The 106,973-nt window shown below is 45.5% G+C and overlaps 8 protein-coding genes across 13 annotated transcripts; 5 read left to right on the plus strand and 3 right to left on the minus strand.

The window, feature by feature from the left end:
* Positions 1-23,760: 23,760 nt before the first annotated feature.
* On the minus strand, positions 23,761-32,308 carry ZNF3 (zinc finger protein 3). 2 transcript variants are annotated; one of them, XM_063088370.1, is made up of 6 exons: positions 32,220-32,308; positions 30,854-30,974; positions 29,314-29,447; positions 28,119-28,210; positions 27,707-27,833; positions 23,761-25,971 (listed from the first exon to the last, which is right to left on the minus strand). In XM_063088370.1, exons 3-6 carry the CDS (start codon positions 29,366-29,368, stop codon positions 24,902-24,904), a joined length of 1,344 nt encoding a protein of 447 aa, XP_062944440.1. In that variant the 5' UTR covers positions 29,369-29,447; positions 30,854-30,974; positions 32,220-32,308; the 3' UTR covers positions 23,761-24,901. The 2 variants fall into 2 exon arrangements, with proteins under 2 accessions (XP_062944440.1, XP_062944441.1); XM_063088371.1 differs by lacking the exons at positions 27,707-27,833; positions 28,119-28,210; positions 29,314-29,447; positions 30,854-30,974; positions 32,220-32,308 and adding an exon at positions 26,799-26,885.
* A 3,201-nt stretch (positions 32,309-35,509) lies between these two features.
* On the plus strand, positions 35,510-36,205 carry LOC134373668 (nuclear transcription factor Y subunit beta-like). Its single transcript, XM_063091644.1, has one exon. It carries the CDS (start codon positions 35,536-35,538, stop codon positions 36,151-36,153), a length of 618 nt encoding a protein of 205 aa, XP_062947714.1. The 5' UTR covers positions 35,510-35,535; the 3' UTR covers positions 36,154-36,205.
* A 12,397-nt stretch (positions 36,206-48,602) lies between these two features.
* On the plus strand, positions 48,603-51,515 carry COPS6 (COP9 signalosome subunit 6). 2 transcript variants are annotated; one of them, XM_063090997.1, is made up of 10 exons: positions 48,603-48,686; positions 48,909-49,034; positions 49,431-49,562; positions 49,905-49,993; positions 50,096-50,158; positions 50,503-50,550; positions 50,639-50,753; positions 50,837-50,929; positions 51,027-51,127; positions 51,253-51,515. In XM_063090997.1, the coding sequence occupies exons 1-10, from the start codon at positions 48,623-48,625 to the stop codon at positions 51,391-51,393; spliced, it is 972 nt and encodes a 323-aa protein (XP_062947067.1). In that variant the 5' UTR covers positions 48,603-48,622; the 3' UTR covers positions 51,394-51,515. The 2 variants fall into 2 exon arrangements, with proteins under 2 accessions (XP_062947067.1, XP_062947068.1); XM_063090998.1 differs by having other exon boundaries at positions 48,615-48,686; positions 48,912-49,034.
* Positions 51,516-52,618: 1,103 nt separating this feature from the next.
* MCM7 (minichromosome maintenance complex component 7) lies at positions 52,619-60,237 on the minus strand. 2 transcript variants are annotated; one of them, XM_063089741.1, is made up of 15 exons: positions 60,059-60,237; positions 58,768-58,847; positions 58,259-58,423; positions 57,957-58,081; positions 57,700-57,880; positions 57,317-57,454; positions 56,853-57,002; positions 56,541-56,655; positions 56,323-56,454; positions 55,997-56,080; positions 55,299-55,692; positions 54,924-55,007; positions 54,036-54,204; positions 53,147-53,256; positions 52,619-52,977 (listed from the first exon to the last, which is right to left on the minus strand). In XM_063089741.1, the coding sequence occupies exons 1-15, from the start codon at positions 60,087-60,089 to the stop codon at positions 52,776-52,778; spliced, it is 2,160 nt and encodes a 719-aa protein (XP_062945811.1). In that variant the 5' UTR covers positions 60,090-60,237; the 3' UTR covers positions 52,619-52,775. The 2 variants fall into 2 exon arrangements, with proteins under 2 accessions (XP_062945811.1, XP_062945812.1); XM_063089742.1 differs by lacking the exon at positions 60,059-60,237 and adding an exon at positions 58,983-59,070.
* A 167-nt stretch (positions 60,238-60,404) lies between these two features.
* Positions 60,405-64,348, plus strand: AP4M1 (adaptor related protein complex 4 subunit mu 1). Its single transcript, XM_063090315.1, has 15 exons — positions 60,405-60,578; positions 60,675-60,763; positions 61,064-61,170; positions 61,248-61,344; positions 61,506-61,616; positions 61,710-61,790; positions 62,001-62,063; positions 62,164-62,230; positions 62,335-62,388; positions 62,528-62,634; positions 62,735-62,829; positions 63,095-63,139; positions 63,366-63,416; positions 63,548-63,659; positions 63,811-64,348. The coding sequence occupies exons 1-15, from the start codon at positions 60,521-60,523 to the stop codon at positions 64,033-64,035; spliced, it is 1,362 nt and encodes a 453-aa protein (XP_062946385.1). The 5' UTR covers positions 60,405-60,520; the 3' UTR covers positions 64,036-64,348.
* Positions 64,235-72,404, minus strand: TAF6 (TATA-box binding protein associated factor 6). Of its 3 annotated transcripts, none has more exons than XM_063090313.1 (15): positions 72,004-72,404; positions 68,827-69,041; positions 68,655-68,741; positions 68,367-68,520; positions 68,095-68,151; positions 67,883-68,002; positions 67,517-67,662; positions 67,358-67,435; positions 67,165-67,266; positions 66,876-67,058; positions 66,515-66,589; positions 66,252-66,377; positions 65,553-65,726; positions 65,090-65,284; positions 64,235-64,783 (listed from the first exon to the last, which is right to left on the minus strand). In XM_063090313.1, exons 2-15 carry the CDS (start codon positions 68,980-68,982, stop codon positions 64,403-64,405), a joined length of 2,034 nt encoding a protein of 677 aa, XP_062946383.1. In that variant the 5' UTR covers positions 68,983-69,041; positions 72,004-72,404; the 3' UTR covers positions 64,235-64,402. The 3 variants fall into 3 exon arrangements, with proteins under 3 accessions (XP_062946383.1, XP_062946382.1, XP_062946384.1); XM_063090312.1 differs by having other exon boundaries at positions 71,928-72,404; XM_063090314.1 differs by having other exon boundaries at positions 72,361-72,402.
* Positions 72,405-72,717: 313 nt separating this feature from the next.
* Positions 72,718-77,523, plus strand: CNPY4 (canopy FGF signaling regulator 4). Its single transcript, XM_063091339.1, has 6 exons — positions 72,718-72,914; positions 74,814-74,940; positions 75,036-75,132; positions 75,790-75,912; positions 76,456-76,573; positions 76,665-77,523. Exons 1-6 carry the CDS (start codon positions 72,800-72,802, stop codon positions 76,823-76,825), a joined length of 741 nt encoding a protein of 246 aa, XP_062947409.1. The 5' UTR covers positions 72,718-72,799; the 3' UTR covers positions 76,826-77,523.
* Positions 77,524-78,101: 578 nt separating this feature from the next.
* Positions 78,102-79,341, plus strand: MBLAC1 (metallo-beta-lactamase domain containing 1). The gene has a single exon (XM_063091808.1). The coding sequence runs from the start codon at positions 78,259-78,261 to the stop codon at positions 79,012-79,014; it is 756 nt and encodes a 251-aa protein (XP_062947878.1). The 5' UTR covers positions 78,102-78,258; the 3' UTR covers positions 79,015-79,341.
* Positions 79,342-106,973: the final 27,632 nt, after the last annotated feature.

The following is a 106,973-nucleotide window of genomic DNA, read 5'->3' on the forward strand; positions in this document are numbered from 1 at the left end:
CAAATGTGTTCCATAGACTTTGGACTTCCCATCCTCTGAAACTGTGAGCAATAAATTTCATTTTCTTACAAAGTACCCAATTCCAGGAATTTTGTTATAAGCAACAGTAACAGACTAATATAGTCCTGAACAGTTCTGCCTAGCAGCCTTGCCAACAGTCCCAGAAGCAGCTGGACTGCCCCTCACTGCAGGCTGCCTAGTGCCCTTGCCAACAGTTCAAGAAGCAGCTGGTCAGGCCTGCCTAGCAGCCCCACCCACCAACTAGGAAGAGGCTGGTTGGTCCTCCTCACTGCAGCCCCACCTAGTGGCCTCACCCACTTTCTAAGAAGCATCTCAGCAGCTCCACCCTTGGCAGATCAGCTCCTGAACCTCCAAGGGAAGCACAACCTATTATCAGGCCCCAAGAAGTGGCACAGTGGAAGGGCCACTGGCAGACGCACACTCAGCTAGCTGAGCCAAAGCACAACCATGCCACTACTCAGAGAAACAGCTCAGCTGTCATGCCCCTGAAAGACCCACCACCAAGTCTTTGAGCCATCACATGCACTACACATATCCAAGTGAGAAACACTTGCCTGATGTGCCCTTGGTAGCCCCTCCCCTGGTTAGAGAAGCAGGATGGTGACCCTGCCATTGGCAAACCAGTCCCAGAGACCCTGACATACCATACATCCACACCCCCAGCCTGAGAATCAGTCCAGTAACTGCATCCCCAGTGAGCCAGCTCCTGAGATGACTGACCCACAGGGTGCATGTGCACACCCCCAGCCTGTGAACCAACCCAACAATCCCTCCCCTGGCAAATCTGTGCCACCACTGCCACAATCCTCCAAAGCATAGGTCACTGAGTCACTCACAGACATAGTTAAAGTATATTAGAGCTGAAGAAACTACACAGAGTCTACACTACTGCATCCGTCCATAACAAAGCCATTGCACTCTACCCAATCGATACCCTAGACACATTTGCAGGTGAAAGTCTTTCCCCATACTGGTCACTCCACAAAACTCAAAGAGGTGACTGTTCCACCAGATGCAGATATCAACTCAGGGAAACAAGAACCATAGAAAAAACCAGGTAGCATGACATTGCACAATAATAATAATAATGATGATGATGATGATGATGATGATCCAGTAACTGGTCCCAAAGAATCAGAAATTGCCAACTTGCTGGAAAAATAATTCAAATTAATGATCTTAAGTAAACTCACTGAGATAGAGGAGGATACAAACAGTTCAATGAAGTCAGAAAAACAATTCATGGTCTGAATGAGAAATTCAACAGAGACATCATTTTAAAAGATCAAGCTGAAATATTGGAATTGAAGAATTCATTGAATGAAATAAAAAATATATCTGAGAGTCTCAACAACAGACTAGATCAGCAGAAGAAAAATTTCTGATCTTGATGGTAGCAGTTTTGAAATAACACATGAAGACCAAAAAAAAAAAAAAAGAATGAACAAAGCTTACAAGATCTATGGGATGCTATTAAGTGAAAAAATATTTGAACTATTGGCATTCCAGAAGGAGAAGAGAAGAAGAAGGATACTGATAACCTATATAATGAAACAAGAGCTGAAAACTATGGGAATCATATGACCATCAAAACCCAGGAAGCTCAGAGGCCCCCAAATAGGTCATCTCCAAGACACATTGTAGTCATACTACCCAAAGTTAAAGAGAAAGAGTGAATTCCAAAAACAGCAAGAGAAATGTTGTCACTTGTAAGGAAATCCCCGTTAAACAAACAGCAGACTTCTTAGCAGAAACCCTACAGGCCAGCAGAGAATGGGACGGTATATTCAAAGTACTGAAAGAAAAAAAATGCCAGCCAAGAATATGATACCCAGCAAAGCTTTTCTTCAGAAATGAAGGAGAAATAAAGTCTCAGGCAAGTAAAACTTAAAGGAATTCATCACCACCAGACCAGGCTTACAAGAAATGCTTAGGGGAGTCGTACATCTAGAAGAGAAAGAATGATAACAACCACCATGAAAACACCTGAAAATATGAAATTTACTGGTAGAGTGGGTACACAAATTAAAAAGGGAAAGGAGACAAAACTCATCAATACAGAAAACTATCAAAAAGCTAGGACAAACAATAAGAGAGGAAGAAAGGAATAAAGGATATACAAAACAATCAGAAAACAACCAACAAAAGACAGGAGTCAGACCTCACATAGCAATAATAACCTTGAATGTTAATGGCTTAAATGCCCCATTTAAAAGACATAGACTGGCTGAATGGATAAAATAAATGACCCATCCATATGCTGCCTACAAGAAACACACCTAACCTACAAAGACATGCATAGACTGAAAGTGAAGGGACAGAAAAAGATATTCCATGCAAATAGAAAACAAAAGCAAGCAGGAGTAGCTATACTTATATCAGTTAAAACAGACGTTAAATCAAAATCTGTACTATGAGACAAAGAAGGGCACTATATAATGATAAAGGGATCAATACAGGAAGAGGATATAACACTTATAAATATATATGTACCCAACACCAAAATGCCCAGATATATAAAGCAAATATTATCAGGTCTAAAGGGAGAGATAGACACCAATATAATAATGCTTGGGGACTTTAACACCCCACTCTTAGCTTTGGACAGATCATCAAGACAGAATATTAACAATGAAACATCAGATTTAAATGGCGTCATAGACCAGAAGGACCTAACAGACATATACAGAACTGCAGAATATACATTCTTTTCATCAGCACATGGAACATTCTCCAGGATTGACCATATGTTAGGCCACAAAATAAGTCTCAACAAGTTCAAAAAAACTGAAATCATATCAAGTATTTTTTTCTGACCATAATGGAATAAAACTAGAAATTAATAAGAGGAACTTGTGAAACTACACAAATACATGGAAATTAAACAACATGCTCTTGAATAACCAATGTATCAAAGAAGAGATTAAGAAGGAAATCAAAAAATTTCCTGAAACTAATGAAGACAGGAACACAACATACCAAAACCTATGGATACAGCCAAGATAGTATAAAGAGGAAAGTTTATAGCAATAAGTGCTTACATCAGGAAAAAAAAATTAAAATAAACAGCTTAACAATGCACCTCAAGGAACTAGAAAAGCAAGGAGAAACTAAACTCAAAATAAGTAGAAGAAAATAAATAATAAAATCAGAGCAGAAATAAATGAAATTGAGACTAAAAATACAATAAGAAAGATCAATCAAACAAAAAGTTGGTTCTATAAAAAGATAAACAAAATCAATAAACCATTACCCAAACTAACCAAGAAAAAAAGAGAAAAGACCCAAATAAATAAAATCAGAAATGAAAATGGAAACATTATAACAAATAGCGCCAGATCATCAGAGACTATTATGAACAACCATTTGCTAATAAACTTGAAAACCTAGAGGAAATAGATAGATTCCTGGATACAAATGACACTAAGACTGAACCAAGAAGAAATAGAAAACTGAAATAGACCAATAACAAGTAATGAGATTGAATCAGTAATAAAGTCTCCACACAAAGAAAATCCCAAGACCAGATAGCTTTACTGCCAAATTCTAACAAACATTTAAATAACTAATACCAATACTTCATAAACTATTTCAAAAAACTGAATAGACAGAGTTCTTCCAAATTCATACTATGAGGCAAGCATTACCCTGATACCAAACCAAGCAAGGACACAAGAAGAAAAGAAAACTACTGGCCAATATTCCTAATGAACACAGATGCAAATATCCTCAATAAAATACCAGGAAACTGAATCAAACAGCACATCAGAAAGATTATACAAGATGATCAAGTGGGATTTATCCCAGGGATGCAATTAATAAATGTAATACATCACAACATCAAAATGAAAGGAAATAAAACATATGGTGATCTTGATAGATGCAGAAAAAGCATTTGATAAAATTCAACATCCCTTCATGATAAAAATTCTCAACAAATTAGGTATGAAGAAAAATATCTTAGTACAATAAAGCCTATATATGACAAACCAACACCTAACATCACACAGAACAGTGAAAATCTGAAAGCTTTCCCTGTAAGAACTGGAAGAAGACAAGGATGCCCACTCTCATCACTTCTATTTAACATAGTAGTGGAAGTCCTAGCCAGAGCAATTAGGCAAGAGAAAGAAAGAAAGGGCATCCAAATTGGAAAGGAGTAAGTAAAGTTGTCCCTGTTTGCAGATGACATGATTTTATATAGAGAGAAACCTAAAGACTCTACCAAAAAATTTCTAGACCTGATAAATTGAGTAAAGTTGCAGGATACAAAATCAACATACAAAAATCAGTAGCATTTTATATACTAACAATGAACTTGCAGAAAAAGAAATCAAAAATGTATCCCATTTATAATAGCAAAAAATAAAATAAAGTACCTACAAATAAACTTAACCAAGAAGGTGAAAGATCTCTATAATGAAGACTATGAAACACTGATTAAAGAAATTAAGAGACACACACAAAAATGGAAAGATATCCCATGATCATGGATTGGAAGAATCAATATCATCAAAATGACCATACTACCCAAAGTGATCTACAGATTCAATGCAATCTCCATCAAATTACCAAAGACATACTTCACAGAGATAGAAAAAAGAATTCAAAAATTTATATGGAACAACAAGAGACCACAAATAGCCAAAGCAATCCTGAGCAAAAAGAACAAAGTATTACACTCCCTGACTTCAAAATATACTACAGAGCTATAGTAATCAAAATGGCATGGCACAAAAAACAGACACATAGGCCAATGGAACAGAATAGAGAATTTAGAAATAAATTCATTCCTACAGCCAACTTATTTTTCATAAAGGAGCCAAGAACACACATTGAGGAAAGGACAGTCTCTTCAATAAACTGTGCTGGGAAAATTGGACATCCATAAGTAGAAGAATGAAACTAGATACTTATCTCTCACCCTATACCAAAATCAACTCAAAATGGATCAAAGACTTAAATGTAAGATAAAAAAACAATAAAACTTCTAGAAGAAAATATAGGGGAAACACTTCAGGACATAGGTCTGGTCAAAGATTTTATGGATTATACTTCAGAAGCACAGGGAACAAAAGCAAAAATTAGCAAATGGTATTATATCAAACTAAAAAGCTTCTACATAGCAAAGGAAAAATCAACAGAGTGAAAAGACAACCTGCAGAATGAGAGAAAATATTTTCAAATTACACATCTGGCAAGGGATTAATATCCAGAATATACAAAGAACTCAAACAACTCAATAGTAAAAAAATTAAAATAGTAAATAATAAAAATAATAAGCCAATTTAAAAATAGGCTAAGGAACTGAATAGACATTTTTCAAAACAAGACATACAAATGGCCAACAGGTATATGAAAAAATGCTCAACATCACTGTTTATCAGAGAAATGCAAATAAAAACCACAATGAGATATTATCTCACCCCAGCTAAAATAGCTATTATCAAAAAGAAAATAATGAATGCTGGTGAGGATGCAGAGAAAGGGGAACTCTTATACATTGTTTGTGGGAATGTAAATTAGTACAGCCATTATGGAAGACAGTATGGAGTTTTCTCAGAAAACTGCAGATAGAACTACCATACACTCCAGCAATCCCACTACTGGGTATATATGCAAAGGAATGGAAATCCTTTATATATATATACACATATATACACATCAAAGGTATACCTGTACTCCTGTGTTTATCACAGCTCTATTCACAATAGCCAAGAACCAACCTAAATGTCCTTCAACAGATGATTGGATAAAGGAAATGTGGTATATATACACAATGGAATACTACCCAGCCATAAAAAAGGGTGAAATTCTGCCATTTGCAGCAACATGGATGAGCTTGGAGAAAACTACGTTAAGTGAAATAAGCTGGGCACAGAGAGAGCAATACCACGTATTCTCACTCATATGTGGAAGCTGAAAAAGTTGATCTCATAAAAGTAGAGAGTAGAATAGTGGTTACTAGAGATTGGGGGGGAGGAGAGGGGTATCGGGAAAGGATGGTCAGTGGATACAAAATATTAGAGAAAGAGGAAGAATGGAATCTAGAGCTCTATAGTAATATAGGGAGACTACAGTTAACAACAAAGTACTGTGTATCTCTGAATAGCTAGTCGAGATGATGTTGAATGTTCCTAGCATGGAGAAGTGACAAATGTTTGAGGTGATGGACATACTAAACACCCTGATATGATCATTGCACGCAATATTAACGTACCCAAATATCACATTGTACTCCATAAATATATACAGTTATCATGGGTCAATTAAGAAAAATAAATTGAAAAGAGAGAAATAGAGAATAGAATAGAGGTTACCAGAGGCAGGGAAAGGGAGAGGGGATGGGCGACAGCGAAAAGTTCATAGTTGGGTACAAAGTTACAAAGTTACAGTTAGACAGGAAGAATAAGTTCTGGTGCTCTAGGGTGACAATAGCTAATAATGTTGTATTGTGTGTGTGTGTGTGTATTTTTTTTTAAAATATAAAACTGTTTATTGACCACTGTTCACCAGTAGTTATGATAAACAATATACAGTTGGGAAACATTCTGATTACTACAAAGTTTTTGTTTTCCTGGCTTCTGCTGAACCAGTAACCCAAATACTGAACAGACTTAGCCTACATGTAAGGAATGGGTTGGAATAAAGAAAAAACATGCAGGTCAATAGTCTGGATTACAAAAGTTTATCCATTTATGCCAGCAGGTTCTAAAATGTCAACACCTCTAATCATTTGACTATTTTTCCATGAGCCAAGTCTTAGACATTCCATAAATCATGACCTTTTTGTCAATACAACACAGGAATTTCAGCTTTTTGTGGAGGAATGGCTCCTTAGAGGAACCTTTAAATATCCACTTAACTAAGTCTCGCTTAGCTAATTAAAACACCAGTATTTGCCTAGTTTCCTCATCTGGGTAGATTGTTGGTAGTGATAAAATTTTTCCTTTCAGGAATTTTGCAAATAAACTGTTGCGTTTATATGACTGTAGATATAGGTATGGATTCATATGGGTTTGCTTTTAAATTATCAACTTTAAAATCTCCAATCAATTACAGAGTCATCTATTTAATTTGAAAGGTTATGAATTCAGGAAAAAATTCAATTAAACTTTAAGTGATTTATTTCTCAGATTGTTCAGAATGATGGCATCTCAGAAACATGAGCTTACCAATGGGTTTTGTTTTAGTGAATGTTTAAAAGCAAATAAACAAAAAAAGAAAGCTATTTACAGATGTACTTTATGTATACTCACACACAAACAAACAAAAAAACCCAGAATGGTCCTTAGGTATATGAGCTCAACACAAGTTCTGACTGAGTAATGACTGTGGAAATTTCCTCCACATTTAGAAAAGGTGTTCTCTAATGCACAGGAAATAATATACCATGGTATCAAGTGTTCTTTTCTGATAAAGGATGCAACTACAGACAGCTTTTATTTGTTCAAAGTAACCAGTGCTAGTGATGAAAAAGAACTCAACAACTCCCCTCATACTACTTTCCAAATGAACAAATGTCTATTAATCGATCCATCGATTGATCTGTCTATTGACACAGGCGAGCAAGGGAGGTAGAAAGATGTGGACCCACAAAGGAAGCAGGCACCCATCTAGGAAGCAGTTAGCGGCTGCTTTGAAGTACTGGGAAGAGCTCACTACCACGAAACAGGGTGGGTGAGCTTCTCTTTCTGCCCTCGTCCTTGGGGCTAACTCCTCTCCTTTTCCAGTGACCTCCTGAGATTATCTTGTTGTTATTGCGAAACTTCCCTGCCATTATTTTCTCATCTGTGAAATGGGAATCATGTCATTTTATGCATTTTACCATTAGGCTTGTTGTGTGTGTATCAGCTCATACCCTGCCACCGTCCAACATGTATGGGTTCAAGAGGGATGGGTGGGTGGCCCTACGAGCAATATGCCAGCACTGGCTCTCGATGGGTTTACAGACTACGTGGGAAAATTGCAAAATGGCATGTAAGCAGGAATGATAATAGGTATCAAATTTTTAATCCCAAGAACGTATTAGAAACTATAAGGTGCTTGGAAAAGATGAAGTCAAACTGTCCCTGTTTGCAGATGACATGATCCTATATATCGAACAGCCTAAAACCTCTACAAAAAAACTGTTGGAATTGATAAATGATTTCAGCACAGTAGCAGGATACAAAATCAACACACAAAAATCAGTAGCATTTCTTTTCTCCAATAGTGAACATGCAAAAGGAGAAATCAAGAAAGCCTGCCCATTTACAATAGCCACCAAAAAAATAAAATACTTAGGAATTGAGTTAACCAAGGAGGTGAAAAATCTCTATAACGAGAACTACAAACCACTGCTGAGAGAAATTAGAGAGGATACAAGAAGATGGAAAGATATTCCATGCTCTTGGATTGGAAGAATCAACATAGTGAAAATGTCCATACTACCCAAAGTGATATACAAATTCAATGCAATCCCCATCAAAATTCCAAAGACATTTTTCTCAGAAATGGAAAAAACTATTCAGACATTTATATGGAACAATAAAAGACCACGCATAGCCAAAGCAATGCTCAGCAAAAAAAATAAAGCTGGAGGCATAACACTACCTGACCTTAAGCTATACTACAAAGCTATAATAACCAAAACAGTATGGTACTGGCATAAAAACAGACACACTGACCAATGGAATAGAATAGAGAATCCAGAAATCAACCCACACACTTACTTCCATCTGATCTTTGACAAAGGCACCAAGCCTATTCACTGGGGAAGGGACTGCCTCTTCAGCAAGTGGTGCTGGGATAACTGGATATCGATATGCAGGAGAATGAAACTAGATCCATACCTCTCACCGTATACTAAAATCAACTCAAAATGGATTAAGGATTTAAATATACACCCTGAGACAATAAAACTTCTTAAAGAAAACATAGGAGAAACACTTCAGGAAATAGGACTGGGCACAGACTTCATGAATACGACCCCAAAAGCACGGGCAACCAAACGAAAAATAAACAAATGGGATTATATCAAACTAAAAAGCTTCTGCACAGCAAAAGAAACAATTAAAAGAGTTAAAAGACAACCAACAGAGTGGGAGAAAATATTTGCAAAATATACATCTGACAAAGGATTAATATCCAGAATATATAAGGAACTCACACAACTTTACAAGAAGAAAACAAGCAACCCAATTAAAAAATGGGCAAAAGAGCTAAGTAGGCATTTCTCTAAGGAAGATATCCAAATGGCCAACAGACATATGAAAAAATGCTCAACATCACTCAGCATCCGGGAAATGCAAATCAAAACCACATTGAGATACCATCTAACCCCAGTTAGGATGGCTAAAATCCAAAAGACTCTGAACGATAAATGCTGGCGAGGCTGCGGAGAAAAAGGAACTCTCATATATTGTTGGTGGGACTGCAAAATGGTGCAGCCTCTATGGAAAATGGTATGGAGGTTCCTTAAACAATTGCAAATAGATCTACCATACGACCCAGCCATCCCACTGTTGGGAATATACCCAGAGGAATGGAAATCATCAAGTCGAAGGTATACCTGTTCCCCAATGTTCATCGCAGCACTCTTTACAATAGCCAAGAGTTGGAACCAGCCCAAATGCCCATCATCAGATGAGTGGATACGGAAAATGTGGTACATCTACACAATGGAATACTACTCAGCTATAAAAACGAATGAAATACTGCCATTTGCAACAACATGGATGGACCTTGAGAGAATTATATTAAGTGAAACAAGTCAGGCACAGAAAGAGAAATACCACATGTTCTCACTTATTGGAGGGAGCTAAAAATTAATATATAAATTCACACACACACATACACACACACACACACAAACCGGGGGGGGGGGGAAGAAGATATAACAACCACAATTATTTGAAGTTGATACAACAAGCAAACAGAAAGGACATTGTTGGGGGGGAGGGGGGGAGGGAGAAGGGAGGGAGGTTTTGGTGATGGGGAGCAATAATCAGCTACAATGTATATCGACAAAATAAAATTAAAAAAAAAAAAAAAAAGAAACTATAAGGTGCTTTTTTAAATTGTGCTAAAATAGATACAGCATAAAATGTACCATTTTAACCATATTTAAGTGTACAGTTCAGCAGCATTAAGTACATTCCTACTGTTGTGTAACCACCACATGAAGTGCTTTTTACATCCATTTTTAAATTTTCATCCTCACAATAGCCCTGCAAGGCAGGCATTAACATTCTTATTTTACACATGAGGAAACTGAGGCCCAGAGAGGTTAGTAATTGGCTGAAAGTTTCAAGATGGTAAGTAGCCCAGTTGGGATTTGAACCCATGGCTGTTCTTTCAAAGCTAATAGTTTTTATGAACAAGTAATGAGTAAGGAAGGGGCTGAGGAGGCTCAAGTAGAGCTGAGGGGGAGCAGGGACAATGACACCTGCCTTCAAACTAAATATAACAACAGCTCAATCTGTGGAGACTTCCTGTGTGACAGGCCCTCCCCAGTGAGATCATAGTTTGCTTCACAAAGTGGCTGTAAGTATTAAATGAGATATTGTTTGCAAAGTCCATAGCATAATACATTACTATTGTATATACAATAAAATATAAAGTTATGTAATAATAATTCCATTATCCTCTGTAAAAAGTTAACATTGCCATCCTCATCGTCATTAAATCCTCTTTACTCTCCATGGCATTCTATAACTTTTCTTTTCTTTTAGGCTTACAACCTTGGAATTCAGTGGGTCCTAAATGACCTTGGACACCCATGTCAAAACAGTCACCAAGTACTAATGATGCTTTCACATTTTCGTATTGGGTCCTCTCTGTTACTCTAGTTAAGGCTGAAATGGCCTCACACCTGGATTGGTACCTACAATTTTTAGGAGGTGTCAGTGTGTCCCCTAGGATCCAAGGCAGTAGCAGCATCGAGCTTATTAGGTAGCTGCAGGGACAGAGAGAAGTAAGGAGTAATGGAAATATTATTGTTAGCAAAACTGTTTAAATCTAGCTAAAGAAGTCACAGTTACCAGAGGTCGGTTAATCATATGAGAGTACTTCAACATGTTCATGGAAAAAATGGAATTAAAAGATAATATGAATCTTTCCATGAACTTTTTGAAGACCCCTTGTATAAGCCAGGCCTAATTCTGGGACAGGCCGATAGGAGGATGAGTACCAGAGAAGAGCAAGTAGACTGTGGTGTATGATAAGGTCCAACCAGAAACGTCCAACCAGAAACGTCCAACCTAGTATTGCTTTTTGAAGATGAAGAACTGATACAGAAATCACAGTTCAATGGATGTATGTCTCTGGAAGTGGGAATGATATTCCAGAGCTAAGATTGCTCAAACCTTTTCTGAAACCTCCTCTCTTCTCTGTGGTCTGTCGTCAGAGTCATATTTAATACTGCTATCTTACTCCCCTTTTTTATAGCCAAAGGCTTACCCTACATCTACCTTTCCACTGGTTCTCAAGCAAAATCTAAAGGACTCAGCGGTCCCAGCTCAATACTATGACGTCTCTTGCTGCTAATCACTGTCGAGTCCCTGAGTTCTTCCTGTGAGTTGACCTCTTCAAGCAATGCTTTCCCCAGTTGGGTCATTTCTAGATTTCAGTTTGATGCCATTCTCAACACCTACTCTGACCTCCTATGTCGTGTCTACCGATCCATATTAATTTCCTTTGAGACTGGCTAGCTCTCTCTTTCTTCAAGAGTTTCCTCCAAGCACACCATACTCAATCTGCTCACTTTCTGACCTTGAATGTCTTTCAGTACTTTGCTGCATTTCATGTACTTATGTGTAGTTTCATATGCGTATATCCATTCTCTTCTAGGAGATTATGAGCTTCTTGAAGACTGCGACTGTTTTTTGTGTGATTTCATATTCCCATCACGCTCACAGTCCTTTGTGCCCTACCCAGGGCAGCTGAACCTCTCTGAATCGATAAACTTCCCTCTCCCACTAACAATGGACATGTAGCCTAAATGTGCCATGTGATCTGCTGACTGGCTTTGACACTGATCCCCGCATTCTTTCTCCGCAGTCGTCCTATGAGCTGGCTGACGTCATCACATCTTCCAGGTTCCACAGACAATAAATGACAGAGTTACAAACCTCCTGGGCTTACTATACCATGCTATGTCTCCATTTTACATACATGCTGTAGGGATTATCCTTTTCTGTGCAAACCATTGTTCTTTACTCCCCTAGCCCAAGTCTTAATAGCATTTTCATTTTCTGTTTTCTGTCGGTCGTAAAACCAAGACCAAGAAGGAGACATGCATTTCAAATTTGGCGTTTGTGAAGCAGCAGATGTGTATGAGGCATTTGGAGAAGCTGTTGACAACAGGAGCTGGTTAGAACGACAACAGAAGTTGCTCATAAGGGAGAGAGAAGGAAAATCTCCTTTCCCAAGAATAGCTCCTAGCAAAGTGAAGGACACTCACAGGAATATCCCCAACAAAGAAAGAGCCCATAGAAACAAGAATTTTGAGAATGTTTTTTCAGCATTCTTGGAAAAGAAATACTCTGTGAGAATTTTAAATGTGGAACTTCATCCTCTAGAAAACATCAAATGCACATCATAAAGAAATACTGCATATGTAATCTGTGCAGCAAATCAAGCCAACAGAAGTCACACCTTATAATGAATTAGAGAATTCATACTGGAGAGACGCCTTTTGTTTAATGAATGTGGGAAAGCTTTTAGTCTGAACTCAGTTCTTACTTGACATCAAGTACAATCGGGAGATACTATTTAAATGCGATCACTGTGGAAAACTGTTTAGGCAGGCTTCTCCCCTAATTAGACATCAGAGAATTTACACCACAGAAAAGCTATATAAATGTTGACTATGGGAAAGCATTCAATTAGAAGTCACACCTTACCCAACACAAGACGATGTGCAATGCAGAGTGACCCTATGCGTGCGAGGAGGAGCGTGACAAAACCTTTCCTCTTAGCACAGTTTGTACCAAACTTCAGAGACTCCACATTGAAGAGAAACCTTTTAAGTGCAGTGAGTGTGGGAAACGTGCCTGTCAGAGTTCTGGCCTTATGTCACAACAGAGAATCCACATGTGGTCACAGTGGGAAATGAGAATGCATTGCAGAAGACAGCAGGTAATCCGCAACACAGAGTAAGAAATGCAGTTAACTGTGGGAAATATTTTGTTTGGGGTTTGTGTTTTGTTATATATCAGATTATCCAAACTATAGTGGTGTTAACTTGTGGCCAGTGTGAGAAACCTCTCTCAGTGAGAGTCTTACCAACCATCTGATCATCAGATAGTTTATTCAGAAGATACATCTTAGAAATAAAGTAAACATGAAAAGAACATCTGATCAGAGACAAGGCACTTATGAGATATTCATGTTGTGATTTTGATCAGTTTGAGGAATGCCACAACAGGAATTTGAAACATACACACACACACACACACACACACACACGCACGCACTCACTCACACCTATGAAACATCGTACAACTATAATACATGTAACATTTATTTATTTATTTATTTATTTATTTTGGCAGCTGCCTGTCTGCTTTTATCTCAGAGTCTTGCAGATCATCTAGTCTTTTTGTAGAATGCTTCTTTTCCTAACCACAGAGATGAATGATATTTGCTTTTTCTGTTTATTTTCTTAGACCAAAGTTCACAACCAAGAATGAGCTGAGTACTTCAGGGTGGTGTATTTGTGAAGAAGCAGATATGATATGAATGGAAGATTTGAAGAGTCCTATAAACCTATGAGCTGTTTAGAAACACAGGAGCAAAATTCCACAAGAGAGAGGGGGAAGTATTCCGTTCCTCCAGGTTACATTCTAGCACAGTAACAGTCATCCCTAGAAAGTCCCCTATCAAAGAAAAAGCCTACCAAAATGAGAAAGTTGGCAGGAATGGCAACATTCCACAAGAAGAAAGAGCTTGTAAGAAAGATAAATTGGGTTGCTTAGCCATTGGTAATTGTCAGAAAATCCCCAGAATAAAGAAATCCTACATACGTAGAGATGGTGGGAACACCTGCCCACCTGCCCTCAGAAGTCCCACCTTACAACACATATGAGAAAACATGCTGGAGAGAAGCCCTTTGTAAGTTAGGGAAGGCAGGAAGGCATTCACTGGGAACACGGCCCTTACTCAGCGTGGGAAAATCCATACTGGGGAGAAGGGCTGAGACTGTGGAAAACCCTCAGGCAGAACTGTCACCTTATGGTACATCAGAGAATTCATTCCAGAGAGAACCCTATGATTGTTTTGAATGTGGAAAAGCGCCTTGAAAACAGACCGTGAAATCAAGAGAAGTAGGAAATGACTTGATAGTTAGTGTCCATGAGTTCAAGGATCTGGTTGGATTAAAATTTTTCTCAATTCCACCAGGACTTTATCACATTTTGAGTTCAACAGCACATCCCCAGCTGCCCAGAGATCCACAGGACACCCAAGACACAGAGTCCGGCCCTGATGGGGCCCTTTTTTGGGGTTTGGGGGCCAGTCCAGCAGGGAGGGGGGTGTGGTGGCAGCTCTGGGGTCCCTGTGCATCCAAAGGCAGTTAGAGCTGGGAGTCAGCAGAGGTGTGAGAGCTGTCATGAAAAATTGGGAAGGACTATCACGTGGGAGAGGTGACAAGGGTTAGACAGGGTTAGGGACCAGGGAAGGGGAGCTGCCACCAGAGAGGTTTTGTCTAATGGTCAGCCTGTGTGGAGATAAAGGGATGGTTTCAGAGTGGGTGGTCCTGGTCACTGGCCATGGGGTTCGGGGGTTCTGGGAATGTTCAAAAAGAGTCTGGGTGTTACAGCAGAGGCTCAGCATCATGTGAAAGATTGCACATTCATTTATTCAGTTACTATTTATTGAACATCTGCCAGGTGCTGTTCTAGGCCTATGGATACATCAAGGAACAAAACAAAATCTCTGGAGCTTCTGTTCAAGTGGAGACACAAACAAGAGCAAAGCAAATAGCAGGGGCAAAGTAGTTATATCTGTAAGGTTAAAGTGGCGGTTATGTGTCAGCTTGGCCAGGCTACAGTCCCCAATCATTCACTCAGACACTATTCTCCGTGTTGCTGTGATGAGTATTTTGTCGATGTGATTAAACCTCATAATTGATGGATTTTGGATGTGGCTGGCACCATTGTGCACACAATAAGCACCAGCACGAAATAGCCACCGGCCTCGTCTTCCACTCCAGCACCAAGACCCTCCCCCTTCCCTTTATGAGAAGCCTCCTGACTTAGAAACAACTTTCTGGCTTCTGCATCGGTGAAGTTCTCCACCCAGTTACATCAACCTAATGGTCCCTCCCCTGGTACATTTCACATCCAAAAGCTAATATAAACTCACAAACCCATTGTTGCTGCTGTCCCCCATTTTCAGGGCAGCCCCAGGCTGTCCTCCATTTTGAGTACAGCCCAGCAGATTTCTTTCTTTAATAAAGCTTGAACAGTACCCAGCATCTTGGCTCACTTTCTTTCAATAATCATTGACTTTAAGTAAGTGAGATATTCCTAGATAATCTGGGTGATGTTAGGTTCGGTGAGATGGAGAAGAGAGAGAGACCCGAGCAAGGTGCCATTTCAGCTGAAAGCTTTATTCCACTAATGTGGAGGGGAGACTGATCCAGATCAGTTCCTCCGAACCAAGGAAAGCAGGAGGTTTATAAGAACATTAGGGAGGGTTCTGACAGAGTAGTGGGTAATTTTGAAATCAGTGGTGTGCAAGGTGACACAGCCCTTGTGGTCTGATAACATCTGGTTGGTTAGGACATAGGTTCTTGATTAGCCACTATCTCATTACAAAGCATTCCAGCCTGTGCTGTGAGGCTGTCACACGGAAAAGGAATCAGAACACCCAACTGAGAATTTAAAAAGGGGGTCTTTATTAGCCAGCCGGCAACTGTGTCTCCAGATATTCTGGTAAGAGAACAGCCCTGAGTTTAAGTTTAAGGGGTCTTTTAAAGGCACATAGTCACACAGGCAAGAAAATCATATAGTCACACAGTCAAAGTTATCACAGTCACACACATTCCTTCCTAGTGTGAGGAGGGAGGGGGGTTTGCGAGGCCTAGGGCAAGCTGGTTACAGAAGCCAAGATAAGCCAGTTAATCACTTAGGGACGGCAAAAACTTCCACAGGGCGGTTTCCTCCTTAGGTTGTCTAGATATATCCAGATACAGCTCTTGGTTTTATCAGTCAGAGACACCATAGGCAGGAAACAGCAAAGGCAGATAGAATTTAAAATTTTTCTAAGTACAGGACAATTTTTAACCTTCAATTTTCACCACAGGTGTTGTGGGGGGGGGGGGTTCAAACAAGAACACTTTTCAAAAGGTAAAAATGGTATAAGCTAAATCAATCTACCTCATCATAACTGAAGCCTGCTAAATGTAGCCCACAAGACATTCCTTTGGTGATAACCGTAATGTTTACCCCTTCCCAGGAGAGGAATCTCAGTTCCCAGAGAAAAAAAGGGAAAGGGGGAGGAAAGGTGGAAAGCCAGTCAACATGTCTGCCCTGAAGCTAAGCCAGCCATGAGACCCAATAGGTGGGACTGATTCAAGCAGCTGAAAGGCAAAGCCAAAGTCTCCCAGAAGAAATTCCACCTGTGGGCAGCAGTTGTAGCTTGAGCCTGAGAGTTCCAGCCTGCCCTTCCCGGTGGCCTGACTATGGATTCCGGACTTGTCTTACCTAGCAGCCCCCACCATCGACAGAACCACTTCCTTGCAATAAATCTCTTAATCTAAATGTGCTACTGGTGGAAAACACTGCAGGCAGAACTCTAACCTTATGGTACATCAGAGAAATTGTACTAGAGAGAAACCATATAAATTTGAGTGTGGAAAAGCCTTTCAGAAGTGCTCTTGGCTTTCTCAACATAGGTGGATACACACTGGAGAGCAACCCTATTCCTGTAATCAGTGTGAGAAAACCTTTCATCTTAGCACAGATCTCACCAAATGTCAGTGATTCCACACTGGAGAGAGACCTTATGAATGCAGTCACTGTGGAAAAACCTTCAATCAGAAATTGAGTCTGACCACACATCAGAAGATGCAGATGGGGGGAAAACCTTATAAATGCGTTCATTGTGGGAGAACTTTCTATCAGCAATCATGTCTTACACATCAGAGGATCCATGCTGGAGAGAAACCTTATAAGTGCAATGTCTATGAGAAAGCCTTCCTCTGAAGTTCAAACCTTATCACACACCAAAATGTCCGCAAGAGAGGACTGGAAGTGGTATTTCATGTTTCTGGCTAAATATTCTTATCTTGATTCCTGCCTGTCCAGGCAAGGATAATTTTGTGATTCCCTGCTTTTGCTTCTGGTATCCTTTTGTTTGGGATGTTCTTCCCTCTTTTCCTGTTTGGTGAAATCCTATTCACATTTGTCAAGGACCAAGTCTATCAAAGCCCTTCCAATCCATGCAGGTCTTTCCGTGTCAGAATGGGGCCTCCATTTCTATCTTAGCTTCCACTATCAGACCAAGCTAAAGACCTGCTTTCCCAAAGTGTTATTCCCTAATTGCCCTCTAGCCTCAAAAACTTCACACAGGATTATTTGCAAATTCTTAAGTCTAGGCATTTCCTTGAGGTTTTCTCTCCCCAGTGAAATTGTAAAACTTCTTGGTAGGTGGGGTGGCCAGTTAGCTCAGTTGATTAGAACAGATCCCTGATCCCTGTACCCTATCTGTACTGGCCAGCTACAATTAAAAAAAAAAAACAAAACTGCTTGATAGGAAACTATACTTTATACTTCTGCTTCCCGTTGTACCCTCTGGCACAGACTAGGCTCTATTTTTAATACATGCTTGCTGTAACCAGCTGTGCATATTACAATCCACTGCTAGAAAACCCAGAGCTCACCACTAAGCCCTAGACCTGAGTGTCCTCATTTGCAAAACGGAGGGGTTTGGACTTAATGAAGTCAAAGTTCTCTTCCAGCTCTGGCATCCTGGGGTCTTTAAAGCCTCTTAAGTCCTAGTTGGTAGGAGACCTGAGTTCCCAGATAACACGCCTCAATGGCCATCTTGTCCCACCCTCAGTTGATGCTTTTTGCAGCACCCTTGTCCTCTTGAACTCCCCAGACCCCTGAAAGGAGACCTTTGTGTAATTACACTGCAGTAAAAGATATGTGGGACGACACAAAATGAGACAAAATGCTAGAAAGTGCAGATTTATGAGCTGTCTCTGAAAGCAGATCCCACCGCTCTGACAGACCTTTAGATTCTCTCTAAATCTCTGGCCTTTAACATTTCAGTTTAGTTATCACCCCAGTCTCCATTTTTATTCTAAGCTGTTGGCATTTGGCCATATTTTGTTTCAACACAGGGCATTTCTGTCATCATGAAGCCCAGGATCTAAGAATAGAATGTAGGTCTTTCTGGAGTTTTGCTTTTCCTGCTCTTTCGAAGACCTGAGCATCTAGGAAAATCTTGCAGACCAGCACATGAACGATGGCCCCAGGATCGTAATCTCGTTGAGAACAGGAACCATGTCTTATTCAACCTGTATCTTCAGCCCCCACCTCAGGGTTACGCCATAGACATTTGGTTAATAAAATGACTGTGTGTATCTGTGCAAGTGTGTGTACTCATCCCTGTTTGGTTAGCTGTGTAAACAGGTTAAACATGACTCTCTGCCTTTCCCTGACACAAAGTCAGGCACATAGTATATATTTAATAAATGTTTACTTACCTGGGTGAGATTAACTACTTATTTCTGCACTTATCTTTCATCAGGCAGAAGGAAAGTTCTCACTCATGGTTTTGTATTCTACCTATCCATGTTCTCAACTGAGCTTTAATTCCATTTCCTCAAGAAAGCCTTTTGTGACCACCAAGTGCCTCACCCCTTCCCAGGCAGGACATAAGCTTGCTTTCCTCTTAATCCCCCCATTTTATTTGGAGAGAGAGAGTACAGCGCTGTGATTAAGAGCCCATGCTCTGGACCCAGACTGCCTGGGTTTGAATCTCTGCTCCACTACTTATGAGCTCTGCAATGTCGGGCAAGTTACTTAACCACTCTGTGCCTCAGTTTTCTCATCTGTAAAACAAGGATATTAATAGGACTAACACCACATATGATCACTGTGAAGACAATACATGTTGTGAAGACAATACATGTTGTGAAGACAAGTTAGAACGCTGCCTGGCATGTGAGTAAGCAATTAGTAAAGATCATTATGAATATTATTGTATTATTATCAACACAGGCCTGTCTCCCATTACACCACAGCCTCCTTCAGTGCAGGAACCATGGTTGATCTTTGTATTTCCTACAAGCTCTTACTCACCGAACTGTTGTTGAAGAGCGTCAAGGGTCACTGAGAAGAGACGGGTATTTGAGGAGGGGGCTGGGGCTCCCCCTGGTGGTCTGGGGATAGTGTGAGAAGGTAGATGTAGCCTGGACTTTAGGCACCAAATGTGTCTGAATCTCATGCACTAGTTACTGTGCGCCTGGTGAATTCCCCTCCCCTCCTCTCCCTCCTTTCCTTCCTTCCTTCCTGAAGAAAGGAAATAAAAATGGGGGCAAGAATAATAGTACCCACCTCATGGAATTATGAAGATTAAATGAGTTAACCTATAAAGTGCTACTTTTCATTACTTTTTAATCTTTTTCTTAATAATATTTTTTTCTGATTATGAAATTAATATATATGATAGAAAAATGTGAAAATGTAGGGGGAAAGCCCATCACAGTGAGGGAATCAGAGGTACAAATACTAAGTAACAGATAGGGGGTAAGCACAATAATGAGAGGGTATACCAGGCACAGAGGCCACTCGGGGCAGACGATTCACTTGGTGGGGGTGGAAGGTGACCTGCACAGAGGCCTGGGGAGGCTCCACAGAAAAGGTGAAGCTTACAACGAGATTTCGAATAGGAGTTGGTTTGGAGTTGGTTGGGTGGACAGGAGGGGAGGGCGTTCAGGAAGAAGGAAAAGCATGTGCAAAGGCAAAGAGGCAGTACACAGCATTTGGGTCCCTGTGACTGTGTCTCACTCTGCAGCGCTCCAGGGTAAGGTGTGTGGGAGGGGAAGTACTGAGAGGTAAGAGCAGGGAGCAGGCAGGGATGGGAAATGAAAAGCCCAGTGTGTCATGATAAAGAATGTGGACTTTGACCTAGGGGGTTAGACAGGCCACTGAAAGGTTTTGAGGTGGTGTCAACCAATTTGTATTTTAGGGAGATAACTCATTTGCACAAGTCTGAAGAGTGGATTGAGGGAAAAGAATGCAGCAGAGACCTGCTGTAAGGTTGGTGCCAAAGTCCTGGAACAAGTTAAGAATGGCCTAGGCCAGCACAGGAGCCACAGGAATGAGGAAGCAAGAATTGGATAGATACTGATTGACAAGCTGTAGGGGTGAGGAGATGGAGAGAAACATACATCCAGAACAATTCCCACGTTTCTAGCTTGGCTGACTGGGAAGTTGGTGTCAGCAACCAAATCAGGAAATACACAAGAGAAAAGACGCTTGTGTAGGAAAATAGTAAGAATCCTTTGTCATTCCTGGAAAAACCACTCTGTTGACCGTATTTATCTCTGTATGCAGAAAGTAGTCCATGTAAGATTTTACACATTTCACAATCTTCAGTTCTCCATTGCTGACATATTTAAAACAATGCACCTAACTGGGCTTTCCTTTATTTTTTTGAAGTGGAAAGAATTTAAACTCTATAAGAAATTTACAAAAAAAAAAAAAAAGTTGGAGAGCTTTTAAAAGCAATCTTTTCACTAAAAAGAAACAATTCATTAAGATGCTCTTCTCCACCCATCATGGTGTACACTTCTGTTACCTGAAATGTACAGGTAAAACCGGGCTTTGCCCCTAGTTGGAAATTTATCACATAATATCCTTTCTCATAATCATTTGAATTGATCTCAAAGAACAGGCATGATTTGGGATGCAGGGAGGTGTTAGGAATGAAATTCTTTTTGCTGTGTCAAAAATGTCCCTGGGGGCTGGCGGGTTAGCTCAGCTAGTTAGAGTGCGAGGTTGATAACACTAAGGTTGAGGGTTTGGATCCCCATACAGGCCAGCCACCAAAACAAACCAAAACAATGTCCTTGGAAATCTCTTTCATCCCTCTTATTTTATAGATGATTACACTGTTTCTTGAGAAGGCAAAACTAGAAACTAACAGTGGAGTTCATAAGGAGGTAGAATTCAGCTCAATTTAATATCCAGCAATTAGAACACCCAGCAATGGAACTGCCTGTTTTTGCCCTGTGCAACCAGGCACCTCTCATCCCCGATGATGCTGTAACAGAGAACAGACAGGCTTTTCTCAGGGATACTGCTGACAGTGTCTATACCAGGCAGGTTAAACAAGATGGTTCCTAAGGCCCTCTTTGACTCTGATTTTTATTGACTGGACGTGCAGGAGGAGGACACGGGAACACTGTGTGTGAACAAACTCATGGACATGAATGGGGGATGTGTATGGAGCCTTGATATCATTTTGTTATTTAACGTGTGAAGAGGAGCAGTAAGAGACAAGGCTACAGAGATGTGTAGAGACCAGCTCAAGGACTGCCTGGACTTTTATTCTACAAGAAGGAAAAGATTATTGAAATTTTTTGATAAAGGAGGGATAAGATTGGCATAGTGCTTCAGGGAGATTGACAGAAAATAGAGGTATTAATCCATTAGGAAACCACTTACATAATCCAGGGGAGAAGTAAAAGAACCTGACCTCTAGGATTAGCAGCAATGGAAATGAATAGGAGGAAAAACTATGAAGGAGTCTGCAGAATCATAATCGACAGGACCGTTGCCTGGATGAGGTTTACCCTTCTTCACACATGCTCCCCACCTCACACCCAAGCCATCCAGGCCATGTGATCTGGCCTCCCACCAAGTAGAGCAACTGGGGGAGGTCTTCCATTCTCTGATCTCATTGTCATATCGCAGTGAGCAAGTTCAATTGTTTCCTTTTCTGTAAGATGGGGATAATGCTAACACTTGCCTAAAACAGGCTGTTGTGAGGATTAATATATGAAATATGTTGATATATCATCAAATTTTTGAAAACCACTTGGAAAAGGTCCAGGCAAGCCTGGCACAGAGTATATGCCATGTGTCAACTACTCCTACCGTCACTTGGAAATTCCACCTCCTCCACGACCCCAACTCTGAAACTTCTCTTCTGACAATCTCCATCTTCCCACTCCATGCTTGCTCTATCTCCCTAGGACTTGACACTGGTTAGATGTAAAAGAGCACAAAGAAAACTCATCAATTTTGACCCTGAGAGGTTTACAGAGATTTTGGGCGGTTTGGGGCGGAGGGGGGGAGGCAATAAATGGAAAAGATGTATCTGCTTTGAAACATAATTTGAAATTGTAAAACATCCCAAGTGTAAATGCTCTGAGTCTACTGAAGACCTAAGACTGGAGCTTGGGAGAGAGATCAGTACCATACACGCAGATTTATTTGTGTGGAGATGACACCTAGTTGAAACCTTGGGAATAATCGGGTTTCAAGGATAATGGCATAGAAAGAGGAGAGACAGACTGATACCACGACTGAACATTCAGTGACCAGTTGGGGATGGAGAAAAGAATCATCATCGTTGGAAATAGGAATGATCTGTAGCAGAATCAGGTGAGGTAAATGGTATAGTAGCTTTAGAGTTATTTTTAAAAACAAGCATTTTTCATTCAGTGACTCTGATCAGTCTCAGGCCCCACTCACACACTCTTAAGGAGTCAGTCACAAGGTCCTTTTAGAGGGGTTTTGGTCTCAGTGCTTCAATATGTGAGCAAAGAAGGGGCTGATCCTCCCTGTTTAGTGGCCATTCATCCCCTAGCATTCTTACCTGTTCACACTGGACCTTTCCCAGAACTCCACAACATGAGCCTCCACGTAAGTGGCCATGCTCAGGCTTCCCCCAAGCTGCCCTGCCTGGAACCTCCTCTCCTTTACCACATATAGCCTATCTTTTAAGACCCAGCTCAAGTTTATATCCTTCCAGAAATTTTCTCTATCCCATTATTATTTCCTCCTTCTCGGTGTATATTTTTAGACTCTATCCCCAGAAATGATTATACAAGTCTGATTTGGGCATCAGAAACCTGCATTACTAACAAGCAGCCTAGTGATTCTAATGTATAGTTCATGGTCAACACTTTGAGAAACAAAGTCCATCTGCAAGTATGTGGCAAATCTTAGAGAAGAGCCAAAATAATCAGTTTCATTAAAGTTCTGTAAAATTAAAAACATATATTAGGTGGTCAATCTCAATATACAATCTGAAATTTTTCAGAGGTCAGAGTTTGACATTTTCTCAATTTCTCCATCAGATTTACATCCTAGCCTTCTCCAGGGCTGTTAACATCCACCTATAAATAGCCAAACCAAGAAATCTAAATTTGCCCATTGCTACTCAACAACCAAGTACTCTCGCCAGAGACCCCATACCCAATACCTTTCTAGTTTTGTTTGCTGTCAGTTGTTTTGAGTATTGTAGCATACAGAATGGTCTGCAGCTCATAAAATCCTAAAAGTGGGTATTAAGGTGGGAGTGACTGTGTAAATGATTTGAGACAGTGTGTAGTAGTATCTAGGGAGAAATGATGGAGCCTCGAGGGAAAGAGAAGTCTCATGTTTGACTAGAAGAGAAACGGTTGTCTATAAAAAATTTTTAAAGGTAAATTTTCTAATTCCATTTATAATCACTAGTATGTTAACTGAAATAAATTTGGTCCCTGCACAAAAACACACTCGATCTCTCTTCTGAAAAACTATTGTTTAATAGTGCACTTCATTTATGCTACGGGATGAGCAGGGTTGGGGAAACACAATGGAAGGATGTCCCTTCAGCTGGAAAAACTCAGGGAGCTCCATCCCAACCCAGCAAGGAGCCCTGCTGCCAGGCTCAGGCCACAGCCTTCCTTCTCTGGGCTCTGCTCTTTTATTTGCATTAATTCTTGGCTGCTGGAGCGTCAGAAGTGGAGTCAGGAGCAGTCCAGCTGCTGGGGCCAGATGTCAGAGGTGATAGAGGGCAGGGCAAGCTGGCTGAGTGAGCTCTTTGAAAACATCCTTAGTAACTAAAGGTTTGGATTAAATCACTTTTCATCACAGGAGTGGGAACAGAAGAGGGAGAGAGAAGGGCAGGAATCAGAGGCCAATGCTATAGGCTTCTGATCCTCTCCCTCAGGTTACTCGCTGATTAGATGGATTTCCCAGTCAGCCCCTTTACAACAGGGGAGGACCAGGAGTCTGCTACAATATTGTCAGGCTGCTCTTGGAAATGTGGTCTTGCTGCTCCAAGAGCCCTAAAGGATAGTCATCAGAGAAAACCTTTTTGGGGTCTTTCCTCCCTGCTTCCCTCAGCACCAAATTCCCATAATTAATGAAATCATAAAACAACACATTTCTTATCAAAACTTAAAGCTGGATTAGGAATAGTGGCTTTGAAACTTGTACAGCTTCCATTTCCCCTTCCTAACAAATAACAGGACACAGAACATTCTTTCCACTACCTTCTGTGCTGACTATACTGACTCCAACTAGAGGAAACCTTGGAATTTTGTTCCTACTGCGCTTCCACCCCAACCTTGGAAAGAAAGGCTCTTCTGGTGTGAGAAAAATGGTTTAGTGCAAACTCCCTTCCCAAATGGTGTGAACGGTCCCAGAGCTTCCTTCTACTCCCAGCACTTAATCTGCTGCTTGCATCATATCTGAAGGCTGGAATCACTCCTGAGAAAATTCACTAAGTTGCTGATCAATGTGCCAGGCTGATTTGCCCAACTTGCCCCATTCTCTAAAGTGAAGATTCAAGCTGGAAGGGACACACCCTAAGTTGTTCACAAATAGTAAGGCAAAAGCCCTTGAAACTCAGGGAAAATGAGGAAAACAGATGTGTGGCTCTTTCATGTAGACTCTCTGATATTTACTTCAGTAGGAACGCTGAGGGAACTTCTGTTCACACCCACCACATTCACAGGCTTTTCTCCAGTGTGAATTCTTTGATGGCGAACAAGAGCTGAACTATACCTGAAGGCTTTCCCACACTCACTACATTCATAGGGATTCTCCCCCGTGTGGATTCTTTGATGCTGAATAAGGCCTGAACTATAGGTAAACTTCCCTCCACATTCCATACATTCATAGGGCTTCTCTCCAGTGTGGATTCTCTGGTGCTGATAGAGGTGTGAGCTCTGGCTGAAGGCCTTTCCACACTCATTACATTCATAGGGTTTTTCTCCAGTGTGGATTCTCTGATGATGAATAAGGGTGGAGCTCCTACTGAAGGCCTTCCCACATTCGTTACAAGCATAGGGTTTCTCGCCAGTGTGGATTCTCTGATGGTGAGTAAGGGTGGAGCTCCAGCTAAAGGTTTTTCCACACTCATTACATTCATAAGGTTTCTCCCCAGTGTGGATCCTCCGATGTAGAATGAGAGCAGAGCTGCAACTGAAGGTCTTCCCACAATCATTACATTCATAAGGCTTCTCCCCAGTGTGGATTCTCTGATGCTGAATAAGATGTGAGCTCTGGCTGAAGGCCTTCCCACACTCACTACATTCATAGGGTTTTTCCCCAGTGTGGATTCTCTGATGTTGAATAAGGTCTGAAGTTCGATTAAAGCTCTTGCTACATTCATCACACTTATGAGGTCTGTCTCCCATAGGAAGTCTCTGATGTGAAATGAGGTTAGAACTCACAGTGAAGCTGTTCCCAAAATCATTATATTTCTCGCTTCTCTCACCCATGGGGGTTAGCTTTTCCTCAACTGCCACTTGACCAAAATCTTGCATCTTTCTATTCAGTCTTTCTCCAGAGGAGTTCCCCAGCTGCCTCTTTAGACTGACTTCACGTTCATAGGTTTCTTCAAACTTAAGACCCTGAGAAATATCCTTTTGGAATCTTCCCAATAGCATCCCATGTGATCCTGTATCTTCAGAAATTTCTTGATCATTTTCAGTTCTGGTCTCACCATCTGGCACAATAAAAAATGCAAATGTCACTTGTTTCTTGTAGAAGAAAGAATAAAAATCAGAGGACAAGATAATCACGTGACTAATATTTATAGTGCAAAAAACACATGTCTCTTACATGCCTGCAAAGAGGCCTGCCTTGTGTGTGTGTGTAGCCAAGACAAAATAAGATAACTGGGCTAAAGGAACAGGGAAGGAGAAAGGCATGAAGAAAAATCAAGGAGAAAAGAGCTGAAAGTACAGAGAAAGCTGAGTATGTAAGGAGGGGAAGGTGAATCAGGCAGAGATTCAGGGAACCGAAATGAACACAGGAAGGACATACTGCTTAACAAAGTCACAGTCTTCAGAGAGGTCAGAGACTGTAGGTGTAACTGGGGAGATGGTGACTGCAAGAACAGTTTTAGAATGTCAGGGGAGAGCAAATACAAGAAAGTGAACTAGACAGTTAATGAGAAAAGCGGAGAAGGGTGATGAGAAACAGCAGCAGAGCTAAAAGAGCAGGAAGGGTGAGGATGGCAGTGACCCCGTACCCCCATGAGAATAACAATCATGTCATGCCACATGTGCCACACCCATGGAAACAGGCAAGACAGAGTTCAGTCCACCTCTGGGCCCACGGCCTAGAAGGCTGTGCTTGTATGTGAGGCTATGCAAACGATCTGTGTTTGACTTCTCTGTTTTCACTACTTCGGAGTTTCTCAAGGGAACTTCAGGCAGAAAGGATAAGTGTAAAGGGTCCAGACAGTTAGCATTTTTAGTTTATCAATATTTTTTAAAGTAAAGACAGGGCATTGAGTGTTAGGGAAAGAAACAGCTGTTTCTCCCTCACCTGAACAGGTACCTCTCAGGACCTCTCTGTTCTCAGTTCCCTTCAAACCCAGGACCTCAGCTCATCCTCTCCCTCCAGCTGAGAGATTGTGTCAGGATTCAGAAATGGGAATCCTGCTCATGGGGAGAGACATGGGACAAGGAGATTTATCCTGTTCATACTGAGTGGTCCCAGAGCTCAATCTCAAACCCAGGATCTGCAGGGGACAGAAAGAAAATGCACAGGGAGGTCTCGAATGAGAGTTAGAAAGACTCCCTGCTTGGGAAAATGTTTTCACTAAAAGTGGGGTGAGAGTCAAGGAATTAACAGTCCACATCATAAAGGTTAAGAAGCTAATTTCTCCTTAAAACAAGTTTAAATTTCCACAAGAGCAGCAGGTCCTAAACAAATAAACAGGTCCCTAGAGGTAACCCAACAGAGAAGAGAAGAGGTAAACAGAGTCCCAGAATGTTCACTTGAGCACAGAGTAGAACCTCATGTGTTCAGGGATCCCAACACACTAGTGCTTCAGAAAAGTCTCTGGATTAAATATTAACTCCTAAGAATAACATGGAAAAAGTACCAGATTTACAGTTAAAAGACTGGGATTTGACTTTTGCCACTCACCAGCTCTACGAACATGGACAAGGCATATGAAATCTCTGACCTTACTTTCCTCACCTATTAAATGAGGACGGCACTAGCTACCTCAATTACTGTGTTACTGTGAGGATTAAATGAGAGAACATATAGGAAAACTCTTTATAAACTACAAATTATTGTACAAACATGAGTTATGGTTATTTTTGTTGTTAGAATTTTATAAGACTAAGTCAATCCTTAACTGTTTTCAGTGACGAGATTGTTACTAGCAAGCAAGGAAGCAAAGGAACACCAGGGAGTTTTGTGGGGAAGGTGTAACTCCCTACCCAGTGAGAACACGTTCCCATAATTCTCCAGCATCACATCCCTGTAGAGGTCCCTTTGAGCAGGTTCCAAACGCTTCCACTCCTTCCGGATGAAGTACACAGCCACATCCTCAAATGTCACCAACTCCTGAAACAATACATTCTTGCATGTAATTTCAGAGTGAGGGATGGGACTAGCTGCACCAAAAAAGTAACTCTTGATGGGGCTAAATAATGCACAATCAGGAAGTGAGGAAAGGAGGGCAGGGAGGAGAGACAAGAGAGAAAGACAGAAGGTAAAGGTGCATTATTTGACAGGAAAGGACCATGGTCCTGATGGAGGGAATCAGGGTTCAGGGCACTGAGTGAGATATTGCTGCCAAAAGATGTCCACAAAATGGGAAGGAAAAGGATGAAGGAAACCACAGCTCACCTGGGACTTGGCCTTTAGGAGTGCAGCTGCCAACACCTCATCCCCTAGGCTGTCCTTGTCGGAAAAGGCAGGAACTTTTGAAGAAGGAAGAGCTGAAGGACAATAAAAGGGCTAAGGAGTGAGTCTATCTGCTCTCTGGCCTCCCAACCCGATGACTGCCCAATCCACAGAAAGCTCACGCACTGCTGAGACATCCTAGGACCCACTCCCTCTTACATTCTAAGTTTGCTTCCTTAGCAGCTACTAAAGGTACATAACAGAGGCACATTCAACGTGGGTCCATCCTGCCTGAGGAGAGATGGCCAAGGTCCTGTTAAATCTTGGCCTCCAATCCACCCCAGTCCCTTCCCTTCTCTCCAGTCACTCCTCTCTTAGTGAAACTGCCCAATCCTATCTTTAGTGATTACTGTATCCTTGTCCACTCTCCCAAGCCTGGCCAGGAACAGGCTATCTTGCTCATATCCCTGCCATCATCCTTCCACATCTCTGAACTCGAACTCTTGTGTGAAGTTCTTAGACCAGAGGAAAACTAGCAGCTTCACCCCAGCCCTGACTGAATTCCTAATACCCACAGCTCTTCTCCTTTTTCTCTATCCCCTGATCAAATCTATATGCTACTGATGTTTCCTGTTTCTGTGTTTAATCACATATCTTTTTCTGTAATTCTTAAGTTGACAGATTTGTCTCTTAGAGACTCTAGACCACTAGAGATACTAGATCTGTTGAATCACCCAGACCAAAAAGGCCTTAAATGCTTTTTCCAGAAAAGCACAGGAACACCCATTAAGACTGAAATTGGTTCCAATCAGTGGCAGTCTATGAAAGCAAAATATACTTTAGTGGCTTCCTATCTATTTTATTCTTTTGCCTGTGACCTACAAAAGGATTCCCAAGAGCCTCTTCCAAGAGCAAGCTCTTAAAGAGCACAAACTATGACTGTGAAGTCAGCTGTTACAGAGTGCCTAAAAAAATGGAATTCAGTGATTGTTGTAGTTTTCTTAATCTGCCCTTCAAAAATACCTCAGTCATAAAATCTACCAAGCTGTCCATTAATTATTGGTTTCAGTCAGCCTTCCCCTCGAGGCTGTGAGGTGCTGAATGTCTACTAGTTAGCCTAGCATCCGGTGAATGAGACATTTCAATAGATGACTGCGGAATGACTGAATAAAAGAATGAATGCATCACTGTTCCTCACCACTCTCAAGCAGGGCCTGAGGTTCCTGAGATACATGATCAGCCTGAGTTTCCATGGGTAGGCTTAGATGCTCTGGCCTCTGAGCTATCCGCAGACTCAGCAGGAAGCAGGTTTTGAATGAGAATGAGGAAGCACTGGAAGAGCAAAAGACAATTCAAAAAAACCTCCTGAACACAAAAAGAGGGGACTTAGCATTTCAATTAGTACCCAAGAACAGTGAGAGGCAACACAGCAAGTGGGACTAGCTTTTAGATTCTAGTGAATGTGTACACCTATTCCCTGTCATGAAACTACCATAAGGACCACAAAAAGGGACAAAGTTTCTCAACAATATCCCACCTTTGGCTCCCCCTGCACACTTAAGAGTGATAAATAACAACAAAAAGTGGGTGTATATATTCACCAGGATAAAAGAACTAGCCCAGGTGCTGTGTCTCCTCTCACTGAGAAGGTAGCAAACTTCTTTTATCTCCCTTTTTTCATAAGACATTTCCTTGGATCAGAATGTAAGTCCCTGAAGCACAGACCAATATTTTTTTAAAAACATACAATTATTACTCTGTTTTTATCCCTACTAAAGTCTCCACTCCCCAGCTGCTACCATAGTTAAGAGTTCTCTGTGGCTCTAGTGGATTAAATGTAGTATTAGTACTTAGACTAAGGTTTGGATCTCAAGTAGAAGTTTCTACTTCACACTTGAATAATGTGGCAAGATCAATACATCTAGAATAGGTCCAGCAGCCACCAAAGAATCCTTACACCTACGTAAGAGCCTGAGGAAAAAGACCCCTGGATTATATCTGTCTCCCTCTATTTATTCATTTGCTCATATAACAAACATTTGTTGAGTCCCAACTATATTGCAAGCACTACTAAAGCAGTAAAAAAAATCAGGAATGCAAAACATATTTCCTTCATCATTACAGACTGTTACATTCACATAAGGCATAAAAGGGGAAGGGGCCCTGAAAGTCACTTGAAAGTTCAGAGAACTCTAGTCTTTGGGCAACAAAGGTGTACAAAATGCCGAATAGCAATGCTGTTACGTGGTGGAAAGCACAGAATTGGACATGAGCCAGGCCCACTGGCAACCAAGGTGACACACCCTCTTGCCACCATCACCCTCCCAGCAAGGTCCCTTCAACTCTGTCTCAGAGCAAGCTGTCTTTTTATCTTATCAGCCACCTTTACAATTTCCATGACTGTTTACGGGCAGACATCCCCAACAAGTCAGCTGTCAGTACAAACTCTCCTTAGAAAAGCAGGTCAAAAGCTCTGACTCCAGAGAAAAAGGCAACGCTCCCTCCTCACGGCTGGGTTAAGCAAAGCTGGAACTCAAAGGCATACTGTTGAGAACAAGCCCCCAGTGTTTGGATCAGTAAACAATGTTTCTCATAGAAATAAACTCTCCATTGTGCCCCAAAGCTTCAGGTCCAGGCAGGGCCCTTCCCCTGCTCTGCAGCCATCCCCACTCCCTGGAGTGCTCCTGGGGACTGAGAAAGACGATCTGGCAGTGAGAGCAAGCAGTGGAACGCTTTACCTGCTGGATTCTTTCCTTCCTTCTTTGTAGTTAGTCCCTACAAGGCCAAAGTAGCAATTATTGGGAATTTGGCAGCCTCTGTTCCAATTCCTGAGAATTGTGACTTCAGGTGATGCTAATGCTGTATAATTAAAAAAAAGAAAAAGAAGAAAGAATTTAGACTATTCATGTAGTTAGAGAGCAGTGTTCTAACACCAAAGTCAAGGGTTAGGATCCCCTACAGGCCAGCCACCAAAAAAAGAGAGAGAGAGAGCGAGCATATTCTTGTAAACTTAATTTCTAATCTAGATAGAGATAAAAAAAAATACACTAATAAATACTGATTACAATTGGCATTTGCGTTGCACCCTGGAGAGAGTTGAAAAGGAACTCAAGATTCTCCAGGTCAGCCTCCACCCAGTGTAATAAAAGCCTTCTCAAGTTCCTAAGGTCTGTCAGCTACCTTGCTAGACACTCTCAACTACTTCAGCAGGGAGTCTGCTCCATCGCTGCACAGCTTAGCCATCAGAGGGAAGCTAAAATCTATCCCCTAGGAGCTTCACATCACGGAGACCTATGGAGCTTCAGTGACAGAATCTTCTTCACACGACTGTCCATCAAACATCTGAAACCAAATGATGCCCTCTCCACAAACGTCTCTTCTAAAGGAACAAATAGCTTTAGCAGTTCCTCTAATTATTCCATACATTTCAGGTTCATCATCCTGCTATCCTCTCGTGGAGTTCACAGACGCCCTTCGGAGCGCAAATACCGGAATGGGATCAATCCCGCTTCTAAAGCAGATCAAATTACAGATTCAGTAAAACTGAAAATGGGAGCCAGGACCGGTTGTATCACTCCCTGAAAAAGGCTCGATTCAGTGGGTTCCAACGGGATTATTCCGGAATCCGTGCACTCCCTCCCAGCCCTAGTTCCAACTGCATACACTTGGCAGAACTCGGCATTCTCTGGTCCTCAGACCCAGCTAAGTAAAAATAAATATTTTCTCCTGCCAACGGGCGCGAATAACTGTGTTACTATCAAATAAAAGAGTCTGTTAGAGTCGCTGTCATCGGCTGTTTTCAAAGAGAGGGACGCCTCTACAGCTACACTGGAACTTTTAAATGCTCGGGCTGGGCGCTGTTTTAAGTCACAAAACCAGAACAGGAGCTCCTTTCCTCCTCCCAACGCAGGGTCCCGCTGAGGAAGGGGAGCGTCCCAGGTAAGCGGAGTCGGCGACCGGCTGCGGGGGCGGTGGGGCGCCTCCCCGCACCCTGCTTTGGGCGGGCCTGAGGTCCCCGCGGGCCGCAGTGGCACCGACACCACCCCCTGCCCCAGCGACCACAGCCTCCGTCTCACCGCGAGTCCCGGGGACGGCCGGACTCACCCTGAGGGCAGGGACGTGAGACTTAGGTGGCCGGACACGGACCAGGCCCGGTTGGACCCTGTCACAGACCCACACACCGGGGACAGAACAAAGAACGGAAGTTTCCTCCGTTTCGCTTCCGGGTCGATCTTTTCACCACTCACCCCACCCCCGTGCCCCCAACGCCCACTTGTTATCTCTAGGAAAATGGGAGGTCTTCGCCTCTCGGCGGCTCGCTGACTCAGGGCCGCTGACGTTCGGCCAGCGCGGAGGGCCCGTGCGCTGACGCGGCCCTCGGTGGCATTTCGCCCCTGCCGGGCCGGCTGGCTGCGCCCCCTGCTGACCGGGCCGCGTCGGGACGCCGCGCAGGGGTGCGAGCGGCTGGCCACCGTCCTCCTCCTCAGGGCGCATGTCCGGGCGCGGCCGGCCGGTGGCTCACTCGGGAGAGTGTGGTGCTGACAACACCAAGGCCACGGGTTCAGATCCCTACATAGGGATGGCCGGTTGGCTCATTGGGAGAGCATGTTGCTAACGACACCAAGGGTTAAGATCCCCTTACTGGTCATCTTTAAAAATAAATAAAAAATAAATAATAAAAAAAAAAAGATCAGTGGGAAACCCAAGCTGCAACTTCTCTGGGTCAAAGTGACCCCGTGTGGCAAAAGAAGACGTGTACTTGAGTAGCTGCTAGACCTCCGACAACATGAAGACACCGCCCATGTCATGTTTTCTGTCCTGCATTCTATAAAACATAGTAAACGTTGCACTACGTTAAAGCCTATTGTGTCTTGTGAGTTTGAGTGCTGTTTTGAACTGGTTACCACCACCGTACCGGTGCAGCACCTCAGACCGCATGCAGCCTGCAACCCAGAATTCTTGGTTATCTCCCCCCAAACCTGCTCTTCTCTTCATCTTTCCCATCTCTTTGAAAAGTAACATCCTCTTCCCAATTGCTCAGGTCTAAAATCTAGGACTCAGTCTTGACTTCTTCCTTTTCCTCCCTCCTCACACAGAACCCACCAGCAAGTTCTGTTATCTCCTGCTGGAATGTATGACAAATCCGTTCACTCCTCTACAGCTCCACCATCATCTCTCCCCTGGAACCACACGGCCTCTTCACTGAGCTCTCTGCATCCACTGTCAGGGAGGAAAAACTTTTCCTCTAATCTCTTAGATTCATTGATTGGGAGCCTATTAATCAAACGGACAAAAGACAGATTAGCAAGAGAAAAGACAGATTTTTATTTCTGTACACATGGGCAAGTTCACAGAAAAATGTGACTCAAAGAGGCAGCTAGAATTTGGGGCGTATATATCATCTCGATAAGGAAAGGCGGGGGAAAGGGCATTTACTAGGAAAACAAGTTACTTTTAGAAAAGATAAATGGGCCCTTAGAAAAATAGATGGGAGATATGATAGTTTTGTGACAATGTATATTTAGATGATTACTTGTAGTAGTCAATCTTCCATGGCGGTGAAACTCCCAGGGAGGGGATTTATGCCCACTGAATTCTTTTGGGAAGCTCTGCTTTTACGCAAATAAGGGGAGTTCAGAAAAAGCCTCCTCCTGCATCTGTTGATTCTCAAAGGTCTGCAACTAGAAATAATCCTTATGCCACTGTGGCACGTTCTGGATCCCTTTACCATGTTAAATAAAATTTATGGGAAGCATTGATTTTAAACTGAGCTCCTGCTCTAGGCCCCAACAGACCAACCCAAAATGATAAGGTTCCACATCACCAAGCCAAAACCTAAGCTGTTTATCTGGCCTTCCAAGAAACCAGGAGAGAGATGACAACCAAATCCCATTAAGCCAACAAGATTCCCCATTAAGAAAGTAACATTAAAACAGCTAATCTGCTTTTTGTTTCATTGTTTCTGCTTTCTTCAGCCTTCTCTGCCTATAAAACCTACCCTCTCTGCTGAGGTCATTGGACTTCTTTCTGGATGCTGCCCAGTTCATGAATCACTAATAAAAACCAATTAGTTTCCCAATGCCCTTGGAATAAATTCCAAACTCCTTATGCTGGCTCATGTGGACTTATAAGATTTGACCCCACTCACCTCTCTGATCTGGTCTCCTACCCCCTCCTCTTTGTCTACCCCACCCCAGCTCATTGTTCTTTCTTCTGCCCTCAAACATGACAAGCTCTTCTACCTAAGGGCCTTTGTGCTGGCTGTTCCCTCTGCCTGGAACTTCCTCTCCCGGGATCATGGTATAGTTGGCTACTTCCTGTTGGTGTTTAGATCTTAGCTTAAATGCCACCTCCTCATAGAGGGCTTTTCTGACCACCTCATCTTGTGTAGTCCCTTCACCCAGACAATTTCTATCAGATCACCCTGTATTTTTTTTTTCTTCATAGTACTTATTACAGCCTGAAATTATTTTGTGTACCCATCTACTATTTTTCTTTTTTTCAGTATTCCACCTCTCTCGGCCCCCACTAGCATCCCTGAGATCAGGGACATTGACTGTCTTACTTAACCTCTGTATCCCCCAGAATCTAGTACACAGCCTGACATTTAGTGGGCCTTCAATAAGTACTGGTCAATGAATGAACAAGTGGACGAATGAATTTTTGTGTAACTTTTTGTTTACCTCCAATGTACACTAAAAAAATAATGCCTGCCTAAGTTACCCTAAAAGAGACTTTAAAAACACCTTTGTTTTCATTTTCTTTTTCTTGAGCAAGAGAGGTGCAACTTGGGGACAGAAAATTCCCATGAATTACTGGTCTTGTTCAGAAGGCCCTGGGGTAGTCTCCCCTAGTTGTGTAAATGTGGGCTCCCTTTGTCCTGCAGTTGAGCAAAAGCCCTCTGATCCTACCGAGTTGGTTGCTAGGGAGGAAGTGAACTAGCTCCCTGCCCGCCTCCTGAGATGGTTCTAAGTTAGGGAGACCTATCAGGTAAACCATGGTTCAGTGGCAGGAAAGGGCTTGGGCCTTAAAATAAGCTTAGGAGAGCTAGAGAAAAGCAGGACTATAGGGAAAGGAGAAAGAGGAAGCAAGATTCCCTGAGGTGGCAAACACTGGAACTGATCCTCTCTAGGCCTCCTGGGCCAGTAGGAACCCTGGGCAGGGTGTGTGCATGTAAGAACTGTAAGGGCTGGCCCTGAGATCTGTAACACTTGGGGGGCTCAGGCCCATTGCCAGCTGTTTTGGCACTATTAAAATTCAGGGTTAGATAATTCCTTTTTGCAGAGGACAGTCCTGAGCATTGTAGGATGTTCAGCAGCATCTTTGGTCTCTACCTACTGGATGCCAATAGCACCCATTCCCAGATGTGACAACCAAAAATGTCTCTAGGAGACGGGAGCCAACCAGGGCTGCATTGGAGATGGATGGTGACAGTTCTACAACAGATGCTTCTCAACTAGGAATTTCCACAGACTACATTGGAGGAAGTCATTATGTTATACAGCCTCATGATGATACTGAAGACAGCATGAATGATCATGAAGACACAAATGGCTCAAAAGAAAGTTTCAGAGGACAAGATATATATCTTCCAATTGCCAATGTGGCTAGGATAATGAAAAACGCCATACCTCAAACGGGAAAGATTGCAAAAGATGCCAAAGAATGTGTTCAAGAATGTGTAAGTGAGTTTATCAGCTTTATAACATCTGAAGCAAGTGAAAGATACCATCGAGAGAAACAGAAGACAATCAATGGAGAGGATATTCTCTTTGCTATGTCTACCCTAGGCTTTGACAGTTATGTGGAACCTCTGAAATTATACCTTCAGAAATTCAGAGAAGCTATGAAAGGAGAGAAAGGAATTGGTGGAGCAGTCACAGCTACAGATGGATTAAGTGAAGAGCTTACGGAGAAGGCATTTACTAACCAGTTACCAGCTGGCTTAATAACTGCAGATGGTCAACAACAAAATGTTATGGTTTACACAACATTATATCAACAGATTTCTGGTGTTCAACAAATTCAGTTTTCATGATCTGAAGAATGATGGAATGGGGAATGTACAGAAGCGAGAGTCTGTATGATTATGGAACAGAGACATTAGAAGGAAATGACTGGTGAAAAGATGTCTCTTTGCATATTAAATAGCTGTAATGAAGCTTCCCAATGCTTGACTAATTGAGGTGTTAATTCTGACTTGAGAATCTTTTTCATGAATGATTTTAAAGAGAATTTTGGATTTTAAAGGTATTAAAATATTTTTGTTTTGTACAAGAGTTTGTTGCTCTGTATGACTCCTGTATGCATTGTATACTGCAATTTTTTACTGTCAGAGATTTGTAGACAGTTTCTTACTTTCATATTGAATCATGTTACTTTTGTAATTCAAGTAAGCAGCTGGGTTAATTCATGATGTTTGCCCTTTTAATAAAATATAAGGGTAGAGTTCATTTGGAATGCAAGTTGCCTTTATTATAAATTTGAGTTTGTCTTGGTTATATAATTTTGCATGATAACCTAGCTACATTTTTAGCATTTACTGTATTTATTAAAATTAATTTTTTTGGTAAAGTATTCACAGCTTAAGCAGCACCATTTTTTTAAAAATGTAAATGAATAATTGTGAATGCAGAAGCACATATTATCTGCCCTATTAAACTTGGTGCCCATTAACAGTGTTTACACTGTTCATTGTGCCTGTTAACGTAGTTTTAGTTATTGGGGCTTTTACATTATTATGAGTGTTGGAATTCATTTAAGTTTAATGTAGTCCTAGTGCTCTTGAAATGGCACCCGTTTCATTGGGTATGTGATTTTTTCAAAGCATATCTTCAAGCACTATAGTATCCTCTTCCGAAAGAGAAATTTTATAGTCTAATGGCAAATGTCCTCATTTTACCTTTTTTAATTGAAATGCCAAGTTTCCTGTTATACTATGAGAACCAAGAAACGTTGGACATCATTGTGTGTACAGACCTTTTTTACGGGTGAGTGAATGAAATAGAGAATAGAGTGAGTGCTGTCAATGGTGTTAAATAGAAACTGCCAACTTCTAGTGTGCTGTCTTGATCTTTGCAATAAACTAAACTTAGAAAATGTAACTGTAAAAAACAACAACAACAACAAAAAAAAAACCAAAAATGTCTCCAGACATTACCAAATGTCTTCTGAAGAACAAAATTGCCCCCAGTTAAGAACCACTGAGTGCGGGTGAAAAGCTCTCTCCCTGAGCGTGGTGTAGGATGGCTGCTGTTTTAGTCCTTTTGTGTAGCTATAACAGAAATACCCGAGACTGGGTAATTTATAAAGGAAAGAGATTTATTTGGCTTACGATTCTGGGACAGCTGCATCTGGCACGGGCCATAGGCTGCTTCTACTCGTGGCGGAAAGTGGCAGGGAGCCAGCGGGTACAAGCAGATCACATGGCGAGAGGAAGCAAGAGAGAAAAGAGGTGCCAGGGTCTTTTAAACAACAAGCTCTCACGGGAACTAATAGAGAGAGAACTCACTCATTTATCCCTCCTCCCCCAGGGAGAGCATTAATCCATTCATGAGGGATCTGCCCCCATGACTCAATCAGTTTCCAACACTGCCACATTGGAGATCAAATTTCCACATGAGTTTTGGAGGGGACAACACATCCAAACTCCATCATTCCGCCCCTGGCCTCCCAAAACTCATGTCTCTCTCACATACAAAATACAATCATTCCCTGCCGATAGACTCCAGGAACAGCACAGGGGACAAAGTGAAAAGTTAAATGATCCTACTCAAACTAACAAAAACACACTATATCATTCTTATTATTACTATGGAAACAACATGTTCTTGGTAAATCAAGTGAAACTGTGGGAATGGGGAAAACAAAGAAATCTGTAACTGGTTAATGATCAAATAACTGTAAACACCACTGCACTGGGACCCACCACCTCCTTGGGGGATGTGGATAGAAATCCAACATAATAACTCATTCCACACGTACAAAAGCATGACCACAGCCACAATGGGTCCATGCGCACATCACTAACAAGAAAGATTAATAATGAAATTAAATCGAACCAACCCATACCAGGAACATGCATCAAAAACACCTTTAGTACTGACAATGCCCTAAAAATGAAGCAGTTAATTTTGATGTATTTTAACATGTCCCTTGAGAAACTCCAAGGAATTTCCCAAAGCCATACTAAGCCAAAAGTTTAGGCTGTTTAATTCTGGGAAGCCTTGTCAATCAAGCAACCAAAGGTGAACAAACAAGAAATTCCATGGAGCCTGCCACACACGCGGGACCCCATTGTAGCCTGCAGGATGGCTCTTGACAGCTAAATTGGCCCCAGGTGTGGCTGGACCTGCAGCTTTGGAAAATACAAACCGGAAGTCTTGGCGGTGTCCACCTGGTGTTAGGTCTGCAGGCTCACAAAATGCCAGAGCTGGGAAGGCTTGGGAACCTCCACCCAGATTTCAAAATGTGTATGGAAAAGTCTGGGGGCCCAGGAAGAGATCTGTCGCAGGGATGGAGTCACCACAGACAGCCTTCCTTAGAGCAATGCCGAGCAGAAATGTGGGGTCAGAGTTGCAGCAGAGAAACCCCAACAGCGCCACGCCTAGTGGAGTCGTGAGAGTGTACAGCCATGGGGACCCCAGACCTGTGGAGCTACCAGAGTGGAACACCAGCCTGGGAGAGGTGAAGTGTGGCCTGAGACCAGGAAAGCCATAGGTGCGGAGCTGCCCAAGGACTTGGGGACCCAACCCCCACACCAGTGTGCAGAGGCAGTCGAACATGGAATCAAGGTACCTGATTCACCAGCCTTGAGATTTAAAGCCTGCCCTGATGGGTTTCAGACTTGTTTGGGACCTGTTTTTCCTTTCTTCTGGCCTATTCCTCCCTTTTGGAATGGAAATGTATACCCAATGTCTGTTCCACCATTGTATCTTGGCAGTAGATAAATTTGGTTTTGTTTTTCAGGTTCATAGCTGGAAGGACTTTTGCTTTTGATCTCAGATGAGACTTTGGACTTGGGACTTTTAGTTGGTGCTGGAACAAGCTAAGACTTTTGGGACTGTTGGGATAGAATGATTGTATTTTGTATGTGAGAGGAACATGAGTTTTGGGAGGCCAGGGGTGGAATGATGGAGTTTGGATGTGTTGTCCCCTCCAAAACTCATGTGGAAATTTGATCTCCAATGTGGCAGTGTTGGAAACTGATTGAGTCATGGGGGCAGATCCCTCATGAATGGATTAATGCTCTCCCTGGGGGAGGAGGGATAAATGAGTGAGTTCTCTCTCTATTAGTTCCCGTGAGAGCTTGTTGTTTAAAAGACCCTGGCACCTCTTTTCTCTCTTGCTTCCTCTCGCCATGTGATCTGCTTGTACTCGCCCGCTGCCTGCCACTTTCCACCATGAGTAGAAGCAGCCTATGGCCCATGCCAGATGCAGCTGTCCCAGAATCATAAGCCAAATAAATCTCTTTCCTTTATAAATTACCCAGTCTCAGGTATTTCTGTTAGAGCAACACAAAACAGACTAATACAGCTGCCTTCCCTCAGAGAATGTTGAGGCTGGGGACAGGCGCCTTCTCACCAGAGGCAGCTGCTGGATCTGGTCACCAGCTTCTACAACCACACCCCAAGCATGGCTTTGAGAATAAGGTTGCTGCTCATGCAGTTTCTGCCTCCTTTGGGAGAGATTCAACTTCGTTCCTCAGCTGCCTTACCCAACACTGCAACCCCATGCCTAAGGGACAACTGACATGGAATCTACCCCACCTCCACCACTCCAGGGGGGAGTTGGACTACTCCTGGTCTAGTACTCTGGTTGTAGGAAAAGCTTATCCCGTCTGGCTGGGAGCTGTCTGGACTGAGTGACAGGCTGAGGAAGGAGCCACTACCCTGAGGGCAGACTCTGCACCAAGCCTGCACCAAGACCAGCTCAGCGGCAAGGACCTTCAGCCTGTGCTCGGGACTCCCCACCATTAAAGCCAGTTTCTTCCCATTCCACTGGGCTCTTCCCATCCAATAACCCAATATAGGACCAAAGAGGACTCAGGACATGTGTCTAAGTACTCAGGGTTCCTGGATGTAGAGAGGGAGGATGCTGAAGCTACGGACAGGGACAGACGGGACATCTGGTAGTCCTTCTGTCACCACGCTGTGGCTGTGAGCATTGCATCCAGGATCCAGCTGGATCCCACACGGAATCCGAGGGGTGGTCCTGTTAGTTTGTAGTTGTTAGTGGAAATAGCTGTATGATATTATAGTTATCTTCCACCTTTAAACCAAGTGCCCTAAGCTGCTGTATGGGGATGGCATCCTCTACACGCTGTAGAATAAGATGGGCATCTCAATCCTTGCCTTTTGGTCAGAATAGCTGTGCTGATTCCTTTGTTTCATACTTTATGGTGTACATGCCCGTGGCAACAGCAGCTCAGGGCATTACAATGTAAATGTTCCCTGCCTGGTGATATGGCGGTCCCAGGGGTTGTTAACAGGGCAATTCAGTGCTTAGACTGCACTCAAAATTTAGCTTCCCCAGACTAATTCAAGTGAAAAGTGGGGGGAGAGAGGGGGATGTAGAAGCCCAGAGAGCTCACTGAATCCAAGAGCAGGATGCAAATTAGAGCTGGGGCTCCAGGCAAGGCAAGCAGCCCACTCTAAGAGAGCGAGCAGATCCAACCCTTTTCTGTCCCAGTCTCCTCTCTGTGTATGCGTCTCCTCTCTGTGCTTGCTTCCCCTTTGCTTACTCACCAGCAGCACACAGGACACCCATTTACACGTGGAGGCACAGTTAGGGACTTGGGCACAACTTCTTGTCTCTATAATGAAGATTCCCCTGAGGCTAGAGAAAGGAGGACTTTTATATCCAGGAGTGGTTCCCACTGATGACCTCAGAGCAGGAAGACCACAGCTGGGACATGGGTACCGTGCTCTGGATGGGCTGGCAGGGGAGGGCAACTCACTTGGTGGACAGTTATTTTCAGCTGTGGCAAAATCCTATTCATTTTATGCTAATGACATTTTCCATTTTGGGTAAATAGCTGAAGCTTACCTGCTCGGCGGCGGCTCAGCTGAAAAGCAACCTACTGCATGTGTAGCAGCCATCTGGGCCCACACATTGCCCAAGGGGGACTTGGAGGCAGATATGCTGATGCCCATGTTGTTTGCTGTGTTGTGTGTAACAAAGTCTTTGGTCCTTGCCTCAGGAGTCTTGTATATTCTGCCAGTAACCATGAATCAGTAACAGGCAAATTTATTAGCTTATAAGTAAAATAAAATCAAATAAATCCCAGACCCAATAGCTTTGGCAACAAGGATTGGATGCTGATAGAGACATGGCTCTCTGGAACAGAAAGTACAATGTGGGCCGGGCTGGGAGATAAGACTCCTTGGCCTCCAGTAGCAAATGCCTTTGCCCAAGTGGAGGGTGGGGAAGAAATAAGGATCCCCCATAGTTGTACTTGTTAATGAACACAAGTCAAGTCCATGTTCAGAGACTGAGCAGTGAGAGGTAGGATTGAAATAAATTGCCCAAGTCGTGCCATAGGTTTGCTCTCTTGTGGGATAGGGGGATGGGAGAGTACCTGAGACTTTCATCAGGGGGACAAATCGAAGTATATCCTTGTAATCAGCCTTACTGCCCTGGAAGACCCCCTCACCCTTATGCTAAAGCCAGACAAACCTTCAGGGATGAATGAAGTCATGACAGACAGTGGGGCAGTATATACCTGTAATTAAGGTGGACTGCTTGAAAAGGTTACTGCTGTGCAGGTAACATCCTAACTGGTCAAAAAGCACAAGTCCTGTGGCCCCTCTGCCCCCTGCACCATGCCCTGCAGGCCAGCTTCCTCCTTACTCTGCACTTTCAGCATGGGATTGGTTGGTCTGATGGTTGTCACTTGCTGGAATGACATGCCTGTGTTGGATTTCTTGGCCCTCATTCCTGTAGGGAAAAAGGTGCCTGAATTCAACTGATGGGGTTTGGATGAGGTTTGCAGTTGGAAAAGCGAAGCTAAAGTGATCCTGTGTGCGTGGCCCAGTGATTTTGTTGCTCATACTGCTGACAACACCAAGTCAAGGGTTAAGATCCTCTTACCGGTCATCTTTAAAAAAAAGAAAAGAAAAGAAAGAAAAATCAGCAGCTACCACTTTGGGAGAAAGCAGCTGAAGCAAAGATGTGGAACAATGGGGCCCTCAAGACTCAGAGGTTCCGCTAAATGCGTGGGTCTCCTTCACTCATGGCTCAGCTAAGGTGAAAGCTGATGGGGCCTGCTGGGCTCCTGCTGTCCAGCCTCAGGGCCAGCTATGCAAAACTGAAATCACTCTTCTCAGCAGCAGAACTCAAGGCCGTTCTCACTGTAAGTCTGCCCAGCACTCCCCTTGAGGAGCCTTGCTGCATTTTACTGACTTGGGCTGTTGCCAACGGCCTAGCTGCTTGGTTGACCACTTGGAAGACTATGGACACGAAAAATTAAAGACACGCACTCTGGGGCCGGGAACTATGGAAACAAATCTTGGCTGCTATTTGACAGCTGGGTGACCCATGTGGCTGCCTACAGTGGAGACCTGTTCTCTGATGAGGCTGATGGGCACCAAGCTGCTGATCAAGCCTGCACCACCCAGAAGCCCCCTCCTGTTCCTGGTAAATTGACTCCATTGGGAACTTTGACACCCTCTAGAGGCTACTCTTGGTGACTTACCTTGTCCACACTTTTACAGGTTACCGTGTCCCTGTTCCAGTCCAATCCGTTAACTCAGGCCACATCATTATGACCCTTGAAACTAAACTGTGCCATGTTTTAGGCTTCTCAGACCCTCTAAAGTCTGATGTTGTGGCAAAAGCCACCCAACAATGGGTCAGTAGTCAAGGCGTTCAATGGACATTCCACACTCCCTATTATCCATGGCATCTGGTCGTGAAGCGCTGAATTAGCCTCGTCCAAGATCAGCTCTGTCTCCCTCTCCTCTTCCTTGTCCACACCTTAGTAAGCCAGTCTGGTCACTGAATGTAGCCATCCCCCAAAAGGGTTCATCTCCTCTTGGCTGTCTATGGGGTGATAATCACGATGAAAGGGACGGGAAGCTCTATAGCCTTATTTTGAAAATTTAGAATTTTGCCTGACCTTTCTTTGATGTGATGCTTCTTTCCCCCCCTGCCTCCACCCAATGACTACCCCAGGTCACTCTAGTTGGCAGACCCTCTGGGTGCAGTGCAGCTGAAAACCTGGCCTAGCGGATTCAAATTTAATTCTGGTCCAAACTTAGTCCTCTTGCTGGATTTTTTTTTTTTTTTTTTTTTTTTTTTTTTGGTGGCTGGCCAGTATGGGGATCCAAACCTGTGACCTCAGTGTTATTAGGCTGTGCTCTAACCAGCTGAACTCTTGTTGAACTAACATGGCCCGAGACCACAAAGACAATGACCCCTTGATTGAGGACAGTGCATTCTGGTTCCCTACACATGCCATGGCCAGCTGAACAATGGCCCTCAAAGATATCTAGATCCTAATCCCTGGAACCTATGAATGTCACTTAACAAAAGGGATTTTGCAGATGTGGTTAAGGATCTTAAGATAGTGGGATTATCCTGGATTACCCCAGTGGGCCCAATGTAATCATCAGTGCCCTTATAACAAGGAGGCGCACAGAGGTTTTACTATAGAAGAAGGGTGAGGTGACAATGGCGAGCAGAGGAAGAGAAAGAAAGATTTGAAAATGCTAACATACTGGCTTTGAAGATGGAGAGAGGGGCCATGAGCCAAGTAATGCAAGGACTGTGGTTCTAGAAGCTGGAAAAGGAAAGGAAAGGGATTCTCCCTTAGTGGAAGCCGGCCCTGCAGATACCTTATTTCGGACCAGTGACCCTATTTCAGACTTCTGATCTCCAGAACTGTAAGACAATAACTGTTGTTTTAAGCCATTACATTTGTGGTAATTTGTTACACAACAATGGAAACCAATACATATTCCAAGGTGTGGGGGTATAATGGGTCTTTGTAAATTTTGTAAAATGCCATCGTCTCACTCAAACCTGACCCTTCCAGACAAAAGGTTCAGGTACAAATAGGGGATAATTGGAGAAAAGGTGAAAAGTTATAGCCACTAGGATGTCACACACCAATTTTGAGGCCATGGAACAACCCCAGCACGTGGGAGGGAACAACACCTCAGACCCTGTCTTAGATACCTCAGGCTACTATAACAAAATACCACAGACTGGGGACTTAAACAATATACATCTGTTTCTCACAGTTCCGGAGGCTGGGAAGTCCAAGGTCAAGGCAGCAGCTGATTCAGTTCCTTCTAAGGGCTCTCTTCCTGGCTTGCAGACATCTGACTGTCTTCATGCTATGTCCTCACACAGCAGAGGGAAAGAGAGCTGGCTCTCTCCTGTCTCTTCTTTTTTCCTGTCTCTCCAATCATGACCTACTTAGGTCCCAAAGGTCCCACCTCCAAATTTCATCATATTGAGAGCTTGGGCTTCAACATATGAATTTGGGGGGGCGGGGGACACATTCAGCCCATAATAGATCCCAGGAGGTATGTGGAGGAGGGGGTCATTTAATGATCCCTTTGTTATCTAGATCCAGCACCGCAGCTTGGCAAAACCATGCCATTGTCTGAGTCAAGCAGTAGTATGAACCCCTGCTGGGTTTGTTATCCTCATCCATGTGCTGTGAAAATAGAAAAAAATCACATAGATGTGGTCTGGCACTATCAACAGAAACTTTTCCATGTGAAACCCACCCCTGCCCAATATGAGCACAAACACACAGACCAGCACAACCTTGTTTCAGACTGGCTGATATAAATTCATAAGCTTCTCCTGATGTCCAAGCACCCTCAGGTCAGCAAAATCCTATTGCCTCTACCTTCAAAATATATCCTGAATTCAACCAGGACTGACAGAGCTGTTCTGAGGGTTACACAGGTTGTGCCCTGTCAAGGGCAGCTGTATGAGGGGAGAAGTGGGGGCTGAAACCAGCCTGAGCTCCAGAAGAGACAACTTTTTGTACCGTGCCCAAAAGCACATAGGTATCTGTGGGCCTGAGTCATCTCCCAGCTCCACCTCTAAGCCCTCATCCAAGCCATGGTCACCTCTTACCTGGATTATAACAACAGCTCCAGGGCTGGCTGGTTAACTCGGTTGGTTAGAGCATAGTGCTGATAACACAAGGTCAAGGGTTTGGATCCCCTTACCAGGTCAGCCACCAAAAAAAAAAAGAAAAGAAAAGAAAAAACAGCTCCACCTTCCCATGCTTCTTCTTTACCCCTTCCACTCTAATCTCTGGGCATCAGCCTGCGTGGTCCTTTCAAACCTGAGTCAAATCATGCCATGACTCTGGATTTCATTCAGACTGAAAGCCAAGCAGCAACTCAGCCTGGGCTCTCTCCTGGGGGGCCCTTGTTTCACTTCTCAGTATCTTTTCTTCGCAGACCCTTTGCTCAATTCCCTACCAGCCTAGTCACCTCCACCCTGTGGAAGGACAAGTTAACAAAACAACAAAGTGATGCATTATGTATAGTTTTGTTAGAAGGTAGGAAGAGAATGGAGGGATTGTTGTTTTAACACCATAATTTCAACTTGGGTGTTTCTGTAGTTTCTAAATATAATGCACTTTTTTAAAAAAGTTTATTATTTATTTATTTATTGTTTACATTCTAAGATGTTGTGAAGCAGTTGGGGGGAGGGGGAGAGGGGACAGGGGAAAGAAATAGGGTGGGAGGAGGAAGGGGTTGTGCAGCTGAGGCCTATGGCGCCCCCCTCATTCCTGCAGAGGAGACCAAGGGGCTTCCAGCAGTGGCTTGGTCATTGCTAGGCTGGATGCTGATGCCAGGGGGGTGTGACCGAAGCTTTTGGCTCCCCACCACCCCAGCTTGGGAGACCAGGGGACTTCCAGTGGTGGCTCGGTGGTTGTTGCTGGGCTGGTTGCAGGTGTCAGGGGGCTTGGCCGAGGCCCTTGGTCCCCCACCACCCTGACTCAGGAGCTCAGGGGGGCTCCTGGTTCTTCTAGGTTTTATAGGTGTTCTTTGGTGATGTGAGACCTTTACTAGTTAATATCAAACTTTGTCTCTGGTCTGTGGGTATTTTGTTTTTTTCTTTCAGTTCCGTATTGGATTATTTGATGTTCCCACCACTTCAACTCTGCACTGGAACTAATCTGTTGTCCTTTGCTTACTTCTAAAACGGAACTTCCTGTGGGGTCCGGCACTTGAACCCTGTAGTTGAGCTAAATTGCTGCTTTGCTGCTGATTCCCTGGGGAAGGCTCTTTATGCAGCTCTGGTTTTAATTGTTGATCTTGTATGTACTTCTGGGTCTTGTGTGATCTGGTACCCTGGGTGGTGTGGAAACTCTAGTCTGGTCCTGAGACTTTTCAGCAAACTGCATCCCCTGCAGATCTGTATTCCTGATCAGTCTCCACTGAGTGGTTCTGTGCTGATTGGAGGGTAGATCAGCTGTCCATGCTGTGCCCCAGTGTTCCCCAGGTGGGCCCGTTGCCCCCACCACCCATACTCCAAACACTTCTCATGGATGGGACCTTGCGATGACTCACCAGCCTCTCCCTGTCCCCTTTTTACTGTTGCTGTGGCTTCTTGCTCCTATGTGGGTCCACAGGAACCCTGTTAATGGTCTTGCTGGCCTGAGGGCCACCAAGGCCCTCTTCTCCGTCGCTTCCTCCAAGCAACTTCATCCAAAGGGCACAGCAGCAGCTTTTGCCGGCTCTTGCTCTGTGCACTCACCAGCTCAAGCCCTGAAGCAGCCAGGGCTCAAAATGGTGGGAGTGATCCTTTCTTTTCTCATCATGGCTTCTCCTGCCTTCATACACTTCATATGTCTTTCCTCCTCTCCCCCTGAGCTCTACCAGCCCCAGCTTGGCTGTGGTAGCTTTTAGATAGTTGATTTGTGGGAGAGAGTGACATGGGGAATGTCTGTTCCACCATCTTGACTGGGAGCTATAATGCACTTTTAAGAAATGCTTAGTGATTAGAGTGTGGTGTTATAAGACCAAGGTCAAGGATTCAGATCCCCTTACTGGCCAGTAACCAAAAAGAAAAAAGAAAGAAAAAAGAAATGCTTACTGAGCTTACTTCCGAAGCATGTAAAATCAACTGGTTCAATTTTAAAGCCATCCTTAAATTTTACAATAACTGCTATTTTTTATAAGTTGTATAATTATCTGAACAATATTTCAAAAGCACTTGACACAACAAAAAAGCAATGCAAACTATCAACTTTATGAACATTAGAATGATTCTCATTTTATTTTTATTTTAGCCTTCAATCTAGCATTCTTAAAAGAATACATTTTTCTGACCTTATTTTTCCTAAAAGAAATGAGGTATATAGTCCTTTCTTTGACAGTCCTCTCAGTTGTCCCAGACCTAGGAGGTTTTTCACTGGGGACTGGAATGAGATCAATTCTTTCTTAACACCCCCTTTGGCCAGAAGACCCTCTCCCTGCCAGATTTCTCAGGTCCCTTCCTCTAAGAGTTGTTAGCCCTTCCACTTCCCTTCATTCAGGCTCCTAAATGGAGAGATTGTTTAATTCTCCTGTAAATCACCATTATCACCAGAAAACATCTAGTATCAGACTAGGCTCTGTGGGGTCACAACAAAGCAGGTCTCTCTACCTGCTTTCTGGGAGCATACACTTTGGGTGGGGGTACAGACACATACTAAAAGAGCCAGTCAGAAAAATTACAAGGACAACAGAAGGGGCAGTGTATGCAACTTGCTTTGGCTTAGGAGTGGGGAGAGGGCTGGAGTGGGCTGGGTTTACCAGACCTGAGTTTTTAAAGACTGGAGGAGATGGAGGGTAGAGGGAGGTGGGGAGGGAGTTAGAAAATTTTGGAGGTGTTCCTAGTACTGTATCTAATACCAATATTTGGAAGGAGGAAAGATAGAATATGTAGATTGAGCCACTCAAATCCAGGCTCTACTCCAAATTATCCATTCACTTAAAAAGTATTTAGGCACCAATGTCAGGCACGTGCTTGTCACAGTGGTACAGTAATGAACAAGACTGAAGGAACCACAGGCCCTTAAGTGGGAGTAAGTGAGGCGTGAGGAAAGCAGACACGAGGACCAAGGGTTAGAAAAGAAGCCGGGGCCAACTGGCAGGCAGGATCCAGATAATGCAGGGCCTTGCAGGTTGTGGTTAGTAGCGTGGATTTTATTCTGAGGGCAATAACATGACATTTCATTCATTGTGCGACAGCCTTAAGAGTTAGGCATTCTTGTCCCAATTTTACCAACGAGGACGACCAAGTTAGGGCGGGTGTTAAGCGATTTGTCCAAGATCACCAGCAGGCGAGAGGAGGGGGCAGTGTCTACGAAAATCCCTCGGGCTCCGACGCCAGGAAGACGCCCGCGACGCCCGCGATGTTCACGAAACCAACAGGTCCCCGCGAACCAGCCCCGGCACGCGCCACGGGGACACTGAGCATGCGCCGCTCGCCATACGGAAACCGGGAAGGAGGGGGCGGGGCCGAAGCTGGCGGGCGCGGGGAAAATGGCGGCGGCGGCTGCAGCGAACGGGACCGGAGGGAGCAGCGGGATGGAGGTGGATGCAGCAGGTAACGGGCCGTGCGGGGGTGGCTTCTGGAGACACCCCTCAGGGGTACGTTAAGGGCTTCCTGGGCTCCCGGGAGAAGTGAGGAGGGTGGAACAGCAACATCTCTTCCTGGAATAACTTGAGGGAGGGATGCATGGCCAGGGCTCCGCTGACCCCACTCCCATCTCCAGGGAAGAACGTGGGTCCCGGACTCTTATCCTCTCTGCTTTCCCTCCACTCCTAGTAGTCCCCAGCGTGATGGCCTCTGGAGTGACTGGGAGTGTTTCAGTCGCTCTGCATCCCCTTGTCATTCTCAACATCTCAGACCACTGGATCCGCATGCGCTCCCAGGAGGGGCGGCCTATGCAGGGTGAGTGTTCGGCATAATTCTCCAACTCCTGCCCTCGGTCACCTCCCCCAGACAGTGGTCTTTTTCCCTTTCTTTACTGGAGCCAATTCCCTCCTCCCCCAAATCACTGTTTCCCCAATACTGTGTTCACACTGACCTCAGACCCTCAGGTGATCAGGGACAGGTTTTGGGATTACTTACTCTCACCTTTTTTTTTTAAAGATGACCGGTAAGGGGATCTTAACCCTTGACTTTGTGTTGTCAGCACCACGCTCTCCCAAGTGAGCTAACCGGCCATCCCTATATAGGGATCTGAACCCGTGGCCTTGGTGTTATCAGCACCACACTCTCCCAAGTGAGCCACTGGCCGACCCTACTTACCCTCACCTTTTATATGTCTGTCCTTCTCTCTCCCAGTGATTGGGGCTCTGATTGGGAAGCAGGAGGGCCGAAATATCGAGGTGATGAACTCCTTTGAGCTGCTGTCCCACACCGTGGAAGAGAAGATTATCATTGACAAGGAATATTATTACACCAAGGAGGAGCAGTGTGAGAGGGGAATAGAAGTGGGGGAGAGGAGTGGGAGTGGGGAAAAAAAAGCATAGGGTGGGGAAGACAGAGAGAGTTGGGAAGAAATAAACAGGAGAACCTGAAGAGAACGAAGAAGGAAAGGTGAAGAGAGTAGCTGAAGAGATCTCAGAAAAAGAACGCATTCAGGTATTCCCCCAAAAGGAAGCAGAAGGTGAGAGAAGACAGAAGGAAGTAATAAGTCTAAACTGAGCCAAGATTTTGAGGAGGGAGGGAAGTAGCTGGTGAAAATACACTAGGAGATTCAGATTAAGGAAGGATGGTTTAAAGAAATGCTATGTACTCTGGCCCCTTCCTCTCCAGTTAAACAGGTATTCAAGGAGCTGGAGTTTCTGGGTTGGTATACCACGGGGGGGCCGCCTGACCCCTCTGACATCCACGTCCATAAGCAGGTATACATCTTCATGCCTGTGCATGCTGGGGCAGAGAATAGAGGATGAGGGGAAGAAGGAAGATAGGGTATTGACTTTCTTGTGCACGTCTCTCTCTTCCAGGTGTGTGAGATAATCGAGAGCCCCCTCTTTCTTAAGTTGAACCCTATGACCAAGCACACAGATGTGAGTAATATTGACCCCACACCCACTTTTTCATGCTTGTCTATCACTATGCCTATATTTTATCCTCATCCCCTGCTATCTTTTACTGTGTGGCATCTTTTCTCTACTGGGGAATGCAGGAGTTGAATCTCCACTTTGCCACTTACTAGCTGTGTAACTTTATGTTAGTCATTTAAACTTTAAACTGTTTTTATATGTAAAATGGGATAATCCCTACCTCACTGGCTTCTTGGGAAGATTAGATGAGAGAAAATGTGTGAAAGGGCCTGGCCCAATTTTTGGCGTGTAGTATAGGTTCAGGTGTGTTCGCTGTTAGTAAGCGTTGTTCTCTGTGTTCTTTACAGCTTCCTGTCAGCGTTTTTGAGTCTGTCATTGATATAATCAATGGAGAGGTAATACCCTACCGTTCAACCCTCAGATCCTGCTCTTGGCCTGTTTCCTGCTTTTGACTCTCCCTGTGTGGGATCCTCTGCCCTGTAGGCCACAATGCTATTTGCTGAGCTGACCTACACTCTGGCCACAGAGGAAGCTGAACGTATTGGTGTAGACCACGTGGCCCGAATGACAGCAACAGGCAGTGGAGAGAACTCCACTGGTAATGGAGGGGATTCCTTGGAAGCGGGGATGAAAGGTGTAGCCCCATTCCTTTTCAACCTTCCGGTCCCTATCCCCTTGCAGTGGCCGAACACCTGATAGCACAGCACAGTGCCATCAAGATGCTGCACAGCCGCGTCAAGCTCATCTTGGAGTACGTCAAGGCCTCGGAAGCGGGTAGGACCCTGCCTTCCTGGCACTCGTACATTTTTCCTTTCCGTCCTTGCAGAAGCGACAGCATCCACATTAATGCAGCCTCTTTTTGTGCTTTTAGGAGAGGTGCCCTTTAACCATGAGATCCTGCGGGAAGCCTATGCCCTGTGTCACTGTCTTCCAGTGCTCAGCACAGACAAGTTCAAGACAGATTTTTATGATGTGAGTATAAAACCCCAGATGGGGAGGTGGGGCTTACACTGTCATCCAGGACCTGGGACTCAGTTGTTCCCTGGGCATACTGTGAGGGAGCCCCCATGGAACTGGCCCTTTCTGTTCTCTCCCAGCAATGCAATGATGTGGGGCTCATGGCCTACCTGGGTACCATCACCAAAACGTGCAACACCATGAACCAGTTCGTGAACAAGTTCAATGTCCTCTACGATCGACAAGGCATCGGCAGGCGGATGCGGGGACTCTTCTTCTGAGGGTACTTGAAGGGATGATGCACAGGGTCAGAAAGCCGTCCCAAAGGGAAGAGGCGCTACACTCCCTTTAGAGAAACCGCTGTCATTAATAAAAGGGGAGCAGCCCCTCAGCACCCCTTCCAGTGGCTTTGTCCTCTCTGTTAGGCACCAGTTTCTCTACTTGGATCTTAAAGGAAGCCTTAAGGGCAGAATCCCTTGTAATCATCAGCTCTTCTTGACAAGCTTCAGTGATTTGGAGTCCACTGCCACTTGAAGTGATCCCCTGTCCAGTCAGGTCTTTATATTAGTCAGAGACTGCCTAATTTCTCCTAAGTGATCTTTGTTCTGCTTTTTAATGTCACCTTATGACATCAGCTTACATAGGTGAATCCTATAAACGTGACAAGCAACTGCTTTCCCAAGCTAAATTAATTTCATTAAAAAGTGTTTTCCACACACAAAAAAGGGGGGAGGGATGTTAAGCACATTAGGGGCAACTCAAAGTCTTGATTCTATGGACATTGTGGATCACCAGGAGAGAGAGGTCTCAATTACTGCTGAGTGTCTACTACACTGATAGACAAGCATACTTCAAAATGTTCACAGATCTGTACTATCTTTCAATTCCATTTCTCCATGAACTTCTTTGAACATTCTGAAGATACCTCATATGGGCCCTACCTGTGTGGCACTTCAACCTTACGAGATAGAAGTACTAGTATCCTCCATACTTTGGAGATAAGGCGAGGAAGAGGTCTAAAGATTGGGATTGCTATATGCAATTACTTGTACCAAGTAATACATTTTCACATGCCACCCTCCGGTTCCCAGATTTTCATCACCCCCAACAGCTTAAATAGAGTGGGAGCTGGGGACTGAGTTTAGTAACGAGACGTCCTAATGGAAGCACTTCATGAAATGGAAGAGAAAGATAAGCTGAGAGGCCCTGTTTCATACTGGCGCTATATCCCCAGAGCCTACCCAGTGCATAGTAGTATTTGAGACTGAACAGGACAGGGGAGTAAAACAGGAGGGACCTCAAAAAGTGGAGACAGCCCAGTCCTCATCTCTGTACAGCAGGGACTTTGACTCCGTCTGGCAGGTAGAGCAGGCACTTCACTCAGTAAATTTATTGAGTGGACGGAATAGGACAAGCACAAAAGGGTAGGAGATGTGAATCTAAAAGCCTCACCTGCCCTCTTAAAACCTATCTCGTTTTAACAGAAATCAGTCCCAGGTTAGAAGGTAGCAATCTACAAACACTTTATTGGCAAATGAATAAAACAAGTGCAGCACAGGAAGAAGAGGGGACACTCTTCCCCTGAAGGGCATCATTACACCTTCAGAAGGGGCAGGTCAGCAAGGGACGCAGAGCAAACCCCGATGTGTCAAGCAGGCTGCAATCAGACAAAAGTGATCCGTGTCCGGGAAGTATTGACCTGCCAGACATTTAGCTCCTCGTACTCATCTAGAGCTGCCTGGAATTGGGCAGGTGTGAAGCCACGAGATATACAGCGCTGCTCTGCCTCAGAAAACCGGACGCTTCTGCCCCCTGAGACCAATTCACGGACAGTGGCAAATATCACATCTGCTGGTCTCTGGGTCCTGAAGGAAACACGTGGGTGGTTAAGGTCAGGGCACACACAAGAACACTTGACAATGGCAAAAAACAACAGTGGTCAGTGTTAGAATTCTGAGGCCAAGCTCCTATACATGTGCAGCTGGCTCAGTGAAGTCAAGGTGACCCAATTTTATCCTTCATTAAACCACTCACCTAGCTGTTTGCCCCTTGTCACCTAGAAGCGAGTCTTTTGACATCTCCATTAGCCTGATGGCTTCATTCACATCTTCCTTCTCCACTGCGTCCACCATTCGCAGACGCGCCTAAGGGAAGGAAGGTAGGGGAGCGATGGGGACCGGAAGGGAATGGAACAAAGTCAGGGAACCCCCTTGTTCCAGCTTTTAAGGCTGGGCAACCCACGTGTTGCCTACTCACAAAACAGGAGTGGAGGACCCCCCCCCCCCAACATCTGCAGTGTTGGGCCGGCACTGTCAGACCGAGACAAGTGCAATGCCCAGGGCAGCGTCCAGCAATTGCCCAAGTCTCCGCCTCTCAACACTGGCCAGTCCCGGTGTTCAGCTGTCCTGTGAGGGAGACCAGACCCTCCTGAACTCCACTGGGCTCCCCACCATGACAGATGGAGCTTGGGGAGCTCAGCCAAGAAGGCAACTGGCAGAGGGATTGTGTCCCAGGGGCTCGGGAAGTGCTAGCTCAGCAGTAGGTCAGGTAATCACACTACCTGCACGAACAGCACTTTGGAGCCCCTGGGACTAAGGTCCAAGATGGGAGAACAGAGATGAAGATTTATGACACAGGATCTAGGACATAGGGAGTGAAATGAATCCCATCCACCCCCTCAGTGAGATTTAAGAAGCAGGGAGAAGGCCTTTCCCTCCATGGATGCTGTGTGTGCCCTACTGGAGCAGCAAGTACCCACAGTGCGGTAGCACGGAGAGGACCACTATCTGCACTGTCAGCACTTTAGCCCCAGCAGGGCCAGAGTGGGAGGGAGGAGGCAGTGAGAGAGGACAGTGTTAAGGCGAGTTGCCCTGGAAAGGTCAAAACAGACAGTCTTCCAGCAGTATAGTGACTGGGCACTCACCAGAGCAGTGGAAAGTCGTAGAATAGCCAGCAGGGTCCGTGCAGAAGTATAGGTGGCATCCTTACTGGCCCAAGCCTCTCGCCTCATCTCCACGTACGCTGCTGTGATGTAGTCAGCCAGAGACTCCGGCACTGTGGGCTGCTTCTCACGGCACATAGCTATGTAACGTCTGTGGGAGACAAGGTTTGTGGGAAAGCAGAAAATGGAGATGGGGATGGAGAGAACACATGGGCATGTCTTTTCCTGCATAAGGGTTCTTCCCCAGTTAAGAAAACTTCAGAAGAGAGAAGAGAATTTCTAAGTAGGAAAAAGAAATTAATTGATGATTTGCTTGGCCTGAATATCACCGATGGATTTCTCCAAATATAAATCACCCAGTGCATTTCAAATTATTTCGAACTTTTCAGCAATATAGCCTTTATAAGAACAAGACAAATCCATCCCTTACAAGAGATGATCCATTCCCTTCCTGTGGGAACATATATTTGCTTACCCAGAATTGTTCACTCAGAGAATAGGTAAAGGCAAGCAAAACCCTGAGGGATCACCAGGGGCCTGTGAGAAAAGTGGTATAAAGTGTCCATGAAGCAGGTTCCAGCTTGGCCTAAAAGCTGTACCTGCCTCACCCCAAGGGCAGGACAGTGGTGGAGGTGGTGAGAAGCAGGAAAGTTTTGATGACAAGCTGTCCTCATCTGTCCGGGGGGTTGGGTGGGGGCCTAGACTTGCTGTTCTCAGGCTCAGGACACGTCAAAAGGGAGGGGGTAGTGGTGAGAATAGACACCTTAAGACTGTAAGCTTTCAGGAGACACCTGTGGCCCAGAACAGTGCTACACAATGGGGACAGGTGACTTGCCAGAAATGTACCCATCCTCCCCCCAACTCTCTTACCTCATGAGCTTCATGTCCAAAGGTTCAAACTGGGCGGGGGGCTGCCGGCTGTGCTGGTGCACGTACGTGATGTGCTGGGCGAGCCTGGGAAGAGGCAAGTGGGAACACTTTTTAGGGCTATACATCCCATGCCCTAACTCTAACGCGCCACTACCCTTCAACAGCATGGTAGGAATAAACTTTCCTGGGAAATCTTCATTAGCATTTACTTCAGCCCTGACCTATCATTTCCCTAAGAACTGTGGACCAGCCCCTGCTGTAGTATGGGAAGGCTCTGGCATTTCCATGAACAGAGAATTTGAGAATGTTCTAATTTCACCACCCTCCCTAGAAATTATTAGAACGGGATGTTTCTGGGTGTTGAGCTTCATTCACCGTAGGTCATTGTCTCGGTCGGGCCGGTCCTGGATCAGCCAGAGGAGATCAAATCGGGAGAGCAGAGCAGCAGGAAGCTGTATGTTCTGCTCCAGGCTGCGGCGGGGGTTATAGCGCCCATAGGCAGGGTTGGCAGCAGCCAGGATGGAGCAGCGGGCATTGAGTGTGGTGAGAATGCCCGCCTTGGCAATGGAGATGGTCTGCTGCTCCATGACTTCATGGATGGCTGTGCGGTCGGCCTCAGCCATCTTGTCAAACTCATCGATGCAGCACACACCCTGGTCAGCCAGCACCAGGACCCCACCCTCTAAGGTCAGTTCTCCACTCATGGGATCTCTCAGCACTGCTGCCGTAAGCCCCACTCCGGAGGAGCCCCGGCCTGTTGTGTACTGGCCTAGAAGAGAAAAAATAAGCAGACGTGTTTGGAGAGAAAGAAAAACAAAAAAGGGAGCAAGCACAGGGCAAAGGACACAAGAAATGGGGCCAGGGAGGCAAGCCCTGCACTGGAAATGCCCCATCCACCAGGGCCTTCCTGAGGTGGCAAAGGTCTGTGGGTGCCAGCACTGGTAACGTCCCCCTCCTCTGCCGCCAACCCTCCCCAAGACCTGCTTTTTCCACCCTTCTCCCCTTTTGAATAAACAGCATTGTGGTTCCAGCCCTGTCCCTATGTTCACCTCTGTCAGGGTCCGATTACTCACTGCGAGGAGCCAGGCGATCGATGTAAGACAGGAGCTGAGACTTGGCCACACCAGGATCCCCCATCAGGCAGATGTTGATGTTGCCTGGAAAAAAGGAAGGAGGCCCCCAAATGACATAGGCTGTCCAAAACAGAGAAAAACACTTTTGAGGTCTGCCTCCCCAGACCTCATTTGTTCTACCAGCCATTATTTGTTCTAAGACCCGCCTGTGCTCATGAAGCCAAGATGCTAATTCTTTTATCCCGTGACCAACAGGGATACTACTCCATGTCAACCTCCTTTTCCTCCCAAATGACCCTGAACTTCTCCCTTATTTTCCTTCTTACCTCTGATTTTCATGCCTCGAGGAGATTGGTCTACACCTCCCACCAGCAGGAGCAACAGTGCCTTCTTCACATCTTCATGCCCATAGATCTCTGGGGCAATAGAGGCTGCCAGCTTTTCATAGAAATCTTCCTCTGCAGGGAAGTTAAGACTAGAGTGTTTTTTGGGGGGAAAAAGGACTAGGGTAAAAGTCACATTCCGTCTTGCCCCTGCCCCTCACCTGCAATCTGCCTCAGCTCCTCCCTGCTCAGCTCTCCAGCCCCAGACTCATCATCCTCACTCTTATTCATCTTCACAATCCGATGGGCTTCCAGATAAGTTTCTGAGAGTAAACCCTTGGGGAGGAAGATGTTGGGAACATGAACAAAATCCTGTTAACCTGCCCATCACCTGAGTGCCTTACAATCTGACAGACCCTTTGTTCTTTTCTATTTGGTGTTTTCCTGCTACTAGTTTTCTGTGTAGGGATGCAGAGTGAGTGGATGAGGCAGAAAGGGGTGACTTCCCCCTCATTTCAAACTCCCTTCCTTACCTGTACCACCTGTCGGAACCCAGTGCGTAGGACTGGCAAGAAGATGCCAGTGACACTGACGTGGTCTCCAGGCTGGGCAATCCTTGTGTTCTCTCCTTCTACCAGCACCGTGATGCTACGAGGAATATTTCCCACAGGCACTTGGTCACTCTAGGAGAGAGAAGGGTACACACATAAAAAAAGAAGAAAGGAACATAAAGCCCACAAAAACCCAGTCTGCTCTCTCTAAACATCTTACTCTCAGCCTGCCTAGCCTCACACAGCCTGCATCAGGAGGGAAGCTGAAGCCTTCTTTTCCTCTTCCCAAATCAGAACATTCCAGTTAAAACTCTCTCCTGTTCCAGGCGACTTCTCTGCCTTAGCTTTTCCTCTTCTGTTCTTTCCTCCCGCCACTACATGAGTGACTGCGGGATTCCAGTGGACTCCCTGCTCCACCTGCCCCAGACCACATACCCTAAACTCACATGCTCTTGCATCTTCATCTCCTGGAATTTGATGAATTTGGAGCCACGTGTCTGCAGATACAGTCGCCCTCCTGAGCGGTTAGTTTGACACTCCTGACTCGGGCACATGATCAGAGGCATGAAAGTGGGAGACTGGATCTAGGGTGTGAGATAGGAAGCACCAAAAGAAACCAGAAAGAGCCACTTACAGTCAGTCATGTGTATAACATGCCCTCTTCAAGAGTCAAAGAACACCTTAACTACTCTGGGTCGATAATGACAAGCACCAAGGAAACAAAATGGTTGGAGAGGACCAGAGAAGAATGAAAGATGAACACATAGGCGTCTTTTACAAAAACAACAATAAGAGTTAAGCGATTTCCTATTCCTTGCTTCATACATACCGGCTGGTAGGTCTCGGCCCCACACTGGTCACAAGTGTAAGTGGCAACCACCATCCTAGGTTTGACTTCAGAAACACGAGTGACAATCCCACGCACAGTTACCAATTTCCCCACGGAGTCAGCCCGCACTTCTCGGATCACACGAGGCTTGCTGCTGCTAGGGCCTTGAAAATACAACTCGCTGAGAGGGCGAAAACAGTCATTAGCGATGTCCTGGAAAACAAATCCCTGCACCCTTTCCCACGGAGACCACTCACAATCTGCGCATGAGCTCAGGAGGGTACTGGTTCTGGGGGCTTCGAGCTGCCCCAGGGTCCCGGCTCCGCTGCTCCATTATCAGCCGGTGCTCAATGTAAACGTCCAGAACATCTTTATTTACCACCTAAAAGAAAAAGAATGGGGGGGCCCCCAATGAGAGGGAGCCAAAATGGGGAAAGGAGGGCACTGACAGGCAGAAGTCACTGCCCTCCTTTCTGCCAGCTGAGAAAATGCCAGTATGCAAGAAGTTGCTCCACAGAAGCCCAAAATCCTTGCCCTGCACTGTTCTCCAGCCACTCACCTCCCTCTCCTTATACTGAGGCAGCAATTCTTGTACAGCATCAGCAAAGAGCCTTGCATAGCGCTTGGTGTTCTCACAAATCGAGTCCACCAACTCAGGGTCATCCTCAGCTATGTCATCCAAGTCCACATACAGTGCCACTTGCTCCCGATGAGCCAGCTGAACCTGGGATGGTAAGAGACAGCAAGACCTCAGAGGCGAGTTTACCTTGTTCATCACCAGTATCCATGTGTAAGGACCCATCGCTGTGAACTCAAGAGTACAGGCTCTGGGCAACCACAGGAGAGAAAAAATAGCACGAGACACAGTAACTCACTTCTCAGCCCCTAAGCTCCTAAAAACACACTAAATATCATGAGTATAGCACTATATTCCCTTACCGAGTATCAGGCTATGAGCACAACGTGTCACCAACGGACAAATGTGTTTGCTGAAATAAGCCAGGTCACTCTCACAGGTCCGCAAGCATTGCCCAATTCCCCATCCCCTTCACCCAATCTTAGACTTACCAACTGGTCCCCATACTTGAACTGTTTCTTCCCAAATTCCTCATCTTGATAAAACTCTTGCAGGAACTTCTTAACTTTTTCTATAACGCAAATGTAAAGTTATGAAGTGCAACTTCTCTTCCAGATAAATTACTGCAGATCCCTCTGATATCTAAGAAACCCACTTTTACTTAAAACATGACCAATGAAGTAATTATAAAAACATTTAAACAAACCTACATAATTCTCTCCAAAGTGGGCAGAACTCCTTTTCACAAATCTGTTCTTATCTACGGAAAAATAAGGGGCCCCTGGCAGCTCGCAGTACTACCCAACACCCTGCCCTCAGGGGAATTCCACGTTCTGCCTTATTTTAAAATCCCAGCGCCATTCCCCTATGGCCGCCCACACCCCGTAACACCCTCCAGTCTCAAGGTTCTCATCATTCCTCCCACTCATACGAATCCCCCTTTTCTTTCGGTCCCCTAAACGTTCGCTCTCGCTGGGATCTCCACCAGCAGGCCGGTCCCCCACCCCACCCCCGCTCCCGCCACTGCTTCCGCTCTTAGTAAACAAAGAAGCACATGGGCCCGGATTCCAACCGCCTCACAGCCGGGATTCCTCCGCCCGAGGCGGGAGCCCGTCCGGCGATTGGCCAACACGCCAAGGGCCACTCGGTCCCATCCTACTGCCGCCTCTCTTGGACTCGCGCTAAGCCCCCCGATTCCAGGCACGCCCCCACCCTCAGCAGCACCCTCCGAGGCCACGGCGCGGAAGGACACTGCTTATACACAACACTCCCTCCAACCGCGTCGCACCACTTCCGCCCATCTCCACTTCCGCTCGGAGGGCGGACTAAAATGGCCAATCGCGGCTCGCTGCGGCCCCGGCCTGCCCGCCCCCGGGGCTTCGGCGCGTCCCCAGAGGGCGGGGGAACTCTGAAGTGCCAAAGAGCGCGAAGGGAGGCGGGTCCAGGGGGTCCAAGTCCCTTAAGGCCAAGAGCCCTCAGACAGGGTCCACAGAGATCCGGGTCTCTCGCGGGCGCGACTCTCCCTTCTCGACCCCTCAGCCCCGTCCCATGACCCCAACACCTTTCCTGGGCAGGAGTAGCAGCTCTTCTTCGTCCCCGATGCCCCCCATGCACCACCCTGGCACTGTAAGTCTCAGCCCCGCTGCCGCCCAATCCTGCCTGTGGCCTTGCGCGCCCCAGAGCCCGCCGACCCCAGTCCCCCAAGACCCCAGCTCACCCCAACATGTGTCACCCAAGAAGCTTCCAGCGCAGGACGCCCCTCCCAGGCTTGCAGACCCTTACCTTTCTCGAGCGCGTAGTCCTTAAGAGCCATCAACGCCGAAGGCCTTGCGGCAGCAGTTGGCGGGCTCACGGGTTTCGCTCCCCGGGAAGCAAAGAACGCCCGCGCGGTGGACTGGGGCCGACCAACCGAAATTGGCGCGAAACGTAGCCCCTCACGTGACCGGCGCCGCGGCGTGCGAGCCAATCCGAGAGGACGGCCCTCTGCCCCTCCCACTTGCCGCAGGCCCCAGCATCGGCCAATCACCGGTTGAGCTTCGGCTGAGTGACAGAGAGGCGGGGCAGGTGTCGGGAGGGAATTGCCGGGCGAGGCGGGGCGGGCGCCCGGTTTCCCGCGGTCTGAGCTGCCTGGGCGGAGGAGAATCGCTCTTAAAGGGCCAGCCCACGCGCGTCCTTTTGTTCCGGGGCCGCAGGGCGGGGCAGGCCCAACTTTCGCCGTCTTCTTGTCTACTCTTCAGCACGGCCATGATTTCCCAGTTCTTCATTCTGTCCTCCAAGGGGGACCCGCTCATCTACAAAGACTGTATCCTTTGACCCGCGAGGCGGTGGAGGGGCTGGGAGGGAGTCGTGCCAGAGCCAGCCTGTGTCGCCGGCTCCTTAACTGTTTCCACCTGTCCAGTCCGCGGGGATAGTGGCGGCCGGGATATGGCCGAGCTCTTCTACCGGAAGCTGACGGGACTGCCAGGAGATGAGTCTCCGGTTGTCATGGTAACCACTTGCGGGGGGGCGGGGCAGGTCGGGTGGGCGCCTCCTCTCTTCCAGGTTGTTTTCTCGAAGGCTTCCACTTGGCGGGGGGATACATTTCTTCAAATAAAATTAATGAAAGTTGGTGGAGCGCTAACAGTACACCACGCATAGCTCCTTGCATGTCTCAGTCCTCAGCAACTCTGGGGTAGGTAGCTGGGCCTTTGGGACGGTTCGCGTAGCACCCAAAGTCACGCTGGTAGGGCATCCGGATGAGACCTCGGGTGTCTTTTCCTGACGTCTTTCTCGCCGCCTCTGCTTCAGCACCACGACGGTCGTCATTTTATTCACATCAGACACAGCGGCCTCTATTTGGTGGCCACGACTTTAGAAAACGTTTCTCCCTTCAGCCTCCTAGAGCTGCTCTCCAGGTGAGAAGGCTGGGCTGGGCACCTGGAGTGGGGGTCTGAGAGGAGGAGGATATGCATACTTCGCCTTGATTCCTCAGGTTAGCCACTCTCCTGACCGATTATTGTGGCTCCCTCAGTGAGGGGACCATCTCCCGCAATGTAACTCTTGTCTACGAACTCCTAGATGAAGTGCTGGTAAGGCCCAAGGATTTCCATCTCTTGTCCACTGTTCCCCTGAAGATATATATCCGTTCTTCTACCGTGGGGTCCTGTGGTTGAGAGGCTAAACCCACTCCTGTATCACCCCATCCCTCTGCTGACCACCCAAAGACTGTCTTTCCTTCCTTCACCAATAGGACTATGGCTACATACAGACCACATCCACAGAGATGCTGAGGAACTTCATCCAGACAGAAGCCGTGGTCAGCAAGCCCTTCAGCCTTTTTGACCTGAGCAGTGTTGGCTTGGTCAGTAGAGGAGAAAGAGGGGAACAAGGAAGGAGAAGGAGGGTTGGCTGGGAGTGTCAAACCTGAGGATTGATTACTTTGGGTGCTTTACAGTTTGGGGCCGAGACGCAACAGAGCAAAGTGGCCCCCAGTAGTGCAGCTAGCCGCCCTGTCCTGTCCAGTCGCTCTGACCAGGTGAGGGAGGGTTTGCTGGAGTCAGACCCCCTGATTTTTGGAGGGGACCCAGGGTCCAAGATCCTGTCATATCTTTCCACCTCCCCTAGACAGGGGTATCTCTTTATTCACCCCCATGTCCCCACCCTAGGGCCCCCATCCTTTCTGCCTTCCCATTTTAGAACACAGGTCGTTGAGCCTCCAACCACCCAAATCCCTTCTCTTCCTCAGAGCCAAAAGAATGAAGTTTTTTTGGATGTGGTTGAGAGATTGTCCGTGCTGATAGCATCTAATGTAAGTTTTGGCTCCCAACCCTGGAGCTGAGGACCAGTGGGGTTTGGGAAATGTGTTGGGGAGGCCAGGACTCTGGCCATTAACCTCCTGCCACTCTCAGGGATCACTATTGAAGGTGGATGTGCAGGGAGAGATCCGGCTCAAGAGTTTCCTTCCCAGCGGCTCTGGTGAGGGATCTGCAGCTGGACCCAGGGTTCGGTTTGGGACAGGCTCCTTGGTGGTACGTATGGTGGTGTTTGCTAACCTCTCCTGATGTTCTTTCCTCTGGTAGAGATGCGCATCGGCTTGACAGAAGAATTTTGTGTTGGGAAGTCAGAACTGAGAGGTAAGAAGAATGTGGGTCTTTTTCTCCTAGGTGTAGGTCACTGCAAATGACTTCATGGAGAGAAGTTAGAGATGGGTCCTTCCCGGTCCCTTTTTTTCTCTCCCAAAATATGGGTAAGAGGAGTCTTTCTCTTTTCCAGGTTATGGACCAGGAATTCGGGTTGATGAGGTCTCATTTCACAGTTCAGTGCATCTGGATGAGTTTGAGTCTCATCGAATCCTCCGCCTGCAGCCACCTCAGGGCGAGGTCAGGATGGGGGTGGCATGGAATATTCCATCCTCCATGGGGATGTGTGGCCATGCAGGTGTGAGGAGACCAAACTGACCTTGCTCCTTTCTGGTCTCAGCTGACTGTGATGCGATACCAACTCTCTGATGACCTCCCCTCCCCGCTTCCCTTTCGGCTCTTTCCCTCCGTGCAGTGGGACCGAGGCTCAGGCCGGTGAGACCATTTCTTCTGTTCTAGAACTACTCTGGAACCTAAGCTAAGACATGTATGTTCCCAAGACTTCTTACGAAGGGGTGGTGGTGGCAGTGGTAATAGGATGCAAATTGGGAAAAGGTGGAGTTGGGCTGGACTTTGGCCCTTCTTCTTCCTGGGGCACAGTCTACACAGCCACACAGCCACACATGGAGGCCCTGGGTGGCACATGGTGAGAGGCCGGTAGAAAATGGCCTAAGAAATGGTATTTTACCTTCTCTTCCAGGCTCCAGGTTTATCTGAAGTTAAGATGTGACCTGCCCCCAAAGAGGTAAGAATAAGGGTTGGCCAGGCCCAGTCCAGCTGTGTAGGACAGGAGGCAGGGCCAGGCACCTGCTGCCGCTTCCTTCAGGTGAAGCCACCAGACTCAGAATTCAATTGTGTTGGAGGCTGTAGCATTTAGGCACTGGTACTAAGCTCCTATTGTGTCATTCAAGAGGAAGGGGGACAAGGGACTGTGCTGTGTTGGAACAGACTTTGTTCTTTCTTCTTTGTAGCCAAGCTCTCAACGTCAGGCTGCACCTTCCCCTGCCACGAGGGGTGGTCAGGTTAGTGTGTGCTCTCCATGGGAGCTTCCTGGAGAACAGCGTGGTGCTGGGGGAGGAAGGCATGCTGTGAGTACGACCCACCTGCCCCACAGGGCATGACTGAGCCCATATCTTCCCTCTCCAAACTCTAGCCTTTCTCAGGAGCTGAGCAGCCCAGAGCAGAAGGCAGAGTTGGGGGAGGGAGCCCTTCTCTGGGGCTTGCCTCGGGTACAAGGAGGCTCTCAACTCTCAGGCCTTTTCCAGGTAGCCACTGTTGATCCTCTAGCACCCTCTCCCCTGACCTCTATTTGCAGCCCCCAAGCCAGCCTTCCCAAAGCACTTGCTGCCTTGTTCCCAACAGCATGGTAAGCTGCCTGGTCTGAAGGCTTCCCTGCCCTCTTTCTTCTCTTCATAGATGGATGTCCCGGGCCAGCCAGGGCCTCCTAGCCATGGGCTCTCCACCTCAGCCCCTCCTCTGGGGCTGGGCCCTGCAAGCCTCTCCTTTGAACTTCCCCGGCACACGTGCTCTGGCCTCCAGGTGCGCTTCCTCAGGCTTTCCTACACACCTTGTGGGAACGCCAATCCCCACAAGTGGGTACGGCACCTAAGCCACAGTGACGCCTATGTCATTCGGGTCTAAGGCTCTCCCACCAAGCATACAGGCAGCAAAGGCAGTGGTCTGTCAAATGGGAGAAGAACAATCTTTTATTTTCTGACCTTCTGGCCCATGGCTCTGAATCTGGGCAGGAAGAATCCCGAGTCCTGAAAGAGCAGGAGGGCTTGACAGACTTGCCCTTTCCATGGTATCTGATGACAGAAGGACTGAGGTGGATCGGAACTTACAAATGAAACTTTTATTCTGAGGAACTAACTGGCTGTACAATATCTAAAAAGAAAGTAGTGTGGGCAAGCAGCCTACACTACCTCCTTCCACGCAGCATGTGTGCTTGTGCCTTCGTGCTTGTGTTCAGGAATCTGGGGTGAGCAGAAGGTCAGCAGATGGAGCATCATGGAGCAGGCTGAGGAGAGCCTGATCCAGGGGGCTGGGAGCCATTAGCCTTTGGAGTCCCTGGTGCTGGAGGGGGGCTGTCCCCAGCTTCCTGTTTCCCCCCACAGAGGGCACTGCCCCCAAGTGGGGAGGGAGATGATGCCGGGGGAGGAACTGGAGAAGGATGGGAGTTGGGACCTCCTTTGCCCTCCCCTGTCGGGGGAAGTGAGACCACAATGTACTTCTGGACGCTGCTGGCACCAGAGGGAGCAGTGCTGGGGGGTGCAGTGGTGGCAGTGGACACCAGCTTGACAATGGGCTGCACGCTGGGGACCGTGGTGGTGACGGGAGAGGTTGTAGTAGAGCCTGAGCCGGGGGCTGAGGTGCTGAGGGACAGGACCTGGGAGAGAAAGGAAAGGCAGTGCTGATCACCTGGTGCCCTCCTGCTCCCCTGAGGCCTGGCGGTAATCCTTCATTTGCTCCCCTGCTGAACAGTTCGATCTGTCCTCAGCATCCCATAGACCCCAGCTCGAGGTGGTGCTTAGGACAAGCAGCTACAGCCTCTTGGCAAGTGCCTCTTCCTTCTCCTGATTTTGGGTCCAGAGAGGACTGTGCTGTGCTCTGGGGCCTTCCCAGGGTGCTCTGAGGTGACCTGGGCCCTTCAGGGTGCTCCTCACCATCTCTTGTCCCTCACAGCTCCATGTACCTGCTGGGTGGATGAGGCGCTGGAGGATGACATTACAATAAACTTGGTTGGAGGAGGGGAAGGCTGAGGCGGGGCAGCAGCCCGCGTAGACACCAATGTCTGGACAGGCAGTGTGATGGAGCCAGGAACCTTCAGCAAGCCAGGGGTCCGAGGGCCAGGCTGAGGGGCCTGAGAGAGGGTCAGTGTGGGCCGGGGCTGCAGGGAGAAGAGGCAAGAAGAAAATTTCAACACCTAAGAAAAAGAAGGGCAGGAAGGGAGAGAGCTGGCCTCCTTCCCCGGTGGTTCTCACTGGGGTTGGGTCATCATTCTCTGAGGGGGCCTCAGCTCCCCAAGACTCTGCTGACTCAAGGCTTGAGTGTGCATGTGTCTATGTGTGGGTCCCTGTCCTGCTGGGCACCATGGCCCTGTCCCACCCTGGGGTCCTTCATTTCCTCTCACCCTTCTTCCCCACCTGATCACTAACCTGTGTGATGGTCAGAGTGGTCCTGTTGACTTGCTGAGCTTGCAGAGCAGCCTGGGCCCGGGCCTTGACCACATGGGAGCAGAGGAGGGGACCGAGGGACCCAAATTCGGCCCGATAGGCATCCTGATTGTCAGGCGGTGGGCGCAACTTTGCCAAAACAGGAGCACAGTGTTTCTGAAAAAAGAAGGCAAAAACACGCCAGGTAGAGTGAAAGCTGGTGCTCTGAGAGCAATGGGACGAGAGTGAACAAGAGGATCACCAGTCACTTCAGTGTCCCTGTTGGAGGTCAAACTATGTTGGGCTATCGTGTGTGTAAGGAAGGCTATGGTTTTGCTTCATAAGAAAATTTGGGCACCAACTGGTATGAATGGAGAACTTGCTAAATACATTGGTAATATCTATGGGGTAGCTGATCTATAGGGCTTTTGCCTTGCACACAGCGGGCCATAGAGTGATGCAGAAGCATCAGGGGCAGTTCAGTCTAGAAGTGACAGCCTGAGACTTAATAACACTTGCTTCTAGCCGCAGTCTTTCCATCTGCAAAAGAGGACTTTGAGGTATGCTCTGAATATATGCAGCAAAGATGGGAATAAGTATAAAATACGCCACACGCTTTGCTAAACATTGTACAGGGGTGGGGGGTGGAAGAGGAGGATTAGTGGGAAGGGAGGGAGAGCAGGGGCAGGGGGCTTTGGTCACCAGGAGGAGGCTCTGCACGTGGTCAGCTCCAATCCGGTCGATGTTGCTCAGCACTGGGCCATCCAGGACACTGCGGATCCGTTCCCCCTCCTGCTGCAGCCGTGGCAGAATCAGGGTCTTAATCACCTATTGGAAAGGAAGGGAGCAGCCGAAGCCATGGGGTCACCAGGGGTCTCTGGCGTGTGTCTGTGTAGGGGGGCATGTTGCCCTCTGTAACCCGATGACTGCCTCCCCTCTCCCAGTTCTGCCCCCCAGGGCCTAACATCATGTCCCAGCTCTGCCAGGCCTGCAATGGAGCCATAACGAGTTGTCCAGGGAGTCTTCTCATCCACCCAGCTCTGTAAGGGGAAGGAAAATAAACCCAGGTGAAGAAGTCTGGAAAGGCTAATTGTTAAGGGCCCAAGCCTTTCATAAACACACTTCCCTTGTAAATCATCAAGACATTCAGGCTCAAGTCCCTCAGACTCCCCGCCCCCCCAGTTCCAGTCTCCCCTTTGCCCCTTCTTTCCAGTGTCATTTCCCCCAGCCACAACCAACCCACCACTGCTTTGGGTAAAGCTCTCACTGTCCTGGTGACAACCCTGGGGCATGAGAACAGTTGACATCTACGTTCTCCTGGCTCACCTTGGTGAAGGTCTTGGTGATCCGGGACTGGATGTTGTTAGTAGTTGTGCTGAAATGCTTGCAGATCTGGGCCACCAGGCGGGCGGCAAAGTCCCGGAGTGCCCAGTGATTGTCCACATCTGGTCGCAGACATAGCTGCCTGCTCACGATGCAGGTCATCACAGCTGGAATCAGCTCATGCACCTAAGGGAGACTTGGCAGGTCAACTGATTCTGACAAATGACTTCCTGTTGGTGGCAGCAGGGTTCCTGGACCCTGGGAAGAGAGGAGGATGGGCAGGACCACTCACATATTTTTCTAGATACAGTGTAGGGTTGTCCATCAGTGCCTTCACCATGCGCATCAGGTAGATGAGCAGGGCCAGGTTGTTCTGAACTACATTCACACGAACCTGCAGAAGGGAGAAGTGATGGGCTCAGAGACGCCTCAGATGAGCTTCTCCTGCTGCCCATCATTCCCCAGAACCTCATCTTCTCACCCACCCCCTCCGAGATGAAGGTACTGAATCGTGGCAACATCTGATAGAGCCCAGGGTCCGTAGCAATGCTCTGCAGAGCTTCCTGTGGGAGGAAGGAAGCGAGTGAGATGGGGCCTCCGAGAGGAGGGATCCCGGGGTATAGGCAGGCTGGGGGGGGCCTCACCGCTCTCTTGGCCTCACAGGACCCCACACAGGCTTCAGTGATCTCCTTATAGTACAGCTGCTGCTCCACAGACAACTCGTGGATGCTGCGGGGCTTCAATCGCAAAGGGCCCCCCTCCAGCAAGGGTGGTGCCTTCTTCTCTTTCCCTGTATGAATTGGGGAGACGGGTTTGAAAAAGAAAGCTCCAGAAGAGGCCCAGTACCAGACAAATCTTAATCCCGTACCTCCCCCTATCCAGGAGACCTGGCTTCCTCTTAGGCAACTTGATCCATTCTGGGGTTCTCAACCACTGCCCTCAGCCACTTCACCAACAACCATCTGACTTTGGGGCAAGAGTTGGGAAAGGCCTGGCCTAGCAGTACTGACCTTTGCCATCGGCTGGGGCAGCCCCTTGGCCTTTGCCTTTCAGGAGTCCATCTTCCTCCTGGCCTGGCTTTGCTGACTTTAGGGGTTCTGTGGCCTCAGCCTTCTGCTGCTCCTTAGGAGCTGGTGGGAAAGCAGTCACAGCAGAGGAGTGACAAGAGTGGCAGGAGATGTAAATGAAGGAGGAAGGGGCTAGCTCTGGACATGGAGGTTACCTGGGGGTGGATTCTCTGGTATAGCTGGCTGGCAGCCCTCGATGCTCAACCAATGAGCTGCAAGGAAGTAAGGTGTCAAGTTGAATTGCTGGACATGGATGCTAGGAAGTTGCTCTACACTAAGGAAGGTGCATTTTCATTCCTGCTTCCCTTTTGCAACTCACCAGGGATCTCACACTGAGGTTCTCTTCACTTGTGAGGTTTTACACCCACACGCATCACTCCTACTTTCCCTCCTCCCTGCCACCCAGCTCTGAGGGTCCTCCCCCAACCTTTGAGGCAGACGTCCAGGGGCACCCGGGGCAGAGGGGTATTGATGATGTCGCTCAGATCAACCTCCTTCTCCTCGTAGAAGTAAAGCTCCCGGCCCCCACCAGAGGCGAAACGGAAAGGAATGAACTCCTGAGCGTGGAAGCCATAGAGTGGCTATATCAGGAGAGAGAGACACTGGGGTGAGAGGGAAGCCCATGGAGGCCTGGCTGAAGATAAATGGGAGGACGGCATCTCAACACCCGGCTCCCATCCCAGTCCACCAGCCCCTTCCTGTCTCTCCCAATCACCTCAACATTCTTTAGCTTCAGCGCATAGTCAATGTCACTGGTGGTGAGCTTCTGCCGCTTCCCCATGTGCATGAACTTCAAGGCATCCTGGGGATGGTGGGAGAATGGACATTAGCCCGATAACCTGAGGAAGAAAGGGGCCTGGCAGGGGTGGGCAGAAAGGCCAGGTTACCTGTGCGATCTCCTTGATGCGGTAGCTGACTTCATCCGTCAACAGCTGGCAGGTCTCCTCCTGAATCTGAGCGATGCCCATTGACTCGGCCACCACCTTCATCGACTCTGAGGGCAGCACTGTGTTGCTGAGCTTCAGCTTCTTCTCCTCAGCCATTCTGGAGCTCCTCGCCCCTGCCTGGAAGGATGATGTTCTAGGGTGGAGAGATGGACACTCTGGCGGGGGATGGGACAGGCAGAGGATGAAAAAAGAAATGTGAGATACAAGGAAGAGGGACTATCTAGTTAAGAAAGGCCACAAGGAAGGGAGAACAATGGAGATGGGAGGACAGCAGGAACTCAGGGGGTATCTTCTGTCCATTCTAATGTGAGTCAGCCCTGAGTTGTAACAGAAAAAGGTAGGAATCTGATCCAATTCACCATAACTTAGTGAGCTCTTATTCTATGCCAGGCAGTGTACAAATGAGGTATAGCAAAAGGAACACAGATCTGAATTTAAATCCCGGCTCTGCTACTTCCTACCTGTGTTGCTTGGGCAAATTACTTAAATTCCCTGCTTTGTTTTTCTTCTCTGTAAAATGTGGATAATGTCTTTTTTCCTAAGGTTGCCATGAACCTTAGGATCTCTTGCTCCTTGCATCATTATTCATGCTTGACAAAAATACAGTATTGGTTGAGTACAACTCTCACTCTTGAGCCTATAAGACCTGTACAACCGAACATGATGAGAAAAATATATAACCATGCTGACCACCTCTCAGTTTAAATTTATGGCCACAAACTTCAAAAGGGCCCTTAATACTGCTAGACAATTATACTATGTGCTTCTCCAGCATACTAAGTCCCCCACTGTCCTATTTGACATCTTTTCTACTTCCTCACTTTCAGCCACCAGAAGAGGACCTCCACAGACTCCCACCACCAGGTTGGCCCACCTGGCAGCACTGGCAACTTTCCACCTGTTCCCATGGAGGACTGTCCATGCTCCTCCCACCTCAAGTGTTGTTCCAGCATTTCTCCCATCTTCCTGTATCATCCTCAATTTCTCAATCTACCAGATCATTCGCTCCCATTTTAAAAAAAACAGTGGTATATACATACAGTGGAATATTATTCAGCCTTAAAAAGGAAATTCTGACTCATGCTACAACATGGATGAACCTTGAAGATATTCTGCTAAGCACAATAAACCAGTCACAAAAGGACAAATTCTGTATGATTCCATTATATGAGGTTTAGTCAAAATTACAGACAAAGAAGGGTGGTCACCATGAGTGAGGGGGAGGTGAGAATGGGAGTTATTGTTTAAATAGCTACCAGAGTTTCAGTTTTGCAAGATGAAAAGAAGTCTGGAGATAGATGGTGGTGATGGCTGCACAACAGTGTGAATGAACTTAATACCACTGAACTGTACACTTAAAAATGGTTAGGATGACAAGTTTTGTTATGTGTATTTCACAACTGAAAATTGTTTTAAATATCTTTTTTTGGTTACAGTTTATAAGATATATCCCTTTTTTTTTTTTTTTTTTTTTTTGCTCTTCCTTGCGACAAAACTCCTTTAAAGAGTGGTCCTAACTCTGTTTCTAATTACTTTCCTCTCCTCTCTTAAACCTACTCCAATTAGGTTTTTGCCCCTACTAGGCTCCTGAAACCACTGTCAAAATCATCAGTGATTCTACATTGCTAAACCCAAGGTCCATTCTCCGTCCTCATCTTACTTGCCTGCCCAGGTGACCACTCCTTCTGAAAACATTTTCTTTGACTCCTACCTCACTGGCCATTCCCTCTAAGTTTCCTTTACTGGTTCTTCTTCTCCCCACCTGTTTAATGTTGGAGTGTCCGGGGCTCAGCCGTTGGTCTTCTGTTCCAGCTACACTTACTGTCTTAGTGACCTCAGCCACTTTCACAGCTTTATATTATCACTTATAGGATGGTGGCAGCCAGATTTGTATCTCCAGCTCAGAGCATTCTGCCTAACTGTAGACTTGTATATCAAACTACTCAAAAATCCTCAGTAAATCTGAACTCCTGATCTCCCCCTACCCACCTGCTCCTGCCTCAGCTTTCCTCATCTTCATAGCAGTGACATCCATCCAGGCACTTATCTTTATCTGAGCCCTCATGTCAAATCCACCAGGTAATCCAACCTGATTCCTCCACTCCCACTGCTTGGCCCAGGTCTCCATCGTCTACTATGGGTAACTCTAATGAACTCCTGACAAGATCTCCCTGCCTCCACTCTTGCCTCTCCACATCTATTCCTAATGTAGCAGCCAAAGTGATTCAGTCAAAATGTAAATCAAATTGCCATTCCTCTGCTCAAAACCCTGTAACGGCTCCCCATTTCCCATAGAGTACAATCTGAAGTTCTTATAATGGGCCCTTCAAGGTATGTCTTCTCCTCATTACATCTCTGACCCCTTCTCCTTCCTTCTTCCGCCTTGATCCAACCCCATCTTCCTCCTTGCTGTTCTCTAAACCTACGAGGAATGCTCTTACTTTTGCCTTTTCTCTCTTCCCTCTGCCTGGAGTGCTTTTCCGATGTCCACCCACCTACCCTAACCACTCTATTTAATTCTGCACTATTGCCTTCACTCTGCTCTACTTTTTCTTTTGAAAGCATTTAATATCTACAAATACGTTGTATCATTTCCTATTGTTTATCATCCCCCGCTATCCACCATGTGGACAGGGATCTTTATCTGTTATGTACACTGATGTATGTATTCCTGGAGCCCAGACTGGTGCCTGAGCCATTGTAAATAATAAATACTTGCTGAATAAATTAATGAATTGTAAGGCTTAGAGATGTAGGTCCTCAGTAAATACTCGGTATCGCTATTATCAAGACGAATTAGACATAGTCCCAAGCTTGGAGTCTACACAGTGGTCAAAAGGAAAGTGGCACGCTTGAAGCTGGGGATTAGGAAGATTAACATCAGTAGTGTTCAAGACTGAGTGGAGGGGTAGAGTGGGGGCGTGCCGGGGGTATTGGAAGATGGAGGCTGAAGGATAATTGGTTATTTTCAAACCATCCCAGGTCTCCTCCCCGACTTTTATAAGTCTTATCTATAGGGAACACAATTATTCAACACATACTCTGTGCCTGGCGCCGCGTATACAAGAAGCGGTAGAGTCCCAGTTCCCTGGCGAACTCCTATTAATCCTTCAATACCTGCGGTACCTTCTGCCAGTAAAGGCTCATAAAACACGCTACAACCTCAGGAGCTGCTCAGATCAGTGGAGACGGCAAGAAGGATTCCCAGAGGAGGGTTGACTTGAGCTAGATCTGTGCAGTAGTTTCCCCAGCGGAGAAGCAAGTCGAAGACTCCCCAGGCAGCGCAAAAGGAGGCTCAGAGAGCCCACCCTACATCCCTCCGATGCAAACACACACACGGAGTCCCCAAGAGTACGGACACACGACCAACCGTCCTCTTCCCACTTCCCACACGGGCCCTTCAAAGGGTTTCCTCTTGGGTACTACTTAGACCCGCCCAGCATGCCGAGCGCCGGGACAGGAAAAGTCTCTCACCGCAGCCATAGCGCCGCTCAACGGGCGCTCGGCGCCATCTTGGCCCCGCCCTCTCCCAGGAGCAGGTCCTGGTGTCCACAGAGAACCAGTCACTACCTCTTCCCCGAGCCAGAATAAGTCCTCTAGACTCACGGCCCGACACTACATATAAACAACTTTGTTCCTATAGGTACGTGTAAGGTGCACACTCTTCTGTTCTAATTATTTCCATTTATTCCTTCACTACCCGGCGGCCAGGACCTTCAAGAGGTGCCACAAAACGGAGGCGGGGAAACCCAGAGCAATGAGGCCCCTCCCCCTTTGGGGGCTGGTTCCGCGCGTGCGCGGGCCATGCCAGGCTGGATTTAAGGTTGCCGCCGCACGCGTCTGAATTTAAAGAGCCCGCTGCCTTCTCGAAGTCAGTTTGAAGGCAAGCGGTGATTGTGGACGGCGCTTTGTCATGGGACCTGTGCGGTTGGCAATATTGCTTTTCACTTTGGCCGTGTACGGGGCTTGGGCTGGGACGCCGAAGGAGGAGGACGATGACACAGAACGCTTGCCCAGCAAGTGCGAAGGTATCTGATGGGAGTAGCCCCTATTCGCATCGCCCTGCCCCACCTCTTTCGTCTAAGCCTCACCAAATGGACTGTGATGAGTGTCACTGGACGTCCTTTAAGGCCTGAGGGAAGTTCCGGTGGAGCTTGTCTCAGTTTGAGTGAGGTCAAGGAAAGGAACGCATAGTGCCACTCCAAAACTATGGCACTACAGTTCCTCTGAGACATCCAGAGGGAAACCCGCCTTTTTTGCTGGCTGGGCCCCGGTGGGTTGTGGGAATTATAGTTTAGGGATTGTTTGCCCTGGACCGCTGACGCTACCGAACGTCTCGGTGTGTGTTTCGCCCGTGCTACCAGACCCAAATGTGGAGATCTTGCGGGAGCGGGGTGTGAAGCTCATACCTCCTAGACATCCTCTGCTCCACCCCGGCAGAGACGCTCCCAAATTACAGGTCCCATGCCCCACGCCCCCCTGAGGTGGTTTGAGGGTGAGTAACTCAGCCCTTGAAGCTCATAAACAAGAGGGGAGGCGCACAGCTAGGAGAGGTTCCTTGTCAGTGTGAGGCTTTGCAGAGGGTGTGTACTATATGGATTTTTTGCAAGCAGCATCTTCCGTGGCTGCATCTGTGTTGGGCCCAGCTGGGAGGGGACACTTCAGATCTGGATCACTAAGTGTCCTGATTCCCTAGTTGGTTGCCTTCCTGACTTTAATTTCTTCCCAGGATTCTTTTTCTCTTTGCCTCAACCCCCACTGCATTTCAACATCAGTGTTCCTCATGATTTGACCCTAATCTCTCATCTTTCACTTCCATGATCCCACTCTTCTTCCCCCACCTCTGTCATTCCTTACTTTAACACTTCCACAGGCCTCCTACTGTGATCAGAATACAGCCAACGTTTTTTGACAGAGCATGTAAGACTCTTCGTTGCATGGCTCAAAACTTTTCCATATCCCCAACTTCCATCCCCAAAGTGCTAGTACTTCCGCCACACTGAACTTCTCACCAGCCAGAGTGTGCTTTGTTCTCACACCTCTGTGCCTTTGCTATTTTTCTCTTTCTCTGGAATGACTCTCTCCCTTCTGTTTTTGATAAGCTCCTATCCATTCTTCAAGACCTAGTTTAAACGTCACCTCCTTTGGAAGCCTCCTTCCTTATCTGTCACCTCCCACTATGTTATAAGCCCCTGAAGGAAAGGATAGTGCCTGTGTGTCCCAGGTCCTAGCAAAGTACCGGGTACATTTTAGGCACTTTTGTTACTCGTTCCTGGTTTAGTTTGCTTGTCACTTCTGAGTGGGCTATTCTTTTTCTTGGGACATACCATGTGCCAGGTCATGTACTAGGTGCCAGAAAGACAGTAGTAGAAGACATGTTGCTCACCTTTAAGGAAATCAAAGACTAATAGTAAGTCAGTAAATGACCTAAGTGACCATTTAATGAATTTTGCATTTTCCAATGAGATTAAGTCCCTTGGTTTTAACCTCTGGTGTAGGCTCCAACACACCATATTGTCATCATCTGTTTATCTGTTCCCAGTTACACTGGCAGTCCCAACAGGTTGTTTGTTGCTGTCTATTTCATTAGTGTACATACAGAAGGAGCTCAATAAATAACTGCAGAATAAGGGCAAACACTAATACAATGCTATGTGCCAGGCACTATTCTAGAGGCTTTATGTATGCTGATTTATTTAACATCCCCTATGAGAGACATACTATTTATCCCCATTTTAGAGGTGAAGAAACTAAGGCACAGTAAGATAGTCACAGAGCAACTGAGCAGCTGAGCCAGGATTCCAACCCGGTCAGTCTGGCTCAAGTCTGCACTTGCATGCCCTGCTGCCCTGGGGCATCTGCAGAATGAACTGCTGGTATGTTTGCTTGTCTTTCACCTCCCCTTGCACACGTCTCCTCCCCACCAGTGTGTAAGCTGCTGAGCATGGAGCTACAGGAGGAGCTGAGTCGCACTGGCCGATCTCGAGAGGTGCTGGAGCTGGGGCAGGTGCTGGACACAGGCAAAAGGAAGAGACAAGTGTCTTACAGCGTTTCGTGAGTCCTTGGTGCTCCTCTACCTTCCAACCCCTAAAGGAGCCCTGGGAGTTCCTGCAGCATCCAGGGAGTCTTTGTTTCCCCTCTTCCTACAGAGAGACAAGGTTGGAAGAGGCCTTGGAGAATTTATGTGAGCGGATCCTGGATTACAGTGTTCATGCTGAGCGTAAAGGCTCACTGAGATATGCCAAGGTCAGACCCCTACCAAGGGCAGGACCCCTGCTTCTCAGAAACAAAGACCTATATCCCCTGTATATTAGTCCATTTTGTGTTGCTATAAAAGAATACCTGAGACTGGGTAATTTATAAAGAACAGAGGTTTATTTGCTTACAATTCTGGGACAGCTGCATCAGGTGCAGGCCTCAGGCTGCTTCTACTCATGGCGGAAAGTGGCAGACAGCTGGCGGGTACAAGCAGATCACATGGCAAGAGGAAGCAAGAGAGAGAGGGGAGCTGCCAGGGTCTTTTAAACAACCAGCTCTTGCCAAAACTAATAGAGTGAGGTCTCACTCAGGCCCCCCTCCCTCAAGGAGAGCATTAATCCATTCATGAGGGATCCGTCCCCAGTGGCTCAAACAGCTCCCAGCACTGCCACATTGGGGATCAGATTTCCACATAAGTTTTGGCGGGGACAACACATCCAAACTCTATCACCCTGTATCCTCAAGAGATATCTGCCCATATCCTCCCAACTCTGGAGTGTCCCCTCCTCGTGGTCAGGGTCCCTCATTTCACCCCCAAGGAACTCACCCCTGAGTCTCCAGTAGTTGACAAAGCTTATAACACAGAAAGAGGAAAGAGGTGGTAGGCTGGTAGGCTGGGCTAATCCCAAATTCTCCATCTCTCAGGGTCAGAGTCAGACCATGGCAACTCTGAAAGGACTAGTACAGAAGGGGGTGAAGGTGGATCTGGGGATCCCTTTGGAGCTGTGGGATGAACCCAGCGTGGAGGTCACATTCCTCAAGAAGCAGGTAGGATAAGATACTGCACTGTCCAGGGAGGTGAGATGGGAACCTGAGGGGGGAGCAAGGGCCTAGGATTTGACTGTAGGGGATGTCCACCTCTGAGTAGGGAGACGGAGGGCAGAGTGAGGACAAAGCCATGATTAAAGTGGGCCCAGAAGCATATCAGGAAGTAATAGCAGAGGCTTATAATGTTCACCACCACTTATTGAGCACCTACTAGGTCCCAGATCCTGCACTACATACTTTCCAGCTGCTGCCTCATTTTACCCTCACAACAACCTGACGTAGTAAGCAATGTTACCATTCCCATTTTACAGGCAAGGAGCTGAGAGTCAGAGTTTAATAACCTACTTAGCAGGGTAGATGCTAGTAAATGTTTGTTGAATGAATGAGGATGGCACATATAGTAGTAAGTCAAGCTTAACCTCCTGGCTACCTGTCTCTCCAAGGGCAATTAGATGGAATGAGGGTGACAGGAAGTGGAGAACAGAGAGGAAGGTTTCCAAAGCCCAGTAGAGCAATACTCTTCTGGCCCTTCCATTTGACCAGTGTGAGACGATGCTGGAAGAGTTTGAAGAAGTCGTGGGAGACTGGTACTTCCACCATCAGCAGCAGCCCCTACAGCATTTTCTCTGTGAAGGTCATGTGCTCCAAGCTACTGAAACTGGTACATGGGGGGTGGGTGCCTCTCCTGCCAGGCCACAGCCTCCCCTCTGTCCAGGACCAGTATCTAAATTCTTTTCTCTCACCCAACCTAGCATGTCTGCAGGAAACTTGGACTGAAAAGGAGCTCACAGATGGACAAGAGAAGACAGAAGAGGAGGAGGAGGAGGAAGAGGAGAAGAAGGAGAAGGAGGAGAAAGAAGAAAAGATGACCAAGACACCAGGCCACTCCAAGCACGACCCAGAAGATCTTTGACTGTTACCTTTGAGCCCCCAGAAAAGTCAGGGATTATGAAGAACCCTCTGACATCTGAGCTCTCCCTGCCCCCACAGCTTTAAGGGTGTGTTTGTGTGTGACCCCACCCCAAAGCTTGTAGCTGTTCTCTCCCATCTGCCCTCAGGCAGGATCCTTGTGATGCACCACAGGATGGCTATGGGGAGAAAGGTGGGAGCAGCAAGTGGAATTCCTGCTCACAAGGATCAGTCCTCTACCTGTCATCCAGCCCCTTACTTGGCAGGTTTGTGTGGTGACAGTACCGAAGCCTTTCCCCTTTAAATATGTCTACTCCCCACCTCCAGCCAGAGGTCAGTATTTGCATTGGAGCCGTGGGTGTAGGGAAAGTCACTTTGCCTGGCCCTCGGGGTATCTGTTCTTAGACCCTCACAAATAAGAGGCCAGAAGTGACATTCTCTGCAGCCCATATACACAGCCTATGTCCAGGACACTACGTGCCAGCAAACTTAACAAGAATAGGACACTGGGTGGGAATGAGGCGATGCTGATAAGTGGGGCAGATACAGGGTCTACTTCATATTAATTTCACCGAGGGCCCAGCATAAAATTTCACAGGTGCCAAATTTTCTGTAATGAGAACTTTTTTGTTTTGGTGGCTGGCCGATACAGGGACCGAGCCCTGGTCCTTGGTGTTTAATCAGCTGAACTAATCGGCTTCAGGAGCCAATTTTTCTATATTGCTATTAAACTCTTTTTAAAAAGTATCAGCGGGGCCCAAAGTTTCAAACAACGGCTACGCACACACTATTGCTGGTCCATGAGGCAGCGCCCAGAGAGTTGGGCCGTTGGCCGCCTTCCTATTAGAAGCTAAGGGTGCTTTGTAATTTTGCCGCCCAAAGCGGCTGGCAGGACTTGCGGGATGGTGACCTGTAGGGAGGAAAGATTGGGTTTGCGCAGCCTGCGCGGCGCGTGTTGAGGAATGCGCCGGAATTAAAATTTCGTACGTGGCGCTTTGGCCGCCATACTTGGGCTTACGGAAGCGCGCAGAGGACAAAATCCCTCGCATTTTCTAATATCTGTGCCTTCCTCGAATGTAGTAAGATCTACAAGAAGCGCTATAACTAGATACAAGGTAAAGAGTGGCTAGGCTTAGAGGGGAAGAAAAAGGATATCCTCTGGAGGTCGACGGGTGAGGACCTACCACCAAACTAGCGAGGCCGGGCCGATTCCGACGCTGAGGGAGGGGCGGACCACGTAGCAAGGAAGGTTGGGCAATACCATCTTCGGCAGGGGGTTGAGGGCGGTGCCACCTTCAGACTGGGAGGGGGCGGCAAAGAACCGAGACGTGGACCGTGCCAGTTGGGTAGTGACGGACGGGTGTTTAAGGAATTCGGAGGGACTGGGCAGTCGCCAAAGCCCCATTTTCTTTCTCCCCAGCCCGTCCGTCCACTGCCATGAACAGCCTAGTGCGGACCGAGCCGCTACGCGGGGCGCCTCCTTTCCTGGTGCCTGGCGAGCCGTACTCCGTCGTGGTTCTGCGGCAGGGCTACGCGGAGCCGGAGGGGGTCGGCGACGCCGTTCGAGCCGACGGCTCCGTGACCCTTGTCCTGCCCCAAGCTTGGAGCCCGACTTCCAGCCACCGAGAGTCCCCGCCCGGGGGCGACGACGCAAAGACCGCCCTGGAGGAAGCGGCTCTAGGCCCAATCCTCGTGGACACCGGGGGCCCCTGGGCTCGGGAGGCGCTGCTGGGGGCCCTGGCGGGGCAGGGCGTGGCCCCGGGAGACGTGACTCTGGTGGTGGGGACCCACGGGCACTCGGATCATATCGGGAATCTGGGACTGTTTCCGGGGGCGGCTCTGCTGGTCTCTCACGACTTCTGCCTCCCCGGGGGCCGATACCTGCCCCACGGGATGAGTGAGGAGCGGCCGCTGCGTCTGGGGTCTGGTTTGGAGGTGTGGGCCACGCCGGGTCACGGGAGCCAGCGGGACGTGAGCGTGGTGGTGGCGGGCACGGCCCTGGGCACCGTGGTGGTGGCGGGCGATGTGTTTGAGCACGATGGGGACGAGGACTCCTGGCAGGCGCTGAGTGAAGACCCGGTGGCCCAGGAGCGGAGCCGGAAGAGGGTCCTCGGCACTGCCGACGTGGTCGTGCCTGGTCACGGAGCCCCTTTTCGGGTGGTCAGGGAACCCTTGCAGCCAGAGACAAAGTAGGGGAACAGCCTGCAAAAACCGGTGATCCGAGACAAAGAGCCCGCCCCGCACTGATAAGCCCCAAGAGGGACTGGACTCCTGTCAGGGAAGCCCCTCCAGTGAGGAACTGGAGTCCAGGAGACGGACAGGACTCGGTCAGCCAGAGTCAGAGAAGTCAGGGTGGGGCGCTTCCATCCCTTTCCGGAGGCCGGTTTTCCAGACAAGACAGAGTGTTCTTGCCATGCTCTCGCCAATATCACTCTCTGCCTGTCTCTGCAGCCAAACTAGGATCAAGGACTGGCTCGGCTCCATCCTCCCTGGGCCTCAGTAAAATGCAAGAATGCTCCTGTGAGGGTCCTCCAAAATAAAAATACAAACTGCGCTGAAAATCACACTGCCCTAATGTAAACGTGAAGCATTAATTGTGGTAATCATGCAAGTATGGTAATTAGCAACTGCAACGGGGATACTTTGGCCAACTCTGTTTCTCATAGGATGTAGGTTGCTGAGAGAAGGCTCAGGGCATAGAGGTGATCCCTTAGTCACCTGACTTTAATACATTCACTTATTCGTTCTTTAGTGGATATTTATTTAACACTTGCGTGCTTCAGGCACTGCCCTAGGTCTTGGGATACAACATTGAGCAAGCTAGACAAACTCCCTTTCCCTCATGGAGATCACATTCTGTTGACCAGACAGACAAATCAACAACAATAATAGTGGCAAACCAAATAATTATAGGATGTGATTAGTAAAGTAATATGAAAAAAAAAGCACGATAAGGAGGAAATAGAGTACTGGGGTGGGAGAGTGGGGTGTGGTCAGGAAAAGCCTTTGTTAGGAGATGACATTTGATCAGAGAACTGAATGAGAAGAAAGCCAGCCATAAGGAGATCTGGGAGAAGGATATTCCAAGCACAGGAACAGCAGGTAAAAGTCCCTGAGGCAGGACAGCTTGAGCAGCAAGAAGACACATGGGGTTGGGCTGCACAGGGCCAGGGAAGAGTAGCATAAATGAGGCTGCAGAGTCATGCAAGACCTCATGGACCATGGTAAGGGTTTGTGAGCTGGAAGTGTTGACTTTTGAGCAGGCTATAAAGACAGGTCTCATTTGTTTTAAAATAATCACTCTTGTTCTGAGTGGAGAAGAGGTTGGAATAGGGCAAGGGTAGAATTGGCTGGACTAGTTAGGAAGCTCTTGCAGTCTTTAAGGTGAGAGAATTTCATGGCACCTGCCGTTATCCCGGAGGTCCTGTTAAGCTGTCATCTCTCCACAATTGTGTCCCAGGTCTTAGGCCCTCAATCAGCACAGACCCAGGACCCTCAGGAGCACTCACGTGGGGCAGATGAAGGAGAGGAGTAAGTCCACCTCATTGCCGACGATGAGTGGCCCTGGGTAGATGTTGTCTGGCAGGGCCAGGCTGGAGGTCATTTCCCAGGAATCCACAAAGGCCACACAGAGGTCAGCGAAGGCAGCTCACAGGAGACAGTTCACTTGGAGGGTGAACCAGTCGCTGCCATACACAGACTTGTAGCCGGTTTTGGCCAGTTTGATGACCACAAGAGTGCTGGGTTCTTGGGCCAGCAGGGTGGCCACAACCGCCCGGATCCCTGCCAGTCATCGCACAAAGATGGACGGAGGGAAGGGGGTGAAGTGAGCTCCTAGGCCCAGCACCACCACAGTGTGGGGGCCCCTGGCCAGGCCCACCAGCTCCTGGACCACAGAGTGCAGGGAGGCCACTGGTGTGTGGAGGGAGAGCAGGGGCCAGCCGTGGGCTCGGCAGTGCAGAGGTCTCCACTGCCATCGGGGGCCCTGTCTGGTATGTGGCATGTAGATCCACTGGCTTCAGGGCTGTGGGGAGGGTGGGGTGGTCAGGGGTTAACATAGGGCTGTACTTTTAAAAATACAAAGGATCTAGGATCTCTTTTCTCTTAGCACACAAGTATCCTATGACCACCTGGTTTTGCTCTCCCTAATGTGTGATATTACCAGTGACCTCTTAGTTCCCAAATGTGAAGGCTTATTCTAAGTCCTCAGTCACTTCAGCAGGAGGGTAGACAACATCACACAGGCCTCCAGGTCTCCAGGTGGGGCAGCTGGTGTTTTCAGATAACTCGTGTAAACAAACAGCAGCCCACTTCCAGACTATTTCATGCCAAGAGGCCTGATAAGGCAACTTTCATGCTTGTGGGTAAGAAGGTAGAGCAATGGTGGTTCAGGGGGGTTCCTTCATGACAGCACAGACCCACCATGTGGACCCTACACACCTCTCTGTGGGGTGATGGAAGACAGGTAGGGGAGGGGGTTGGGTGCTCATGTTCTCTTTTCTTGCTCATCCTTGGCTCTCAAGTTACCCTTTTTCTGCAATAAGGCATATTCCTTCATTCGTGTTATATTGCATTGTGGAATTTCTCTTAAACCCTAGTGAAAGTGGAGATTCAGATAAGACTCCGCTTGCATGACATTCTGACCTCTTTTAACTTTTATCCCCAAAGGAATAAATACCAAAACTGTCTGAAGCACTGACATCTCATTTCAACTCCAATCCCATCTCTTCAAATGCTTCACCCACTCATTTCCCTAGAAGTCCCCTCCCACCTCTTTAACCCAGTGTGAAGGGCTATGAAATAAATACACTGTCTTCTCCTGCTCCTGTCCCCTGACTCCCAATCCAGGCACCCCAGTGACCTCCATTTGGAGTTTGTTTTGTGGTTATCTAGAGTTATTCCATCATCTCCATTCATTCTAGAACCAATCACTCAGCAAGAACTGTCACGCCCTCCAGCATCCTTCCTTTACTGCTGACAGTTTCTTTACCAGTTCAGCCTCCCCTTGCCTCACATGTGGACTGTACCACTGTCTTATAACTGGGCTTTGGCTTTTCTTTTTTCAATCCCATCTGTCTAACAAACTGAAATCTCTGCTTAGAAACATCCAGTGTCTCCCAATTGTCACAACACAAACCCCTAAATCCTGGTTTCTCTACAATTCTCTTCTTAAATTCCAACTCTGTTCCTCCAGTACCCTCCAGCAAGTTCTCAGTTCCAGACAAGCTTGTGCATATACCTGCTCTCCTGAAATGTGGAGATTACGCATAATCAAGTCACCCTGTTTCTCAGCCCTTCCCCTGCCCCAAAGCAGGCGTCCTGTCCTTTCACATCACTCTACTGAAATCCAGGCATTTTGCACCATTGACATGATGTTTTCTGCCTTCTCACAGCTCTTGTTCTCCTCTTGTTCTTTTCAGTGTCCTACTCCCTCCCCCATGGCTACTCACAGGGCACGGTGTCACACAGATATTCCCAGCACTGCCGGAATGTGGAGCCCCCCATCATGTGGACGATGTGGCCGTCCAGGATGCTGTCAAAGTGGGAAGGAGTGGCTGGCGCAGGGCAGCGGAAGCCAGAGGGCTTTGGGGCTGGGATCCCAGGGTAGCGCGGCTGTTCAGGGCACAGAACTGTAAGCAAAACGATGAGCAGGTAAGAAGAGGCTAAAGCTGTGAGTGTGAAGTAAGTGCTGCCCTTTCTGCAAGCCCCGGTGCCACTTGCCCAGACTCTTTCCTCTCCTTGGCCACGATGACTGGAGAAATACACCGAGGGAGGACGTTGTCTGTCACATTCCTGAAGGAAAACCAACTGGCAAGAAGGGGAGCCCTTAATGGAAGTGTGTGAGGGGAGGAATCCTGAGCTAAGGCAAAGGCGGGAGTGGGGTGGGGCGGTGGGGGGATTCTTGGAGGAAAGAGGTTCTCAGAGTCAAGGGCTTTTGTGCCAGCGTCAGGCTCCTGGGAAGTAGTGAGGGCTTAGAAGGAGGAGACAGGTTGGAAACAAGTTCAGAGATCCAGGTTCTTTGAATTTCCTTGTCTCAGGGATTTCATCTGTGCAGAAAGCAGATTTGTTTTAAAATGTACCCAGGATTTTGGTTTTATTTAGGTGTGGTGAGGCCAACAGATCAGGGGGAGATTCCCATTGAAGAAATAGTTTGTTACTTGCGTTCCCAAGGTGAAGGGGCACAGCATGTCATGCAGTCCACCCAGGAAAGCATAGGGGTCAGTCAGCAGGTGGACGGAGTGAGGGAAAAGCATGGGCTAAAGCATCTACTGTGGTTTTCACAGGAAGGAATGGGCAAGGCGGGTAAGTCACTGAGCAGGTTTAAGATGGGCTAATTTGAATAATTTGGGTGGGCTCTGGGCTATAGAGATGGTCTTCAGTTGTCTGGCATCCGGCCATGGGGTGATTTAGGGCTGGGAATGGTATATGGGGCTGCAGGCACCTGACAAAAGGAGGCGGTATGGTCTCAGAATTGAGTGGTTTGCATGTCAAAGGCATCCTCACAGGCACGCTGTTTGCTATCTCTAGTGGTTAGCTGACCCTGACAGGGGCAGTCCCTCCCTGGATCCACAAGGCTCTAGGATAATAAAGCATCATAAAATTCAGAAAACAGGCTGGCCAAGGGCTTCGGTGCCCTGCCTGGGGGCCCGGGGCATGGAGCTGGAGACCAGACCACCCCTACAACCAGGCAAACCGCCAGTGCCAAGGAGCATACCAGAAACATCACCTCCGTGTGGATCGCCCACCACATCCACCACAGTAACCACGGCTGCCACGTAACACCAAGTCAAGAGTTCGGATTCCCGTACTGGCCAGCTGCCAAATAAAATAAAACACAGAAAATACAAAACACAATTAGTGCACGAAGATGTTTGGAGCCTTTTATAAGAAGAATTAACTCTCCTCCCCACCTGGCAGATCCCCGCTTCCATTCTCCCCGAAATGGCGGAATCTGACGTCAGTTCTCTGCACCAAGCGTCAGCCTTCAGCCCAGCTAGACGATCCGCCCTCCCTGAGACTCGCTCTTCCCCTGGCTTCCGGGACGCCTCAGTGTCCTGGTGGCTCCTTTCCTGACTCCTCCCCTTCTCCTCAGCCTCTCTCGGTTGGAGTGTGCGCTTCAGTCCTTGCTCCTCTTTTCTAATTACGCTCTCAGCCTCCTGATTTAGTCTCAGCCTAGACTTCTCAGCCCAGCTCCAGGTTTGTGGACCTAACTGTGCACTCAGCACCTCTGCTCCGTGTCTCATGCACACGAGCGGACCTGGACTCCCAGTCTCCACCCTCGCCTGCCTCACACGTGGCTTTCACCATTTCAGCTGATGGCACCAACTCCTTCCAACGTCCTTCCAGGGGAGCAGGCTCAAACCCATCTGTGATTTTCTTTTTCCTTTTTTTTTTTTTTTTTTGGCACATTCCACATTCTCTCTCTGAGGAAATCCTCTGGGCGCTGCCTTCAGAATATGTCCAGAAATGAATCCCTTTACTGCGACCTTTACTACTATAACCTAAGTCCAGGGCCTGATCACCAAGAGCCTCCTACCTTTCAGTCTCCTTGTTCCTCCCTTAGCCTTCTGCAGTCCATCCTCATTTTTTCCCCATTTTAAAAATTGTGGTAAAATACCCAAACATAAAATGTATCATCTTAACCGTTTTTAAGGGTACAGTTCCTGGTATTGAGCACATTCGCAGTGCTCAGCAACCATCACCACCATCTGTCTCCAGGATTCTCCTCATCTTGCAAAACTGAAACTGTGCCCATTAAACACTAAATCTTTTTTTTTTTTTGCCTTTTTCGTGACCTGCATTCAGCCAATGTGTGCACCGGCCATTCCTATATAGGACCCGAACCCACGGCGGGAGCGTCGCCGAGCTCTCAGTGCCACACTCTCCCGAGGGCGCCACAGGCTCGGCCCTAAACACTAAATCTTCATCCCTCCCTGGCCCCAGCCCCTGGCAACCACTACTTTCCATCTCTGTGATTCTGACTACTCCAGATACCTCACATAAGTAGAACCATACAGGACAGTTGATTCTAACTACAGAAGTCTGAGAGGTCCTTTTAAAATGTAACTCATATTATTGCTTTCTGGCTGGGAGCGATGGGGCTGGAGGGGCAGTTAGAGAAGATTCTTGAAATTTGGAGAGATCCATGAGTGTGGTGTGCTCTGAGAGTATCAAGTCACCAGTGCCCCATAGAGGTGACAGAATTCAGGGGGAAGGTGCAGGACGATCCCAGGGACCCTGGACCCAGGTGGAGGCATCTGTCCACCCAGCAGGGCCCAAGATCACACAGGTTTGAACAATGAGCCCTTTGGGGAGACCAGTGTGGACAGAGGACTAAGGAAGGATTCCTGATGGTCAAGGTGGGCTCCTTTGCAGGAGCCTAGGTGAGGGGAACCCTCCTTACCTGCCCAGCTTCAGAGGTCCTGGAAATTGGATTAAAGTTGATGTAAAGAAAACACCTGACCTTGGGATCTCAACACGTTCACCACACATGCGATTATCTTTAACGTCCGTCCCCCATCAGCAGACTGTTAAAGCATCTGGCACAGCGTAGGGAGGGGCTCGACAGCAACAGACTCCCGAGGCAGGATCATAAAAGCTAACAGAGCCGCGTTCCTGTTCTAAGCCCTTCAAATACATTAACTTAATTGTCCTCATGACAACTCTATGAGGTAGGTACTATTATTATCCCCTTTTACAAATGAGAAAACTGAGGTGCAGAGAGGTTAAGTAACTTAAGTAATCAGAGATGACATTAATCGTAATTGGCAAATAGTAACTGGTGGAGCGGGGATATGACACCAAAGGCACAGGAAACAAAATAAAAAATAGACATATTGGACTTCATGAAAAAATTTTAAAGTTTGTGTATCAAGCGACCCTATTAACAGAGTAAAAAGGCAACCCACAGAATGGGAGATATAGTGTTTGTAAATAATTTCTCTGATAAGGGATTGAGATCCAGAATATATAGAGAACTCCTAAAACTCAACAAGAAAAAATGAACAACTGAATTCAAAAATAGGCAAAGGACTTGAATACACTTCAAGGAAGATACAGAACTGGCCAGTAAGCATATGGAAAGATACTAAACATTACTAGTCATTAGAGAGATGCAAATAAAAACTGCAAAGAAATACCACCTTACCCTCAGTAAATAGCAAATATTGGTAAGGACGTGAATAAATTGGAACACATGTCCACTGTTGGTGAGAATGTAAAATGGCACAGCAGCTGTGAAAAACTAGGGCTGTTTCTCAAAAAATTAAAAGTAGAATTACTATATGATGCAGCAATTCCATTTCTGGATATATATCCCATAAAATTGGAAACAGCATCTCAAAGACATATTTGCACACCCATGTTCACAGCAGCATTATTCACAATAGCTAAAACACGGAGCAAACCACGTATCCTTTGATGGATGAATGAACAAGCAAAATGTGGTATATACATATGATAGAATATTATTTAGACTTCCAAAGGAAGGAAATTCTGGCACATTCTACAACATGGACGAACCTTGACGACACTATGCTAAGTGAAATAAACCAGACACAAAAGGACAAATATTGTATGATTCCACTTACAGAGGCAGTTATAGTAGTCAAAATCATAAGAGACAGAAAGTAGAAAGGTGGTTGCCAGAGGCTGAGCGGTGAAGGGAATGAAGAGTTACTTAGCAACTAAAGAGTCTCAGTTGTACAAGATGAAAAGAGCTATGGGGGTGGATGGGGGTGATGGCTGCACATTATGGATGTACTTAATGTCACTGAGTTGTACACTTAAAAATGGTTAAGATGGCAAATTTTATGTTATATGTATTTTATCACAATTTAAAAATATATATAAAAAAATAAGAAATAAAGAAATAAAAGATTGTCATTTACACCAGAACTAGTCACAGGAACCATAACTCATCCCAGGTTAGACACTGAAACTTTTGACTTAACATCCAAATAAGATGCTGTGGAGGCAACTCAATTTGAAGCCCATTGTTATCTGGTTTAGCACAAGTGATTTGTCCTTTGTAAATACACAGGTTTATGTCTTTGAGTTATCTTTTGCTTTGTTTCCTTATTCATTCCTGATAAAACTCCTTTTTGAAGTACTACAACTTTTTTTCTCAGCAGAACCAAGGGGAAAAGGAAACGTCTACATGTGCAGCAAGGTAGAGAGGAGGAAAGGGGTGTCCCTGGAGACAAGGTATGGAGGTTACAGTGCCTTTCTCAGTTATGAGAACTGGAAAGGAGCCAGCTGAGCTGAAGCAGAAATATAACAACTTGGAGGAAGAGAAGGCTTGGAAAGCGTAGATTTCTATCTTCTCCTCAAACTGTTTTGGACACCTTTAAAGCCACCCCTACTTGTTACAATTTGCTCGCTCTCTTTCTATGAACTTGTCCCACCACGACACTTCTGCTCCTGGATTAGAAGCTGGAAAATAGAGTGAGGAAATGGAGCTTTTTTCTCAGCCTCCTTCTCCCAGATGCAGGTAACTGGTTCGAGCTCTATGGGAGGATCGAGATGAGTGGAAAGAGGAATACTCACCCAAACTGCAATGACCAACCCTAGAACCACAATCTTGTGCCACGTGAACGGGGTGATGAAGAGTTTTGTGGACACCTGGGCTTGTGTATTAGACATCTGGCACGTGACTGAGATCCTGGGTAGAGAGTTTCAAAAATCCAAGAATTAATAAGGAACTATCAACATAGAATTTGTATATTGATAATGACAGTCTCTGAAATTTCCAGATGCATGATTAAATAATTAAAAGCTATACTCAGCAATGTGACCCATGCTCTCACCAAAGAACATCCAACTCGTGACCCAACCACTCACAGGCTCTGATGATTGATCCTGCAGATTTCTAAGCCCCTAAAGACTTCTGTCTTGACGTCTAGCCTTTGACATCATCAGCCTTTCCAAAAGAGGCAGGTTCCCTTTCAACAGGACATGGAGTTTGGCCAAAGACATTAGTTGCTTGGCACTTTTGTCTTCCTCCCAACTCCAAGGAGCAAGAGCTTTAACAAGTGAAGAGAAAGGGAGAAAAACCACCAAGTCCTCCAGAATACTAGGTTCTCCTCCCAGATCTATTCCCAAGGACTGTGAGTCTCAGGAAAAACCACTTGCAACAACTCCACGCAACAGCTTGCTTCAGCTTCGACATCTCTCCGTTTACAACCTCTTCCATGCTCTCTTCTTCTGCCCTTCTAGGTTCTCTTCTTCTCTTCCAACCCCTCCACATTTGTGTGAGCCGTCATATCATTTTCCCCAAGACCAGCAATGGGACCTTACCTTCTAACTTGTTGCTTCTTTGTGAGTTAATATTCATTGAACATGTTTTATTGTTGTTGTTGTTGTTGTTATTGCTGTTGTGTTGCTGGCTGGCTCAGGGATCAAACCCCAGACATGTTTCCTATTTATGGTTCAATGTGAATATGCAAAGGGGAGTGTCAGAAAGGTAACAATCCAGTGGAGTGGAGTTAGATTACTCACTCACCTGTGGATGCCACCGCAGAATGCCCCACAGGTGGATGAACACCTAGGCCTCAAAGGACTCCATCAGTCATTGGAAGCCTAGGATGTGTCAATTGTCTCTGATTTAAAAATCAATTATGAAGGAGGTGTTCCCAGATGAAAAACTCAAAATGAATAGAAGAAAAGGTCTCTCGAAGGTTTGGACTAGAAAAACACTTTTTTACAGGGAGAGGGTAAACCAGCACCCAGGTGCCAGAGAAATAAAACCATGACCATCTTAAGGATACAAGAAGCAGAATGTGTCTGTTGATGAGAGGATAGGGTGTAGTTATCTTGGAAGGCAGATCTGGGCTCGGAGAAGCTCTTCACTGCCTTTACCAGGATTTTAGTATCAAAAAGCTTAATTTTTAGGAGGCTTTGTGTTTTTTTTAGTTCTGTAATCTGATTATTTGGTTCCCCAATAAGCAATCTCCAACCCTGGGATCAGAACTACTGGGATCAAACCACAGTTAGAACAAAAAGAACATAAGTGCAAAGAAAGTAGAAGGAACAAAATAATATAGATAAGAGCAAAAATAATGGAATAGAGAACAAACACACAATAGAGAGAACTGAGTAGGATAAATTTGGTGTTTTGCAAAGACTAATAAAACTATAAACATCAGGTGAGATTAATGAAGGATAACCAATGGCAAGTATGAAAAAGGGTACATCGCAGCTTATCTTACAGATACTAAAACATAGGAAGAGGATATTATAAATAACTTTATGACAATTAATTTGAAAATTTAGATAAAATGGACAAATTTCTGGAAGAAGCCTTACCAAAATGAACACAAGAAGAAAGAAAAAATCTAATAGTTCTACATCTATTAAATGAATTGAATCTGTAATTTAAAAATTTCTACCAATGAAAACACTAGACACAGATTGCTTACTGTGCAAATATTCCAAACATTTTATGAAAACTTTACACAGAGTACTAAAATCCTGCCACAGAATAGAAAAGAAAGAACTATTCCCAATTGATTTGAAATCTTCATGACCTTCATTCCAAAACCTAAGGAGGACATCACAAGAAGGGAAAATTATAGGTCAACTTCTCTCATACACACTTGCAAGCTTACTAAACAAATGAGTGACTAATTTTGAGTGAAAGAAACCAGATATTTAAAAAGTACCTGGTCTGAAGTATTAAAAGTCCAGGACAGGAGACTTACAGTGCTGGGAAGTTGTCACTCTCATCCTCACAACAAGAAAAAAGGTGGACAAACTGAAAATCCACAATTTTCGTAGATCCATTAAATAATTGAATTTTAGAGTTATCAGATAAGGAATTTAAAATAATGGTAGTTAATATGCTAAGGGCTACAATGGAAAAAAGGGGACAACATGTAAGAACAGATGGGTGATCTAAACATAGAGATGGAATCTCTAAGAAAGAGTGAAAAGGGAGTGTTAGATGTCAAAAACTCTGTAATGGAAATGAAGGCTGCATCTGATGGATTCACCATAAGACTGTACACTGCTGAGGAAATAATCCATGAGTTTGAAGAAATGTTAATGGAAACTCCCCAGATGAAAATACAAAGAGAAAAATGGTAAATAGAAAATGGAACAGAAAATCTAAGAACTGTATGACAATTATAAAAGATATAACATACATGTAATTATAATACGAGAAAGAAAAGAACAAGAGAAGGGAGAAGAAATATTTGATGTAATAATGGCTGAGCATTTCCCAAAACTAATGACACGCATTAAACAACAGATCCAGAAAGCTCAGAGAACATTAAACCAGATGAATGCCAAAAAATCATTCTACAACTAGGTATAGTATATTCAAAGTTCAGAAAATCAAAGACAAATAGAAAATCTTAAAAGAAGCCAGAGAAAGAAAACACGATAGAGGAACAAGAGTCAAGATTACACCATCTTCTCTTCAGAAACCATTGCAAGTAAGAAGAGAGTGCAATGAGATATTTGAAGTATTAAAATCCCATCCACCCAGAATTTTATATTCAGCAAAATTACCCTTCGAAAGTGAATGAGAAATAGACTTTCTCAGGAAAAAAAAAAATTCAGGCAATTTGGGGCCAGAAAACCTGTGTTGCAGGGAATATTGAAAGAACTTTAGAGAAAAGGAAAATGACACGGATCAGAAACTCTAAGATTTATATAAAGAAATGAACAGCATTAGAGAAGGAATAAATGAAAGTAAAATCAAATCTTTTATTTTCTTATTTCTAATTGATATAATTGGTAACTGCTCAAAATAATAACAGCATAAATGTATTGGGTAATTATACCTTGTGGATAAGTTAAATGAATGACAGCAATGTGATAAGGGATGAGAGGGAGGAATTGGGTATACTCTGCTATAAGCTAACTGCGCTACCCCAGAAAGTGGAATTAGATTAGTTGTAAATGTATATTGCAAAGTCCAGGGCAACTGCTAAAAATTTTTAAAAGAAGCATAAATAATAATCTAGAGATAGGAGAAAGTGGAAATATATAAAATATTCAATTAAAACAAGAAGGCAGAAAATGGGGAAGATAAAGAAAAGAACAAAAGAAAAAATGCAATGAATAGAAAAGAGTTACAAGCATAGTAGATATTAATAACTATATCAATAATCACTTTAAATGTGAATGGTCTAAATACATCAATTGAAAGACAGAGATTAAAAAACAGTATAGAACTATGTGTTTTCTACAAGAAATTCCTGTTAAATATTTAGGCACAGACAGATTAAAAGTACAGGATGAAGTAAGATATACCATGTTAAATTAACATCCAACCTTCTTGAATAATTCCAAAAAATAGAAGAGAGCACTTTCTAATTCATTCTATGAGGCCAGCATTATCCCAATACTGAAACTAGATAATGACATCACACAAAAAAATAAAATTACAGACCAATATGTCTTATATTGATGCAAAAATCCTCAATGACATACTAGCACACCAAATCCAATAGCATATGAGTAGGATTATATACCACAACAGAAAAAGATTTATACCAAGAATGCAAGGGTGATTTAACAAGAAAATCAATCAATACAACACACTGCATTAATAGAACAAAGGAAGAAAACCATAGAATCATCTCAAGTGATACAGAAAAAACATCTGACAAAATCCAACACCCTTTCATCATAAAAAAAAAAAATACATTCAACTTGATAAGGAACATCTATAAGATACCTAAAGCTGACATCACACTTAACCATGAATATCTAGATTCTTCCCTCTAAGACCAAGAATAAGGCAAGATGTCCTCTCTCACCTCACCTACTCAGTCTTCAATTGAATGTCCTAGCCAAGGCAAGAAGATAAGGAAAGGAAATTAAAGATATACAGATTGAGAAGAAACGAATGAAACTGTTATTGTTGCCAGATGACATAATTATCTATAAAGAAAATCCCAAGAATCAGAAAACAAAATTAAACACTTCCTGGACCTAATAAGCAAGTACAGCAAGGTTGTAGGATATAAGATTAATACACAAAAGTAAATTGCTTTCCTATATACCAGTAATGAATAATTGGAGTTTGAAATTAAAAACACAACACCATTTATGTTAGCACCAAAAAAGGGAGAAATATTTAGGTATAAATCTAACAAAATAGGTACAGGACCTATATGAGACAAACTACAAATTGTGATGAAAGAAACTGAAGATCTAAATAAATGAAAAGATATTCCATCTTCAGGGATAGTATGACTTAATATTAAGATGTCAGTTCTCTTCAATTTACTCTGTCCTTTTGGTGCGATCCCAATCAAATCAGCAAGTTATTTTGTGAACATCAACAAACTGATTCTAAAGTTATATGAAAGGTAAAAGACTCAAAATAGCCAACACAATACTGAAGAAGAACAAAGTCAGAGGACTGACACTACCTGACTTAACAACTTACTATAAAGCTGCAGTAATCAAGACAATGTGGTATTGGTGAAAGGAAAGACAAATAGATCAATGAAACAAAATAGAGAATATGAAAAAAATGGAACAGAAGGGACAGTAAAAGACTCAGAGAAATATAATCAACTAACAGTTGACAAATGAGCAAGGTAATTCAATGGAGAAAAGATACTCTTTTCAATAAATAGTATTGGAACAACTGGACAAACACATGGAAAAAAGAAACCTAGATGGAGGCTTTACGTCTTTCATAATAATTGACTCAAAATAGTTCAGAGACTCAAATGTCAGATGCAAAACTGTAAAACTTTTAGAAGATAACATAGGAGAAAATCTATATGACCTTGGGTTTGGTCATATACCACTGACAAATAAGCATATTTAAAATTGCTCAATGTCATATTTAATAGGGGAATTGCAAATTAAAACAACTATGAGATATCACTTGCCACCTGTTGAAATGGCTGAGATCAAAAACACTGACAAAACCAAATGCTGGTGAGGTTGTGGAGCAACAGGGACTCTCATTGTTGGTGGGAATGTGAAATGATACAGCCAGGTTTGGAAGATTTTTTGGCAGTAATTAAGACAGTGTTGTATTGGAGCAAGGGTAGACAGGTTTAGAATGAAATAGAGAATCCAGAAGCAGGCCCACACATATCATGCCACTTGACTTATGACAAATGCGTCACTGCAGAGAATTAAGGAGATTTTCAATAGAGAGCACCAATACAATTACATATCCATATAAAAGACGATGCTAGGGATGGCCCATGGCTCACTTGGGAGAGTGCGGTGCTGATAACACTAGGGCCACAGGATCAGATCCCTATATAGGGATGGCCGGTTATTTCACTGGGTGAGCGTGGTGCTGACAACACCAAGTCAAGGGTTGGGATCCCCTTACCAGTCATCTTTTTAGATAAATAAATAAATAAAAGACGATGCTAATATCTACCCGGAACCATACACAAAAATATTACAAATGGATGGTAAAGTGAAAGTTAAAACAAAAAGCTTATAGGGAGTAGCCTAGGGAAATATCTTCAGGACTGCTGGTAGATGTGAACATATCTTAAGCAGGACACAAATAGCACAAACCATTAAGGAAGAGACTGATAAACCGAACTGCATTAAAATTTGGAAGAGTGTATGTGGAATCCATACAACCAACAAAAGACTCATATCTAGGATACATACATCATTTCTACAAGTCAATAAGTAAACAGTCTAATAGAAAAACAGGAAAAAACCTAAGCAGTCATTTTGCAAGAGTGAATAACCAAACATCCAATAAACATATAGACCTATAGACATACTCAAACATACTCAAACTCATTAGTTACTAGGGAAAAGCAAATTAAAACCTCAATGATATATCACCAGAATAATGGATAAAATTTCAGACGGACAGTACCAGGTGTTGGTGAGGATGTGGAACATATGAAACTCTATCATACACTGTTTGTGGGAATGTAAATTGGTAAACCACTTATGAAACTGATGACATCTTCTGGCACACACGGATACCCTATGACAGAACAATTCCATTCCTAGGCTATCACTCCTTGTTTATGGCTGGACTGTGGAGGAAAGGATACTCTCATATTTCTCTGATGAAACTTTGAAGTGTTCCAGCTTTTTTGGAAAGCAATCTGGCCACATCTATTAATATTTAAAGCACATGTACCCTTTGAACCAGCAATTCTGCTTTTAGATATCTACCCTAAAGAAATTATTGAAATTGTGGAATTTAAAAAGTATACGTTCCTCGAGTCTGGAGCTCAAGGAAGGGCAGAATTAAGTGGGGTAAAGACAAGCATAGCCCTAGGTACCGCTTTGGAGGCTGGTGACATGTTGAAGCAGGAAAAGACCAGAAAGTTGAGTCAGAGGCTGAAGAAGGACTTGGTGACCCAGGACCAAAGCTGAGAGAGGGCCCAGAGGACTACATACATGGGGCACATGAGTCTGGGGGCTCTTTCAGTTTGTCTGGAGCAAGAGACAGGTGTGTCCAGTAGAAAGCTGCCCTAGAGCACTAGAACCAGACCTCCCACCATTGAGCAAGAATCCTGGGAGTGGATAAGAGCTAATGCCACCTGGCGCAGTGACAATCTGGCTGTTGGTGAGAATGGGGGACCACCAACCTGAGGATAAACTGAGACTCCTCTTCACCTTCTGTGTTAATTTCTGTGTGTTCTCTATCCCAGAGCAACAAAGAGCCCCAGGCCAGGAGGCAGTACAGCAGATAAGTGATGTCATCAGTCTCGTGACAGTTTTTCTCCTTTTGTGTGTGTCTGTGTTTCTTTTTCTTTTAATTTTCATGAGAGTTTTTCATATTATTGTCTCCAACGGTTTTGAGCATTGAGCAAGTGTATTACATGCAAATAGAATTAAAATGATCAGACCGCATAAAAATGTAAGTCAATCACAGCAACAAGAGGACACCTGGACAGAACTTCAGCTTCCATCCATATGATGACGGGATCTCGTGCAGGGGAAAGTGTGTAAGAGGCATTAACTACCCTAACGTCTATTACCACACTGCCATTTCATCTCTTTTCTTAAAACACGTGGACTTTAGCCCCTAATTTCAACCACGCACTCACCTCTCTTACCTCCATCAAGCACCTAGAAATTCCACCCCCACTTTCCTGTATCTATAATGTTAGGCGGACCTCCTTAAAATCTGAAACCTTCCAACTACTCTAGTAAACCAATATCCTACGCTGCTAGGCATCTGCCTTCAGCATTATTATATCATGTTTATTCAACATCTTATCAACCTGAGGCAAACAAGGTTAACTTGGGACAGAGCCAGAGAGAAGACAGAACAATCTCCTCTCTGGCTTCATCAAACAGCTGCCACGCACTCTCTACTTTCTCCCCCTCCAGCCCCCTTTAATAGGAAGCTCATTTCCCCCTCAGCACTTATTTCTTGGGGCTAATGGAAAACCCAGGAATCCTGACCATCATCCCTTAGAAATTCCAGACATCCTCCCTCTAAGTTGATCCTTTTCACTCCTGGACTAGGTTGCAGGCTCCATATTCTCCCAGTTGAGCTGGGTCACAGACCCCCCTACCCCGTTTTGTGGAGGTCCTGAGCCAGGTAGCTGGAAAAAGATTCTGGCGGCCGATAACAGGATAGAAATACTTTATTCCGGTTGTGAGCTCCACTGGCCAGTGGTTCAGAGCTGCTGCTTTTATACTGAAAGTACACAGCAGTGACACCATGCCAAGGGGTACACGGGTGGGCACCCATGCGCACTACTACTTCTCTTACTCTTACTGTAACTTGTTTACAAGGAAGGTGATGCATCATACCCAGCCAGATATGAGGCAAGAGGGCTTAACTAAACTAACTCCATTTTCCTCACACTCCCTAACACAGCCCTAGCTGAGACCTGGGGAGATACATTCAGCTACAGAGACCAAGAAGAAGCAATCTATCTAAGCATAAATGATACCAGGGCAGGGTCAAGTGGACATCACAGCTCAGACCCCAAAGGAATTCTCAGAGAAGATTGTTCAGCTGGTGGATGAAAAGTCACTGCCATACATAGATATGAACTTACTCATTGGCTTTTGGGTGGTAATCAGTGTGAATGGTTTCCTGGCCAGCACTGTGCTGAAGACCACCAGATGATTGCCAGGCATCAGCCAATGGAGGCAAAAGTGAAACAGGAACCACACTGACTGGTTTTACTGCCAACCCCGAATGCCACCACCCTCTCCCCTCTGGCCCAGCTCATGAACCATAGAATGCAGGGAAACCACTGGTGGGCTACAGACCCATAGGGTCAGCTATGGGCCTACTGGTGTAGCTGGATACTCCAAGATTCCTTAGGCACCCTCTGTGGCTCTGTCTACTTGGACACTGGCTTCTGGGGGTGGCCACCCAGTATCCTGCTATCCCACGGATATTCTGCATCCTCTAGACACAAAAGATCATCCCACCCACCTCCCAACCATTAATCTACTCCCAGTTCTCTTCAAGCTTTTTCTCAATTATCCTTCTTGAGTTCTCAGCAGTACCCTAAGCTATTGACTACCTTTTCCTCCATGAAGCCCTATGCGGTTTCTGTTTTTTTGCTACTCCAGTCTCCTGTCTTCCTGACCACTCAGTCTCTGCCTCATACCCCCATCTGCGGGCCTTACCCACATTCTTTTTGTTAAGTCCTGTACATATAACTGTCTGAGAATCAGGCACCATGTCTTGTACCTTTCTTTGTTTTCCACACAACATTTAAGACAGTCATTTGTCCAGATCGTGATTTTAATCCATACCTGTGGCTTGACAAACAGATTAAATACCTTGTTCCCTAAACCTCAGGCTGCCCACGAGTCCACTCCCCCTGCTCACATATCCTTTATGAAGCCTAAATCCCTTTCCCCGTCACAGGATACCTCTCAACGCTTGTACTTTCTCCCCTTTAAGTCCCCAAAGTCTTGTTTCCTCTTTTCATAGGAACTCACAGGGTAATGTCCTGCCAATGATTCAACTACTGCCAAAGCACAGCATCTCCAAACCTGTGAATGATGTGGTCCCTTGGGCACCAAGAATGAAGTTGAATGTGGAGAAAGAGCAGCCGTAGTAGGAAAGAGAGAACCACACTTAGAATAAATTTAGAGGCTGGGAACACAACAACAAAGCAGGAATAAGGCTGCAGGCAAGAGGAGCTTAATCACTGTAGAACACTGTGGTCCAAAACCTCTGACAAAGAATAATGACCTCCTTCTCCCACTCACCAGAAAGCCTTTTCTACTGGATGCCTTGAGAACAAAGTAGTGCCCCAGGGAGAGGGTCATGTATATTTCCTTTCTTGAGAGAAACTGGATTGAACTTGGCACCTGGGCATATGAGGGAAATGTGGTGACTCTGAGACTAGCTTTACCCACCACTGTCACGAACCAAATAGAGCTTGCCAACACCCCAGAACTTAACTAGTGCCAATGAGCTTTCTTTCAAAACAATTCATAACATTTCTCTTTCTAATAAAACTCTGAACCTTCCTTTGTTCTTCAGAAGTATCGAATACCACCCCAGTCTGTGTGTATGCCCCAAATTGCAATTCTATGATCCCCAAACAAAACACCCTGTTTAGAAATCTGTTTCTATATTTTAATGGAATTTGACAGAGGAGAAGAGAGGCTCAATTGGGGGGTGAGAGAAGGTTTCCATATGTCATGGCTTTAGAAAATGAGTGAGAGTTTGGGGGAAAAGAGAAACTTTGAAATCCAGAGTTTACTTAGGAAATCATCATTTCTCTTATATTTCCAAAATATATTATACAAATTATTTGATTAGGCAAGATGAGAAAGAATGATTTACAAAAAGGAAAACTCAGAAGGCAGAGAGGGTAGTGTATCAATCAGGGCCTGATAAGTGACATAAATCACACCAGATTTTAATAGCAAGAATTCAATATAAAGAATTGTTAACTGGGTCTAAAGAGCTATTAATAAGTAATTTTAAAAGCAGAAAGAGAACACTAAGGTGTCATGTAGGTAGCAACTACAGAAAGTAGGTAATTCTCCTGGGGCTAAGGAAACAAAATGAAGATGTTAGAATGATTTAAATTTAATAGTTTAGGGGTGGCCGGATGCTCAGTCAGTTAGAGCACAGCCTTGTATCACCAAGGTCAAGAGTTCCGGTCCCCATACTGGCCATCTGCCAAAAAAAAAAAAGAAAACAAATCAACAAAAATAACTGTAGAAGTTTAGAAGAGGAGTCCCATGGAGATAAAATTCAGACCTCTGGGGAGGAGCACTGTGCAGCTAACTGTGCATGTGTTGGAAAAACCACAGAACCACAAACTGAATTCACCTTCTGCTCCTAGAAGGAACAGATCCTGCCAGTGTGAAGAAGGCTGCTGGCCCTCATAGGAACTCAACGCAAATAGGAACTCCAGAAGAGGCAGACAGGCAAGAGCAAGTCCTTTCTATTGCCTCCAGCCCTAAAGTCCTAAAGCCTCCCTCTAGCATCCCCTGCTGGAAGATCCTACCAGGAAACCAGTGGGAGGAAACCAGCAGGTGGAGCAGAAATGTCGCTCACAGAATTTCAGCCCCACACCCAAAAACCAGCGTTTGGAGCTGAGAGACAAGAGCTTAATTATTGACAGAGACAGATATACCAGTAAATAAGCCAGTAGGTTAGAAGTTGCCCCATGTGAGCAATACATTTAGCCTTAAGTTTTGTAGCAGCAAGGCTAACACTAAAGTATATCAACTGTTTTCTTTCCCAGTAAATTACGATACAAATTTGTCTGGAGAAGAACTCCCTGTTAACTAAGCCATAAACAATTCAAGAAAGGGAGTAGAGTTGTTTGGAAAGAACTCAAGACAATTAGGTCTCTGAGGGGAATGGAGTTTAGCTGATAGGGTCCTAGTTTCAAAGACCAAAGGAGGGGAATTGTGCTTAGTGTTCTGCAAGGTTGGGGTCCAGCATGCTGGTTTCTTTCCAGGTCAGTACGTTCCCTCATGGGCTATGGTCACACTCAGCTAGCTGTTGTTTCCTTGAGTAGTCAGGTGAGGCTGGGAGCTGATCACAACATAAGGCCTCACCTGAAGACATCCAGGTAGTGACAGGCACCTGCCTTTCCCCAGGGTAAACATTGCAAGGTGTGGAGTCTAGCCCTGCTTCTAGTCTAGGAAACAACTTTGGGCAAACTAGAAAAAGCTGTACCTTCCACAAGCACTTTACCCCCATGTGCCAGGAAATCAGCCTTACAAATGTACAAATGTTTATTTTTAGAGAACAAAGTCTGAGCTCCAGGTGAGATGCTTTGGAAGAAATGAGTTGTTCAGCTGCACCTGAAGTAATTTTTAGCAAGTATACTTGATAAACCTAAGCATGGCATATAAAGTCTTTGGAGATCTTCTCCTTGCTTAATTCTGCTGTCTCACCTCTTGCCTCACCCCATCCCCGACTCAAAAAAAAATTACCCTGTGATTTATATCTTTCCTGGACATCTCTGTTCCCAGCCTACAATGTCCTTCTGACACTCTGTGCCTGGCTCATCCACAATCCTCTCTTAGAACTTGGCTACGGTGTCTCCTCTTTGTGGAGTTCTTCCCTAGATCCCAAAGCTGAGTCACATGCCTTTCCTGTGTAATCTTGTAGCTGATCTCTGTTATGACATTCACCATATGAAACTGTAATGGCTAGTTACCAGGGGCAGCATCACCACAGGCTCTGATTAATCAGCATTCTTACTTTCAAGAAATAGAAGTTTAGTCTGGCTGATTACAGATAAAGGATATTAATAAAAGAATCCTGACTAGCCCATATAAATACTGGGGGAGAGGAGAAGTGGCCTGAATGCTGAGCTTCCAGGAACAATACACTTAGACCATGCTCACCGTCACTGCTGCTGCCCTACTCAATAGTAAAAAAATTTCTGCTGTCATTCATACTGCCCCAAGGATGCATTTCTGTGCCAGGAGTCTAACCTTGCTACCACCACCACGATGGAGAGCCAGGTACCTCCGATACCACCCACACCAGCAAAATAGATTGTATGCAGACCTCATATTCAAGTTGCTCACATGAGGACTGAAGGCTGTGATATTATGGAAGCCAAGAGAAGAGAGGATTTCAAAAAAAGGAAGAGTAGGTTCATGCTGTTAAATGATGCAGGAGAAATCGAAAGGTAAGGACTGAAAATTGTTCATTGGATTTACCCTCAATGAGGCTCTTAGCTTGGTGAGAAGAGTTTTGATTGGTTAGAGGGGAAGTGGATTGAAAAGTGAAAGACGGGAAATAAATTTGGAAAGAATTCTTTCAATAGTCTTAGCTTGAAGGATTTCTCATTACCCAAATGGAGAAACTTGAGAATCAAAATAAATAACAATAGTAATATAAATGTGGGCAACAGGAGGAAAAGCTCTTCCTTACAGCAGAAAGCCAGCTAGTAAATACACATAGAACAAATGATAGATTGAGAATAATTACCGTTTGCAACTATCAAAGTTATTACTTTGATACTGATTTTAGGCAATAATCACCAATGGATTCTAAAACTGGTAGATAAAAGCTCTGTAATGAACACGTTGTTTACATACTCTCCAAAATCTCTCCGTAAATTACCTACTATTTGCAAAGGGAAGATAGGAACTTCATAATGGATAAACCTGGTAGACACCACTTCAGCCACATAATCAAAGTAACATCACCGATACTGGGGCAAACTGACGTCATGTGCTTCCTGATGTGACGAAGTGAGAAGCACACTACCTCACTCCTATGGTGCCCTAGCCAAAAGTGCACAACTGGGAATTAATTGTTAGGGACATCAGAAAAACCTGAATTAGAGATTTTCTAAGTAAAAATTGGCATGTACGCTTCAAAAAATTTATAGTCATGAAAGACAAGGAAAGACTGAAGAACAGATTAAAGGAGATTAGAGAGATACAGCAATTAAATGCAAAGCATGATCTTGGTTTGGATCCTAATCCAGGTAAAATATCTATAAAGAACATTACTGGAACAATTTATTAAATTTTAATATGAACTCTAGATAAGTTTAATTTGATATTAATTTCCCTGATCTTTATACTCTGGCTGTAAATCCTTATTCTTAGGAAATTCATCCCAAAGTGTATAGAGAAAAAGAGGCATGATTTATGCAACTTCTTCTAAAATGGTTCAGGAAAAAAAATAAACACTCAAAGGGAGAATGAATGTTCTGGGCATGAGGTCAAGAACTTTGGGTTGGCTTCAGAGTAGGGTGACCAAATAGGAGCCAACCTTGTCATGGGAGAGAATCCCAATATCAGCATTTCACTTGTGTTTCTTAATCTTACAGATTTTATTATTGTTACATGGTTCTATAAAACAATTATTATAAATTTTTAACACCAAAGTTTTTATTTTTATTTATTTTTTTATTCATGAACATTAGGTCTTCTAACTGGAGTCACTTTACTTCTGACCAAAGTACGTTTTAAAAATTTTTCCTTTAATGAGAAAAAAAAAAAAAAATAGAGACTGAAAGAACAGAAAGAAAAGGAAAAATATTTTTCCTTAGTAAAGACCTACTGGTAAAGCTTCTATCAGTTTATGTTTATCTGAAATGTTTTAATTTTACCTTTTGAGGGCCAGCCCATGGCTCACTTGGGAGAGTGTGGTGCTGACAACACCAAGTTAAGGGTGAAGAACCCCTTACTGGTTATCTTTAAAAAAAAATTTTTTTTTACCTTTACTGTAGAGTGATTTGTGTCCTCCCCAAATTCTTATGTTGACACCTTGTAAGGAAAATAGAAAAAAGTTAGTCAGGACCTCTCACCTTGCATCCGTTACAAATGGGCAAGATTCAGCACATTCAGTAGAAACGTTATAAAATTAGTGTAACTGTGCATGTGTGCCCGTTTCCTGATTCAGCGTGATTGCTGTAATTATGCAATACGTGTCTGGTGGCTGCTATTGTGACTAAAAGTATAAAGGTAACTGCTCTGAACTGCTGGTCAGAGGAGCATGGAAGGAGGGCAGAGCATGGACGATCAGTGGAGTAGATCCTGAGCTTGTGTCTGAGAATAAACTATGTCTGTGAAGCTCACAACTGAAGAATAAAGTATGTCTACTTGCATAAAGCTGCCAGGGTCTCCTTTCAATTACCTGACTCAGGACCCGCACAAGAATGGGCAGAAGGATCTGAGATTCCTGCCCGACAGTTGGCGTAGTCTGGCAGGATGAGCAGGTCAGGGAGCCACGAGCCCCTCAGGAGGGGGAGGAGATGTGGCTGCCCTTGAGCATGTGGTACCTGGGGCAGTGTTCCTTTGGACTTGGGTTCCACTGGAAATGTGGGACCAAGTGGACGGGTCCCAAAGGGCATGGAGAAAGCTCGCAAGGTGCTGGGCTCCATGGTGAAAGAGGAGGAGTCCCGGTGCACGGCTGGCCGGATGGACAGGCTGCTGCTCACTGCACTGCGAGCCAATATGGACCAGGCACTCCATGATGCAGCATGGCTTCAAGAGTTGAAACAAAAGGCAGACCTGCTGGACACTGAAGTACAGTAATAGGTCACACCCGTTTCTGAAGCCAAAAATGATGACGACCCTGAGTGTGAGTTGGGAGAACTTGTGCATCTCCTTGCATGACCTGTTGTGCATCAGAAAATGAACCCCCAGTTGCTTGGCTCCTACTGTTGTGGGACCTAGAGGTGGGTGGCAAATGTGCAGTGTGTGTTAGCATTGGTGGACACTGGCACAGAAGGTAGCTTGATACACAGCAACCCTGATAAGTCTCTGGGGGCCACAGTGAATACTGATGGCTACGGAGGACAGAGTATCAAAATCAAACAGAGTCTTTGCCACTGGTCACTGGACAATTGCCCCCTTGTGTATATACTGTGTATGTGTCCCCAGTGGCTGAGTGTATCTTGGGTGTAGATGTCCTTTATGGTTTGCACTTGCAAACAATGGTTGGAGAATTCTGGCTGCAAATATGAACAGTAAAGTGTTGTGGGGACATGTGAAAGAGTGTTGCTTGCTGAGGGGACATGTGGAGATAAGTGCCACTATCTTGGAGTTAGAAAAGGTTTTCCTCATTTGTCGTGCACATAGTCTTTTTATTTATTTATTTATTTATTTATTTATTTATTTATTTATTTATTTATTTATTTATTATTTATTTATTTATTTAAAAGATGACTGGTAAGAGGTTGTGAACCCTTGACTTGGTGGTGTCAGCACCATGCTCTCCCAAGTGAGCTTACCGGCCATCCCTATATAGGGATCCGAACTCATGGCCTCGGTGTTATCAGCACCACACTCTCCCAAGTGAGCCACGGGCCAGCCCTTTACATATAGTCCTTTTAATGCTCCAGTGTGGCCAGTGGAAAAACCTGGTGGTACTTGGTGAATGACTGCAGACTATCGGGAACTGAACAGTGTAGTGCCTCCTTTGCACATGGCTGTGCCTTCAGTTCACAGCCTGATGGATCAGCTAACAACCCAGGTTGGAACTTGTCTTTGTGTACCGGACCTTGCAAATGTTTTTGTTCCTCTCAGCTTACAGCCAACAACAGTTTGACTTTGCCTGGGAAGGAAGACAATAAACTTTTCAAGTGTTTCTCCAAGGTTATCTGCATAGCCCAACTATCTGTAATAGTCTGGTGGCTGGGGACCTAGCCAAGTGGACTACGTCCAGCATGGTCACAATGTTTCATTACATTGATGATGTTACTAACCTCTAATTCTCTTGCAGGTTTAACACAAGTGGCTCCAACACTGTTGGGCCATTTGGAACAATGTGGGTGGGCCATGAACAAAACCAAAGTGCAAGGACCTAGGCTGTCCATCAAATTCTTGGGAGTTGTTTGGCCAGGTAAGACACCTGAGTCATCCCAGAAACCATTATAGATAAGATACAGGTATACCCCCAGCCCACAACAGGAGCTCAGCTACAAACTTATTTGGGACTTTTGGGGTATTAGAGAGATTTTGTACCATATATGGCCCAAGTGGCATGCCCACTATATGCATTAATAAAGAAAGGAGCTCCTTGGGATTGGACTGAAGAGGTAGAACAAGCTTACTATGCTACTCAGAGGGCAATACAGCAAGTGCGGGCTTTGTAAGTGGCTGATCCCCTAAGCCTTTTGAATTAGATGTGCATATAACCCAAGAAGGGTTAGGGTGCGGTTTGTGCCAGAGACAGGACCAATTCTGAACACCTACAGGATTCTGGTCTAAGCTCTGGAAGGGTGCTGAAGTGCGTTACTCTCCGAAAGAGAAACAGTTAGCAGCTGTGTATTCTGCCCTGATGGCCACTGAAGCTATTACAGGAACTGCCAAGGTCCTAGTAAGGACAACATACCCCTTCTAGGTTGGCTACTCACATGGACAACCACTTCTAAAACTGGGAACTCTGTCTAAGTAGGGAGCATAGATAAAACAGAGAAGTACTGTATGTACAAGTCCTTTGTCTAATGAATTGAAAACTGCGTTAGGACCAGTACGTGTTGTGGAAGAAACTTTGACAGAAACTACACCCATGGAGGTGGAGACCACACCTTTCCATGAGGGGAAGTTGTAGCAGAGAATCCTGAACAATACCAATGCCATCTTAGATCTTAGGTAGACATGGACTAAAGCCTCCTCCACATGAGGAACCATTGAAAACAGAAACCATTGCATAGAAACAGAAATCACACACAATGAAAATTTTTATGCTTGATTGCTTTAATTGCTCATTTCAGCTTCTGCGACCTAGCTTGCTTTCTGTACCTGTTACCTAGCAACTTAGCTTGTTTTTTTTGTACCTGTACAAAATTGTGTGCCAAAGGGATGTGGTTTTTGCCTTTACAAACTCCACAAAACCAAGGCTTGGGACTGTTCTCCCAAAATACCTAGGGGAGGCATTCACCGGCCGGCTAATAAAAGACTCTGATAAAATTCTTATTTAAGTGTTTGATTCATTTCCTGGGTGACAACCTCACAAGAAAGGGACCTATTCTGGAGCAGGATTGGTATACAGATGGTTCTAGCATGGGACCCTCAGCATCGTGGACAGCGGTTGCCATCCAGCCCTTAACCAATACCTTGTGGTATAAGAATGGTATAGGGCAAAGCAGCCAGTGGGCTGAACTAAGAGCACTATGGATGGTGATAAAAAATGAGCAAGGGGCTTTAACCATCTGTACTGACAGCTGAACTGTATTCTGGGGTTTGACCCTTTCGATCTCTACTTGGAAGTTATCAGTGGTGGCCTGTAGGTCACCGGCTCTTGTGGGGGCAAGCCATGTGGCATGAGTTATGGGAATTGGGACAGGAAAAGGAAGTAACTCTTTTCCATGTCACAGGACATTCCCCCTTAGCCAGTCTGGGCAATGATGAAGCTGATGCACTGGCTAAGGTAAGGTAGCTGGAGAGAGCTTGTATTTTAGTAGCATGTTGCTGCAGTCTCTATTGCTGCTGTGGCCTATGGATGCAAGTGTCATCTACCCTCACTAAGGGAATATGCAGAAGATCAAATGTGTTGATTATATGGCTAGTGACCCTGAAGGGGTGGACTGTAAGGAAAATAGAAAGAAGTATAGTAAAGATCTCTCACCTTGCATCTGTTACAAATGGGCAAGATCCAGCACATTCACTAGAAACAGTTAGAAGAGCAGTATAACTGTGCATGTGTGCCCATTTACTGATTCAGCATGATTGTTGTAATTATGTAATGCTTGGCTTTTGGCTGCTATTGTGTACTAAAAGTATAAAGATAACTTCTCTGAACTACAGGTCGGCAGAGCGTGGGAGGTCAGCGGAGCATGGAAGGAAGGCAGAACATGGAGGGTCAGTGCAGCAGAGCCTGAGCTTCTGAGAATAAAGTAGGTCTTTGAAGCTCACATCGGAAGAATAAAGTATGTCTATGTTGCATAAAGCTGCCAGGGTCTTCTTTCAAATACGTGACTCAGGACTTGCACAGGAAGGGGCAGAAGGATCTGAGATTCCTGCCCAACATGCCTTAACCCCCAACAAGACCATGTTTGGAGGTAGGGCCTTTAAGGAGATAGCAGAGGTAAAAATAAAGTGCTGTATTATTTTTTCTAATTTGATCTTCTGTACATCACTCTCCTTTCTCTGTCTATAAATATTAGCTGAACACACTGCAGCTCCAGAGTCACTCTGAACCTTTTCTGCTCTGCTGGCTGCCTGATTAGTGAATTGTTCGTTCTGCAAATACTTTAAATTTAAATGATCTAAAGTTTTTCTTTTATCAAGATAAATGTAGGTTTCTCTAGAAATCCTATGTATTTGATTTTGTCAGATGTCTGGAGGCAACATGAGTCTAGGACCACTTAACTTTGAACTAGAGACTTTTTGAGCTACACGGGTAGTATCAATTCAGGCTGAAAACCAGCATGAGAACCGGCTTACGGCTATAAAGTCTTAGTGGACACTTTCCCACGTCTTTTGCACACCAAATTTCCCAAAGGTAGTTTTCTTTGTACTCTCCTGGGTCTGAGAATATACTTCTGGATCACCCTTAGCCAGATGACAAGAACCCACCACAGCAAATAGTCATTGACACTTAGCCATGGAAGAGCCATTTTGTAGAATACAGCTTTAAGCAGAAGTCTTAAAAAACCAGTCTTTTTATAACTTTAGCTCACAGCATAGATCATGAAATAATGCTATGGACCTTGGTGCTCAGGAAGAGCAAAGATAATAAAAGCTAATCAGTAATGTGCAGAACTAACCATTCTTTCTTTGGAGTCACATCTGTCTGGAAGAAGATGGCACCCACACCCCAATACAGATCCAGCCCTGAGACAAAGGAAGCCTGGAATCTGCAGGATTTCACGTAGCAGCTCTGTGCCCCTTTTGTTTCCCACACTCTTCCCTTTAAAAACCTTGCTGAGGGTCTTGAACCTCTGAGCCAGTTTACAACTAAACTGTCTCCCAGGTTGTGCTTCCTGATAGTAAAGCTTATCAACATCAGACTCTCAAGTCCTTTATTCTAGGCAAAGGAGTGGCCATTCTTGGTTGCCAGTTTCACTTTGAGATCCCAGTTTATCCAGGCTGTCCTATTAGACTTGCCTCTTTGGACAAACTCTTGCACTTTGTCTTCTTTCCTTTTCAAAACAATAAAACAGAGACTAAAAAATTAAACACAAACCAATACATGTGATAAAGTTTCATAAAACTAAATATATACATGTACAAATGAGTACAACAAAACTGGACAAATCCAAGTATGACTGTCAGGTTGTACCGATGTTACTATACTGTTGTGATATTGTACAGTA

Source organism: Cynocephalus volans, chromosome 3 (assembly GCF_027409185.1).
Source record: "Cynocephalus volans isolate mCynVol1 chromosome 3, mCynVol1.pri, whole genome shotgun sequence".
Taxonomy (NCBI): Eukaryota; Metazoa; Chordata; class Mammalia; order Dermoptera; family Cynocephalidae; genus Cynocephalus; species Cynocephalus volans.

Coding starts and splice junctions, on each gene's coding strand:
- ZNF3 (XM_063088370.1), bottom strand. CDS start 29,368: ATGGAAACTCAGGCTGATCATGTATCTCAGGAACCTCAGGCCCTGCTT. Junction 28,211..29,313: donor TCAGGCCCTGCTTGAGAGTG/GTGAGGAACAGT, acceptor ATTGTCCTTCAG/CTCTTCCTTCTTCAAAAGTT. Junction 27,834..28,118: donor TCCTAAAGGCCAAGTCCCAG/GTGAGCTGTGGT, acceptor GTATTGTTTCAG/GAGTTGGTGACATTTGAGGA.
- MBLAC1 (XM_063091808.1), top strand. CDS start 78,259: ATGAACAGCCTAGTGCGGACCGAGCCGCTACGCGGGGCGCCTCCTTTC.
- COPS6 (XM_063090997.1), top strand. CDS start 48,623: ATGGCGGCGGCGGCTGCAGCGAACGGGACCGGAGGGAGCAGCGGGATG. Junction 49,994..50,095: donor ACATCCACGTCCATAAGCAG/GTATACATCTTC, acceptor TCTCTCTTCCAG/GTGTGTGAGATAATCGAGAG. Junction 50,930..51,026: donor CGTCAAGGCCTCGGAAGCGG/GTAGGACCCTGC, acceptor TTGTGCTTTTAG/GAGAGGTGCCCTTTAACCAT.
- TAF6 (XM_063090313.1), bottom strand. CDS start 68,982: ATGGCTGAGGAGAAGAAGCTGAAGCTCAGCAACACAGTGCTGCCCTCA. Junction 65,285..65,552: donor CCACTCTGACCATCACACAG/GTTAGTGATCAG, acceptor TTCTCCCTGCAG/CCCCGGCCCACACTGACCCT. Junction 64,784..65,089: donor GCGCCTCATCCACCCAGCAG/GTACATGGAGCT, acceptor TTTCTCTCCCAG/GTCCTGTCCCTCAGCACCTC.
- MCM7 (XM_063089741.1), bottom strand. CDS start 60,089: ATGGCTCTTAAGGACTACGCGCTCGAGAAAG. Junction 58,424..58,767: donor TCAAGTATGGGGACCAGTTG/GTAAGTCTAAGA, acceptor TTACCATCCCAG/GTTCAGCTGGCTCATCGGGA. Junction 55,693..55,996: donor CGATCGCCTGGCTCCTCGCA/GTGAGTAATCGG, acceptor TTTCTCTTCTAG/GCCAGTACACAACAGGCCGG.
- AP4M1 (XM_063090315.1), top strand. CDS start 60,521: ATGATTTCCCAGTTCTTCATTCTGTCCTCCAAGGGGGACCCGCTCATC. Junction 60,579..60,674: donor CCCGCTCATCTACAAAGACT/GTATCCTTTGAC, acceptor CCACCTGTCCAG/TCCGCGGGGATAGTGGCGGC. Junction 61,171..61,247: donor CTCCTAGAGCTGCTCTCCAG/GTGAGAAGGCTG, acceptor TTGATTCCTCAG/GTTAGCCACTCTCCTGACCG.
- CNPY4 (XM_063091339.1), top strand. CDS start 72,800: ATGGGACCTGTGCGGTTGGCAATATTGCTTTTCACTTTGGCCGTGTAC. Junction 72,915..74,813: donor CTTGCCCAGCAAGTGCGAAG/GTATCTGATGGG, acceptor CCTCCCCACCAG/TGTGTAAGCTGCTGAGCATG. Junction 75,133..75,789: donor GCTCACTGAGATATGCCAAG/GTCAGACCCCTA, acceptor TCCATCTCTCAG/GGTCAGAGTCAGACCATGGC.
- LOC134373668 (XM_063091644.1), top strand. CDS start 35,536: ATGGATGGTGACAGTTCTACAACAGATGCTTCTCAACTAGGAATTTCC.